This window comes from Staurois parvus, unplaced genomic scaffold (assembly GCF_062004578.1).
Source record: "Staurois parvus isolate SC_StPar_1 unplaced genomic scaffold, SC_StPar_1.0 ptg000086l, whole genome shotgun sequence".
Lineage (NCBI taxonomy): Eukaryota > Metazoa > Chordata > Amphibia > Anura > Ranidae > Staurois > Staurois parvus.
The window spans coordinates 9,275,553-9,419,731 of NW_028317882.1; the positions used below are offsets into that span (position 1 = coordinate 9,275,553).

At 42.6% G+C, this 144,179-nt stretch overlaps 1 protein-coding gene across 3 annotated transcripts; it reads left to right on the forward strand.

Moving 5' to 3' along the window:
* Window positions 1–2,044: 2,044 nt before the first annotated feature.
* Window positions 2,045–98,113, forward strand: CIST1 (colon, intestine and stomach enriched 1). 3 transcript variants are annotated; one of them, XM_089670023.1, is made up of 8 exons: window positions 2,045–2,171; window positions 49,706–49,756; window positions 64,998–65,072; window positions 70,541–70,657; window positions 73,064–73,150; window positions 88,578–88,595; window positions 88,689–88,843; window positions 95,627–98,113. In XM_089670023.1, the coding sequence occupies exons 1-8, from the start codon at window positions 2,105–2,107 to the stop codon at window positions 95,672–95,674; spliced, it is 618 nt and encodes a 205-aa protein (XP_089526149.1). In that variant the 5' UTR covers window positions 2,045–2,104; the 3' UTR covers window positions 95,675–98,113. The 3 variants fall into 3 exon arrangements, with proteins under 3 accessions (XP_089526149.1, XP_089526151.1, XP_089526150.1); XM_089670024.1 differs by lacking the exon at window positions 2,045–2,171 and adding an exon at window positions 36,411–36,476; XM_089670025.1 differs by lacking the exon at window positions 70,541–70,657.
* The last annotated feature ends 46,066 nt before the right edge of the window (window positions 98,114–144,179 follow it).

Here is a 144,179-nt window from a genome sequence, read left to right on the forward strand (position 1 = left end):
CCCCCAGGCAATGGGGGATCATGGGGCCCCTGTGTCCTTGTCCAAACTCAAAAAAGCCTATGAAAAAAGGTACCAGGGGCATCTCATGGGGCCCCCTGCTGACCCCAGGCCCTCAGGCAGTGCCCGAGTTTCCAAATGGTCAGTCCGCCCCTGGTGTTCACATACAATCTTTGAAGAACTCCCATTTCTGTGTTGTGTTCATCGATGCCAATATTCCCTCCCACCAATGACACCATGTGCACACATATTTTGCATATTTTTTATTTTCAGACAAATGGTACCAATTCCAATAGTTGTTTGCAACATGGAGACCTTATCTACCATAGCCCTCCCTGCACCAATAAGAACTGACCCCTGTCTGATCTGTCTACCCCATTATAATCCAATTCTCCCTCCCCCTCCATCCTAGTTTAGATAGATACTCCTCCAGCCTCCCCATAAACCTCTCCCTCAGCACAGCAGACCCCCTTCCATTTAGGTGCAAACCATCTCTAGCATATAGGTTGCACCCAAGTGAAAATTCAGTCCAGTGCTCTAGAAACCAAAATCCTTCCCTCTTACACCAGCTCTTTAGCCATGTATTTAGTTCGCTAATTTCCCAGTCTTTCCTGAGTTGCGCATGGCACAGGTAATATTTCAGAGAATATCACCTTGGAGGTCCTTCCCTTCAACTTGCAGCCTAGTTCTTTACATTTATTCTTAGGGAGCCTCCACCTTCCATGTGTTCTGTCATTGGCTCCAACATGGACCAAGACAGCTGGGTCATGCCCAGCCCCTCCCAGTAATTTATCAACTCGGTACACCACATGCCAATCCCTGGCACCAGGGAGACAGCAAACCATTCAGATAAGGCAATCCTGGCAACAAATTATTTTATCAGTCCTGATTATATAATTCTCTATTGCCTCCAACTGTCTAGGCCTTCCTGCACTATCCTCACCACCCCTTCCAGTTGGTCTGCCCTTCCGGTTGTTAGGGATAGCAGTGACATCCAGGGCTGCCACCCCCACATCTTCACCCAACTTGGCAAATGTTTGGGTGTACAAACTCAAACATTTGCCAAGGCCAGCCTTCCTTTTCTGTGAGCCCCTACCACTCCCTCTCATTACAGTAACCCATCTTCCTACCTGATAATCCTGATTAGCCCCTCTACATCAATCCCATTAGCGAACTGCTCAGGGAGCAGAAGAACCCTTTCAAGGTTGTCAGTTCTGCCACTGTTTGAACTTGCTCCTCCAGATCTCTAACATGAGCTTCCAGAAGGACCTTCAACCCTGCTAGCACTCATATCCCAGTTACAATATAAATATTACTAATCGGAAATATCAGTTGTCACTTACAGGTTAGTAGACTCCTGTTATAATCTCCTGTTTTCCACTTAGCAAATGTCCACTTTGTCAAAGGTCCAGCAAGCAAAAATACAGTCACGCTCTAGGCTGAACAAGCTTAGCGTGAGCTGTGCAGAAAGTTATATAGGACCTGTAGCACCTGTAAGCAATTAACCCCTCCCCTTAATTAGCACACTGAAGTAAGGAAAGGAAGAAAAAAAATGCTATTTAAAAAGTGACAGAAAAAGTGATTTAAAAAAGTAGAAGCTTTTAGCAAGACCCAAAGAAGAAAAAAATAACTGCAAGCACCAGCAATCACCAGCAGTGAAAAGTAAAACTGTTTTTCACTCTCCACTCAAATTTCCCACTCTTTAGCTATCAGCCAGCAAAAGTGCAAGTACATTGTATTAGTATTTCACTGATTTAATTGCCTGGAATGTCTCTTTACTAAATCTGCTGAAGATACACATGAAGCGAAGTTCTAGAATTTGTTTAGCATCTTGTTGATTTTTTAAACAGAGCACAGTCAAGAAAAAAATTAAATTAATGGAAACTAATTTCCACGGTAAAAAAAAACCAGCTGTCTTCATATTTACATAGACATTTCTATTGTTTTTTTATTGTCCATATGATGCAACTACTGTGTACTTTAACAAAGAGTTAAGAGTAGGTTTTACCTATTCTCAGATTACACCTGTTCATATCCTTGCCACTAGGATACATAGACGTGGTGAGAAGGTATTTGTCAAGCAGTTGCTGGACTAAGCCTTTCTACCATGGCGGAACCTCACTATCTCTGCTCGTTTTTGCTTCTAGTTCTGCTGAGTGTCCTATTTGTTCAAGGTAACAAGTGTGTGTGTGTGTGTATGTAGTGTAATTTGTGATACAGATTGCTTCAAATATATTGAATATGTAGCACTTTACAGAATATGGATTCACAAAGGAATTTATACATTAGATGACATTTGCTAGAAAAATAAAAGTAACTCTTGCCTAGTGTTGCATAGACTTGGAAAGTATGCAGCATAGATGTACTGTATATCTAGTAGAAACTGAAATTAGAATTAAGCATACAAGTATAAGCAATCAGTTGATCCACATCCTTAAAGTGATTCTAAAGGTTGTAATAAAAAAATATAACAAACATGTTATAGTTACCTGCTCTGTGTAATGGTTTTACACAGAACAGTACTGGTCCTTTTCTTTTTGGGTTACCGGCTCCTCCCCCTGTTGAGTGTCCCCACTAGGAAGACTCCTGCTATGGGGGCTCTTGAGCAGTCTCGCTCCTGAGCTGCGCTCCTGTGAATGGATATTGTCCATTCAAACACAGAGCGTGGCTCGGCCCCACCCCCACTCTCTCCTCATTGGCTCACTTGACAGTAGCAGGAGCCAATGGCTCTCATGCAGATCACTGGATCAAGATGGAGCTCAGGTAAGTATAAGTGGGGGGCTGAGGGGGAGCTGCACTCAGAAGGTTTTTTGTCACCTTAGTACAAAGAATGCATTAAGGTACAGGGCATCCAGAAAGTATTCACAGCGCTTAACTTTTTTGCCACATTTTGTTGTTACAGCCTTATCCCAAAATGGATTAAATTTATTTTTTCCTCAACATTCTACAAACAATACCCCATAATGACAACATGAAAGAAGTTAATTTTGAAATCTTTGCAATTTATTAAAAATAAAAAAAACACATGTACATAAGTATTCATAGCCTTTTCCATGACACTCAAAATTGAGTTCTGGTGCATCCTGTTCCCACTGATCATCCTTGAGATGTTTCCACAACTTGATTGGAGTCCACCTGTGGGAAATTCAGTTGATTGGACATGATTAGGAAAGGCATAAACCTGTCTATATAAGGTCCCACAGTTAACAGTGCATGTCACAAACCAAACCATGAAGTCCAAGGAATTGACCGTAGACCTCCGAGACAGGATTGTATCAAGGCACAGATCTGGGGAAGGGTACAGAAAAAGTTCTGCAGCACTGAAGGTTCCAATGAGTACAGTGGCCTCCATCATCCCTAAATGGAAGAAATTTGGACCCACCAGGACCTTCCTAGAGCGGGTCGCCTGGCCAAAATGTGCGAGGGAGAAGGGCCATAGCCAGGGAGGTAACAAAGCACCCAATGGTCACTCTGAAAGAGCTCCAGCATTTCTCTGTGGAGAGGAGCATCTTCCAGAAGAACAACCATCTCTGCAACACTCGACCAACCAGGCCTGTATGGTAGAGTGGCCAGATGGAAGCCACTCTTCAGTAAAAGGCAAATGGCAGCCTGCCTGGAGTTTGCCAAAAGGCACCTAAGGGACTTTCAGACCATGAGAAACAAAACTCTATGGTTTTATGAAACAAAGATTGAACTCTTTGGTCTGAATGCCAAGCGTCATGTCTGGAGGAAACCAGGCACCGCTCACGACCTGGCCAATGCCATCCCTATAATGAAGCATGGTGGTGGCAGCATCATGTTGTGGGGATGTTTTTCAGAAGCAGGAACTGGGAGACTAGTCAGGATCAAAGGAAAGATGAATGCAGCAATGTACAGAGGCATCCTTGATGAAAACCTGTTCCAGAGTGCTCTGGACCTTAGACTGGGACGACAGTTCATCTTTCAACAGGACAACAACCCTAAGCAAACAGCCCACATAACAAAGGAGTGGCCACGGGTCAACTCTGTGAATGTCTTGGAGTGGCCCAGCCAGAGGCCAGACTTGAACCCGATTTGAACATCTCTGGAGAGATCTGAAAATGGCTGTGCTCCCTATCCAACCTGATGAAGCTTGAAAGGTACTGCAAAGAAGAATGGGAGAAATTAGGCAAAAAATAGGCAATTGAGGCTTGGTGCTAAAGGTGCTTCCACAAAGTATTGAGCAAAGGCTGTGAATACTTATGTACATGTGTTTTTTTTTTTTTTCATTTTATATTTTTAATAAATTGCAGATTTCAAAACGAACTTCTTTTACATCATCATTATGGGGTATTGTTTGTAGAATGTTGAGGAAAAAATTAATTTAATCCATTTTGGGATAAGGCTGTAACAACAAAATGTGGCAAAAAAGTTAAGCGCTGTGAATACTTTCTGGATGCCCTGTACCTTAATGCATTCTTTGTACTAAGGTGACAAAAAACCTTCTGGGTGCAGCTCCCCTCAGCCCTCCACATATACTTACCTGAGCTCCATCTTGATCCAGTGATGTGCATGAGAGCCATTGGCTCCTGCTACTGTCAAGTGAGCCAATGAGGAGAGAGTGGGGGTGGGGCCCAACCACGCTCTGTGTGTGAATGGACAATGTCCATTCACAGGAGCGCAGCTTGGGAGTGAGCCTGCTCAAGAGCCCCCATAGCAGGAGGCTTCCTAGTGGGGACACTCAGCAGGGGGAGGAGCAAAATGTGGCAAAAGTTAAGCGCTGTGAATACTTTCTGGATGCACTGTAACTTCTGCCTTTAGAACCACTTTAATGCTCTAACAGTAACACATTGGGATTGATTTACTAAAACTGGAGAGTGCAAATCTGGTGCTGCTGTGCATGGTAGCCAGTCAGCTTCTAACCTCAGCTTGTTCAATTAAGCTTTGACAATAAAACCTGGAAGCTGATTGGTTTCTATGTAGAGCTCTACCAGATTTTGTACTCTCCAGTTTTAATAAATCAACCCCATTGACTCTGTGGGGTTGGTTTACTAAAGGTAAATAGGCTGTTCACTTTGCAAGAGAAGTTGCACTTTGCAAGGGGATTTGCCCCAGAGCATAGTGAATGAGGTGACGTTCTGCTTAATTCCATTATCCAGCCATGTACAAGCAAGAACGCTTTTTGTATTTCCTTGCACCTGATTGGGTATTCTTTGCAAAATTAAATTTCACCACATTCACTAAGCTTGGTGGAAAATTTCTTTGCAAAGTGCAACTTCCCTTGCCTTCAGTAAATCATACTTTGCAAAGTACCAGATGGGTCTCATATTAATCACACAAATGAAAAAGTGGCAAACGCTTATTTAAAGCAATACTAAAAGTTTTTTTTTTTTTTTTTTAACAAACATGTCTATAATTACCTACTGTGTACAGTGGTTTTGCACAGAGCAGCCTGGATCCTCCTCCTCTTGGGTCCCCCACAGGCTCTCCTGGCTCATCCTGTTGGGTGCCCCCATGGCAAGCAGATTGCTATGGGGGCACCCGCTGCTCTGTGTGTCCATTCACAGACGGAGCCTCAGTTTGGCCCCACCCCTCTCTCTTCATTGGCTCACTGGCTGTGATTAACAGCAGTCTCAGCCAATGAGGAAGCTGTCAGTGGAGGCTGTCATGCACATCGCTGGATCTTGATGGGGCTCAGTGAAGTACTGAGGGGGCTGGGGGCACTGCTGTACACAGAAGAAAAACCTTGAGCCTTTACAACCAACTAATTGGCAGCATGCAGAACATCTGCACTTGCACTGAATGACTAGTTTATGGCATCTCTACAGCAGAGGAGAAAAGATTGTTTGCAGCATTTTAGAAACTCTCTCCATCAGAGGAAAAAAGTTTAAACAGAAGGTAGTGTAGCATTGTGTGCAGTATGTACAGTAGTGTTGTTGTTACAGTGCTAATAATGTTACCTAAAACTAGCTTTACGGGAGTAACTACATACTGGGCGAGTCAGGGTTGAGACCTGATATAATCACGATTTCGTACAGATAAAACATGCAAGTGTTTATTTTATTAAACTTTTTCCTATACAGCCAAGAACATTTTAAAGCACTACCAAACCATTAAAGCTTTGAAATATTAAACCATTGAACTTTCTGTTGAAATGAGCTAAATGCATTCCAAACATTGCACTGACAGACATTTTTAAAAGGTTTGATAGTTCCCATTTTACTTATTTGTAGTAATCTGTTAAGATATAGAAACCTAGCTGTTTTACATCTTGTATATATTGACACCACGGCAGCCATTCGAAATTTTGGGGCCCCTTACACAGCTTTAGGCCTGGGCCCCCTTTGGCCTGACCACCAACACTCCCCAGGGCCCTCCTACTGGCTATCCCACTGAGTCCTTCAATGCACCCACTTTTATTTTAACACTTTAGCAACCTAATAAATGAACATGAAATGTGTAGTCGAAGTCATCTGTACCGACCTCTACAGTGGATCTAAAAAGTCTACACGCCCCTATTAAAATGTCAGCTTTCTGTGATGTAAAAAAATGGAACGAAGATAAATAATTTCAGAACTTTTTCCACCTTTAATGTAACCTGTAAACTGTACAACTCAGTTGAACAAGAAACTGAAATCTTTTAAGTGGAGGGAAGTAAACATAAAAACCTAAAATAATATGGTTGCATAAGTATGCACACCCTTAAACGAATACTTTGTTGAAGCACCTTTCGATTTTATTACAGCACTGTCTTTTTGGGTATGAGTCCATCAGCATGGCACATCTTGACTTGGCAATATTTGCCCACTCTGCCTTGCAAAAACAGGATTCAGGCCTGGGCTCTGGCTGGGCCATTCCAAAACTTTAATCTTCTTCTGGTGAAGCCATTCCTTTGTTGATTTGGATGTATGCTTTGGGTCGTTGTTATGCTGAAAGATGAAGTTCCTCTTCATGTTCAGATTTGTAGCAGAAGTCTGAAGGTTTTGTGCCAATATTGACTGGTATTTGGAACTGTTCATAATTCCCTCTACCTTGACTAAGGCCCCAGTTCCAGATGAAGAAAAACAGCCCCAAAGCATGATGCTGCCACCACAATGCTTCACTGTGGGTATGGTGTTCTTTTTGGTGATGTGCAGTGTTGTTTTTGCACCAAACATATCTTTTGGAATTATGGCCAAAAGTTCATACTTGGTTTCATTAAAACCATAACACATTTTCCCACATGCCTTTGGGAGACTTGGATGTTTTTCTTTGCAAGAAAAGTCTTCCATCTTGCTACTCTACCCCAGCGTTTCTCAACCTTTTTCAGTCAAAGCACCCTTTAAAATTATGGACAATTTCAAGGCACTTCTAAAATTATGGACAGTCCCGAGCCACCCTTTACAATTTTGGACAGTCTTGAGACACCCCATTCTAAAATGTAAAAAACTAGGGGAGAGTCAAACAAAGATGCTGTGCAGACATCTGACATCCTCCTTATCAACTATTGATGTCATTGGTTGTCAGGACGCCAGTGGATAGAAGGTTGTAATGGCAATGAAAACCTGTGGCTTTGTGAAACTAAAAGGCAGGCTTCTTCCACCTGCTGGCTTGTATACAAGTTTTGGGCAACTTTTAGACATTTTGCCAAGGCACCCCTGGAAAAGAACTCAAGGCACTCCAGGGTGCCTGGGCACCCTGGTTCAGAAAGGCTGCTCTACCCCATAGCCCAGACATATGAGGAATACAGGAGATTGTTTTCATATGTACCACACAGTCAGTACTTGCCAGATATTCCTGCAGCTCCTTTAACCCCTTCACGCCTAAGGGTAAATCTTAACGCCTAAGCACAATTTTGCAACTTTTACATGTGTTAGTAAAACCGTACATATCATCACAACTTCTTTGTGCATCCAGGTGAAATATACCTTGTTTTTTTCAGGACAAATTGGGCTTTCATATGGTGGTAAATGATAATAGATATTTCCTGATTTTTTTTTTTTATTATCAAAGGAAAACTGGCCCAAAATAGTGAAAAAAAATTACTGTTGTTAAATTAGCTGTGTGTTTCTTCTTACTACCATAACCTACCACCAAAGAACAACCCAAAATACATTTTCCAGCTATTAGTGATCACAGCGATACCATATATGTGTATGTTATTTGTTGTTTATACCTGTACTACAGCCCAGAAACAATAGTGCGCATTTTTGTTTTTTGGTATTTTTACCTAAAACATGCGCCGATGCCAATTTTTTAAAAAATCCTGACCTTGACCCAAACACTACCTTGGCACTGAACTAGATGAAACCTTGATCTAGGTATTTTTTCTTTATTTTTTATTTTATTTTTTAAAATTGATTTATTTATTTGTATTTTTTTTTTTTACATTTTTTTCCTCTATGCAAAGGAAAGATAGAGATACAATGTATCTCTCTCCACTCAGGGAGGAAAAAAAACAAGGGGGGCAGGCTGTACAGGGACTGATCACTGTGATAGCAAATCAGAGGCCATGACAGAGATCATGTGACCCGGAATCAGGAGCCCCGGGTCTCAATGACACCCCGGTCTTTGTGCTGGGAGCGCGCTGTGAGGCGGGATCCCAGCACAAAGACAGGTACGCAAATATGAGGCCCCATGGAAAAAAAACCCAGTTCTGCGAGTCCGCATATTTGTGTTACGTTGGCGTCAAGGGGTTAATGTTGCTGTAGGCTTCTTGACAGCCTCCCAGACCAGTTTTCTTCTTGTCTTTTCATCAGTTTTGGAGGGACGTCCAGTTCTTGGTAATATCACTGTTTCCCCATATTTTCTCCACTTGATGATGACTGTCTTCACTGTGTTCAAGATCTAATGCCTTGGAAATTCTTTTGTACCCTTCTCCTGGCTGAGCCCTTTTAATGATGATATCCCTCTGATGCTTTGGAAGCTCTCTGCGGACCATGGCTTTTGCTGTAGGATGCGACTAAGAAAATGTCAGGAAAGACCTACTAGAACAGCTGAACTTTATTTAGGGTTAATCAGAGGCACTTTAAATGATGGCAGGTGTGTACTGACTCCTATTTAACATGATTTTGAATGTGATTGATTAATTCTGAACACATCCCCAGTTATAAGAGGGTGTACACACTTATGCAACCACATTATTTTAGTTTTTTGTTTACTCCCCCCCTTAAAGATTTCAGTTTGTTTTTCAATTGAATTGTACAGTTTATAGGTCACATTAAAGGTGGAAATAGTTCTGAAATGGTTTATCTTTGTCTCATTTTTTTACATCAGGGCAACCTGACATTTTAACAGGGGTGTAGACTTTTTATATCCACTGTATATAAGACCCCCTAACACCTACCAACCTCTATATAAGACTCCCTGACACCCACTTGCCTCTATATAAAACTTCCAGACATCTACCTACCTCTATATGAGACCCCTTGACACCAGAGAGTTGTGCTGTCAGTTTGGAGGATCCTGTGAGGGAGGACATTGTGAGGAAGACACACCTCCTTATAAAAGCTCTGTCACTTCAGAGGAGCCTCCCTCATATCTCCTCAAATACAGCCTCCTTCACCTCAGGCGCAGCCTCCATCCCTTTATTTACCATCAGAGGGAGCCTCCATCTCCTCACGCTCAGGGTCCTTTCACATGAGCGTCCTGTTTGTTTCATCAGTTCAGTCACATTTTTTCAAAGAAAAAAAATCCGTTTACATCAGTTTTTCATCAGTTTTTTAACATTCACTTAACCATTTGAGTTCCAGAGCCATTTTTTTATTTTTAATATCTTTGGTTTACATTATTAAAAAATAATTTCTGAAAGCAGACACCCTAGAGCAGCAGTCTCCAAACTACGGCCTGGGGGCTGGATGCGGCCCTTTGCTTGCCCTTATCCAGCTCTTGGGGCACTTTTTCTCCCACTGACATCAACAAGGGGGCATAAATCCTGCTACTGACATCAATAACAATCACTATTCCTCTCATTGAAACAAACCAAGGGGCACTATTCTTCCCACTGACACCAACAATGGGGCACTATTCTTCCCATTGACACCAACATAGGGGCACTATTTCTCCAACTTACACCAAGAATAGGGCGCTATTCCTCCCCTAATGCCAAAGATGCATTGTTTACTTCAATGACACAAGGCAATTTCTACTCCCAATGGCTACAGTCCAGCCCCCCTAAAGTCTGAAAGTCAGTAAACTGGCCCTTGTTTAAAAAGTTTGGAGACCTCTGCCCTAGAGAATAAATTTGTGTTAGTTCCAATTTTTTATGTCACTTGATATTAGTGCAACGGTTTATAAAATGCAAGTTTTCAGAAAAAAATACACTAAAGTTAATTTTAGGGCACACAAACACAATCTTTTACCCAATTTTCTGGTAAAATATACACAGAGATAAAGGTGCACAGAATAGATACCCAACTTGTCAAACATTAAAATTGTGTGCACCCGTGAAACAGCAAAAAAAAGTCAATATCCTATTTTTATATTTTTCATAGGCGATATTTTAAAAGCCCCTAAAGGTAATCGGTTTAGGTTTAGCGCTACCCATGAGCTCTGGTGCTAAATGTATTGATCTCACACTAGTGTGTGCAGTGATATGTAACGTGTAGCACAATTGCCATTTTTTATGTAGGCACCCCCAATCATTGCATATTTTTATGTATGTCTGTGTATGTGGGGGTGGGGAGGCTCAACGTTTTTGTTTTTTTGTTTTTTTTACTTTTAATGTCAGGTCCTCTTTGTATGGGGGAGGGTGTTGAGGAGGGGGGGGCAGTGTGTGCAAAGAGGGGGCAGGAGAGGAGCAGTGTATACAGTGAGGGAGCAGGGTATACAGACAGGCTCCTTCACTTGCCTCTGTCACTAAATGTCGTTTCTGTTTTTTAAATGTAATTGTCGGTTTACTTCAGTGGTGGGGCTGAATGACAACTCCTTCTTGGAGCTATAAAAGTAAAGAACAAAAAAAGCCAGCAATTACATTTAAAAACAAAGACATTTAGCGCTGTCAGGTGAGGGAGCCTGCCTGTAAACACTGCTCTCTCACTGTATTCACAGCTCCTCTCCTCTCTTGCCTTTCTCAAGCCCCCCCACCAATCTCCAGTACACACGGCCCCCCACAACCCCCAGCCAAATGGTCAGTCTGCCAGTGGATGGGGCGTGGGTCTCTCAGAATGGCCCCTCTGGACACCCAGGCCCCCTACATGTTTATTGGTTGTCCCCCCCGATGGTAGCCCTGGTTGACACACTGTAGTTCAATGTGTGCATGTTGAGGGACAACTTCTGTGCCACTTACCAACTTCTGTACTGTATATGTAAACGTTTTTGGAGGTTATAACCACATATATTTAAGGATGAGTCTGTAATTACTGAGAAGATATATTTGCTACACACAGCCTTTATCAATTTGATGAAATCCATTAAATACTACTGTAGATATCTCCTGGTTAATATATCGTCTGTGTGAAATGGCTGATAATTTGAAGCAACAGGCTGTATCACAAAGATAAAACAACATATCCTGAGTTCTCATTATGCGTATATACTTTTACATACTCAAGTACTCATTTGTGAATAGTTGTACTATTTTTTTTTTTCTGTAACAATGTCTGTAGGCAGCAGCGCCTAAGACACTAATTACATCCTTTATGTTTATATGTTGCCCTGAATAACTGCATTCATCCTAGGACTCAAGGACACTAGGCTGCAGGAGCTGCCTGTGTCCTAGCAACCTAGGACACTAGGCAACAATGGCCAACTGTATCCTAGCAACCAAGGACAATAGGTGGCAGGAGCAAACTGCATCATAGCAACCTACGATGCTAGACAGCAGGACCTGCTCGAATCCTAGCAACTTAGGACACTAGGCAGCAATGGCCACCTGCATCCTAGCAACCAAGGACACTAGGTGGCAGGAGGAGACTGCATCATAGTAACCTAGGATGCTAGACAGTAGAACCTGCTTGTAACCTAGCAACTTGGGACGCTAGGCAGCAATGGCCACCTGCATCCTAGCAAACAAAAACACATAATGGCAGGAGTTACCTGTGCTCTAGCAAACGAGGATGCTAGTCAGCAGGAGCTGTGAACAGACATAAGCCCCCAAGACTCACAAACGTAAATGCCTAAAAAAGGCCATCAGAGTTGAAGTGGAAGGGCTCCACACATTTGTTCCAAAGGCTCCAGGACATGAGGGTTTGCCCATGTGCTGGAGGGATCCCCCCTTAAGGGGATGGTTCATTGTGAAATAATTTCACAAATCAGAGTTGCCCCCAACAGATGCTAGTTAACAGCTTCTCGTACTGGTACGTTGGAAGGTAGATATCTTGGTCATCTCTGCAGCTGCAGCAATGACTGAGATATAATTTTTTAGTCCCAGTGATTCTGTACAAAGTAAAAGAAATCCTAGTGGTCAAAAAGCCACTGGAATACATTTATGGGCAACGAAAGGGGCTCCCTCCCCCCTTGCTGCCTCTGCCAGGCCCTCCTGTGTTATTGAGGGGCCTGGTAAGGATGCGACCAGTGGAATCCATTTCTAGGGACACAGTGAGAAGAACTGATGTTGTTCCTCCCATGTCAGAAATTGGAAGCAACAACGATTTAATCACTTCCAGTTTTGGTCTCGTGAACAAGCCGTTACCAGCTTGAACAAGCATCTGATCAAACCAATCATGGCTTGATCAGAAGCTTTGGACACCAGAGGAGAGACATGAAGTCTAATAAACCCCAGATCTCTGCATAAAGAGGACATAGCCCATGAACAACATCCCTTGTGATAACAATAAAAGAGATTTTTTGAAAAAAATAAAAGGTACAATCTTAAAAAAAAAAATTAAATAAAATGTTAAAAAAATTTAAAGCTCCCTCGTTCGCCGTGCTCAAACACAAATGCGCACACAGGTCTTGCACGCATATGTAAACAGCGATTGAGCACACACATAAGGTATCATTGTGAACATCAGAGCAAGGGAAGTTAGCGCCAGACCTCCTCTGTGACTCTAAACTGGTAACCTGTAAAGGCTTTTAAAGCATAACCTATGGAGATTTTTAGGTACCATAGTTTGGTGCCATTCCCCAGACATACACAATTTTAAAGTGTGACATGTTTGGTATCTATTTACTCAGCATGACATCATCTTTTATATATTTTTTTAAACAAATGGGAATTATCATGTGTTTTTGTGCATTAAAATGTATTAAAGTGTATTTTTTCCAAAACATTTAATAAATATCGCAAATATCGTGTGACACAAAAATATGCAACACCAACTATTTTATTCCCTAGGGCCTCTGCTTAAAAATATATATAATGTTTAGGCATTCTAATTAGTTTTCTAGCAAGAAAAAAATGTGTTTTACATGTAGGAAAGGCATGTCAGAATTGGCCCTGACTGGAAGTGGTTAAAGTGAATGACTAGTGTGTCAATAGTGGGCAGGTACCACTTATTAATAACTTTGCTTACAAAGGGAAAGGGCTCCTTCACATTGCCAACATAGTCCAATGACTCCATAGGTTGTTTCTAGTCCTTGCAGCAGAAGATTTTAAACACTGAGGTATTGGGAAGGTCTTTGCAGGCCTAAGAGCTCTAAAAGACCATATACCTGGAACAACCGTAGCAATTACATTAGAATAACTAAGTCATATAGAATTTTCTGAAATAGAATGGACCATCAATCTGAATCAGGCACGCTTAGAGTTGAAGGCTCAGTAGGATCAGAACTAGGCTCTGCCATGGATGGCGCTGGTGTAGACTTAGGCCTGTGCAAGCAGATTGCTCCATTAAATGTGCACAAACCAACAAAAAAAGGTGGATATTGTGGGTTTGATTTACTAAAACTGGAGAGTGCAAAATCTGGTGCAGCTCTGTAGACTCCTATAGGTGTACCGCTACATAAATAAAATGCTCCTAAACATAACAGAAATAAAATAGCAGATCTCTTTGAAAAAGTAACACAGTATATGCATCAGAAAACATTGAAAGGTTTGGGAAATAGGGCCACCTTCTGCACAATCGATCAGAAACTTTAGGTGGATAAATGCTGCTAACACTTATGCCTGCAAAAGATGAAAGATGCAACACTTTTAGTTCCTGCCACTACTTGTTTATGTGTTTCTGAAATTGACCTTTCTTTATCATCCATTGAGAGTCACAGGTTTTGTAGAAATTCTTAAACAGTCAGGTTATACTGCCGCCTTTGGGGGGTTGGGTCGCTGGCAAACAAAAAAAAAAACATTATAGTAGAAGTATAGGCAAAACTTCTTTTTTTTTCATTTTGGATAGAGTAAGGGAGGGTTGTAACCTCTGTCAGCTTATTTTTTTTGCCATCTGTTCCATTGGGGAGATTTACCTTCACCGACTGTCCCATAGCCAAAACAGGAAGTGAAGGAGAATCCCTGAAAATTAAGGGAATTCCTTGGGGACCCCCAGGTCACAACTAGTGTCCCTATTGGAAAATTTTTCCTTTTTTACTTTTCTGGGGACAATTAAAATTTTGAGATTTCTTTTACTTTCAGAGAGGGTGAATTTCTGTAAAAAGGTAACAGACAGCAATAAAAACCTGAAAAGGTGTTCTAATCCATTGCCTTTAGTTATACTTTAAACGAGCCCCCATATAACTCTACCTCCAACCATCATGTTTTTGCCAGTGTTCTACATTCTTCTTGTTTTTCAACTGGGGTGCAATTTTGGTTCACCCAGGGTCCCATGAGCAAAGGATTAGCATCATGAGTTGCCATTTTATGAGTAGGCTGCAAATTGTAAATAAAAGAGAGAAGTTTGCAAGGTGTCATACACCTTGTTGGACTTAACCTCCTGTAAGCCAGCACATTTTATAAAGTGGCAAAATTCCTTTAGTTCAGCTTTAACCTCCCTGGCAGTCTGATTATTTCAGATTTTTGGTGCTGAAAGCGGTACCATTATTTTGCATGGAAATATGTATTTTTTTATTGTAGGCTATAATTTTTAGGACTAACTCACTGAAATCTGTCCGAACAAGAGTCTAGTAAACATTCCGGATATGATAAAACTTGAAACACAAAATCATAAATTATTTTTTAATAAATAATCATAAAAAATAATAATTTTAATTCAATGATATAATCAAACCAAAAACACTGAAATTTGAAATAGAGCGCCAAGTTCGCATATCGCTGAGCAAAGTCGCAGAATCGTTTTCATTGTCTGATGACGAATTTCCCCACGAATCACTATCACTCAATTCTGCAAGTGGTTCTGATTTACTATCACTGTTCTCTAGCTGGTCTAAAACTGCTTTTGACCTAAAGGGACACTTTTTGGACGCCATGGACTTTTCTAAGTTTCCAGGCAGAAAGAACAGTCAAAATGCAGGTAGGGCACAGGACAAAGCAGTAGGGACAAAATGTATTTTCACATACATTTCACATTGTTTGAAACAGCAATGTTTTACTATGTAATATTCGTTTAAAAATTTTAAAAAATGTAATTTTTTTGTAAATTTGCCGCCGGTTACGGCCGCCGTACGTCCCGACGTCACAGGGACCGGAACACGGAAGCCAGATGCCGGCATCGGCCAGAGGAGATGGCAGGGGACGCATCGCGGGAGCGAAGGACAAGGTAAGCGCTGTAGGGACTTCCTGAGCAACGCCGCATGGTAAGCCCGAGTGTAGCTCGGGGTTACCGCTCTTGGTACTGAAATTTTATCCCGAGCTACACTCGGGAATACCGCCAGGGAGGTTAAGATGTGCTGCTTTAGGTAGTTTCTACACACCAGCTATATAGAGTGATATATCTTCAACAATAGCTTTGGAGGCCATACCCCGACCTTTCTAAGGAGAAAACAGTCTCACTGCAGCAGGTGACCTCAGTTCATACTCAGTACATACTCCTGGGGGCAATTCCTCTCTATCTCTAAATGCCTGTACTCAAGATCCTGGGCCCCTTATTACTATAGGAGTGTCTTCATTAGTGACTTTTATAGCTCTGTTTTGGGAGGATGAGACCTTTCCTGTGCTCACAAGACCCCTTGGGGATGATTTACTCAAACTGGAGAATGCAAAACATGGTGCAGCTGTGCATGATAGTCAATCAGCTTCTAAATTCAGCTTATTCAATTAAGTTTTGACAATAAAAAAAATGGAAACTGCATCAGAGCTATGCACAGCTGCCTATTTGCCTTTCTCCATACACATGTTCCAGAACCACCCAGAAAGTTCTTGAGTGCAGGAGAAGCAATCAAACCTGCAGCATGTTAAACGCTTTAGCGCCGCCCCATAGCAGATATACTGCTACAGGGCAGCAGCTGTGTGCAAAATCATGTGTATATATACAGTTGTGTTCAAAATAATAGTAGTGTGTTGAAAAAAGTGAATAAAGCTCAAAATCCTTCTAATAGCTTTTATTTCCATATACACAAATGCATTGGGAACACTACACATTCTATTCCAAATCAAAACATGAAGAAAAATATATCAAGTTTGTGTTGTACCTCTAAAAAAAGGTGATTATTAGACTGTTCAAAAAAAATAGCAGTGTTTGTATTCTTCTTTACAAACTCAAACATTCACTATATAAACTGAAAAATGTTTGAAGATTTTGCTTTCCTTTGAATCACTTAATATTTAGTTGTATAAGCACTGTTTCTGAGAACTGCTGTACATCTGTGTTGCATGGAGTCAACCAACTTCTGGCACCTGTGAACAGGTATTCCAGCCCAGGATGATTGGTCTACATTCCACAGTTCCAGTTCTTCTCTATTTCTTGGTTTTGCCTCAGAAACTGCATTTTTGATGTCACCCCACAAGTTTTCTATTGGATTAAGATCCGGGGATTGGGCTGGCCACTCCATAATGTCAATCTTGTTGCTCTGGAACCAAGATGTTGCACGTTCACTGGTGTGTTTGAGGTCGTTGTCTTGTTGGAACACCCATTTCAAGGGCATTTCCTCTTCAGCATAAGGCAGCATGACCTCTTCAAGTATTCTGATGTATTCAAACTGATCCATGATCCCTGGTATGCGATAAATAGGCCCAACACCGTAGTATGAGAAACATCCCCATATCATGATGCTTGCACAACCATGCTTCACTGTCTTCAGTGTACTGTGCCTTGAATTCAGTGTTTGGGGGTCGTCTGACAAACTGTCTCCGGCCACTAGACCCAAAAAGAAAATCTTACTTTCATCAGTCCACAAAATGTTGCACCATTTCTCTTTAGGCCAGTCAATGTGCTCTTTGGCAAATTGTAACCTCTTCAGCACGTCTTTTTTTCAACAGTGGGACTTTGCGGGGGCTTCTTGCAGATAGCTTGGCTTCACATAGGCGTCTTCTAATTGTAACAGTACTCACAGGTAACTTTAGATCTTCCTGGAGCTGATTGTTGGCTGAGTCCTTGCCATTTTGGCTATTCTTCTATCCATTCAAATGGTAGTTTTTCGCTTTCTTCCACGTCTTTCAGGTTTTGGTTGCCATTTTAAAGCATTTGCGATCATTTTAGCTGAGCAGCCTATCATTTTCTGCACTTCTTTATATGTTTTCCCCTCTCCAATCAACTTTTTAATCAAGGTACGCTGTTCTTCTGAACAATGTCTGGAACAACCCATTTTCCTCAGAATTTCAGAGAGAAATGCACTGTAACCAGCATGTACAACATTTGCTGCCTTCCTTCCCTAAATAAGGGCAATAATTGGCACCTGTTTTTCAAAGAATGAATGACCTCACTAATAGAACTCCACACTGCTATTTTTTTGAACATGCCCCTTTCAATTAGTGATTCAATTACACAGAATCAGCAGCATGCATGTCTGACTGTTGGGTCTGTTGGATTTCTATTACTCTACTACACCTGCTAGTAAATTATTTGCCATGTAGAAATATCATTTCTACCAAAAACAGTGATTGATCAGGTTAGTGATGTCTGACTGCTATTATTTTGAACACAACTGTACGTGATTTTGCATTTCCGGGTAGGGGGCGTGCGCAAGCTGAGCGCACGCCCTACCCGCGCCGCCGTGGCTGCCAATCACTGGGTCCCAGCTGGTGACAACTCGCCGGCACCCGATGATTGCCGAGCATCTTCGACAGGGGGGAGAACTGTTTGTAAAACAAAACAGTTCACTCCCCTGTCTGCTCCTGCACACAGCTTGCATGACTGCGCATAGTACAGCCATGCAAAGCAGTGTGCTTACAGTGAAGCACTAACACAGCACACTTAGTAAAACAGCACACAGTTAACCCTTTGATCACCCCTCATGTTAACCCCTTCCTGCCCAGTGCCATTAGTACAGTGTCAGTGCTTGCTTTTAATTAGCACTGATCACTGTATTGGTGTTACTGGGGATGTCAGTGACACCAAGTCAGTTCCCCCCAGTGTCAGAATGTCCACCCCAGACCTGCTATAAGTCGCTTATCTCCACCAGTAAAAATAAAAAATAAATGCCCAGTATACACCACCATTTGTAAATGCTATAACTTTCATGTAAACCAATTAATTTGCACGTATTGGGATTTTTTTCAGCAAAGACATATAGCAGAATACATTTTTGGCCTAAATTTATGACGAAATTAGTTTTTTTTTAAAAATTTTTTACTGGACATGTTTAACCACTTGCCAACTGCGCTATAGCCGAATGATGGCTACAGCGTGGTTGTCCAGTCCTGCGTTGACGTTATTCCAGAACGCACCCTGTGATCTCCGTGATTGCTGCGTCCTATGGACACAGCTGATCATGTGCTGTGGTAAAAGGCCAATCACAGCGGCCTTTTACCATGTGATCAGCCTTGTCCAATGACACAGAAGATCACCAGTAAATGCAGTTGCTGGTTATCGGCTGCACTTTCCTCACACTGTACTGCCGGTAACCGGCAACTGTCAGAAGATGGATCGGCACCTATCATCAGGGCACTGATTATCAGTGCCCTGATGATTGGTGTCCAGCAGTGCCATCCACCAGTGCCACCCACCTGTGCACCCAGCAGTGCCACCCACCTGTGCCCAGCAGTGCCACCCACCTGTGCCCAGCAGTGCCACCTAGCAGTGCTCCCCATCAGTGCCACCCATCAGTGCCGCCAGTCAGTGCCACACATCAGTGCCCATCTGTGCCGCCTATCAGTGCCCATCATTGTTGCATATCAGTGCCGCCTATCAGTGCTGCCTATCAGTGCAGCCTCATCAATGCACATCAGTGAAGGAGAAAAATGACCTGTTTGCAAATTTTTATAATAGAAACAAAAAAAAACTTTTTTTGTTCAAATTTTTTGCTCTTTTTTTTGTTTATAGCGCAAAAAATAAAACACCCAGTGGCAAGAAAATACCACCAAAAGAAAGCTCTATTTGGGTAAAAACAATTATAAAAATTTAATATGGGTACAGTGTTGCATGACCACGCAATTGTCAAAGTGCGACAGCACTGAAAGCTGAAAATTGGCCTGGACAGGAAGGGGGTATAAATGCCCGATAGGCAAATGGTTAATAGCAAAAAGTAAAAAATATTGTTTTTTTTTTCTCAAAATTGTCGGTCTAAATTTAGTTTGGGTGCAACGTTGCATGACAGTCCTAAACAATCACAAACAGCCACACTAATTACAGTGAGCCCCAAACTAAATGTACCTAATCCTAGCACCTAACTAGGAAGATGCTACATTTATATAACAATTGACAATTGTTTTTCTGTGGTAGACATTTGATGTTGTAACTTTGTTTTTGTACTCAGAGCGCTTTTAAGCATAAAGCGTGTCCTTATTCTGTGTTCTGGATCCTGCTGTTTGTTTATCTACGGCTTGACCTCTGCCATTGTGAGGCTCAGCATAGCATGCATTACATCAAGTTTACAGACTACATGCTTGCTTGTGGCCTCGGTATTATACTTCAGTTATCTACATGTCAGCTTTCACCACCAATAAGATCCTAGTCACACCTAAGCGTTTTTTTAGCTTGAGCCTGGGTTCACACTGATGCGGTGCGGAATTTGCAGCATTTTCTGTGCAAATCCTGCAACACATCAGAATTGCACCCCGTTCATGCGAACCGTTGCGGGTGTGTATGTTAAGTTAACAACACCCCGAAATCGCTCCGCAGAACGCGGTGCGATGTGCAGAATTGGACTGTATGGGTGTGAATACCCATGCGATCCGATTCTAGTGCGGACAAAAAAAAGGGTCCTGCGGTGCGATTTGAGCCATACAAAATGTATGGCTTCATTCACACTGCACACAATTCACATGTGATTTGCACAGGAATGTGGTGGGGTTCCTGCGCGAATCACATGCAATATACCGTACCGCATATGTGTGAACCCAGCCTAAAGCTCCAAAACACTTAAAGCAGAGCTCTACCCAAAAGGGGAAGTTCCGCTTTAAGCCTTTGTCCCCCGCTCGCTCCCCATTAAGGATTGGCACGTTCAGGGAATGGGGGGGGGGCGGGTACCTGAATTTGACAGGTACTCTGTCCCACTTCCCCCCTCCCTCCCTCCCTGTAGTCTTCTGGGACATGTGACAGGTCCCAGAAGACTACGGGGCCATTCACAAAGTGCAGCGCTTCTCACCCATGCGCAGTGGGCATCCAGCAGTGAAGCTGCAAGCTGTCACAGCCGGGTGCCCACACTGAAGATGCCGGAACCAGGGAGAGAAGACAGCCAGTGAAACCAGTGGTGGTGAGGACACTGCTGGACCAAGGGACAGGTAAGTGTCTGTATTTTAAAAGTCATCAGCTACAGTTTTTGTAGCTGCTGACTTTTTTTTTCAGGTGGAACTCCGCTTTAACATCCAAAATCCCATGCTTTTCAGTTGTCACCCACACCTGTGCTTTGTGTTGCTCAAAAAAGTTAATGAGCTTTTCTTGACCTACATGCTTCAAGCTTAAAGCATTTATGGCCCCATTAGATTACAATGTAAATGCCTGAAAATGTTAATTAAAAAAAGGATAAAAATAAACCCGTACATTTTTTAAAAATATTTTTTTAATTTGAATTACATATATAATGCCAACAAATTATGAGTATATATTGTACATTTACATCAGTCCTGCCCTCAAGACAATAAAAGGTAAATAACCAAAGACACTCAGCTTACGTGCGAATGCAGCCTAAGACCAAACTGAAGGCTGCAGGATCAAGCAACAAAAAAACCAAATGCCAACTGGTGATGAACTCAGTGCCTGACCCCTGCCCTTCCCAACAACTCATGACAAAGGACCTCCCAATCTCACACCATGTTGTCACCTACATAAGAATGCCACTCTCAGCTGCACCCAGCACAAAGATTTTCCAGCTTGCGGGACCACAATCTGGGTGCCAGCAGCCTGAGAGCGATTGTCACTGGGTTAAGTTAACAAAGCAATTAACTCTTTACCACTGCCGCCTTTTGTCAGGGAAGAAGGGAAACTCATAATCTTAGCAATAACAAATGTGAAAAATAGCAGCTGTTCACACACTGTCAGCACAGACAGGTATATTCAGAGATTTGTCATATACAGTCGCACTCTTCAAGAGACCAGGATTCTTTTAGTTTACATTAAAAGCCTTAGGGGCAGTTTAACACTTTTCAGAATAGGGTTAAATGATGAAAAGGTCAAAATGGTGCAAATAAAAAAAGATGTTATAAGGAAATAAAGAGAACAGTAAAGCGACAGAGAACTAGAGTTGAAAATGAAGAATACTTGCAAAGCCCTTGGTTTTACCACAGTCCAATTGTCCAAGCAAAAATTGTGCCATGGTTAAGTGTTCCTTGGTTGATGTTAAAATGGGAGCTATCAAATCTGCTTGCAATATTTTTTTTATCTGACATCAAGGGGGGTATTGACAAACCACCTGACCAATCATCCGGTTTAAACGGTGGGTGCTGGGAGGTCATCACGTTTATGACCAAGTCCCAAATGCAGTTTTATACTAATGTTAATATCTTCCGTTATGTACAGGTTGCATTCTGGAAACTTGTAGATTACTGTTCAACATTATATTTCATGTCCAGGGATACCAGAGTATTTCTGATGGGTCTGTCACCCAGGAGATAGGAGACTGCTTTCTCCCCTTTTGTATGTGCTAGCTTAGTCATGTACACTCACCGGCCACTTTATTAGGTACACCTTGCTAGTGCCAAGAAAATATTCCCTACACCACTATACCGCCACCAGCCTGAATTGCTGATACAAGCAGGATGGACCCATACTTTTATATTGTTTACGCCAAATTCTGACCCATCTGAATGTCGCAGCAACCAGTTTGCCCATTCTCTGACCTCTGACATCAAAAAAGGCATTTTCGTCTTTTTCAGACCATTCTTTGTAAACCATAGAGATGGTTTTGCGTGCAAATCCCAGTAGATCAGCAATTTTTTAAATACTCAGACAAGCCCATCTGGCACCAACAACAATGCCACATTTAAAGTCATGTAAATCCCCTTTCTTCCCAATTCTGATGCTTGGTTTGAGTTGCTGCCATGTGATTGCAATTGATGATTAGCAATTTGTGTTACCAAGTAATTGTACAGGTCTACCTAACAAAGTGGCCAGTTAGTGTATATGGTGAACATACAGTATCCCCTCTTATTTGCCTCTTCGAGAGAGAGAGCTCCTCCATGCCTCTTATCAGTTTGAATGCCTTTCTCTTCACTTTTTCCAATTCTCTGCTATTGTTTTGGTGAACTGGTGTCTATAGAGATTTTAATACAAGAAAGTATTTTTCTAGAAACTGTAGTCTATGATCCACCAGAACACCCAGATTCTTCTCAACCATTGACTCCCCCAGTTCTTCTCATCCTAGTGTGTATGCTGCATGCATGTTTAAGCCCCCAAGTGCAAAACCTTACCCTTAACCTTTATCAACACTGAACCTTGTGACAGACCGCCTGGCACCCCACGTGGGTGCTTCCATCACAGAATTGCTTCCTCGCCGCTGGGACACAGGACCAAGGTATTATAGCTGGTTATTGCACCCAAGGACTAGACAACACTAGCTTAGGTGCAACTGGAACTCTTTATTGAACATAAATACAGGTTTTTATACACTTCAGAAAAAGGGGCAGTCCCCACATGAACAATAAAAACAAATGTTGAACATTGGGATATACATCCCACTCGGATTAGGTAACGAGATCAAGTTGACACAAGACTAATCCTATCATGTAGGAACCTCCAGGAGAACTAGCCAAAAGAGAGAAACAATAGATGACTCAATTAACTTAATTAACAGTGGAACAAAGACACAAGGGTAAACACATCACACCTTAATAAACTGATTGCAGCAAGAGACTTCAGCATCAGGTTGCTTTGAGTTGATTATATTAACACCTGCTTAGAGTATCTGAGTATAATTTTTTTCACACAAATAGAGCTTTCTTTTGGTTTTATTTAATCATCACTGGGTGTTTTATTTTTTGCGCTATAAACAAAAAAAGAGCAAAATAAAAAAAAAAAGTTTTTCTTTGTTTCTATTAAAAATTTTACAGGTACTTTTTCTCCATCACTGATGTGCGTTGATGAGGCTGCACTGATAGGCAGCACTGATGGGCACTGATAGGCGGCATTGATAGGTGGCACTGATGCTGCTGTACTGATGGGCAGCACTGATGGGCACTGAAGGGTGGCACTGCTGGGCAGAGGTTGGTGGCACTGATGGGCACAGGTGGGTGGCACTCATGGATACAGGTGGGTGGTACTGCAGGGCACAGGTGGGTGGCACTGATCATCAGTGCCGATCCCTTCGCTGACAATTGCCGGTTCTCGGCAGTAATTTCCTCACGCTGTGACAGCGTGAGGAAAGTGCAGCCGATAACCGGCAACTGTATTTACCCGGTGTTCTGCTGTGTCATTGGACACAGCTGATCACCTGGTAAAAGGCCGCCATGATTGGCCGTTTATCGTATCACATGATTAGCTGTGTCCGTAGGTCTTTTACAAACAATGGCTTTGAAGTAACAGAGCCCAGTGTATGGTAGTCAGGGGTATGTAACATACAGTACAGCATACAGAGTATGGTGGTCAGGTGTATGTAATATGCATTACAAAATTCTCACTGTTTCACCAAGGTCAGATCTAGAGGGGTGCTGAGATGGACTGTGCCCTCCAGCCAGATCTCAGTGGGGCCCCCCAGACTGCTGTGGAATGGATTTTTGCTCTGCTCAAACTGTGGACAGGGCCCAGGAGAGCTTCACAAACTGTTCTTTGCTGAGCACAATTGTTTTCTTTGTGCCCAGTGCAGTGTGTTGCAGTGCATAAAATGTAGCATGTCTGCAGTTTTCTGCACCGCACTGAATGGCACCACATGTCACTGCACTGCTCCAGAGTTGCATACTCCTGGTCTAGATTGTAAAAGAAGATAAGTAAAAATCTGTGCCACTTGTGGATGACAGACAACCTCCACTACTTCTTAATCTGGTACCATGGCATTCTCTACATAGTGGAGTCATTGCTAGCTAGCAAATTATTAAACTATGTAATAAAATGCCCTAATGTAAACCGATGTTAGTGATAGTAAAATCTATCAAGCATTTTATGTTTGAGTACTAATATTGGTGTCAAGGCGAAGAACTAGTTTTACATCTGTTGAAAGTTAATGGTATACATGTGTGAAATTTACATTTCCACTGTGTGCATAAGCTGTCCTTTATGTACAGTATGCACAGATAAAGAATTAAGTGAGGAAAAATACCTGGTTTAAAAATTCTCTCTTAAAACTGAAGGCAAAACATTTATTTTTCATTTTTGTTATAAGGGAGGGTTACAATTCTGATTTTTTTGCCATCTGTTGCCCATTGGGGAGATTTGCATTCACCTCCTGCCCAATACCCACAAAAGGAATTGAGAGGAAATCCCTCCAAATTGATGGTACCACCAGTAGCCACTAGTGTCATCAGACAGTATCCCCGTTGGAAAATGTCCGCTCTATTTCTGTACTAAGTAACTCACAAGAAATCAAATAATGTTAATAGTTTTCCGAAGGTGCCAGAGCAATACTAAATATACAATACATCGAACCATAAAGTTCATAATAAAGTCCATGCGAAAATCCCACACCTATTATGAATAAATGAATAGCCATGTTTCATTCATGCAGGAAAAATTATAAAATTATCCCACTCTATGAATAATCACCTCTTGTGTTCACCTTATGTGAGTCTCACTCACCAAAAAGATCTGCCTCACATGTGAATGTTCAGCATAAATCGCTCAGAATGCACCATTCATCTGAAGGATCTTCCCATACACTAGTAGAATAATGATCTGGTTGATTCAGAAAGATCTGCTTCACATGTGAATGCTCGGCATAAATGACTCAGAATGCACCACTCCTCTGAAGAATCTCCCCATATACTCACTGAGTAACGATCCAGGAATTCCTCAGATATTAAAGTGTTATTAAAACCACAACAGTACAATCAGTTTGTATATGCAGTAAAGCATGCTTGTTATACTCACTGTGGAACCTAAGGGGTTAATCCTCTGCATTGTGTAAAAAGGCTGTTTGCTCTTTTCTTCTCTGCCCCTCCTCTTGTTCAAATGCCCAAGCTGATAAGACAGACTGAACTGTGCCCTTCTGCACATGCTCAGTTTAGTTCTTTTTTTTTTTCTTGGGAGAGTGCATGTGATTAGCACAGGGCCAATCAGCACTGTCTAGAGTCTAGACAGAGGTCAGGGGATTTCCATCCTCCTAGAGCAGAAAGAAAACTCCTCCTACAAGCTTTAACCAGTGCTCTGCTGAAGTCACAAGACTGTTCTAACTGCTGATGAGAAAAGGTGTTTTAGCAGTTTATATTTACTAAAATAATTGCACTTCTATGTTGTGTGTTCTGTGAGAGACCAGATATAGTGAATGCAGGGTCTTGGGTTTAGTAACACTTTAACTGCTTCCCGACTGCCCTATAGCAGATATACTGCTATAGGGTGGCACGGGTGCACAAAATTACGTATATATTTGATTTCGCATTTCCACGCCACCATTCTCGGCTGGGGCTGGCAATCACCGACACCCAGTGATTGCTGAGGATCTCCGACGGGGAGGAGAACTGTATGTAAACAATACAGTTTTCCTCCCTGTCAGCTCCTGCACACTGCTTTGCACTATTTTGTGCCCTAGGCAAGACCAGCTACTTGCACCCCCCCCCCCCCAAAAAAAAACCTCAAATAAAACTTCAAAATAAAAATCCTTGCCATTGTTAGCACCGCGTGGAGACTGACTGGGGAGCTGGGATGAAGTAATGTTGCACGCAGCACCTCATTGGCTGACTACATCTTCCTCATGGATTGGCTGAAATTTGCAGGAGACGGCTTTGTCTCCAGCTAACATCATCCAATCCTGTCTGAGGACAGTGACACCAGGACCCAGAAGTGACACTTTACACATTGCTTCTGGGTCATTAACCGCTTACCTGACGCCATATAGCAGATATACTGCTACACGGTGGCATCACGTATATCACGTATATATTTGGGAAGAATATTTTTCTTCCATTTGGGTTCCACCCTCCTCAGCGGAGGAAGGCAAAATCACTCCAAGTAAAAGGCTATAAGCAGCTGCAGCCAACCGCCACTGATCAGCATTGCAAAATGCAGTGCAGCTTTAGCCACCTGTGCCTGAAATGAAAAAAAAAAACGGTACCTCTCTGCTCCTCACCTCCTGGGTCTCTCTCGTAAACTGACGGGGACCAGGGAAAATATAATTAATCTTACAGCTGGGCCTGCTGTACTGCCCTATTGGCAGCCCTGGTCAAGGCGGTGCCCCAGGCAGCAATGCGCCCTAGGCGGCTGCCTAGTTTGCCTAGTGGTAGCACTGGCCCTGATTGCACCTCATACAACTTTACAGTGTCCATCAAACCTGCAATTGAAAAGATTTATGTATTTTCCATTACACTGTTGAAGCTACATGAAAATGCTTCTCCCTTACTGTAGGTTTTTTTCACCCATGCTATTTAGGTGACATTAGCTTGCCTAGCAGCCGTACAAAGTAACCATCAAAATTCACCCATCATTGACTGTAATGCAATTCGAGTTTAAAGGCATTGTAACAATTCCTACCTGCATCTTGTCTTATTCACCTGCACAAAATGTGCTTTGATCATTTAGTTTCAAAGTGTCATATATTGCCCTGTAGGCATACCTCTCATCTTTTCTGAAATGATAAAGAGGAACACCTTTTAGCACACAGTTTGTAGACAAAGGACATGTCCATGTCACGGCCCTGATTATACAGACTTCAAGAATCTAATATGCAGAAAATTATTGGCTAAACCACAAAAGTGTTTTTTATTTTTCCTCCATATTGGCTTGCAAAATAACAAATGCGGTAATATATAAGTTGGATAAAATGTTTAGCACAGCATAACAGTTTTGATAGTAAAATAGTACATTTTATATCGTATGTACACATCAGACCAAAAGAGGGACATCCCTTCCAAATAACGGGCAGATGGGAGCTATGCTGTGGGCATAGCCTATAATATCATACATCTTCATATTACCATGTCAGCATTCTCTGTTTGAGTAGAACCATGAGTTATTTGCATAACACTGCACAGGTTAATGCATGACCTCTATCTGTAGTGTGAGAGCTGACACTTCCTGTGAAGAAACTATATATCCCACAATCCCTGGGGCTCTCTGGGTCCCTAGTCTCTCTAGTAGTCAATTTAATTATCTGCAGGTGACACAGAGTACTCACAGACACAATTTTTGCAATAGCTAAAGCAATACATGGACATGGTCAATTTGATCAGCAGTGACACAACTGCCGCCACAACATGTGAGCTCATCATTAAAATTTTAAATGATTCTAAAGGTAAGTTAAAAAAATAAATAAATAACAAACATGTTATACTTATCTGCTCTGTGCAATGGATTTGCACAGAGCAGCCCCAATCCTCTTCTTTTTGGTCCCCCACCGACGGTCCTGGCTCTTCCCCCCTGCCAAGTGTCCCCAATAGCAAGCCACTTGCTATGGGGGCAGGCTTGCTCCCGAGCCACGCTCCTGTAAATGTACACTGTCCATTCACATGCCCCCCCACTCTCTCCTCATTGGCTCACTGGCTGTGATTTACAGCAGCAGGATCCAATAGCTCTCCCTGCTATGAGAGCCAATGTGGAGAGAGACCTAGGAGAGCCAAGGCTCTCATGCACATTGCTGGAGCAAGATGGAGCTGAGGTACGTATAAGGGGGAGCTGAGAGGAGAGCTGCACACAGAAGGTTTTTCACCTTCGTGCATAGAATGTATGAAGGTAAAACATCTTCTGGCTTTAGAACCACTTTAAGGCAAGCAAACAACACAGGATACCAACACCAGTACCTAGTTAAAACAACAAAAACAATTGAAAGAATACATTCCCCTTAACTTCAGGTATTTTTTCAGCAAATTCAACATGAAATAAACCTTGATTCTCTCAGTACTAGTTACTGTAAATAAAACATTTTTAAAACTTTTATTTTGGTATTTTTCCCATTTATAATGAAAACCCTTTTGGTTATAAGCATGACAGCTATTTACAAATTAATTTTTTTATTACTATTTTATGTATTGCATGTACAGTTGTGTTCAATATAATAGCAGTGTGTTGAAAAAAGTGAATAAAGCTCAAAATCCTTCTAATAGCTTTTATTTCCATACACACAAATGCATTGGGAACACTGCACATTCTATTCCAAATCAAAACATGAAGAAAAATAAATCAAATTTGTGTTGTTCCTCTAAAAAAAATTAAAGAAAAGTGAATATTAGACTGTTCAAAAAAATAGCAGTGTTTGTATTCTTCTTTACAAACTCAAACATTCACTATATAAACTGAAAAATGTTTGAAGATTTTGCTTTCCTTTGAATCACTTAATAAATATTTACTTGTATAAGCACTGTTTCTGAGAACTGCTGTACATCTGTGTTGCATGGAGTCAACCAACTTCTGGAATCTGTGAACAGGTATTCCAGCCCAGGATGATTGGACTACATTCCACAGTTCTTCACTATTTCTTGGCTTTGCCTCAGAAACGGCATTTTTGATGTCACCCCACAAGTTTTCTATTGGGTTAAGATCCGGGGATTGGGCTGGCCACTCCATAACGTCAATCTTGTTGGTCTGGAACCAAGATGTTGCACGTTTACTGGTGTGTTTGGGGTCGTTGTCTTGTTGGAACACCCATTTCAAGGGCATTTCCTCTTCAGCATAAGGCAGCATGACCTCTTCAAGTATTCTGATGTATTCAAACTGATCCATGATCCCTGGTAAGCGATAAATAGGCCCAACACCGTAGTATGAGAAACATCCCCATATCATGATGCTTGTGCAACCATGCTTCACTGTCTTCACAGTGTACTGTGCCTTGAATTCAGTGTTTGGGGGTCATCTGACAAACTGTCTCCGGCCACTAGACCCTAAAAGAACAATCTTACTTTCATCAGTCCACAAAATGTTGCACCATTTCTCTTTAGGCCAGTCAATGTGCTCTTTGGCAAATTGTAACCTCTTCAGCACGTCTTTTTTTCAACAGTGGGACTTTGCGGGGGCTTCTTGCAGATAGCTTGGCTTCACATAGGCGTCTTCTAATTGTAACAGTAGTACTCACAGGTAACTTTAGACCTTCTTTGATCTTCCTGGAGCTGATTGCTGAGTCCTTGCCATTTTGACTATTCTTCTATCCAATCGAATCGTAGTTTTTCGCTTTCTTCCACGTCTTTCACGTCTATCATTTTCTGCACTTCTTTATAGGTTTTCCTCTCTCCAATCAACTTTTTAATCAAGGTACGCTGTTCTTCTGAACAATGTCTGGAACAACCCATTTTCCTCAGAAGTTCAGAGAGAAATGCACTGTAAACAGCATGTACAACATTTGCTGCCTTCCTTCCTTAAATAAGGGCAATAATTGCCACCTGTTTTTCAAAGAATGAATGACCTCACTAATAGAACTCCACACTGCTATTATTTTGAACATGCCCCTTTCAATTAGTGATTCAATTACACAGAATCAGCCGCATGCATGTCATGACTGTTGGGTCTGTTGGATTTCTATTACTCTACTACACCTGCTATTAAATTATTTGCCATGTAGAAATATAATTTCTACCAAAAACAGTGATTGATCAGGTTAGTGATGTCTGACTGCTAATATTTTGAACACAACTGTATGCCAGGTTTTGCTTTGTCAAAATCTTGGTGAAATTTTGTCCAGCTTTGGCACTTCTGCTAAATGCTTTGGAGTCAATGAGGAAATCAAAAACATGATGGCCTGAATAGTTCATCACTGTAAATCTGCAGTGGAAAATCATCTCTGGGATCAGGGGGGTATTACCCTCTAAGGAGCCTCTAGAAGCCTCCCAATCAGGGGTGGACTGACAACTCATAGGGCCCCCGGGCAATAGGGGATCATGGGGCCCCTGTGTCATTGCCCAAACTCAAAAAAGCCTATGAAAAAGGTACCAGGGGCATCTCATGGGGCCCCCTACTGACCTCGGGCCCTCGGACAGTGCCCGAGTTTCCAAATGGTCAGTCCGCCCCTGCTCCCAACCCATAGTCTTTGAAAAAGTACAACATTAGCAGCTCTCACTGACAATCTGGAGCATCAGCTCTGGCAGAAGAGCAGAACACAGCAGTAGAACCAGTTCCTGCTCACTGCTGCAGGTGGGGAGAAACTATTTGCTGTGGGACAGCAGGAGGAGTTTCTCGGCTTTATCTGTAAGCGTTTGTGGAGACGAGCGCTGGCACCTGTCTTATGTGCAGGCTGCCCTTATTTTTTGCACCTGCATTAATTTTAAATTAGGAAGAGTATGGATGAGAAGTAGCTGCACGGCCCCGAACGCACATGTGTTCAGGAGAGCACATGTGAGTTTGGAGCCGTGCAGCTGCTCCTCTTCCATACTCTTCTGAATTTAAAACAAACAAAAATAAAAGCCGAAGCTTGGCTTTAAACAGACCTGGAAAAACAATCCAGTATATTTATTGTACATGAGAAGTCGAGATATTGCAAATAAAATAGACTACAGTACGTTTCAATAGAAAGTGTGACCGCACTAGCAAAGAAAAAAAAAAATGAAAACAGTGTACTACTCTCTATCAAAATACATAAATAGCAGTATAAGAATTCATAGGCATAAAAATTGTGAAATAGATCTCATGTGAAAGTACATGTATATCAAATTCATTAATAAAAATAAATCTTAATAAATCAATAATAAAGTTCATCAATATAATATATTCAAAAGTGTCCAATATGTCCTATAACTAGTTTTCTTAAGGTGGTGGACACAAGGTGTGGATTGTACAAGTAAAAGATTACCTATACAGTTTTGCACAGAGCACTTTGGCATTTTTTTGGTGAACTTTTCTGATTTATTTATTTTTATTACATGGGTATATTGGACACTTTTGAATGAATTACAATGGTGAACTTTATTACTGATTTATTTAGATTTATTTTTATTAATGCATTTGATGTACATATAATGAACTTTCACATGAGATCTATTTCACATTTTTTATGTATGTATCTATTTATGTATGTTGAAAGTAGTACACGTGTTTTCTTTTTAACAAAAAAAATTTTTTGCTAGTGCGGTGACACTTTCTATTTTATATAGTATAATATTGTTTTTCAGTGACTGCAGCTGCATAAGCTGTGTAGTAGTGTACGTGGCGTGGACTATTTAATAAGTCCTTACATTCTCTGTAAATATGTGCACATGCTTACACTACCTGGTCTATTATAAAGTTCTTATTTAAAAAGAGGGTGTGCATGCTTGTCTAGGGTAAAGGGTGTAACCAGAGGCTTTGCTTGCAGAAATAAAACTAAAAATGACTCCTTGCAATCAAATGCAGAAGAACTACTCTTCCTGTTATTGGACTCCGAGGTACAACTAATGTGTGTCAACACTTTTGCTAGCCAAATAGCAACTTTGTCTAGACCAGGGGTGGGCAAACTTTTTGACTTGAGGGCCGCAATGGGTTCATATATAGGACCCGGGGGCCGGACCAAGAGTAGATGAATGATGTGTATGTGTCATCCATAGTAAGTATAGTAATATTCCCCCATAGTAAGCATAGTAATTAATCCCCCATATAGTAATTCATCCCCCATATAGTAATTCATCCCCCATATAGTAATTCATCCCCCATAGTAATTCGTCCCCCATATAGTAATTCGTCCCCCATAGTAATTCATCCCCCATATAGCAATTCATCCCCCATATAGTAATTCATCCCCCATAGTAATTCATCCCCCATATAGTAATTCATCCCCCATAGTAATTCATCCCCCACATAGTAATTAATCCCCCACATAGTAATTAATCCCCCATATAGTAATTCATCCCCCATATAGTAATTCATCCCCCATATTAATTCATCCCCCATATAGTAATTAATCCCCCATAGTAATTCATCCCCCATATAGTAATTAATCCCCCATAGTAATTCATCCCCCATATAGTAATTCATTCCCCATATAGTAATTCATCCCCCATATAGTAATTCATCCCCCATAGTAATTCATCCCCCCTATAGTAATTCATCCCCCATATAGTAATTCATTCCCCATATTAATTCATCCCCCATATTAAGTCCCCAAGTCCCCCCTGTGTCAATTCACTTACCTTTGCTCTGCGCGTTCCTCTTGTTCCTCTTGTTCCCGCGCCGTTCAGTGTAGCATGAAAATCTGTCTCCTATGAGGATCTGTCCCCCTCGACGTATCTGCGCATGTGCCAGTTTCAGGCATTAGCAGCCGATCGGCGATCTCCGGCACATGCGCAGATACGTCGAGGGGGGACAGATCCTCATAGGAAACAGGGCGGACTGTGAGAGGAGCCTAGCGGGAGCCTAGCTCCGCGGGCCGGATTAAAAGGTCCGCCGGGCCGTATACGGCCCGCGGGCCGTAGTTTGCCCATTGCTGGTCTAGACACTGTTGTAATTCAAGCTCAGATTGTTGAAGCTTTAAAGAGGTTAAAACACAAAGACCCAATATTTTTGAACCTATTGAAAAAAAGTGGGTAAATGTTCTTGTATTTTATTAAACATCTCAATTATTCAACCGTCTCAATACAGGGCACTTTTACCCCTTTCCTGCCCAGAGCAATTTTCAGCTTTCAGCACTCTCTCACTGTGAATGATAATTAATTTAGTCTCTGCCCGAATCACACACCTACTGAGCGACATATCTGACTGGATGTGGCTCCACTTCCTTAAACTGAACCTCTCCAAAACTGAGTTTCTTGTCTTCCCCCCAGCCCGGACACGACCCCCCATTGACTTCTCCATCATGTCCAACAATGCCACCATCAAACCCGTCCTGCAGGCCAGAGTACTTGGTGTCATTCTGGACTCCAACCTATCCTTCCAGCCCCAAGTCCAATCTTTAACAAGCTCGTATAGACTCCACCTCCGCAACATCGCCAAAATCCGCACGTTCCTAACCCCAGAAACCACTAAACAGCTCATCCACTCCCTCATCATATCACGACTCGATTACTGCAACTCCCTCCTCACTGGCCTGCCTCGCCACTGGGTATCCCCACTTCAGTCGATCCTGAATACGGCAGCCAGACTCATTCACCTTTCCAACCGCTCCATCTCCGCCACCCCCCTCTGCCAATCCCTCCACTGGCTTCCGATTGCGCAACGGATTAAATTCAAAATCCTAACAGTGACGTACAAAGCCGCCCACCACACTGCCCCGAACTACATCACTGACCTAATATCCATGTACCACCCAGCACGCACACTCCACTCCTCACAAGACCTCCTTCTCTATAGTTCCCTGGTCTCCTCCTCCCATGCCCACCTCCAGGACTTCTCCAGGGTGTCACCCATCCTCTGGAACTCCCTGCCCCAACCCATCAGATTATCACCTACTCTCCTCTCCTTTAGGCGCACCCTGAAAACCCATCTCTTCAGGGAAGCCTACCCCACCCCCTGCTAACTTGCCCACCTCCTTCACTCTTCCTACCACTCCATCCCCCACAGCTATCTCCTCCTGTGCCACCATCCCCTCCCTCCTAGATTGTAAGCTCGAAAGAGCAGGGCCCTCAATCCCCTCATGTTTTGCATTGTATTGTTATTGTTCTGTCACATGTTCTGTCCCCCTTTGTAATGTACAGCGCTGAGCGAACTATTGGCGCTTTATAAATACTGTATTATAATAATAATAATAATAATTAGCACTGGGTTTTTTATTTTTTGCGCTATCAATTATTTCTGTTATAAATGTTTGCAAATAAGTAATTTTTCTTCATAAATTTGGGCCAAAATGTATACTGCTACATTGCTTTGGTAAAAATATTCCCAGTCAGTGTGTATTATTTGGTCTGTGTGCAAGTTTTAGAGTCTACAAGCTATGGTACCAATCATTGAAAATTGAACACACCTGATCAAACCTGATGTGCTGATGGCCTATCTCATTTCTTGAGACACTAACAAGTCAGGACAGTACAAATACCCTCCAAATTACACCTTTTTGGAAATTAGACATTCCAAGCTATTTAGTAAGATGCATGGTGAGTTTTTTGAACCTGTCATTTTTTTCCCCACAATTCTTTGGAAAATGAAGAAAGTAAATAAAATGTTTTTTTTTTTCACACAACTGTTATATTAGCAGGTTATTCCTCTCACACGGCATATGCATACTTGCAGCTTGACCCCAAAACACATTCTGCTGCTCCTCCTGAGTTTGGAGATACCACATATGTAAGACTTTTCCACAGCCTGGCCACATACAGATGCCCAACATCCAAGTAGTACCTACAGGTGTTTTGGTGGAATAAATTACACATCTCATTTACTGACTACCTATCAAATTATTTAAGGCCCTGGAGTACCAGGAAAATGGAAATACCCACAAAATGACCCCATTTTGGAAAGAAAACACCCCAATGTATATTCTACAAGACATAATGAGTCTTGAAAATGTCATTTTTTCCACGAGATTTTGGAAAATGTGGAAAGAAAATGAAAATGTTTTTTTTTTTTTTTTACACAAAGTTGTCCATTTATAAGATATTTCTAACACATAGAATGTACAGACCAAGAATTACACCCCAAAATACATTCTGCTACTCCTAAGTATGGCGATACCAAATGTGTAAGTCTTTGCCACAGCCTGGCCACATCCAGAGGCCCAACATCCAAGTAACACCTTCAGGCTTCTAACACATAGCATGTACATACCAAGAATTACACCCCAAAAATACATTCTGCTGAGCAAAGGGTATACAAAAAAAATACCTGTGGTTTTAGTAGTGCAGTTGTCCACAGAGCATTGGTCCAGGCAGCAAGCAGGGACGTGGTCAGTGACAGCGAAAGGAATCGCCCAGGCAGCAGGAAGGAATACTGTCCATAGTCACTACAGGCAGCAGGCACAGATATTGCCAGTACAGCCAAAACATTGGTCCAGGAAGACATGTGGTCAGCAACAGTCAAATGAGTTGTCCAGGCAGACACATGGTCAGCACAACCAAAATATCAGTCCTGGTAGTAGGCAGGAGCACAGTCCATAGTACAGGTAGCAGGCAGTACATGTGGTAGGTAGAGGCATGATGGCAGTAAGTTGGCAGCAGGCAGAAATATCAGGTTTAGGGCCTTGGTCAGGTAAGACCTGGGCACAGGGGTAAAGGCTTCATCCCACTCAATCTCTTTGAAGCCTCTGGACTAACAGACCCTTTCCCGGGAATTACAAAACCCGGAGAAAACCAAAAACTTTGTTTTTTCCACTCGGAAAATCTATTCTGGCACCCCTCACATACATGAGACACCATGTGTTGTCTTGAATCCAACTAATAGAGTCACAGGGCATAAGATCAGTTCAGGAAGCAGGCAAAAAGCATGGTCGATTAACAGGCCGAGGTGAATTCACATGGAAGGCAGAAACATGGTTGATAGTTCAAGTGGCAGGCAGAGGCATCGTCAATAAACAGTCCAAGGTCAGTTCAGGTGGCAAGCAGAGGCATTGTTGATAAACTGTCCAGGTCATACAGGGAAAGAGCAGATAGTGTGATAGATGCGGAAGCACTCTCCAATACAGAGTCCAGGCTGGGAAGGACATTGGGGACAGTACTATTGGGTGTCATGGCGAAATTGGTTACTGGAACATACACGACATCTTTTTTGGGGTTTGCGGCCTATTTGGGTAAGAGGGAGGATATCGGGGAAATGCTTCTCATGGAGTCTGGTCAATGAATCAGAGCAAATTTGTTCAGGGGCATGGCCATGTGGATAGGGCTGTAACAATATCCTCTTGATACTTCAGGTAGGTTAGGGATCTTTGTGTGCACTTAGAAAAGATGACATACGAATTGTACAGGGCTAACTGGCTAACTGAAACAAGTAGATGGCAACCTTTTTATACCAATAGATTGATCTCCTGGTGGCTAAGTATGGCTGTAACATCTGGTCATTCATATCCACCCCCACTCCATGAACTGGTTATAGTCATGTATGTATTTTGGTTTCTGGATGGGACATTGTCTTGTTTGAAATTCCACCGAGGTGTCATCATCATGAATTGAGGAAAAGATATAGACATCTCTTTTATCTTTCCACTTTAGGGCTAGGACCCCTCCCACAGCTCTGCTCAGGCTATGTACAGCACAGTGATGATGTCACTGATACTTTTACAAGGTAATATCTGAGTTTGCAAAGGCATTTGGTGCACACAAAGTGGATTTAGATAATTTCTGGCTATTAAAGTAGTATTAAACTCAAAAACAAACATGATATTGCAGCTTACCAATTCTTAGATGTCATGGCTGTATTCATTTCCTCTTTTACGATCTCTTTCTTCTATTTTAATTGGGTGATTCAGCCAGCAACTCTGCTGTTTTTCAGAAGTTCACGATCTGCAGCAGAATGTATCAGTTTACATCAGGGGTATTGAATTAAAATTCAAGGAGGTCCGGTCACTAAAATTTTCTTCTGGCCGAGGTCCAAATAGGGTGTGCCCTTCAGTGTGCCCCCTTACATTAGGTGTCGCCATCAGAGTGCAACTTTACATCATGTATTCCCATCACATCAGGTATGCCCATCAGAGTTCTCCTTTGCATCAGTTGTCCCCATCAGAGTACCCCTTTACATCAGGTATCCCCATCACATTGCCACCTTACATCAGGTATTCCCGTCAGAGTGCCCCCTTACACTCAAAGTACCCCTTTCTGTCATATTTCCCCATCAGAGTGCCCCTTTACATCATATTCCCCATCAGAGTGCCCCTTGCCATCACATATGCCCATCAGAGTGCCCCTTTCCACAGTATGTGCCCATTTGTGCCCCCTTAACATAAAATGATCCCATCAGAGTGCCCCTTAACATTCATTGTGCCCATCAGAGTGCCCCTGTAAGACTACACCCTACCTTGAGGACAGACAGGAGCTGTGCTAGGATTCTTGCTGGACGCTTGTGTGTACAGGCAGGGAGTGGGAGCCGGAGAGACAGTGAGCTGAAAGGGGCGGGGCGCACACATGTTGTCATGAAGACCTCCCTGCTCAGCTGCGGATCTGTCATTGCAGGCTGGCGGTCCTGGCGCTCCGCCATTTAGTGACCACTGGTTTACTTGAATGAGACTATCCATTTACCACTGGCAGGGGTGCTTACAATGATCAGCTTTTAATTATGTAAAACCTTTATCACAAAAGGAAAAAACTGATTATAAAGTGTGAGATGGAGGTTAACTTCAATTTATTATTGTATTCAAATCTGCTTTACATAGGCCAGTCATTTTTTCTCTCAATATCACCTTTTTTCATTTTGGATAGAGTAAGGAAGGGTTATAACCCCTGCCTGTGTATTTTTGTCATCTGTGTCCCATAAGGGAGATTTGCTTTCACTTCCTGTCCCATAGCCAAAATAGGAACTGGATGGATATCCATCCAAAGTGAGGGATTCCCTGGTGGCAAACCAGGGTCACCAGAACTGGTGTCTCAAATGGAAGATTTCCCCGACAACCAAAAATATAGAATCTTCTTTTACTTTCAGTGGTAATGGTAAACAGAATAAAGAGAGAAGGTTAATCTTCCTAAGCCCTGGTTCACATCTGTGTGGTTGTGTGGGCTGTGATTTGCGTGGGCACGAAACATTTGAACGGACTCCCATGCCCTGGGACATGCAGGGAAGAAGTCCTTGCACTACTTTGGAAATTGTAGCCCGTACGGGAACCGAGGTTCCCAGTACAGTTGCAATTTCCAGTGCGAGTGACGTGCCATTAGAATTAAGGGCACCAGCCTGCAGGTCCAGCATTCATCTGTGTGTGTGGTGCAGCTGCAGGTATTTGTGCGGGTCCCACATTCCTCTGTATGAGTGGTGCGGCTGCAGGTATTTGTGTAGGTCCCGCATTCCTCTGTGTGTGCGGTGCGGCTGCAGGTATTTGTGCGGGTCCCGCATTCCTCTGTGTGGGTGGTGCAGCTGCAGGCATTTGTGCGGGTCCAGCATTCCTCTGTGTGGGTGGTGCGGCTGCAGGTATTTGTGCGGGTCATGCATTCCTCTGTGTGGGTGGTGCGGCTGCAGGTAATTGTGCGGGTCCGGCATTCCTCTGTGTGGGTGGTGCAGCTGCAGGCATTTGTGCGGGTCCAGCATTCCTCTGTATGGGTGGTGCGGCTGCAGGTATTTGTGCGGGTCCCACATTCCTCTGTGTGGGTGGTGCAGCTGCAGGCATTTGTGCGGGTCCAGCATTCCTCTGTGTGGGTGGTGTGGCTGCAGGCATTTGTGCGGGTCACGCATTCCTCTGTGTGGGTGGTGCGGCTGCAGGTATTTGTGCTGGTCACGCATTCCTCTGTGTGGGTGGTGCTGCTGCAGGTATTTGTGCAGGTCCCGCATCCCTCTGTGTGGGTGGTGCTGCTGCAGGTATTTGTGCAGGTCCCGCATCCCTCTGTGTGGGTGGTGCAGCTGCAGGTATTTGTGCGGGTCCGGCATTCCTCTGTGTGGGAGGTGCAGCTGCAGGCATTTGTGTGGGTCCAGCATTCCTCTGTGTGGGTGGTGCGGCTGCAGTTATTTGTGCGGGTCACGCATTCCTCTGTGTGGGTGGTGCGGCTGCAGGTATTTGTGCTGGTCACGTATTCCTCTGTGTGGGTGTTGCTGCTGCAGGTATTTGTGCGAGTCACACATTCCTCTGTATGTGTGGTGCAGCTGCAGGTATTTGTGCGGGTCCCGCACTTCTCTGTGTGGGTGGTACAGCTGCAAGTATTTGTGGGGTCCCACAGAGGCACCACCCGCACAGATGTGAACCGAGTTTAACAGGGGCACAGACAGCAAAAAAAGAAAAAAAAACCTCACAGGTGTTCTAATCCCTTTCCACTCCATCCAAAACTAAAAATAGAATTTTGCCTTTAGTTATACTATAATACCTGAAACCAGTTCTGCAACTTTGGCAAGTGCTAGTAATGATAATGAATATCTCCTGATTTTCTTTTTGTATTATCAAAGGAAATCTGACTCATAATAGTGAAAAAAAGTTTTATTTTTTAAACTTTAGCTGTATGTTTCTTTCCATTCGCCACCACCAAAGAACAATGCAAAATAAATTCTTCTTCTACCCCTCCACACACACACACAAAAAGTCTAAAAAAGGAGAGAGAGGAGAGAGACGTTCCTCCAGCACTCACCTCTGGAATGAAAGCAGCTGGCCATCCCTGGAGACATGGTGTTAACATATGTGTAAATTACTTGTTATTTGAACCCATAGTAGTTTCCAGAAATATTAGTGTGCATTTTGCTTTATTTATCTTACCTAAAACACACTGGGAGAAATTTCCTAAAACTGGAACACCCAGAATCTGGTGCAGGTGTGCATGGTAGCCAATCAGCTTCCAACTTCAGGTTGTTCAATTAAAATTTGACAATAAGCCCTGATGCACACTTGATGTTTTGATAAAGTTGGTAACGTTAGCTATGTAAAGTCACATTAAAAAACGTGAGTTTTTCGGCGTTTTTGCAGTAGCGTTTAGTAGTGTTTTGCCGCATTTAGCGGCATTTTCCCTAATTTGTCCGCATTTACGTTTTTTAGTGTTTTTTTCTTTACCACAAACAAAATTTGGGGGGGTCAAAAAAATGTCCAAAAACACTGGTTTGCTGCATTTTACCGTGTTTTGCAGCATTAGAATGTTTTTACAGCTTAAAAACTCCTCTAGAAACCCACTAGTCCTGGTTTTTTTTCCAGCCAAAAAATGTCCCAGCCAAAAAACGCTGATTACAGTTTATGTGTGCATGGACATATAGGATAACATGCTGGGGGGTTTACTGACTGTAGAAAAAAAATGTCAAAAGCCAAAAACAGCAGCTGTAAAAACGTCCAGTGTGCATGAGGGGTAAGACCTGGAAGCTGATTGGTTTGAGCAGAGCTGCACTGGATTTTGCACTCTCCAGTTCTACTAAATCTCCCCCCCACCCAACCCTAAATAAAAAACTTTTTAGCTTTAATCCTTCCTAAAACATTCCTTCCTGACCGTGACTATGACTCCTGATCCTGACCATGACCCTAACTCTAACAATGACCTAGATCATACCCTGACCTAGCCATTTTATCCTTATTTTTTTTTTGTTTGTATTTTTTTTTTATTCAAACTTTTTTGTTTTTTTTTGTCCTTTAGCAAGGAATTTCCTTGGAGCTTAGTGTGAAAGTGCAGTGAGAGAGACAAGAAGAAGGGTGAGAGAGAATGATAGAAAAGTTGGTGAGGGTCATTGGAGGGTGGGGCGCATAAAGTTGGGGAGGTACCTGGTCCTCTGTCTACCAACTAGCTCATCAGTTCCCAAGTGGTCAACAACAATAATTTTGAGTTTGGTGAAAAGGCTTGGGGTGGAATTACAGCTTTAACCATTTGCTGTCCACAGGCTTTTTAGAAATGGCCCTGGAACTGAAATGGTTGAAAGATGCTTATGGCTTCAGCAACAGCCATGAGCTTGGTATTGTTTTTTTTTTTAGCTGGCTCCAGGCTATCCAGTAAAAGAGTAGCCCAATCACTTCTCCAAACCCTCACCCCCTGCCATGGTTTCCACTCTCTCCAGGGAGCACAGGATCACGGTCAATGATGGCAAACAGAAACTCTGTGACCAATGAACCTAAAAAGGCTCACCTCTGAGCATTTCTGGGTTCAGAACTGTCAGAATTTTGGCTGAAATGACAAGTAAACGCAATGGTGTATTTTGTTTTTTGTGCTGCCTGAGGCTACACTAAAATCGAGCACCCCTCCACACACACACAAAGTCTAAAAAAGGAGAGAGAGGAGAGAGACATTCCTCCAGCACTCACCTCTGGAATGAAAGCAGCTGGCCATCCCCGGAGACATGGTGTTAACATATGTGTAAATTATTTGTTGTTTGAGCCCATAGTAGTTTCCAGAAATATTAGTGTGCATTTTGCTTTATTTATCTTACCTAAAACACACTGGGAGAAATTTCCTAAAACTGGAACACCCAGAATCTGGTGCAGGTGTGCATGGTAGCCAATCAGCTTCCAACTTCAGGTTGTTCAATTAAAATCAAGAAAGCCCAGTGTTGTCCTTGTGTGGGAACAAAAGCTGGCCTCTACCTATACCCTCCAGCAGCCTCTCTCGGACACCATGGTAGAGCTCAGGCAGTGCCTGATGGTCCCCATCCACTGTCACCTGCGACATTTGCCGCCCCCCTGAAAAACGTCGCCCAAGGCAAACGCCTTGTTTGCCTCACGATAAAAACGCCCCTGGCTAAACAGCTTATCACTTTTTTTGATTGGCTGCAGTGGAGGGAAATTAATACATTAGAGGGACTAATAGGTATAATAGAACCCGTCAATTCTATCACAAAGGGGTCTTGTTAGCTATAGGCCTATTTAGCAATAATTTTTTCCCATTTATCACAACACTAAAATGATGTTTCTGGTATTAGTTCTGCCTTGTAAAATATTTGCAAATATTTGTATACATATTCAATGTACTTTTAGAACACAATACAATAAAAATTAATTAGGACTTGTTCACATCATGTCTGTTGAGCTGCATTGATCTGCATAGATCAACACATGCTCAAGACAAGGGCACATGTTCACAGTATAATAAAATAAAATTAACTAAATAAAAGTCCAACATCAAAAGAATATATATCAATATCACTGCAATTATATTACTGCAGTTATAAATGCAGTGATATTGATATATATTCTTTTGATGCTGGACTTTTATTTATTTAATATTTATTTTTTATTTATTCACAATTTATTATTGCATTTGGTAGTGGAGCATGACACTAATGTTGACTGTATTCTCTATGACACAATGGTATGATTATGTGCAGAGTGTAAGCACACCACATTTTTATTACAGTTTTTACACACAATTTTATTTTCATTTTCACCATTGCATTGGTTTCACAACAATTTTAGTATTATTTAATATTTAAAATATTCAATTATTTAAATATTCAATAGCACTTTGTATGCACCATAGTAGCTCATAAGACCCCATACTATAATGTTGTGTTGAGATGGGTTGTGGTGTGTTGCATTAAAATGCAGACATGCTGCATTGCTGCGCAACACACCACACCTCATGTCACTATAGCATGTCACATGTGCTGCTGTGCATAGAGTTGAATGAAGTATATGTAGCATCCTTTTAGATTGCTAGATTTGGTATGTGTTTTGATGGGTTGCCATACTGTAGTTAGTGTGGTTGTGATTTCTGTTATGTAAAAGCATAATTTGCACACTGTGATTAGTGCTGCTGTGTTCTGCTAGTCAGGTATTGTAATGTACCGCCTGGATAAGGATACAGGATAAGAGCCTGATGTGAAGAGGCGGATGGGTCCGAGCAGGACGGATAGATGGCTGAGCAGAAGCGTGGTCAGACACGCCGGGTCGGTAACCGTGGGGACAGCGCGGTACAAGGCAGCAGGCAGAGAATAGTTGGGTCACTCGCCGGGTCAGTAACGGGAGGTCAGATCCAATGAGGGGTATCCAAAGAGAGGTCAGGCAAACCAGGGGTCAGGGCAGGAGAAGACAGCATGGTCCGGATCAATCAGGGTCGGCAACAATCAATCAGCACAGATAACAGGAGCAGGAACAACAGATAAGACCATAAGACCAGTGTCAGTGCAGAGCGGATTTAAATACCGCACCCTGCACTGTCATTGGTGCCAGGCGTGCGCCCGAGGTTCCGAGTGCGCATGCGCGAGTTCCGCCGTCATCGCGGCCGCCCAGGACCTAGTGGCCACACGCCAGTGCGAATCTGCACACTGCGCCTGCGCCGAGCCACACGCCGCGGCGGCTCCTGACATTGCCCCCCCCTACGGGCAACCTCTGGGTGCCCAACTGATCTCTTCTCCGTGGGTGGTTGCGATAAAACTCCTGGACAAGTCTGAGGGCATGAACATTTTGGGCTGGTTCCCATGAGTTCTCCTCAGGGCCATAACCCTTCCATTTGATCAGGAACTGTGTCTGGCCACCCCTCTTCCTGCAATCCAAGATTGCTTCCACCTCAAATTCTTCTTGTTCATCAATGGTTACCGCTTCCGGGGGTCTGGACCTCTGATCCGGGAAAGGGTCTGGCGTAGCTGGCTTCAGTAGCGACACGTGGAAAACTGGGTGAATCTTAAAAGTTTCCGGAACTGTGAGTTCATACGCTATGGGAATGGACCCATAAACTTCGGCCCCAGTTTTTCAGACGGGCAAGACATCTTCAAATTCGTTGTTGCTAGCCAGACCTGATCCCCAGGTTGCAAAACTAGTTCCCTCTTCTCTTCCTGTCGAAGGCCCTTTTGCTGTCTTCCTGGGCTTTGCAATGGCTTCTTGAAGCACCTTGTTGTTGGCAGAAAAAAAATTCAGCGTATTCTGTGTGGCGGGAACTGGGCTTTCAGGAATCAGATCGGGCAGAAATGTGGGGTGGAACCCATAGTTCGCAAAAAATGGGGATTGCCCCGTAGCTGAATGATTTGCGTTATTATATGCAAATTCGGCCAGTGGCAAGAGTGCCAGCCAATCGTCCTGGAGAAAGGTCGTATAGCATCTCAAGTATTGCTCCAAAGTCTGGTTCGTCCTCTCCATCTGCCCATTTGTCTGTGGGTGGTAGGCGGATGAGAAGGGCAATCTGATTCCCAACACCTCGCTTTCCAGAATTTTGAAGTAAACTGGACCCCCCGGTCTGAAACAATGTCTTCTGGAACTCCATAAAGTCTTACTACTTCTCTTATGAAGATTTGCGCTGTTTCCAGAGCCGAGGGCGTGTTTTTAAGTGGCAAGAAGTGGGCCATCTTCAACAGGCGATCCACAATTAAGAAGATTGTGGTATGGTCTTGAGATGGAGGAAGGTTGACTATAAAGTCGATCGCAATCATTTGCCACGGCCAATCAGGTATAGGCAGTGGACGTAGTAAACCCCAGGCCTTGCTTCTGGTGGGCTTGTTCCTCTGACAGGTGGCGCAGGTCTTAACATAAAGCTCGCAATCCTTGGCCATGCTTGGCCACTAGAATGTGCGCTGGACCAATTCTAGAGTTTTTGCCATCCCAAAATGACCTGCCAGCGGATGGTCATGGCAGTGTCCCAGAACTAAGGTTCGGACCTCCTCAGGTACCGCGATTAGCCCTTCTTTCCATAAGAGCCCTTCCTTGCTCTGTAGGGTAACCCCGGGTGGGCTTGGCATTCCTACGGATGCACTCTGTAGCCTAGAGCGTAGCTCAGTTTGGAGGGAAAGAAAGTTCCCAGAGGACAAGATAGTGTCTGGTTTGGGGACCTCTTCTGGATCTTCAAACATGCGCGAGAGGGCGTTGGGCTTTGTGTTCTTGGACCCAGGACTATACGTGATATGGAATGTGAACAAGGAGAAAAAGAGTGCCCATCTCGCTTGGCGTGGTCTCAAGCGTTTTGCCGTTCTTAAGTATTCCAAATTTTTGTGATCAGTAAAGATCAAAATTGGATGCATGGCCCCTTCTAGCAAGTATCTCCATTACTCCAGTGCGGTCTTGATGGCCAAAAGTTCTCAGTCACCAATATCATAATTCCTTTCTGCTGGTGTAAGTTTCCTCAAGAAGAACGCCATTGGGTGCAGGAGCTCCCTGGTGCCTTTTCTCTGGGACAGGATGGCCCCCACTGCGTTTTCCGAAGCATCAACTTCCAAGACATATGGCAGGGAGGAATCAGGGTGACTAAGAATGGGAGCAGTGGTGAATAATCCCTTCAGGGTTTCAAACGCTGTTTAAGCCTCGGGTGTCCACCTGAAACGGACCCCCTGTTTCGTGAGCTGGGTAATGGGAGACACCAGACCCGGGAAGTTCCTGATGAAATTCCTATAGAAATTCGCAAAGCCAATGAAGCGTTGCACGCCCTTCTTGTAAGTGGGTACTGGCCAATCCAAGATTGCCGAGACCTTCTGCGGATCCATCGCAACCCCCGTGGTGGAGATGATCAGCCCCAGGAACGCAATACTGCGCTGCTCGAAGCTGCACTTGTCAGCTTTAGCGTACAATCCGTGTTGGCGTAGACATTCCAACACACTTTTGACATGACCCCTATGAGCTTCAAGGGAGGGAGAGAAAATCAATATTTTGTCTAAATAAATGACCATGAAGACATCAAGGTAGTCTCGAAATACGTCATTTATAAAATGTTGTAACGTGGCCGGGGCATTGCAAAGTCCGAATGGCATGACTAAATATTCAAAGTGCCCAAATCTTGTACGAAACGCAGTCTTCCACTCGTCCCCCTCCCTTATGCGGACCAGGTTATACTCACCCCTCGAATCTAGTTTGTAAAATATTACTGCTGACTTTAACCTTTGGAAGAGTTCTGGAACCAGAGGCAGTGGGTAGCGATTCTTTATCGTGATTTTGTTCAAATCGCGATAATCGATACAGGGCCGCAGGGACTTATATTTTTCTCAACAAAAAAGATTCCAGCCCCGGCTGGTGACGTGGAGGGGCGGATGAACCCCTTTTGGAGGTTCTCATCAATGTATTCTTTGAGCACCCCCAATTCCAGCTCAGATAGGGGGAATATCCGACCGAACGGAATCTCAGAACCAGGTAGGAGGTCAATGGGACAGTCATATGTTCGGTGTGTAGGAAGGATGTCTGCCCCTCGCCTACTAAAAACGTCAAGGAAATTGTGGTAGGCCGGAGGGATGGCCTGAATTAGGTCGGCATCTCCGTCCATACATAGGAGGGATTGGGGAGCCGCGGGGGTCGAGGCGTAGCAGTGTTCCCGGCAATACGGGGATAGGAACTGAATGGACCCGGTTTCCCAATCAATCTGGGGGTTGTGGGCCCGCAACCAAGGGAGCCCCAGAATGACTGGGAAAAGAGGGGAGGCTATAGCGTCCAGGCGGAGGAACTCCCGATGGTGGTCAGCTACTGTCGTGCAGATAGGGGGAGTCTCCCGGTCTACCAACCCTGACTTGATACGTGATCCGTCAGCCAAAAAGATGTTAAACCCACGTTCCCTGGTCTGGAGGGAGATATTCTGTTGGTTGGCAAAATCTTAATCAACAAAACAACTTCATGCCCCGGAATCAATTATTGCTGTTGCTGACACAGTTCTTCCTGGAAGCTGAAAGGAAACGGGTATGGCTAAGTAATTGGAATGGTTAGAGCATTCAGAGGATACAGAAGAAAAAACAGAAGCAGACTTACTCAGTTTCGCTGGGCAGGAATGCACCATATGACCAGCTTCTTCACAGTAAAGACAGAGATTATTTGCCCGTCTTCTCTGGCGTTCCTCGGCCGACAATGATGGCCGTGCCAATCCAAGCTGCATGGGCTCAGGGGCATCATCAGACTCCAAGTTCCGGTTTCCCCCTGGCAGAGGTTGGACTGGGGCCCGAGGGGGTACCCATGTAGATCTCTGACCCTGGCTGGTCCTCTCCAATCTGTGTTCCCGCAGTCTGCGGTCAATTTGGATGGCTAAGGTAATGAGATTCTCCAAGGAATCGGGTAGGCCCACCCAAGCTAACTCATCCTTAAGAGCCTCGGACAGCCCTATGCGGAACTGATGGCGTAATGTGGCATCATTCCACTGGGTATCCCCCATCCATCGCCTGAACTCCGAAGCATACTCCTCCGCTGCCCAGCAGCCTTGTCTGAGAGAGTACAGGGCCGTTTCTGCGGAGGCTGCCCGCTGCGGGTCATCATATAAAACTGCCATTGCATCAAAGAAGTCAGTTACCGTCTCTAGGTGGGAATCGTGGGTTTCCATTAGTCAGTGAGCCCAGCCCTGGGGTTCGTCCTGGAGCAGAGACACGATGAATCCCACCTTAACTGATTCCGTGGAAAATGTTCGTGGCCCCTGAGTACACCCACCCGTGGTAGAGGGATCTGCCAAAGGTATCTGCAAGATAAGAGGCGGATGGGTCCGAGCAGGACGAATGGTTGGATGGCTGAGCAGAAGCATGGTCAGACAGGCCAGGTCGGTAACCATGGGGACAGCGCGGTACAAGGCAGCAGGCAGAGAATAGTCGGGTCACTCGCCGGGTCAGTAACGGGAGGTCAGATCCAATGAGGGGCATCCAAAGAGAGGTCAGGCAAACCAGGGGTCAGGGCAGGAGAATACAGCACGGTCAGGATCAATCAGGGTCGTCAACAATCAATCAGCACAGATAACAGGAGCAGGAACAACAGATAAGACCATACGGCAACCAGTGTCAGTGCAGAGCGGATTTAAATACCGCGCCCTGCACTGTCATTGTTGCCAGGCGCACGCCCGCGGTCCCAAGTGCGCATGCGCGATTTCGCTGTCGTCGCTGCCGCCCAGGACCTAGTGCCTGCACGCCAGTGCGAATCAGCACACTGCGCCTGCGCCGAGCCACGCGCCGCAGCGAATCCTGACAGGTATATTCAATATGTTCAGCTGCTGCCAGGCTGATAGCTCCCTTTGTCTCCAGAGAGCCTGAAACATTTCTGGATGATAGGTGTGAAGCTATGCAGATGGCAGCATGAATAATGAAACAGCCCTGGCCTATCGCAGAGAGGCAGGCTCTGATGGTATGCTGGGAGACTGTATATATTCAGTGAGCACACTGAGTTCTGGGTCTTTGGCATGTTGCCCTCCCAGGCAATGCTGCTGCATCTGCTGTCATAGGCCTAAGAAGGGCAATATGGGGGTCTGAATACTGAGACCACCTGGGTTCTGCTAAGAACTGACTGTGGGGCTATATACTGAAGATCTGGTCTGATATCATGGAGGAAAGCAACCTGCTGTTCTTGGGCCTTGTAAGTGCAGATACCCCTAAAGGATCTTAGAGACTTTTTGCTACTTAAACCCCTCTGGTGCTTGGTCCTGTAGGCTTCAGTAAAGTTCTGCAGAGTCCACCTAGTTAGTACTCCCTTAATCTCCAACTGGTTAAAAACTCAGTGGGTACAAGATAAATTCAGAGGGCTCACATGAGAAGCTGAAATTACTCAGAAGACTTTTTTCCTTTTTTAGGGAGGGTTACTTGCATGATTTTCTTTAAGCCTTGGTTTACACTGATGTAGTCTGGAATTCGCAGCGTTTTCTGTGCGAATTCCGCACCGAATCAGAACCGCACCCCATTCATACAAACCGGGGGTGTGTATGTTAACCTCCCTGGCAGTATGATTATTTCATATTTTTGGTGCTGAAAGCGGTACCATTTTTTTGCATGGAAATATGTATTTTTTTTATTGTAGGCCTGTAATTTAGGAATAACTCCCTGAAATCTGTCCGAACAAGAGTCTAGTAAACATTCCGGATATGATAAAACTTGAAACACGAAATCATAAATTATAATTTAATAAATACTCATAAAAAATAATAATATAATAATAATAAATTTTATTCAATAATATAATCAAACCAAAAACACTGAAATTTGAAATATAGCGCCAAGTTCGCACATCACTGAGCAAAGTCGCAAAATAGTTTTCAGTGTCTGATGACGAATTTCCTCACAAATCATTATTGCTCAATTCTGCAAGTAGTTCTGATTTACTATCGCTGTTCTCTAGCTGGTCTAAAACTGCTTTTGACGTAAAGGGACGCTTTTTGGACTCCGAGGACTTTTCTAAGTTTCCAGGCAGAAAGAACAGTCAAAATGCAGGCAGCGCACAGGACAAAGCAGTAGGGACAAAATGTATGTGAAATGCTTTGATACAGGAATGTTTTGCTATGAAATAATCGTTTTAAAAAAAATGTGATTTTTTTTTAAATTTTCAATTTGCCGCCGGTTCTGGCGCCCGTACGTCCCGACGTCACAGGGACCGGAACACGGAAGCCAGATGCCGGCATCCGCCGGAGGAGATGGCCGGGGACGCTGCAGGGGACGCATCGCAGGAGCGAAGGACAAGGTAAGCGCTGTAAGGAATCCCTGTGCAACGCCGTATGGTAAGCCCGAGTGTAGCTCGGGGTAACTGCTTTTGGTACTGAAACCTTACCTTGAGCTACACTCGGGAATACCGCCAGGGAGGTTAAGTTAACATTATCCTGAAAGCGGTCCGTAAAGTGCAGTGTGATGTGCAGAATTGGATCACATAGGTGTAAATACCCATGCGATCTGATTCTAGTGCGGACCAAAAAACGGTCCTGCACGTTTTTGGTGCGGGTGCGATTAGAGCCATACAAAATGTATGGCTCCAATCACACCACACACAAATAGCATGTGATTTTCACAGGAATGTGGTGCGGTTCCTGTGCGAATCACATACGATGTACCGCACCACATATATGTGAACACAGACTCAAGGTTTTGAGAGATTTGTCACTTTTACCATTGCCCCAGCCATCCTTTACAATCTATTTGCTAAAGCTAAATATAATGCTGTGGTTAATCCGAACATTACAGTTCTTCAACAACTGCTTTATTGGTATTCAACAATGCATTACTTTTCATTTTCCTATGGTAGATCCATTTTGGTTATTATTATAATTATATTTTTCTCTTTGCAGTTGACACTACTCAAGCAACCATGCCACAAAGTGTGATCTCAACAAATACAAGTAATGGACACTTACAATAAGTAAATCCTATAGAAACACAGAAATTGCAGACAGTTATATTTCATAGACTTTCCTAATAAAACGTGTTTTTTGTTTGTAAAAATGTACTTATAGAGCTGATTCACACATATGCGGTGCAGGCTGAAGCTCAGGTTTCACAGCTAATTGATATAGTAGTTGGTCATATAATACACAAAATAGCAGGAGCGCTACCTCAATGTATGTTATATTACATGGAGAACATGCTATAATAATGAACACATAACAAAAAAATTGTGAAATAAAGTCTTAAATGTGAAATCAACAAGTGAACAAAAATCCCTTTCACATCCAGAAGGTAATAAGTGCTCTGTGCTCCCCGCCTGTGTGCCCCCGCACTTCCCAACTATAATGGACTCTTATGGTGAAATAAGAGCCTTTCATGCCATAGGGAGTCATGCTGGAGCTTGTAGTCCTCCTGATTAAATGTTGCATGTCATTCCCAGTGATTGAAATGTAGAGCCGACAGATATGCTGGAGCTTGTAGTCCTGCTGATTAAATGTTTATTGTCATTCCCAGTGATTGAAATGTAAAGCCGATAGGTATATACATGTAAGGAATAGTTACATAGTTAGTCTGGCTGAAAAAAGACAAAAGTCCATCCAGTTCAACCATAAAAAAAGTGCTATAATCCTATACCCACAGTTGATCCAGAGGAAGGCAAAAAAACCCAGCAAAGCATGATCCAATTTGCTCCTGCTGAGAAAAAAAATCCTTTCTGATCCCCTGAGAGGCAATCGGATATTCCCTGGATCAACTTTACCTATAAATGTTAGTATCCAGTTATATTCTGTGTATCTAAGAAATAATCCAGGCCTTTTTTTATAGCAATCCACTGAGCTGGCCAGAACCAACTCTTGAGGGAGTCTATTCCACATTTTCACAGCTCTCACTGTGAAGAAACCTTTCCATATTTGGAGATTACATTTCTGTTCCTCCAGACATAAAGAGTGCCCCCTTGTCCTCTGTGATGACCTCAGGGTAAATAGCTCTACACCGAGTTCACTATATGAACCACTGATGTATTTATACATGTTGATCATATCCCCCCTTAACCACTTGCCTTCCTGAGGATTTACCCCCCTTCCTGACCAGGCCTCTTTTTGCTACTCGGCGCTGCACTAATTCAACTGATAATTGCGCGATCATGCAATGCTGCACCCAAATGAAATTTACGTCCTTTTTTTCACATAAATAGAGCTTTCTTTCGGTGGTATTTGATCACCTGTGCACTTTTTCTTTTTCATGCTATAAACAAAAAAAGACCAAAAATTTTGAAGAACAATTATATTTTTTACTTTCAGCTATAGAAAATATATAGTAAACTCAAAGTTAGTTATAAATTTAGGCCAAAATGTATTCTGCTACATGTTTTTGGTAAAAAAAATCCCAATAAGTGTATATTGATTGCTTTGTGTGAAAGTTATACTGTCTACAAACTATGGTATAGATACTGCAATTTACGCCATTTTTTTTTTTTTGCTATACAGCGCTGCGCTAGTTTAACACACAATTGCGTGGTCATGCAATACGGTACATAAATTAAATTTATGTCCTTTTTTCACAAAAATAGAGCTTTCTTTTGGTGGTATTTGATCACCTGTGTGCTTTTTATTTTTGGCGCTATAAACAGAAGAATTTTAAAGAAAAAACATATTTTGAAAAAAACTATATTTTCTCATTTCGGTCATAAAAAATATCCAAAAAAACTAAAATTTCATCATAAATTTAGGACAAAATGTATTCTGCTACCTGTTTTTGGTTTCTGGTTGTGAAAGTTATAGCGTCTACAAACTATGGTATAGATAATGGAATTTACACAGCTTTTACTTTCTGACTGCCCATCACATTTCTTGAGGTGCTAAAATACCAGGATAGTACAAACACCCTCAAATGACCCCTTTTCGGAAAGTAGACACCCTAAGCTATCTGCTGAGTGGCATATTGAGTCCATGGAAGATTTATTTTTTTTTCCACAAGTTTCTGTAAAATGACAAAAACATTTTTTTTTAATTTTTTTTTTACACACAGTTGTCATTTAAATGATTTATTTCTCGCACAAGCCATGGGTATATGTGGAATTACACCCCAAAATACATTCTGCTACTTCTACCAAGTATGGCGATACCACATGTATGAGACTTTTTGGGAACCTAGCCACATACAGGAGCCTGAAATCCAATGACCACTTTGAAAGCCTGAAGGTGCGTAACTTCCTCATTACACTTCCTCACTACCTATCACAGTTTCGAAGGCCCTGACATGCCAGGATAGCACCAAACTCCCCCAAATGACCCCTTTCTGGAAAGTAGACACCCTAAGGAATTTAAAAAGAGGCATGGTGAGTGTTTTGCAGATCTAATTTTTTCTCACAAGGTTTTGAAATATAAAAAAAAATAGAAAAAATATGTTTTTGTTTTTTTTCTTCATTTTCCAAAAACTTGTGGCAACAAATGAGATCTGCAAAATACTTACCATGCTTCTTATGAAATTCCTTGGGGTGTATACTTTCCAAAAAGGGGTCATTTGGGGGGGTTAGGTGCTATCCTGGTATTTCAGGGCCTCCGAAACTGTGATAGGAAGTCTGGAAGTGTAATGAGGAAATAAAGCCCTTTAAAAGCCTGAAGGTGCTTATTGGATTTTGGGGTCCTGTACTTAGCTAGACTGCCAAAACGTCTCTCACATGTGGTACCCCCATACTCGGGAGAAGTATCAGAATGTATTTTGAGGAGTAATTCCACATATACCCATGGCATGTGTGAGCAGAAAATCATTTAAGTGACAATTTTGTGTAAAAAAAAAAAAAAAAAAAATTTTTTTGTCATTCTTCTATTGATTAAAATGCCTCTCAGCAAATAGTTTGGGGTGTCTACTTTCCAAAAAGGGGTCATTTTTTTTTGGGGGGGGGCATTTTATGCCCAGCATTAGAAGTTTATGCCACACATCATTCACTCTTCTAACCACCTGAAGATCAAGCCTTTTCTGACACTTTGGGGTTTATTTACTAAAGCTGGAGAGTCCAAAATCAGACTCCCTTCTGCATAGAAACCAATCAGCTTCTAACCTCAGCTTGTTCAATGAAGCTTTGGCAATGAAACCTGGAAGCTGATTGGTTTCTATGCAGAAGGGAGTCTGATTTTGGACTCTCCAGCTTTAGTAAATAAACCCCTTTTTGTTCACATGAAAAAAATCAGTATTATCAGTATTTTTTGCTAGGCAATTGATTTAAACCCCCAAACATTATATATATTTTTTAAAGCAGATACCCTAGTGAATAAAAAGATGGGTACTACATTTTTTTATGGCACATAGTACTCGCGCAGTGATTTTTCAAACGCAAATGTTTTTTAAAAAATACACCTTTTTTTACTTTTAATGCACAAAACACAATATATTGGCCAATTATTTGGTAAAATATAAATAAATATAATGGTATGCCGAGTAAATAGATACCAAACATGGCATGCTTTAAAACTGCGCATGCCACGTGCAATGGCGACAAACTGCATACATTTTTAATATCCATAGGCAACACTTTAAAAGCCTTTCAAAGCTACCATTTTAGATTTACAGAGGAGGTCTAGTGTTAGAATTACTGCCCTTGATCTGACGTTCACGGAAATACAGTACCTCACATGCATGGTGCAACTGCTGTTTACATACCGGCACAGGGTCAAGGCTTGTGCACACAGGTGTGCGTGCATGGGAGGGGCGAGTTTTTTTTTTATTTTAAGTTATTTTGATTTTTTAAAAATTATTTTTACACTGTACCTTTCATTTTTTTTTTGATCACTTTTAATGCTATCACAGGGAATGCAACTATCCCCTATAACTTCAATACTATCCCCTATAACTTCAATGGGCATTGTCATATATTCTTTTTTGAGAAATCTGGGGCCTATCAGACTCTGGATATCTCCTCTGCCCTTACATTACCAAAATCGGTGTGATCAGATGCTTTCTCAATTTACAAATGGCGCTGTTTATATCCTGCGAAACTGAAGTGATGAAATGCTCGTAGCTTCCGAATTCTTAGACTATAGAGATGATTGGCACCACTCTGGTCTCCAGTGAGCTCTATGGTCAGCTGGCAGAAACACCGCCTGCATTCTCAGGTTCCCCCAATGGCACGGCACAGCCCGAGAAGGCCGTGGAAGGCGGCGGGAGAGGGGGGGCATCATCTCTAGCTGCTTTTAAAAGCAATCCTGCAGCTAATTAGCCACTAGGATTGATTTTACATGAAAGCCAATCGCCGGCTGAAAAAAAATGATACCAGGATGATGCCTGCAGCTGTAGGCATCATCCTGGTATAACCATTCAAAGTCCAGTGATGTACCAGTACATCGCTGATCCTTGTTGGTTATATATGCTATGTTCTTGAAAAAAAGAGAATAAATCTCTGCCAAAAAAAGTGTGTGGTATGCCCACCATTAGAATATACCACCCTTCATCCACGCACTTCTAATGGTGGGCACACATTAGGTCACACTTGCCAAATGCGCCAGTTCCAAGATTGTACTAATGTCTAAATAGTGGCATGCTTGGATAAAAATTGTCCACGTATAATTGGTACCCCATATGGAAACTATCTTGCCACTGCTCCCCATGTAGTCTGGGCATCCGGGGAGCTCCACGTGACTATCTTTTCCCTCCTAAATCCAAAACTTATAAGTACAGCCTGTTGCCCTCTCACAGGTCTTCTACATTTTGACCCCATATCTGGCACGCTTGCAGGGGAGAAATTGTTTGAATGCAAGGCGGCCAGAAAAATTAATCAGGGACTCATCAACGCAGATGTTTTGCTGGGGAGTATAGACATTTGCAAATTTTTGGTTAAAGTGATTTGCGAGGGGCTGAATTTTGTGGAGCCAGTCAAATTCAGGGTTACCCCGAGGATGACAGAGTGTATTGTCATTGAAATGCATAACACATATTATACTATCATATCTATGCCTGGCCATGGCAGCAGAGAACACGGCATATGATGAATCGGGTCTGCGGACCAATACAACCGCAATTCATTTCTTTTAGTAATGCCCATGTTGAGGGTTAGGCCCCAAAAAAAAATGTAAATTCGAAAACCGTAATGAGTTTCCATGCAACTGGTCTGGCAAGATTTGAATTTGGGTTGGCGGCGATAAATTGTTGTGCATATAAATTGCTTTGATCCACAATCAACGCATACAGATATTCCGTGAAAAACAACTCCAAAAATCAAGGGGAGTAGTTAAATTTGCTATTTCCATCTGAAGTCCGGGTTGGGCAGTGAATGGGGGAAGTACGGGTGCTGCAGAATTTGTGGGCTGTCAATCGGGATTTGCAAGCACATCCGGAAAGGATACTAGGAGCTCTACGGGCCTGTGTCGAGTTCTTTGTGGTTGTGGGACAATACTTGTGCTCGCCACTGCACCAGCTTGTACTGCACTTATGGGACTCACCATGTCGCCAAGTCATACTGCAGTGCTGGTATTATTATTATTATTATACAGGATTTATGGCGCCAACAGTTTGCTCAATGCTACAATATAACCGGGGACAATACAGAACAATACAGTTCAATACAAGAGGATTAGGAGGGCCTTTTCCTGGGAGCTTACAATCTAAGAGATCTGTGAAAGACCAGGATGTACTAGGCCACTAGTACTTTCCAGTTCACCAAAAGGTAGCGTGGCACTAGTATTGGCACTCTGCTGCATATGAGAGTCATCAAAATTTACTGACAAGTGCTAACAGAGATCAGGCCTGATTCTGCAAACACTGCGGTTTTGTGTGTAATGTATCAAGTGACAGTGACCTACTGACACTGCACTTGCTGGGGGAGAAGGGGGGGTAAGCGTAGGGGCTAAATGAAGGTGCTGGCAGGTGCCGGGGCTGATCCCGATAACTCTGTGTTTTTTGGGACACTATACTAATGTGAACGCTGGTATAGTGCTGATCTGATCAAAGATATTGATCCGTTCAGACACTATACTAGCAATGGAGCGTGTTACTGGCAATCAAGGGGTTAAATGTGATGACTGGTGTACTGACCGGCAATCTGACGCTATCTGGGAGGGGTGTGAACACCGTGGGAGCACGAATCACACATATATATATATATGTGTTATTTTGTGCACCCATGCCACCCTGTAGCAGTATTTCTGCTATAGGGCGGTCAGGAAGCGGTTACAGAAGCGGTTTGTGTTACGTCGCTGTGTTACTTTAACTGACAATTGCGCGGTCATGCAACACTGCACCCAAATTAAATTTACGTCCTTTTTTCCACAAATTGAGATTTGATCGCCTGTGCGTTTTTTTATTTTTTTTCTAAAAAAACTTTATTTTAGACATTTTGTTATAAAACATGTCCAGTAAAAAAATTTAAAAATCAAATTTCTTCATAAATTTTGGCCAAAATGTATTCTGCGACATGTATTTGCTAAAAAAAATCCTAATACGTGTAAATTAATTGGTTTACGTGAAAGTTATAGCGTTTACAAATGGAGGTATAGACACTGGATTTTTTTTTTTTTTTCTACTAATAATAGCGGCGATCAGCGACTTATGGCAGGACTGCGGCGGACATTCTGACACTGGTGGGGAACTGACTTGGGGTCACTGACATCCCCAGTGACACCAATACAGTGATCAGTGCGAAAAAAAAAACACTGACACTACTAATGGCACTGGGGAGGAAGGGGTTAACTTTTATAGGCAATGAAAGGGTTAACTGTGTGAGGGGAGTGTTTTACTAGGGGGCGGGGGGGTGTACTTCACAGGAAGACGCTGATCCCAAGAGATAAACTGCTCTCTCAGGATCAGTGTGCTCGGAACTGTTAGGGAGCAGAGCTGCAGTGAAAACACTGCAGCCGTGCTCCCTGTCAGTGATTGCCGGTAATCGTCGGGATCTGGTGGGTAATGACCGGCTGGGTCCCGGGGATTTACACCCGCGGCCGCAATCGGAATGACGTCATATGCAGAATGACGTTTAAAAACGTGATTCTGTGCAGCGGTGCCGCCCTGCTGCAGCATAAACACTGTGGCTGGACGGCAACCAGTTAATCTCCTCTTCTCAAGAGAGAATATATTCAGTTCCTCTATCTTTCCTCATAGCTGAGCTCCTCCATGCCTTGTATCAGTTTAGTTGACCTTCTCTGTACTTTCTCCAGTTCCCCAATGTTCTTTTGGTGAATTGATGCCCAAAACTGAACTGCATATTCCAGCTGAGGTCTTACTAATGATTTGTACAGGGGTAGAATGATATCTCTCTCTCTGGAGTCTATACCTCTTTTAATACAAGAGAGGATTTTGCTCGCTTTAGAACCCGCAGCTTGGCATTGCATGCCATTATTAAGATTGTGATATACCAGAACTCCCAGATCCTTCTCCACCATTGATTCCCCCAGTTGTACCCCCCCTAGTATGTATGATGCATGCATATTCTTAGCCCCTAAGTGCATAACCTTACATTTATCAACAATAGTTACTTAAAACTAGTAATCCACAGAGCTAGTGACCTACTATTGTACACTTGGAGATTCATGCCTATTGTATCTGGAAACATGTGACTGCAATACTAGTGTGTCTCCTTTTACTAATAAATGGAATTATACTATTTTGGATGCCTCTCTCCATTCCTTACATGTATATACCTATCAGCTTTACATTTCAATCAATGGGAATGACAAGAAACATTTAACCAGGAGGACTACAAGCTCCACTATATCTATCGGCTCTACATTTGAATCACTGGGAATGACAAGCAACATTTAACCAGGAGGACTACAAGCTTCAGCATGACTTCCTATGCCCCACCAAAAGCGTGAAAGACTCTTATTTCACCATAAGAGTCCATTATAGTTGGTGAGTGAGGGGGCACACAGCCAGGGAGCACAGAGCACTTATCACCCTCTGGATGTGAAAGGGATTTTTGTTCAGCTGTTGATTTCACATTTAAGACTTTATTTCCCAATTTTTTGTTATGTGTTCATTATTATAGCATGTTCTTCATGTAATATAACATACATTGAGGCAGCACTCCTGCTATTTTGTGTATTATGTTGATAGGGTTGTATGTTTTATAGGAGCAGCAGCCCAGTTTTGTGTTTAATATTGAGTGTGCACTATTGATTGGTGTGTCCAAAGCACAGGTGATCATTATCTATCAGTAGTTGTTCACAGGTTCACGTCAGGTTTACATCAGGTTCAGGACAGGTTTAGCTCAGGATCTGATCCTGTTCACACATATGCGGTTTAGAAACAGTTCCCATAGAAGTCAATAGCCTGTAATCTGCACCTGAACCTGAAGCCACTGCTCAGAAATCAGACATGATTCTTTTTAATACCACACTGAATCAGCACCGGCCATGCACCTGACATATGTGAACAGGCACCATAGGAAGCAATGGTATTTTACATGTCATGTGGATTGGTAGCAGTTCAAACTGCCTCCAATCCGCATACATGTGACTGGGCAAATAGGGGTTGATTTACTAAGGCAAACAGACTGTTCACAGTGTAAGGCAGTGTTTCTCAACTCCAGTTCTCATGGACCCCCAACAGGTCATGTTTTCAGGATTTCCCTCAGATGAAACAGCTGTGGTAATTACTAAAGCAGTGAAACTGATCAAATCACCTGTGCAAAATAATGGAAATCCTGAAAACATGACCTGTTGGGGGTCCATGAGGACTGGAGTTGAGAAACACTGGTGTAAGGGAAGTTGCACTGTGCAAGGAAATTGTCCCCAGAATTTAGTAAATGTGGTGCAATTTCACTTTGCAAAAAACACCCAGACATGTGTAAAGAAAATGAAATAAAACAGTATTTTTTCTTGCACATGATTGGATGATGATAGCCAACAGAGCTTCACCTTATTCATTAAACTGTGGGGAGAATTACCTTCCAAAGTGCAACTTTTTATTGACCATTAGTACATCAACCCCCATGAAGTGCATAATAATACCGGGCATTATATACTGATATAATATTTAGGCCTCGTTCACATGGGAGTGCTTTTGTGCGAGATCTGTGTTGCCTGCACAGTGATTCACAGGTGTTCTGTATATCCCTCTGCAGGCAAGTCTCATTCATTTCAATTAGCGCACACATCAATGCAAATTTTAAATTCAATCTTGTATATCATTGAATTTGCCCTCATCACACAGTGATATTTTACTTCCTCATGTCTGTTTTTCAGCCCTGTTATCATAAGCAAAAAAATTAACTATAGTTGAATGGAATTAAAATTGTAGATAAGCCAGTAGGCAATGTCATTTCCAGGTAGATAAAGAATAGGGATGATGTTCAGATTCGCCTCATGGCATATCCTGGTGGGTCAAAATTTGTAACTACAACAAATTCACCTGGTTAAAGATTTTTAAACCATACTGAACTGCTTAACCTTTGAATCGTGGTCAGCACACTTGCAATGGCCAATAAGTTGGTTTTTCGATAAGCCAGAACCTCCGTTACTATAAAAGGCTAGCACAGAGCAGACATAGTGAATAGAGATGAGCGAATTATTCAAAAATTCGATTCGGCTGATTCGCCGAATTTGCGGAATAAATTCGATTCGATGCGAATTTATTCGCTGCGAATTTAACTTATTAAAAGGGTTTCTAGGCTTCAGAGAGCCTTTATATTAGTGCAGAACACTGTACCTTTAATTTAAATGCCCTTGGAGTCTGCTGGGGAAGAGAAATAATACTGTCAGTCAGTATGACATGCAGATGAGTGCCGTCGATCTTAGAATCACCGCACACTTCACTCATTTGGGCAGTCACGGGGCCAAAACCAGAGTGTGGAGCCACAGTGTGGCGGTGGAGGCAGCAGCAATGGGAGGCCATACAGCACCCTATGACAAAATGGAACCCACCAGCAGTGTGAGGAGACCTGAAAGTGGCACATGGCAGAGTGTGGCGATGGAGACAGCAGCAATGGGAGGCCGTACAGGGACCCATGACACACTCTGGACCTGGCAGCAGCATGAGGAGGCGGTACAGGGGCCCATGGCAGAGTGGCAAAGCGTAAGCAGCTTAAATTGAAGGCCATACAGAGGCCTATGTTAAAAAGTTCCCCCAGCAGCAGTGTGGGGAGACGACTATCAAGAGTCCAATGGCAGAGTGGCGGAGCAGAAGCAGCTTCAATTGAAGGCCATACACAGGCCTAGGTTAAAAAGTCCCCCCAGCAGCAGCGTGGGGAGACGACTATCAAGAGTCCAATGGCATGAGGATGAAGAAGAAGAAGAAGAGGATGAGGGTGAAGAAGAGGATGAGGATGAAGAAGAAGAAGAGGATGATGGTGAGGAAGAAGAAGAAGAAGAAGAGGATGAGGATGATGAAGAAGAGGAGGATGAGGATGAAGAAGAAGAAGAAGAGGATGAGGATGAAGAAGAAGAAGAGGATGAGGATGAAGAAGAAGAGGATGAGGATGAAGAAGAAGAGAATGAAGAAGAGGATGAGGATGAAGAAGAAGAAGAGGATGAGGATGAAGAAGAAGAAGAGGATGAGGAAGAAGAAGAAGAGGATGAGGATGAAGAAGAAGAAGAAGTAGAAGAAGAGGATGAGGATGAAGAAGAAGAAGGAGAAGAAGAAGAAGAAGAGGATGAGGATGAAGAAGAAGAAGAGGATGATGATGGTGAGGATGATGAAGAATAAGAAGAAGAAGAAGAGGATGAGGATGAAGAAGAAGAAGAAGAGGATGAGGAAGAAGAAGAAGAGGATGAAGAAGAGGATGAAGAAGAAGAAGAGGATGAGGATGAAGAAGAAGAGGATGAGGATGAAGAAGAAGAAGAGGATGAGGATGAAGAAGAAGATGAGGAAGAAGAAGAAGATGAGGATGAGGATGAGGATGAAGAAGAAGAAGAAGAGGATGAGGATGAGGAAGAAGAGGATGAGGATGAGGATGAAGAAGAAGAAGAAGAAGAAGAGGATGAGGATGAAGAAGAGGATGAGGATGAAGAAGAAGAAGAGGATGATGGTGAGGAAGAAGAAGAAGAAGAGGATGATGATGAAGAAGAAGAAGAGGAGGACGAGGATGAAGAAGAAGAAGAGGAGGATGAGGATGAAGAAGAAGAGGATGAGGATGAAGAAGAAGAGAATGAGGATAAAGAAGAGGATGAGGATGAAGAAGAAGAAGAGGAAGAGGATGAAGAAGAAGAAGAAGAAGAGGATGAGGATGAAGAAGAAGAAGAAGAAGAGGATGAGGATGAGGATGAAGAAGAAGAAGAAGAAGTAGGATGAAAATAAGAAGAATTCCAGTCCAGCAAAAAGTGTATCTGCAGAGAGCTCCGCTATTTCTGACAGTTCTCTGACAGTTCCTTCACATTTACAGTGGTTGAAACATTGTATCTATTTGTTTCCGAATAAAAACATCTGTATCCTAAATGGAAACAAATAGATACAATGTTTCAACCGCTGTAAATGTGAAGGAACTGTCAGAGAACTGTCAGAAATAGCGGAGCTCTCTGCAGGGACACTTTTTGCCGGCTGTAGAAGGGATGAAAATCGGCCGATCGGGGAAAATTCGATTCTTGCATCCGAAGTTTGCTAATTTTCGGATTCGGCGCGAATCGAATTTTTCCTAATATTCCAAACGAATTCCACTTCGCCAAGTTCGATTCGCTCATCTCTAATAGTGAACACTGTAATAAAGCTACTTATAAAAGAATGGGGAAAGCTGACAAACTGCATAGGGAGAGATTAGGGTCAGTTGCTCCGAAATAGCAATAATTTTCAAATTAAACTGTTAATTCTGCTAGGTCTCCTGATTGTAAGACCAGTGACTGCTATGTCTCCTATTTCCCCAGCCACTGGTCTTGGCATATCCCTTCTGTAGTTCTTTCTCCAGGAAGCAGTGATGTAATTCAGCCCCACTTGCAGTGGTGGGCAGATCGAGACTCTCAGACACATTCAACATGTACCAGCTTAGTGTACCCGCTCACATTCATTGCAATTCCCTGTGGTTGATGGGAACTGTAGTTTCTTTTTAGAGAAAGAGAGAAGAGGATATGATGTAATCCCTGCTTGTACACCTCCTCCTGCTGTTATTTTTTAAATTACAGAGATGAGGTCATGAAAATAGATCGCTGATGCCATGCAGGTCTCCTTTCAGAATATCTGCTTGCCGTACAGGATGTACAGTCAAGCAGATATACTAACAGGAAGCTTCAATGAACTACTACGGCGCTCCACAGCACCATGGTAGTTCATTGAAAACTACAAGCCCACAGCCACAAAGGCTGTCGGGACCTGTAGGCACTCATTCACAGAACACTGTGAATGAGTGGCGCGGCCATGTGGGCAGAGCCACACACAACCGCACTGTTTTCAAATCTGACAGATAGTATCCCTGTATTATCTATCAGAGGAAGGGGGGGGGGTGCAGCTGTGGCTATGGCAACATGTTACATGTTTCACCCTAAAAACAGGTGGAACATGTAATATGCTCCAAAGGTGAACTTATCCTTTAAGTTATTTTGAACTGCGGCACAGGATTTTCTGATGTTTACATGTCCCCCGTAACAGTGCCCAGCATCCCATGTCTTCATTGGCAAGAGTTTACCTATTAGCCCTTAAAAAGCCCAGAATTTACTAACAGGATATCTCCTCCCATAGATAGATAGAAAAATTCAAAATGAACTGTTATAAACTCTTGCAAAAATCCCTTAGCACTTGTTCTTACTCGGTCACCACTCTGTCGCTGCTCTTCACTTTCATCTCATGTATAAAAGTGTCAAGTGTATGGAACCAGACTTTTACAACATCAAGTTTCTGTAAGCACATGAACAAAAATGAAGTTTCTTAAGCTGGCAAAAGATGGATAGAATTTTGAACAAAACGTTTTGGGAAAAGCCTCATGAAAATTTGTACGAAAAAATTCTCAAAACATTTGAATCTCATCTGAAAAATTTTGTTTGCTTTTAACATTTGATTTTGGAATTAATGGAATGTACTGAATGAAAACCACATACAATGTTAGAAATATATTCTCTTGAGAAAAATTTTCCATCTTGCTGCTTTGAATTTTCTCATCACTGTGGTTGAAAACAAACTTTGGTTTGACCCCACTAATGAATAGGAAAGCAAACAAATTTTCTTAGAACATTCTTTTCCTAAGAATTTTCATTGGAAATTCTGTCCATCTATGGCCAGCTTTACATCATCTAATTCATCTTAACACCACTCCACGGCTTTTTTATGGTTAACTTTGGCTTTTCTAGTGGAGCCAGAATCCTGAGAACAGGTGAAATATGGTCATTTAAACGGTTAGTTCACCTTTACCAAAAAGCTGCCTATGCAGGTGTTTGTAGATAAAAAAAACAAACTACACAGCTCTGACTAAAGTTGAATAATGCCCTTGCTATAGATGTAGCCCATTTATGTACCTCCTGAAGCATGAGCGAAAAACTCCCAGGTTGTTGGATGTTGCTAAAATAGGCTCAGCTATGGCCCACCTGCAACTGTTATTATCGTTCCTGTTGTGTGTTCTGCTCTTCTTTTCTTTCTTTTCCTTCTCTCACTTTTGTTTCCTCTACTTAACCTCTACATACTCTGTTGCAAAGTTTTAAGATCACATCAGTAAAAATTTTACAAAGGACTATAAAGATGTAATCCTATTGTGTATGCTGTATATGAACAATGTACATTTTTCTTATACTCATTTGTATGATTGTCTACTGCCCTGCTCTTTGCTTCTGTATTTCCCTTCATTTTTCAATTAAAAAAAAAAGTTTGGATTAAAATAAAAAATAGGGTCAGCTATTACTGTTCCCCTCCGTCATCACAGGAGTGAGCTCTCAAATGCTGAGCTCAGAGCTACTGCATCAGTGGAGAGATAGAGCATGTGAGGAGGTTTGATGCAGAGAAAAAGCTCATCCCTGTGATGGTGAAGGTGAACAGTAAAATCTAGGCCTTGCTTAGCAACATCCTAGCAATGTCCTGGGAGTTTTCAGGTCAGGCTTCATGAGGTACATAAATGGCTTATACCTATAGCAAGGGCATTATTCAATTTTGGTCAAAGCTGCACAGCTTGTTTTCATCTACAAACATCCCTTACCTGTATAGGCAACTTTTGGTAAAAGTGAACTATGCCTTTATGCAATGTGCTGGAGTTCCATTATTTATAAATCCTGCTGCCTTCCTACTAGGCCTCACCTCCTATCCATCAATATGTTCTGGATGGTACAGAAAATTACACCTCTACTTCACACAAGTGAAGAAAATGTGTGAACTGTTGTGCCTGCCCTCAGCAAGGAGGAACAGAAATTCATGCCTAAGTTTGTGTGCCCATTCGGTTCCATCTGTCAATGTTTTGCTGCTTCCGCTTGTCCTTGTCACATCAGTGATTGGCTGTGTGGGAATTCGCTTCTTTGGTAGAGCTTTTCTTTTCAAAAGCACACAGCAACTTGCTTCTTTTTAAGGGCCTTTTTGCCCAATTTTATTTTACAAGAAAAAGTTCCATAAAGGCTTCCCATGCAGGGGTATCCACCATCACACAAATTAAACAACATTCAGCCTTCTGGCTCTCTCAGGTACACCGCTTTATGTCTGCCTCCTACAGACTCCTTCCAAAAGATTGCTTTAGCACACAGCGAACCTCTAGCACACAGCTAGTCTGGCTTCCACTTCTCCTTGGTGAAGCTCTCCTGACTCCAAGGCAGAGACCTCCTGACTCCTGCCTGCCGGGGTGGAGCCCTCCTGACTCCTGCCTGCCGGGGTGGAGCCCAGAATCATGGCCTGGCCTCCACAAAAAGGCCTGCACACACCTGTGCAATCAGCGCACTGGCTGCTCTCAAAACATGGGCCCAGGATTGGAAATTTCATCCCTCCCATATCTCTTAGAAATCTCCAGGCTACAGGTCCCAAAACAGGCTTTACAAACCAAATAGGAAACCGATAAACCAGTTTCCTCTGCATTATGAGAACTGCCTGGAGCCCCTCAACCTGTATGGTTGAGAATCCTGGGTCACCACTGTGATTTCCACCGTGGCAGGATACCGCACTGCCACAGCTGTTAATACCTATCTTCTCCATCATACCACTATTTGCTCCTGCTGACCCTTTTCTCCCCTGCTGTCTGCGATTTTCTCCTGGCACCTTCTCTATCCACTCTCGATCTATGATCTGGTCCCACCTGTTTCTATCTTTCTCCACTCTTATTTTGCTAATTCATGACGCCAATAGTGTTGGAAAGTAGTTTAAACTTTTTTTTTTTCTTGCCAGGTGAAGCATCAACATCCTCTTCTACCACAACAACAAACACCACAACACATAGTTCCAGTACTTTAACAAGTCAAGGTAATTTATGTTGGTCATATTGACGTCTAAAATCTTCATCCTTTGTAAACCTGTGTCCTGTTTGAGCAAAATCTTAAACCAGACCTTTAGTCGCTTGCCAACCAGCCCATGCAGATATACTGCGGACCAGCAGCTCTACTGCGCCAGATCACTTACATGTGTGTGATCTGGCATTTGTGGGTAGGGGGCGCGCATGTGCACGCACCTGCCACTCTGGCTGTGATGTCATTCACTACAAAACAAGCCAACCAGCGGATCCTGGCTAATGATTTCAGTTTGGGTACTGAATATGAACTCCATTGAAGTCAATGGAAGCTGAATGTTAAAAGACAGTAATTTTTTGGACTAATAGGCATGGGATTTTCAAATAAATGGCATGGGTGGCTGCCCTGCGGGACATTTTTTTTAGGATTCTATTTGGAGGGGAGCATCAATTTATATAATTCTTTAAGGTCAATATTAAAATGCAAAATTCCTTAAATAACTAACCTGGGGTGACCTTAACCTGCCTGTGAAGTGGTACCTCTTTATGATGTATACAACCTACTACAGCAAAACTGACATTTATTTTTTTAAAAATGCTTCATCTATACCAAACCCTTATCCCAAATGAGAGCCTGATATATTTGTTTATTATTTATTACAGGTATTTATATAGCTCCAACAATTTATGCAGCATTTACATATGTATATTGTACAATCACATCAGTCCCTGCCCTCAAGGAGTGTACAATCTCAGGCCCCTAAGTCACATTCATACATACACATACTAGTGCCAATTTAGACAGAAGCCAATTAGCTTACCAGGGTTCTCGATAAAATACATACCACACCTTTATTCTTGATGACAGTCTGGTGTGAATGTTAAAGAGGATCGTTTACAAGAACCTCTCAAAATATAGGTGTGGAGACCACCCAAATTCCATAACAGGCATTTTGTACTCTGCATGAATTTTAAGTGAATATCCCACATAAAAAACAATTTAAAAAAGCATGGGGCATTGACCCTAAAAATCCCTACCAGACCCTTATCGGAGCATGCAGCCTGTCAGGCCAGGAGAGAGCTTTATTTTTCCATGACTAGGAAAAGTCAAGTTTGAATACTGGTGCTCTTCTTCCCTCATACTCTACAAAATAGCACATGAAAACCAGAAGAGAGGTACAGTGTAAAGGAGCAGTTCTTTAGATCTTTTCTGATTTCTTGTTCCCACAGCTGCTGGGTTATGGGAACAGAACCAAAAAGCATCAGAGACAAGGAAAGCATTTTCCCCTCATGTTTATCTTCATTCAGTTTTAAGCCAGATGCTTCTGAGATGATGTGTTTCTGCATAGACAACTACTGTTATCTACATAACTCATACTCTGAAAGGCTTCCCTCTACTTTAAACATGAAAACATAACGTACATACCATCAAAAGGATAAATACATATTTTGAGAGTATATCTTCCATCAGCAAGCACATAAAAGGCACTCCACTCTCTAAGTGGCAGCTTTGGAGCCGTCATGCTTTTTTTCCACATAAACAAGATAAAAGCTTTTACCTTGGTCTGCCTAACTGCCTAAATCATATTAAAGGTTTTGCACAGAGCAGCCCCAATCCTCCTCTTCTTGAGTTCCCTGCTGGAAGCTTGCTATGGGTGTACCTGAGCAGGCTTGCTCCCGAGCCACTGCCCTATGTGTCCATTCACACACACAGTGCTGTTCGGCACCATCCCCACTCTCTCTTCATTGGCTCACTGGCTGTGATTGACAGTAGCGGGAGCCAATGGCTACCGCTGCTGTATCAGCCAGTGTTGAGGGAGAGCCATGACTCTTTTGCACATCGTTGGATCAAGATGGGGCTCAGGTAAGTTTTAGAGGGGCTGGGGGGCTGCTGCGCACAGAAGGTTTTTTACCTTCATGCATTTTATGAGTCTTTACAACCAAGTCTGTTGGTAACATTATCACTATTTGATCATCCAGGATATATGGAGGACCAAATATACAGGTACTATCCTGCATTCAATTAGTGATGATGTAAGCAGCCACCATTTTGGTTGATTTTAGCAACAGAGTAGAGTTAGGAAAACCAAGGCAAAAATCTTATTTTATGTGAAAAAAGTATAACATTTATATTACTGACTTAAATCCAAGTGGAAAGTGGAAGCTCTGCTTTATTGCCTCCTCCCCCCCTCCGCTGCTAGGGGGGAGGGGTTACTTACTTTTGATAGGTACCCACTCCCTCTTCCAACTCAATTTGTTATGGAGAACTGAGCCAAACGTTCGCCCCCCCCCCCCCCCCCCACACACACAGCCCTCTGGAACACTTCACAGGTCCCAGAGGACTGCGGCCCATTCACAAAGTGCAGCGCGTTTTGCGAATGTGCAGTAGGAGGTTGGCTATAAAGCCACAAGGCTTCACTGCCAGTTTCCTTTAGTCAAGATGGCGGCGCCAGCACCCGACAGCTGATTGAAGAATCACCTCGGGGTAAAGACACCGCTGTGTCCCTGGACAGGTACATGCCCTAATATTAAAAGTCAGCAGCTACAGTATTTGTAGCTGCTAACTTTTATTTATTTTTTTTGGTGGGGGGTGGAAGGGGCGGGGGCTGGAACTTTGCTTTAATAAGTTCATTACAGTATTGATTTTTAAAACAATATACTCCATTAACAAAGACAGTACACACAGGATAAGGATCCTTAATACATAAAAGTGACAGTTATTTTCAGATGAATCCAATGAGATTTGTGAATTATAGTTGTATGGCTTAAATCAAGATTCCTATCCTTGACTGAAAGCTTTGAGAATTGAGTCTGTTGGCATCAAGGGACCTAGAAATACTGATACAATTAAACAAAATGGCAACAACAACAACTGTATATATATATACCATTCACAGAGTGAAGGAAAACTACATGAAAGCCCAAATGTCAATTCATCGTGTTGACCTGTTGATTGTACAATATCACCAAATGGAGAATTACAAGATCAAGTTTTTATTACTTGACTGGTGAAAAGGCTATTGAAATTTCACAGACTTTAAAGCCAAACTCCAGGCAAAAAAATCCATCCCACCTATCATTCCCACTACCATGTAACTGTATGCTGGAATAAAAAAAAAACCCTATCTAAATACCTTTTTGTTTTGTTTTTTTACTTAAACCCACTGGGACTTCAGGTCCTGGTTCTATACTTCGCTATTGTTTTCTGCTGCCGGGGTGCTTCTTCAGACACTGCTTGTGTGATGTGGACCCTCTATATCAGTGATGGCGAACCTATGGCACGCGTGCCAGAGCTGGCACGCAGAGCCATCTCAGTGGGCACGCCAGGAAGAAGATGATGAGCGCGCATGGACCAGCCATCCAGATCTCGTCCACACTGGACCCCCATCAAACTACATTTCCCACATGTCTCTGGGGCCAGGGTGGGCGTGGACGAGAGGAAACGGCTCCAATGCAGCTCTGGCACCAGGGGTGATGTAGCCGGGGATGGGCGCGGAAGAGAGGAAGAGGCTCCCACACTGCTCCGGGGCCAGGGGCAACGTGTTCAGCATGAATGGGAATGAGCTGCTGGGCTGGAAGCCACACCGACGCTGCCAGAGGTGAGATTAACTGCTTGCAGTGTCATCCATCAGTGCCCAGCAGTGTCACCTGTCAGTGCCCAGCAGTGTCGCCCATCAGTGCTGCCCATCAGTGCCACCCATCAATGATGCCCAGCAGTGCCATCCATCAGTGCCCAGCAGTGTCGCCTGTCAGTGCTGCCCAGCAGTGCCACATGTCAGTGCCCAGCAGTATCGCCCATCAGTGCTGCCCATCAGTGCCACCCATCAATGATGCCCAGCAGTGCCATCCATCAGTGCCCAGCAGTGTCACCCATCAGTGCCCAGCAGTGTCGCCTGTCAGTGCTCCCCAGCAGTGCCACCTGTCAGTGCTGCCCAGCAGTGCCACCTGTCAGTGTCCAGCAGTGTTGCCCATCAGTGCTGCCCATCAGTGCCACCCATCAATGATGCCCAGCAGTGTCCAGCAGTGTCATCCATCAGTGCCCAGCAGTGTCACCCATCAGTGCCCAGCAGTGTCGCCTGTCAGCGCTGCCCAGCAGTGCCACCTGTCAGTGCCCAGCAGTGTCGCCCATCAGTGCTGCCCATCAGTGCCACCCATCAATGATGCCCAGCAGTGCCACTGATCAGTGCCGTCTGTCAGTGCGTCCAGGTAGGCAAGTGGTTAATTGCAGTGTTGGCACTTTGAAATAAAAAAGTTGGTTTGTGTTGCAGTCGGGCACTCGGGCTCAAAAAGGTTCACCATCACTGCTCTATATTGTCAATCTAGCACCGAGGTTCTCTCAGGATCCAGAAGAGAAGTGACATCATTGCAAGAGGTAGGTAAGGAACTGGAATGATGAGGGATAACCTGCACATCTGGATTGGCAGTCCTCACAGTAGGAAACAGAGCAGGCAAGGGTCCCAGACAGAAGACTTAGGTGAGTATATCTATCTTCACCAGGTAATTTAGCATACATGATGGGTTAAAGGGGGGATAGGGAGGGATGGGTACATTTCTGTCTGTGCCTGGAGTTGGACTTTAAGTTCAATAAAAAAAATGTAATCAAGAGATTATAAACATTTTTATGAGATTGATAATGTCTGTTGTAAGATATAATGTTAACATGTTTTAATCAGTAGAAATTTAAATAAACATTTCAAATATCTATACAATATGGGAATCTTAGTTGTGGTGTCTAAGAATAAGTTATTTCAAAGATAATCATATTGCTATAAGCAAATATAAATGATGAGATCAATTTTGCAACATCTATACTAGTGGTCTCCAAACTGTGGCCAGGGGGGCGGATGTGGCGCTTTGCTTGCCTTTATCTGGCCCATTGGGAATTCTTCCTCCCACTGACAGTAACAATGACAGTAGCGTAATTCCTGGCATTGACTCCAACAATGGGGCAATGGGACACTATTCCTTCCATTGATACAAATGATGAGGCACTATTCCTGTCACTGACACCAATGATTGGGCACTATTCCTTCCACTGACACCATGGATGGGGCACTATTTCTTCCACTGATATCAATGATGGGGCAATTATCCTCCCACTGATACCAATGATGGGGCACTATTCCTCCCACTGACACCAGTGATGGGGCACTATTCCTCCCATTTATACCAAATAATAGGGTTCTATTACTCCTGTAGACACCAATAATGGGACACTATTCCTTCCATTGATACAAATGATGAGGCACTATTCCTCTCACTAATACCAATGATGGGGCATTTTCTCCTCCCACTGTCCACAATCCGCCTCCCCTAAATGTGAAGGATAGTAAACTGTCCCTTTGTTTAGGAAGTTTGGAGACCCCGATCTATACCAATAGTCAAGCAATATTTTTTGTTCAGGGCCTGGCAAGTTTACCATTACCATCTGTTTACCATTATTATCGTTTTAAGTTTACCACTTACCATTTGTGTTTTTGTACAGCTACCAGCCATATACCCACTGAAATATCCACAGGGACACAGACAGAATACACCACTAGTAAAATAAATACAAGTCCACGTGTGTCTGAACCTACCACTAATGACACTAGCAGTACAGGTAAGAAATATTGCCCTTATCAACACTAAATAACAGGAGGACACAACATCAAGCATACTGCATTTGTACTTAGTAGTTACTGTTTTAGGAATCCTTACACATCAATACTTAAAGTGTTACTAAACCCACAACAGTAAAATCAGTCTGTATATGCAGTAAATCAGAAATTGAAAGGACACAGAAGAAGAGAAGCTGCAAAGCATGCAGGAAATCCAGGAAGTAGTGTAAAGAGATGACCAGCAGACAGACAGTTCTCACAACATGAAAGAGGACTTTTCAAATACTGTAGTCTTAAAGTGTCGCTATAGATACAACTTTTTCATTTTGGATAAAGTAAGGGAAGGTTATAACACCTGTCAATTTTTTACCATCTGTGTCCCATTTTGGAAATTTCCTTTCACTTCCCATCCCATAGCCAAAACAGGAAGTGAGAGGAAATAAAGTAAGGGAATCCTGGGGTGTCACCAGGGTCACAGAATTAGTGTCCACATTGGAAGATTTCCCCTCAATTCCTGTTCTGATGTCAACCCAAAATTTGGGATTTTCTTTTACTTTCACTATTGATGATAACAGTAAACAAATAGAGAGGGTGAATCTCCCTAACGGGGGCAAATTGAGAGGGTAAATCTCCCTAACGGGGGCACAGACAGCACTAAAGCCTGACGGGGGTTCTAATCCATCTCCTCTCTTATCCAAAATGATAAAAAAAGTATGTACCTTTTAATGATACTTTTAAATTTAAGTGCCAGTTTGGCACATCATCTTAACCTCTTCCCTACCGCGCTATAGACAAAAGACGGCTACAGCGCGGTTGTCTAATTCTGGGACGACGTCCATGGATGCCATTCCAGAATACACCCCCTGCGTGCCCCCAGCGGCCCGCACCCAGTGCTGCCAGTGATCACTGTATCCTACGGACACAGTTGATCACATGATACGGTAAATGGCCAATCACAGCGTCCTTTTACCATGTGATCAGCTGTGTCCAATGACACAGCAGATCACTGGGTAAATACAGTTGCTGGTTATTGGCTCCACTTTTTTCACATTGCTACAGCACGAGGAAAGTACTGCCGATAACTGGCAATTGTCAGAGAAGTGATCGGTACTGATCATCAGGGCACTGATGATCAGTGTCCTGATGATCAGTGCCCATCAGTGTCGCCCACCTGTGCCACCCACCTGTGCCCATCAGTGCCACCCACCTGTGCCCTGCAGTGCCACCCACCTGTGCCCAGCAGTGCCTAGCAGCGCCACCCACCTGTGCCCAGCAGTGCAACTCATCAGTGCTGCCCAGCAGTGCCACCATCAGTGCTGCCCATCAGTGCCACCTATCAATGCAGCATCATCAGTGCCAGCTCATCAGTGCTGCCTATCAATGGTGCCTATCAGTGCCTCCTATCAGTGCCCATCAGTGCTGCCTATCCGTGCCACCTCATCAGTGCCCATCATTGCTGCCTATCAGTGCAGCCTCATAAACGCACATCAGTGAAAAAGAAAAATTACCTGTTTGCAATACTTTTTCAAAATTTTTTGCTCTTTTTTTGTTTATAGTGCAAAAAATAAAACACCCAGTGGTGATTAAATACCACCAAAAGAAAGCTCTATTTCTGTGAAATAAAAATTATAAAAATTTCATATGGGTACAGTGTTGCATGACCGCGCAATTGTCATTCAAAGTGCAACAGCGCTGAAAGCTGAAAATTGGCCTGGGCAGGATGGGGGTATAAGTGCCCGGTAGTCAAGTGTTTAAAATAGGTTTTCATATGTAATTGAATATTTTTTCAACTTCTCACCCTCCACTGATTCTCCACCCTAACCTCTAGGGTAGCATCTGGATTTCACCTATTGATGAAATTTGGATTGTCAATCATATCCTTTTAGAAATTAGTTAATAAAGGGACTATAGGGTCCCAAGGCTTTAAGCAGTAAAGAGGGCTGTGGGAAATCTTTGTCAGGGTCAGAGAAACAATGGATAGTGGAATAAAGGAGTCTGATGATTCTGAGTGTTGGGTGCAGTCCAGTAATGTAGATTTATTAACTATTACATTAGAAAATGTGCTCCAACGTCAACTAAGAAAACCAACACTCCAACTGACTCCGTCACTTTCCAAAACAGGGCACATCTACAGGGTATACATTCTTTATTGTAGGAGCATATGAGTGCAAGGGGAAGAGGAAATGAGAGAAAAAGGAGTGTGTTTCCACTACAACAAGGGATTTCTCTTTACATTAGAAATTCACTTCATTGTACAAGGGTTGGAAACATTTCTTTACATTTGTCAACTAAGTAAAATGTGGGACTTCGAAAATGCTTTTTAAAAATATCCAAAACTTTTCAGGCAGTCAGTTATATATAGACACAGATAATGATTGGACTCTAACATGTAAATAAATAATTCACAGGCTCTACATATACAACTAATACGACCATTACCAGCACATCCTTCGTTAGCACCCTGCATCCGGGCAATGGCACAGGGACAATAAATGGTGAGTGATCAGCAGTAGTGTCATCGTCTTTTATGTTACACACCCTGCATTCTGTTATGCTTAGAACTTTTCAAGCTTCTACAGTGTTTATTTTACAAAGATAACATCCAAGAATAGAAATATGTTTAAAAAAACAGGTCCCACAACAGTAAAAATAATGTATGATTTTTTTTTTTCTACAAGTCACATGAGGCACTGCAAGATTGACAGTTACAAGCATGACTCCCAAAGGCAGAGGCATGATGGGACTTGTAGTTTCGCAACAGCTGGAGGGCTGCCAGCTTGACCCCCCTGCATTTAGTGGGTCTGTGCAAGCATGTTTGTGTGGTCACAGCAGCCCATTCATTTACCTGCAGGAAATATGAGGCAAAAGTCCTTTGATCCTTTTTCAAAAATACAGCCACACAAAACCACATGGTGCCATGGCACTACCTTTTCCTATGAAAATAGGGTGTGCAGCGCTATACAAATAAAACACACTATCTAAAGTATGGCAAAATATGACAGAAATGGAAAAGTCCTATAAACTGAATGTTAAACAGTCCAAGGTGGTAAAATATCAGTCCAAAAGGTATACTCCAGTGATGGAGTATAAATAACTTCAATCCAAATGGGTATATTCCAGCATCCTAACATGAAGGTGTAGAAAAATTGCCCACTCACCGGAAGTGCAATTTAATGTGCACATAGAAATTCCATGAAGCCGGAGGTCCCATGAAGGAATAGCTTGATGATAAAGGTGCCCTCTGGTGGTAGATGGGGTGACGGCTGCCAGAGAAGTTGATCTGGACCAATATCCCAAATTGTCCTGCCTGGGTGGACTCCTAGAATGCTGGGCTGAGATGTGGAGGCTCAGTGCCAGGTGATAGAGATGAAAACGCTCATGGTGTAGTATTATAAAAAGTATTTAATGAGTATATATCATTATGATAAAACAGTAAAACGTACAGGGTTAGAGTACCAGTATAGGTATAGTGTAAACGAGCTCTTTAAATGCACTGACCAGTGAATAAAAATGATGGCCACCGGACCTCCTGATCCGGTGGCGTAACGTCAAGGCGTGCAGAGGCTCCTCCTATTTTTTTTTTTTTTTTTTTTCAGGTGATAGAGATGAAAACGCTCATGGTGTAGTATTATAAAAAGTATTTAATGAGTATATATCATTATGATAAAACAGTAAAACGTACAGGGTTAGAGTACCAGTATAGGTATAGTGTAAACGAGCTCTTTAAATGCACTGACCAGTGAATACAAATGATGGCCACCGGACCTCCTGATCCGGTGGCGTAACGTCAAGGCGTGCAGAGGCTCCTCCTAGACGCGCTTCGTGTAATAACACGTCTCCTGTAGGGGTGATGCCATGCATGCCTGACGTCTCCTTACTGCTATTTATAAGCTAAAATTGCGCCAAAAAGTGTCCTGGCGCCGTTCTGCCGTTTTTCGGCCTATTGCGCATGCGCGGGCGCCATTTTGCCGGCTATTTGGCCTCATGCGCATGCGCGGGCGCCATGTTATCGGTGATATTGAAAACGTCTAAAAATGGTCGGCGCGCGGTACACTGCGCATGCGCGAGAGTTCCGGCGGCCATTTTATTGGTTTGAAAGCATGCTGCCGACATTCAACTGCGCATGCGCGAGCCGAACGATCGCAGCTAATGCCAATAGAACAGTCTAGGTGGTATCATACTGAGCTGATGGCCAGTATATATCACACCTAGCAAATGGACAATGACTGTGGTGGTGGATACGAACGGTACCAATATAAAAATATGGAAGTATATAAAAAATATGAAAGTATAAAAAATATGCATATAGAGATGTGCATATAAAAAAGGGGGGGAAGCCTATGCTTTAATTAAAAAAGTGGTCGCCATTTTATTAGGGATATGAGATAAACCCGGGCAATTAGCGGGCATGAGGTCTCCCCACACTTAAATAGACAAATATGTGGATGGAAAGACTATATCCTGCTGAAGATCAGTAGATACTTAGCGTATTGTTTTAAAAGATATTGGCTTAATAAAAATATATAATATAATCCCCAGTAATAATAATAATGTATTGAATAGTTATAATACTCAATGAATCATATAAACAATCATATAAAAAATATATATCACACATAATAATAGTAAATGGATATTACCATAATCAAATTCTTTAAATGCTGAATAAATCATGTAGACATAATGACCTAAAAGAGTATTGTTATGATCACATAGTAAAACACTAGATGAATCATGTAGACATCCATCTAGTATGCATCCCTTTCGCCCAGATTGGGTCGTTACTACATATGTGCGTGCAGTGTGTCAGAAAAATGACCTTTCTCATAGTGCAGGGTATATACAATATGCCAGATCAGCTATTATCTATATAACAGTTGATGTCCACTTCAACATTATGTCCTAAAGGGACCATGGATTTCATTTCGAAAATCCATTTAGTTTCTAGACGTGAGACTTGTCTTGATTTATTAATGCCACGCCAGTGATGTTGTGCAATATCAATCCCCATAAATTTAAGGGAAGAGGGATCTTTATGATGAAATTCCCTATAATGTTTTGAAAGTGAGTGCTCGCGGAACCCTCTTTTAATATTATATACATGGTCGCGGAATCGGTCACGCAGCCTTCTGGTCGTCCTGCCAATATACTGTTTCCGGCAAGGACATTCCAGAAGATATACCGCGTACCGGGTGTTACAAGAAATAAAGTTGGAGATGGTATAATTTTTGCCTGTTGTAGTCGAGGTGAATGATTCCACTTTCTTTTTTGACATTCTACTATGTTGACAGATCTGACACTTTCTGCACGGAAAAAAACCTTTCAGGTTACTAAATAAGCTCGGACGAGGTGGGGGGTTAGTTATGTTGGGTGCAATCGTATTGCGTAAAGATGGTACTCTCCTGAAAACAACTTCTGGATTGGTAGGTAAGGCCCCAGCAAGGATGGGATCCGCTCTGAGCACTTCCCAATTTTTCTTCATTATATAGCGTATAGTTTTATGTTGAATAGAGTATGGAGTAATGAACGGGCAGAACATACTCTTTTTTAAGGTAGGTGGTCCTGAGAGCATGTCCTGTCTGTTCATGCGGGCAACATTATCAATCTCTGCATCTAAAGTGTCTGCCGTATAGCCCTTATCCAGAAACCTCTGCCTTAAAATTTGTGCTTTGTTTTGATAAGTATCAATTTCAGTGCAGTTACGCCTAATTCTCATAAATTGGCTCCTAGGAATACCTGTCAGCCAGCGTGGATGGTGGCAGCTGTCAGTAGGGATGTATCCATTCCTATCCGATGGTTTAAAGTACGCTTCAGTGATACAGTAACCTCCCTTGTTAATAATGGAAATGTCTAGGAAATTAACTCTGTCTGTACTGTATTCGTAAGTGAGATGGATATTCAAATTATTGTTGTTCATCGTGCCAAAGAAGTTTACCAGGGCAGTTTCTTCTCCCTGCCATAATAGGAGAATATCGTCTATATACCTCTTATAGAAGAGCAATTCTGGCCATTCCATGGAATAGATGTTATCTTCCTCCCACCTGGCCATAAACAGGTTGGCCAGGCTAGGGGCAAACTTGGCCCCCATTGCGACGCCTCTGGTTTGTAGATAAAAAGTATTATTAAACCAGAAGTAGTTTTTTTTCATTGCAAAATTTAATAGGTCAAGAATGAATGTTTTATGGGTTATAGAGATATTCTCTGCTAGACCCAGGTAGTAATCTGCTGCCATCATACCGTCATTATGATTGATGTTACTATATAACGAAGTTACGTCAGCGGTAACAAGGAATGTTATAAGATCGGGGTCCCAATTAAGTGTACTTATTTCGTTTAATATCTGTTTGGTATCTTTGATGTAAGATGGGGTGGATGAAACCAAAGGTTGTAGAAAGTAGTCGATGTACTCACCAACTTTAGAACATAGCGAGCCAATTCCGCTGATTATTGGTCTACCCGGAGGATGTATGGGGTCTTTATGTACTTTAGGGAGGTAGTAAAAAACTGGAAGTCTTGGTGCCTTAGGGCATAAATAATCTCTTTCTTTATTGTTAATGACATGATGGTCAAATCCCAGTTTAATTAGGCTCTTCAGAGACTTTTTGTATGCGATGAGCGGATTTTTTGGGAGTGTGGTGTAAGTGTCCTTGTCCCCAAGGATTTTTAAGGCCTCAGTGATATAATCTGTTTTCTTTAAAACCACTACGCCTCCCCCTTTGTCAGCGGGCCGAATAACGAGATCTTTGTTATTTAGTAGAGATTTGAGGCCTATATCAAGATCCTTAGGGTTGCGTGGTTGTTTTATTCTGATCGCTTCAACATCCTTGATAACTAGTTCCCTGAAAATATTGATGTATGATTGTTTGTATGGTGGGGGGTTAAATAGAGATGCGTTTCTGAGATTGGAATGATGGGAGTTGTTAGTTGGATTACTGGATCCTATGGGTTTATTCATAAAGTGTCTTTTGATTGACAATTTCCTTGTGAACTTGTGAATGTCCACATAGGTTTGAAACTTGTTAAGTTTCGATTTAGGTGCATACTTTAAGCCTTTGTCTAAAACCTTAAGTTCCTGTGTTGTTAAAACTGTACCACTTAGGTTGTATATGCCCTTACCCGTTATGTTCTCCTTTTCTTTGGGTCTGTTAACCCTCTTTCCTCCTCTACATCCTCTGTACTTGCACTTCTTTTTCTTGTGCATCCCCCTCCTAAAAAATGTGGACGTGGTTGTGAATCTGTATTATAATTGTTATTTTGATGGTTGTAATTATTTGGATGATGATTATGGTCCTTATTGTGGTTGTTATAATTCCCATGATTGTGAGTATTGGAATAAGTTACTCTTCTCTGTGGGGAGTGATAAGATTGTCCATTATGATGGGAGCTAGGATGTCGAGGGCCTTGAGTTTTCCTAGGTGTGCTGTGGTAGTAATTTTGATTCCTAGGTGTACTATGGTAGTAATTTTGATTCCCTGGTTGTCTGTATTGTTGTTGATGGGAAAATTTATTGTTATTATGATTACGTTGCTGTTGGTGAGGAGAATTGTAATTGTGGCGTGGTTTCTTAGATTGAACTGGGTGCCATCTCATATCTCTCGAGCCAATATTCTCGTCCTCCATATTATAGAGAGGTTCGAACCTATTTTGAGTGGGGACGGATGCGACATTATTGTTAGTCATGGGTCTCCTGGATGGTCTGTATGTATGATAATTATCATCCCTTGTGTGGGGAGTTCCCTGCATATTGAGTTTGTTCATGGGTGTTGAAGAAAAATTATCCTGCGGGGTATCTATTTTGGGAATTTGCCACTTGAATACTTGTTTATTCTGGTAATCACTAGTGTCCCTGGAAAATTTCTTACGTTTTTTGTTTTTCTGTGTGCGTTCTACAACTTCTAAGTGTGCTTGCAGTTTATTGGATTCTATAGTGTATTCAGGTGTGCCCTTAAAAGGTGTAAGCTGTTCTCTAATTTTGTTTATTTCATTGTCTAAATGCGTAAGTTTCTTTTTTTTCCTAATTATAAGGAATTTCAAGAGATCAAGGCCCATATTGTTGAAAAAATGGTACCACTCCTGCTCATTGTTAATGTCACCAGTTTCTGGGGGGACTTCCCACCTCAGAGATCTGGGGACCATGTTATCCTTTATATATCTCTCTAGTAATGATATATCCCATAAGGTCCTTATTTCTGAAGAGGTAATATTTTGTAAATGTAGAAATATACCACTAATATTTTCAGTATCTTTATCAACAGAAAAGGTATCCTCTGGGATATTGAGCCTTTTTTGTCTAAGCTCAAAAATGTCCATAATGAATGCAATGCTGCTCAGCTATATTGTAGTAGTATAATATAGAGTATAAATGTGTGAGATAGCGAGCGCACCAATAAGAAGCTGCTGATGCACAAAAAGGAACCACAAAGCCTTTCTAGGAAAATGACATGAAAATAGGGTGTGCAGCGCTATACAAATAAAACACACTATCTAAAGTATGGCAAAATATGACAGAAATGGAAAAGTCCTATAAACTGAATGTTAAACAGTCCAAGGTGGTAAAATATCAGTCCAAAAGGTATACTCCAGTGATGGAGTATAAATAACTTCAATCCAAATGGGTATATTCCAGCATCCTAACATGAAGGTGTAGAAAAATTGCCCACTCACCGGAAGTGCAATTTAATGTGCACATAGAAATTCCATGAAGCCGGAGGTCCCATGAAGGAATAGCTTGATGATAAAGGTGCCCTCTGGTGGTAGATGGGGTGACGGCTGCCAGAGAAGTTGATCTGGACCAATATCCCAAATTGTCCTGCCTGGGTGGACTCCTAGAATGCTGGGCTGAGATGTGGAGGCTCAGTGCCAGGTGATAGAGATGAAAACGCTCATGGTGTAGTATTATAAAAAGTATTTAATGAGTATATATCATTATGATAAAACAGTAAAACGTACAGGGTTAGAGTACCAGTATAGGTATAGTGTAAACGAGCTCTTTAAATGCACTGACCAGTGAATAAAAATGATGGCCACCGGACCTCCTGATCCGGTGGCGTAACGTCAAGGCGTGCAGAGGCTCCTCCTAAGGAGGAGCCTCTGCACGCCTTGACGTTACGCCACCGGATCAGGAGGTCCGGTGGCCATCATTTTTATTCACTGGTCAGTGCATTTAAAGAGCTCGTTTACACTATACCTATACTGGTACTCTAACCCTTTACGTTTTACTGTTTTATCATAATGATATATACTCATTAAATACTTTTTATAATACTACACCATGAGCGTTTTCATCTCTATCACCTGGCACTGAGCCTCCACATCTCAGCCCAGCATTCTAGGAGTCCACCCAGGCAGGACAATTTGGGATATTGGTCCAGATCAACTTCTCTGGCAGCCGTCACCCCATCTACCACCAGAGGGCACCTTTATCATCAAGCTATTCCTTCATGGGACCTCCGGCTTCATGGAATTTCTATGTGCACATTAAATTGCACTTCCGGTGAGTGGGCAATTTTTCTACACCTTCATGTTAGGATGCTGGAATATACCCATTTGGATTGAAGTTATTTATACTCCATCACTGGAGTATACCTTTTGGACTGATATTTTACCACCTTGGACTGTTTAACATTCAGTTTATAGGACTTTTCCATTTCTGTCATATTTTGCCATACTTTAGATAGTGTGTTTTATTTGTATAGCGCTGCACACCCTATTTTCATGTCATTTTCCTAGAAAGGCTTTGTGGTTCCTTTTTGTGCATCAGCAGCTTCTTATTGGTGCGCTCGCTATCTCACACATTTATACCTTTTCCTATGCATGGGGGTGGCATTAGGAATGAATGGCACCCCCATGCATCGCTGAAGAGCAGCACATTTTGCCTGCAGGTCGGGGAATGCATACAATTTACACTTGTTCCTGGACCCGTGTCAGTTTGAGCCTAGCCTACATGGGAGTTCCTGAGCAAACCATTATCTATTTATACAGAACTCTTATGTAGAACTAAGATAACTACTACATAATTTAGTTTTTTTAGCCCTATTAAAGGGGCCCTGATGTGTTACACCCAAAAAAATTGGTTGCCATTCTTTTGAGGACACATTTGTTGTGACAATAAAAATGGGTCCATACCTCAAGTTAAATATATTTGAAATATATTTAAAAAATATTCTTCCCAAATATATTGAGATATATTTGAAATGCTACAATTTTGGCCATATTCAATATATTTAAAAAAAAAAAAAATCTATATATATATATATATATATATATACTGTATGTTGAAATGCGTTTTTATTACAAAATATAGGAAAAATATTTTTAAAAATACATTTAAAATATACTGTATGTCTTTAAAAATACAAATCTACATTTTTGGAATGCATTTACAAATATATGTAAAAATATATGTTTAAAATGACTTTTTTATATGTTAAAAAAAATCTATTTTAAAAAAATCCTCTGTAACACTGGCTAAACTTATCAAGAACGCATTGGAATCACACATGTATTGGAACAGATAACCATTTGATATGTGTTTTCAATTCAAGTCTATAGAGCTTATCGAACCTCTTCAAACATGCACACAACTCTTTTTTTCAAATTGCACTGTGGCTGAACTGCATAGATGTGAACGTCCTCTATAGGAAATCTTTTTATTTCATGTCATGCAAATCAATGCAGTTCAAAAAACATCCAAAAACAAATATTTGTGAACCATGGCTAACAGTGTTCAACAGCAAACCAAGGTGATGCATCAATCTACACACAGTGGGGTTTATTTACTAAAGCAGGAGGGTGCATAATTAGGCTCTATTCAGCTTCCAGGCAAACTGAAGTTAGAATCTGATTGGTTTCTATGCAGAGGTGAGCCTAATTTTGCACTTTCCAACTTTAGTAAATAAACCCCAGTGTGCAAATAGGCTTACCGGAGAGTTATGACCATCTTCCACAAATACATCAAAAAGCGCTTGTGTAAAATGACAGCTTGCTCCAGGGACAGGGATCAGCCCAATCTTAGGACACATCAAAAACACCGGAACGCACATGTCCTCAATTGAGACAAAGGAAATAAAGGGGAAAAAATGCGCTGGAATGCATCAAAAACATGCATGCAGAAACACATCCGGAATGCAGAAATTGTGGTGTGAACTGACCCTTAGAAGTTAAAGCACATTTTTGGATTTTGGTGATCTTCCAAGTCGGCTATTCACTGTATTTATTATCAGAGGTGATTTCACAGTCAGTCAATCAGCCCACCTTAGTAGAGAAACTCACCACAGTGTGCAGCAAAATGAATTACACTGAATACAATGAAATAAAATATTAAAAATGTGCCGCGCGCCACTCAAAATTGTACCAAACTGAATACATAAGTGCAAAATTTAAATTAATCCAACAAAATATAACAAAACAATCGTATTAATTCCTTGATTATTTTCAATCACTTTAGTGCAATATATCAAATGCTTCTGCATCCCCCTTTGGTGTGTGTAATTATTTAACACTTGTGCACCCCCACCAGTTGTGCGCTCACCTTAGATATATGACCAAACTGTTAAGTAAGGTCATATAAAGCTTGATCTCTAGATCCCTAGAGCATTGTGACATCAAAACCCTCCCCTACGCGTTACGCCACCGGGTCATCTCCCTGATGAAGCCATGTGACCCGGTGGCGTAACGCGTAAGGGAGGGGCTTTGACATCATGACGCTCTACAGATCTATAGATATCAGCTGGCTGCACACAGGTCAGAATGTATTGGAGACAATTACTCTGCATAAAGCGCTTTTACATACTGCACATGTGAGTGTAACATTTCTGCAAAATAAATGCTTGTTATAAGGATAAAGCACTATGTTCTGGTTATTTTTCTTGACATTGTAACCAATGGAGGAAAGCAACTAGAGGAGTGAAGGGGATCCAGATCTGTTGGATACCAATCCCCCCCATTAAAGAGACACAAGCTTTATATGACCTCACTTAATGGTCTTAATAGTCTGGTCATATATCTAAGGTGAGCGCACAACTGGTGGGGGTGCACAAGTGTTGAATAATTACAGACACCAAAGGGGGACACAAAAGCATTTGATATATTGCAATAAAGTGATTGAAGATAATCAAGGAATTAATACGGACATTTTGTTATATTTTGCTGGATTAATAAAAATTTTGCACTTATGTTTTTAGCTTGGTACAATTTTGAGTGGAGTGCGGCACATTTTTTATATTTTATTACCACTGGCACATTTGTATGAGTATGTTTTTAGTGCAAGCAATCTGCTAATTGAATCACATATTTGCACGGAGTATTTTAGTACAGTACCTCACAAGTTTTTTTGTTGAATACAATGGCATACAATGAATGAAAATTAAAAGAGAAGCAGAGAGATGTTAGAGGAGGAAAAGAAGAAGGTAACAGAAAGGTATGTTAAAGGTAAAGCTTAGAAATCCGTCTCTAAAGAACTTCATGATCCTGTGACCACAGCTTCCAATTTTATCAAGAAATGTATGCAGATTTTTTTCACTTGATGCTGTACACTGCATTGCAACACACTGTGGAGAATAGAATTTATTGAACTGTCATTTTGACAGTTAAGAAAAAAAAAGTAAACAGTGCAACACACTGATCACAGCATATCACTCTGCCCTGCTATGGTATGAACAAGCCCTTAATTTGAATAGTGGATAAAAGAACCAAGGAAAACTTCAAAACAGATCATGGCTGACCTCCAATATTCATGGTAGAAGACCTAAGTTCTGAAAAATAGACAGAGAAAAGCCATACTGGAGTTTTCTAACATGCATGTTGACAAGCCACGGCTTTTCTCTGAGAATGTCCTTTGGACAGGTAAAACAACATTTTTTTAGAGCATTTTGTAAGTCACACAAGCTCTGTGTTCACAGAAAAAAAAACTATGCTTTTAAAGAAAAGAACACCGTCCCTTTTGTAAAACATGGGGAAGGCTCCATAATGTTATGGGGTTGCTTTGCTGCTTCTGGCTTCAATTGTCGTAAATCTGTGGTGGGCACAGTGGAACCAGAGGATCACTAAGGCATTCTGGAGCAAAACAAAGTGAACTATAGAATGGTAAATGCTATATATTTGTGTTGGAACCTATTTTACAGCAAATTGCCATTATTTTAGGGTACCAATTCTTTCCCCCCAACTATATATTTCAGCAGTAAAAAAAAAAGTTTCTAGCTCTTTAATGATTTGCAGGTGTGAAAGTAACACGTTTTGCGTTGAAAGCGGAAGTGATGCAACATTCTTTTGTTTCCGCTGTGTGATGAGACATCTAGCTAACAGGTGGAAACCTCACTTTCGTCATGCTTGAGCTGCTAGTAATATGAAGTCATGTCAGAGCTTACAGAGTTTCAAAGAGAGCAAATTGTCAATGCCCACTTAGCTGGTGCCTCTGTGACTGAAGTTGCCAATTTATTTGCCATGTCGCGAGGTACACTATGAAAGGTTATGACGGAATATACAGTTTCTAGGAAAATGTCACCTAATAAGCATAAGCGTGGTCAACCTGGTCAACTGACTGAAAGAGAGAAAAGGACATTGCACAGGACTGTGACCCGGAATAAGAAAACAGCTGTTGAAAAAGTGACTGCAGAGCTCATTCTCAGTAATTCAAAGACCGTGTGTGCAAAAACTGTGCAGATGGAGCTCCATAAGCAAAACATTCACGGGCGAGCTGCAAGTTCCCAACCACCGGACAGGTTTTTGTGTGGCAAACACTGTCCCAAGCTTATGACCAGGATGGTCTTGTGCCAACGGTAAAGCAGGGTGTTAGTGCATTAGTAGATTTTTGAACAAACGTTTTCTAATCATTACTGGGGTAAAATGGATGTTCCCTTTCGACCGCAGTGGCAAAATTGGAAGGAGCAGAATGGAAATTTTTTTCTCTAACAAGCAAATTGCTAACAGTGTATTTGGTTTTCATGCGATAAAGTCCATTCACTCCAAAATCAAATTAAAAAACAATTTTAATTTGGAAGTACTTTCGAAGTACATTTATCAAATCATTGTGAATTTTCATACAATTTCATACATTTTTGTACCTACCTACTAGTGTATAAGCTGCTAAAGTGTGTGAAAGGCTTTTCGTATTTTTTTTCTCCAAAATAAAGCAGCAGTTTTTTTTTTCCTGTCCATTACAGATGGAGAACCTAGATACATATAAATACAATAAATTATTACACTTTTGAATGATATAGACAATTATTGGCTCAGTTTTAATTGCTGCACAATGAGATCAGACATTTTAAAGATGAAAAATGTGATTGATTGTCTTCATGAATGCACGATAGCACACTTTAGTATAATATTTTATCATCAAGCTGTGTTTTTATCATAGTGGTCCTTGGCAAAAATACAAACTGTGTCTCATTACCCTTTCTCCCTAAACCATCAATCCAGTAGCTGAAGTATGGAATTCTATAAACACCAGTGGGTCAGTCCTTTCTTTTGCCTTCTCCCAATATGTTTATTTAGACTGAATCATGCATAGCAGGGACTCCTTAGGGGACACAGTTCTTTGCTACTTAGTTGTCAAAATGACTAGACTATGACCAGTCTTAGATAATGGGATTGATTTACTTAAGGTAAATAAGCAGTTTATTCTTTTTATTTACTACAGGTACTTATATTGCGTTGTCAATTTACTCAGTGCTCTACATACAGTCAGGTCCATAAATATTGGGACATCGACACAATTCTAACATTTTTGGCTCTATACACCACCACAATGGATTTGAAATGAAACAAACAAGATGTGCTTTAACTGCAGACTGTCAGCTTTAATTTGAAGGTATTTACATCCAAATCAGGTGAACGGTGTAGGAATTACAACAGTTTGCATATGTGCCTCCCACTTGTTAAGGGACCAAAAGTAATGGGACAGAATAATAATCATAAATCATACTTTCACTTTTTAATACTTGGTTGCAAATCCTTTGCAGTCAATTATAGCCTGAAGTCTGGAACGCATAGACATCACCAGATGCTAGGTTTCATCCCTGGTGATGCTCTGCCAGGCCTCTACTGCAACTATCTTCAGTTCCTGCTTGTTCTTGGGGCATTTTCCCTTCAGTTTTGTCTTCAGCAAGTGAAATGCATGCTCAATCAGATTCAGGTCAGGTGATTGACTTGGCCATTGCATAACATTCCACTTCTTTCCCTTAAAAAACTCTTTGGTTGCTTTTGCAGTATGCTTTGGGTCATTGTCCATCTGCACTGTGAAGCGGCGTCCAATGAGTTCTGAAGCATTTGGCTGAATATGAGCAGATAATATTGCCCGAAACACTTCAGAATTCATCCTGCTGCTTTTGTCAGCAGTCACATCATCAATAAATACAAGAGAACCAGTTCCATTGGCAGCCATACATGCCCACGCCATGACACTACCACCACCATGCTTCACTGATGAGGTGGTATGCTTAGGATCATGAGCAGTTCCTTTCCTTCTCTATACTCTTCTCTTCCCATCACTCTGGTACAAGTTGATCTTGGTCTCATCTGTCCATAGGATGTTGTTCCAGAACTGTGAAGGCTTTTTTAGATGTCATTTGGCAAACTCTAATCTGGCCTTCCTGTTTTTGAGGCTCACCAATGGTTTACATCTTGTGGTAAACCCTCTGTATTCACTCTGGTGAAGTCTTCTCTTGATTGTTGACTTTGACACACATACACCTACCTCCTGGAGAGCGTTCTTGATCTGGCTAACTGTTTTGAAGGGTGTTTTCTTCACCAGGGAAAGAATTCTTCGGTCATCCACCACAGTTGTTTTCCATGGTCTTCCGGGTCTTTTGGTGTTGCTGAGCTCACCGGTGCGTTCCTTCTTTTTAAGAATGTTCCAAACAGTTGTTTTGGCCACGCCTAATTTTTTTGCTATCTCTCTGATGGGTTTGTTTTGTTTTTTCAGCCTAATGATGGCTTGCTTCACTGATAGTGACAGCTCTTTGGATCTCATCTTGAGAGTTGACAGCAACAGATTCCAAATGCAAATAGCACACTTGAAATGAACCCTGGACCTTTTATATGCTCATTGTAATTGGGATAATGAGGGAATAACACACACCTGGCCATGGAACAGCTGAGAAGCCAACTGTCCCATTACTTTTGGTCCCTTAACAAGTGGGAGGCACATATGCAAACTGTTGTAATTCCTACACCGTTCACCTGATTTGGATGTAAATACCCTCAAATTAAAGCTGACAGTCTGCAGTTAAAGCACATCTTGTTCGTTTCATTTCAAATCCATTGTGGTGGTGTATAGAGCCATAAATGTTAGAATTGTGTCGATGTCCCAATATTTATAGACCTGACTGTATATATTGTACATTCACATCAGTCCCCAACCCTCAAGAAGCTTATAATCTAAAGTTCCTAACTTACATGCATACATGCTAGGGCCAATTTAAACAGGAGCCAATTAATCTACTGGCATGTCTTTGGCTTTGCAAGAGAATTTGCACCAGAGCTTAGCGAATATGGTGAAATTTCACTTGGAAAAGAATACCAAATCACAAGCAAGGAAAAAAATAAACAATATTTTTTTCTTGTATGAGACTGGAGAGCAGAGCTTCACTCCATTCACTAAGCTCTGGAGGTAATTCCCTTGCAGCATACAACTGCACTTGAAAATTAACAGGTCTATTTGCCTTCAGTAAATGAACCCTACTGTCTTCAAACATACCAAATAGTTCAATCCTTCCTCAACTACAACTTTGGTCTTTTTGATATGTAAATCATACATTTTCCACTTATGCTTTAAGATGTTTAATCAATAGGAAGCATAATGAGAAAGAAAAAAAGTTGAGACTTAAAAATATGCTGATCATTACTTCCAGAATTTATACAAATAAGTATGGCTATGTAGTAAAGGAATAGATGATTATTAATTCTGGTTAGTGACAGATTAAGAATGAATAGTACCTTAGGAAACACAGCAGCTGTGAACCCTCCCCATGGCTTAGATTGACATTGATAATGATTACATTGATCAAAGTGATGACAGCCCATTTGCACTGTGTGTCTGGCATGGCATCGACTAACTACAAGTACATGCTCCCAGGTAAAGTGACAGAACTTTGACCACTTGTGCTATCCTCCTGGTTTGGTACAGGAATATGAAGCTTGTAATAGTGTCCCTGGATGTCCATGGGGTCCTGCTCTCCTGCTTAGCTTGCCGTCTTGGTAATTCAGCTCTGGGTCTGGTTACATTTGTAGATGGTGCATTTTTTTCAATGCATTTTTCATGCCTAAAGTAGAATTTTAGGCAAAACGTTTTTTTTAATCATTTTTGATAAAGTAAAAGATCTTACAACTTTTTTTGCCATTTGTGTTCCGTTTCAGAGATTTCCCTTCACTTCTTGTCTCATAGTTACACAAGAAGTGAGAGGAAATCCCTGCACATTGAGCAAATCCCATGGGGACCCCCAGATCACCAGAACTGGATGATTTCACCTCTATTAATTTTCTGGGGACAACCCAAAATGTGGGATTTTCTTTACTTTCGCTTTCAATGATAACGGTAAACAGAACAAATAGGGAGGGTGAATCTCCCTGACAAGGGTATAGACAGCAATAAAAACTGACACGTGTTCTAGACTTTTAGATTGTAAACGAGCAGGGCCCTCTGTTTCCTCTTGTACCAAATTGTATTGTAAGGTCTGCCTTTATTTTGTAAAGCGCTGTGCAAACTGTTGGCGCTATATAAATCCTGTATAATAATATATTTATCCCTCTTCACTCTGTCCAAGGCTAAGACAAAAGCTTTGCTTTAGTTATTCTTGAAATACTGTAGTGTGTTGTTGCTGACACAAGGTGGCAGCAATGTAGTACAAAGTACTAAATGAAAAACAGAAAATATTATTTTTTAACAAAGTCCTAATATCTCTGCTTTTATTTCTTTATTCCCAGCAACATCCATTCCAGGAGGTATGCTTTTTAACCTATAAATATACATGCTATTTGTCGGCTCTGTGGTTCTGATAAAATATATGGAAATAATGTACTTTCTTATAATTACAGGCATTACAGCAAACAAAGGTCTGTCAGATAATCCTGGCCTAATTGCTGTACTTTGTATATTTTGTGCGGTCCTTGGCATTGTTATTGTCGTGTCTGCTGTGAAGTGCTTCCGGAAATCTGGGCCAGGGTTTGAAAAACTCGATGAGGTTCCTATGGTAAGGAGACAAGCTACAATTATTGAGGCCAAGTATTGATTTCAAGCAACCTTAAATAAGATCAGGCAGCAATTTGATTGGTGCACAAAGTATTTCTGTTGACCTATTTAACCCACATCTCCAGTAGCTAGGGTCCCCTGGGAGCCCAGAAACCTAGGGTCTCTTCACTGCTCTTGATTGCAATTTATACCTGTGGGCTCATTCACATGGGCATAGTATGCTTTTCTTCTACACAAAACATAAATTCTCAAGAATCTCTATAAATAAAAGACTGGATAAATAGAGTTGAGTATATTTACAAGATGGAGGAATTATACCACATAGATGAGGATAAAAATGAAAAATGTAAACAAAAATGGAGTAGATGGTATGATTTTAACCACATCTCGATCTCCCTATAGCAGAAATACTGCTACAGGGTGGCAGGGGTGTGCAAAATCACGTATATATACGTGATTTTGTATCTCCGGGTAGAAGCCGCACGCGAGCCACCCGCGCCGCAGTTTGCAGGCGCGGCTGTCAATCACCGGTGATTACTGAGCATCTCTGATGAGCAGGAGGACTGCTTTGTTTACTAACAGTCCTCCTCCCTGTCAGCTCGGTCACACTGCTCTGGTCATACTGCTCTGGTGACACTGCTCAGCATAGCCATCCAGAGCAGTGTGCTTACAGTGAAGCACCAACACACCTCCCCCCAGTAAAACACTCCCAGCACACAGTGAACCCTTTGATCACGCCTCATGTTAATCCCTTCCTGCCTATTGTCATTAGTACAATGTCAGTGCTTTTTTTTTTAGCACTGATCACTGTATTGGTGTCACTGGGGATGTCAGTGACACCAAGTCAGTTTCCCCCAGTGTCAGAATGCCCATCGCAGTCCCGCAATAAGTCACTGATCGCTGCCATTGCTAGTAGAAAAAAAAAATTCTAGTATCTATACTGCCATTTGTAAACGCAATAACTTTCATGTAAACCAATTAATTTACACGTATTGGGATTTTTTTTAGCAAAGACATGTCGCAGAATACATTTTGGCCTAAATTTGTGGCAAAATTAGATTTTTTTTTAATTTTTTTACTGGACATGTTTAATAGCAAAAAGTCAAAAATATTGTTTTTCTCTCAAAATTGTCAGTTTTTCTTTTTTATAGTGCAAAAAATAAACACCGCACAGGCAATCAAATACCACAGAAAGGAAGCTCAATTTGTGGGGAAAAAAAGGACATAAATTTAATTTGGGTGCAGCATTGCATGACCGCGCAATTGTCAGTTAAAGTAATGCAACGCCGTACCGCAATAAATGGCCTGGTCAGGAAGGGGGGTAAATCCTCAGGAGGGCAAGTGATTAAATCATCAAAGAGTTTCCTTGAAGTAGTCGGAGTCTAAAGAGCTGGGAAAGATTAATGAAAGGAATTAGTGCGTGGTCATACTGGTGCAATTTCAGGTGTGATTTGCGAAATGAAATCGCACCTGAAATCACATCTAATGAATGTGAATGTTAGTGTCTTAACATGTGTGACTTGCTGCAGCACGATTTCTAAAGTAGTTCTTGCTTTACTTTTTCTGCAGTTTTGTTGCGATTTCACATACATATAATATAATGGAAATCACACTGCAAATTGCAAGAAATTGTTGAAAATCTTCGTGAGTAGCAATAAAGCCTTTAGAAATCGCACCTGAAATTGCACTGAAATTGCACACAGACTGTGCTATTTTAAATCGCAGCAGTGTGACTGGTGACTTATGCAGGCCATAAACGGTTCGTTTATCGGCCGATTTTTCATCCGAAAGAATTATCGGCCGATTTTCACACTGTTAGTGGGGCAATGGCATCGGACGATTTTCACGGTTCCTCCTCATTTCGTTTATCGGTCATGCTGGAAAATTTGTGAAAAACGGCCAATTTTCACAATCATTGGTGGCAACATCTGTTTACAGAACGACCGATGTTTCGTTTTTCAGGAAAATTGTAGGGAGGGGGAGGGTAGAGAGGGGGGGAAGGGAATAGGTAAATGTGTGTGAAAACTTGTATCCTGTAATGTTTAATATAAAATGGATTTTATAATAAAAAATGTTATAAAAATATAAATGTAATAAAAGATATAGTAATAAAAAAAAGAAAAGAAATTCTTGCTAGAAGAGGATCCTGCATAAAATATACACTTAAAGTACCTGTGTTTAGGGATCATTTGCACAGGCTCTTGCAGGCTGTGAGTCTGGGTGCATATACCTGTCTCTGCATACCTGTCGGCGCTCCATGGGAGTCTGTACAGCTGATGCACTCCTGTTCCCTTTCTATGGGCTGCTTGCACGGTGAAGAAAAAAGAAAAACGTCTGTGGCTGAGCTCCCATGTGAATGAAACCTTAGACGTTACATGCTTTAAAATGCGTTTACACTTTTAAAATCTGCAAATACGTACAGTCCCTGATGCAGCTGTGTCTTATGTTTTTGCACACTGCCAAGCTCAGCTCACATTTTCATTTTTAGATGCAGCTATGTGTATGGCGCTATTGATTCCTGTAGTGCTTCATTTAGATGCGTATAAAACTATAAACTGTATGCATTTAAATACAGCCTTTTAGACATCTATGTGAATCTATGTAAAGCAAAACTCCAAGCAAAAAAAAAAACAAATACAAATCAAGATAATTCACAAAGGTAAACTGATCTCTAATTCTGTCCAGACTCATATGGGATTTGTACTGCTCTATCATAGGCACAGCCATAGTGAAAGCACTTTCTTTGAAAGTACACAGTGGTGTTATGTCCCCAACACACTGATAAGTATGTTGATATAAGTGATGATGTGCAAGGGATGATAAAGGCTGAGATAAAATAGATTCAAGGGTTTACACTACCTGTAAGCTGTAAACATACAGTTGCAAGAAAAAGTATGTGAACCCCTCGGGAGTATGTGGAGTTTTGCATGAATTGGGCATAAAATGTGCTCTGAACGTCATCTAAGTCACAACAATAGAAGAACACAGTCTGCTGAACATAATACTACACAAACATTAGATGTTGCCATGGTTTAATTGCACATAACATGTAAACATTCACAGTGCAGGGAGGAAAAAGTATGTGAACCTTTGGACTTAATAACTGGTTGACCCTCCTTTGGCAGCAATAACCTCAACCAAACGTTTCCTGTAGTTGCAGATCAGACCTGCACAACGATCTAGAGTAATTTTGGACCACTCCTCTTCACAAAACTGTTTCAGTGTAGCAATATTTTTGGGATGTCTGGTGTGAATCGCTCTCTTAAGGTCATGCCACAGCATTTCAATCGGGTTGAGGTCAGGACTCTGACTGGGCCACTCCAGAAGGCGTATTCTGTGCTGTTGCAGCCATTGTTTTGTTGAATTACTTGTATGCTTTGGGTCATTGTCCTTTTGCATCACCCATCCTCTGCGGAGCTTCAGTTGGCGGACAGATGGTCATACGTTTTCCTGCAAAATGTCTTGATAAACTCTGGAATTCATTTTCCCATCAATGACAACAATCCGTCCAGGCCCTGAGGCAGCAAAGCAGCCCCAAACCATGATGCTCCCTCTGCCATGTTTTACAGTGGAGATGAGGTTTTGATGTTGGTGTGCTGTGCCTTTTTTTCTCCACACATAGTGTTGTGTCTTCCCAAACAACTCAATCTTGGTTTCATCTGTCCACAGTATATTTTACCAGTAGTGCTGGGGAACATCTAGGTGCTCTTTTGCAAACTTCAAACGTGCTGCAATATTCTTTTTGGACAGCAATGGCTTCCTCCGTGGTGTCCTCCCATGTACTCTATTGTTGTTTAATGTTTTCCTTATTGTAGATGTGTCAACAAAAATGTTAGCATGTGCCAGAGATTTCTGTAGGTCTTTAGCTGACACTCTGGGATTCTTCTTTACCTCATGCAGCATTCTGGGCTGTGCTCTTGCAGTCATTTTTACAGGACGACCACGCCTAGGGAGAGTAGCAACAGTGCTAAACTTTCTCCATTTGTAGACAGTCTGTCTTACCGTGGACACATGAACATGAGCTCTTTTCTGCGAGGCATGGTTCACATCAGACAGTGCTTCTTGAAACCAGTAAACCCAAAACAGGTGTGTGTTTTTTAAGGGCAGGACAGCTGTCAGCAACACATCCAATATCATCACACTGATTGGAGTCAAGGTTGGCTCACTCCTGGCTCCAATTAGCTCTGGGAGAAGTCATTAAGCTAGGGCCTCACATACTTTTTCCTCCCTGCACTGTGAATGTTTACATGTTATGTGCAATTAAACCATGGCAACATCTAATGTTTGTGTAGTATTATGTTCAGCAGACTGTTTTCTTCTATTGTTGTGACTTAGATGACGTTCAGAGCACATTTTATGCCCAATTCATGCAAAACTCCACGTAATCCCAAGGGGTTCACATACTTTTTCTTGCAACTGTACTTTTATTTTTAAAGGAATACACAACCACATTATATTGTGCTTTTTACAACTACCTGGAGCTCAGCTTTAAATGAAAAATATGATCAAAGCTCGTTTGGGTCACAGGAGTACACTTTCTTTTATTCTCCTGTGACCCTGAATCAGCTGATAGCGGGCTATTACCCAGTATCAGACGCTGCTCCAAGCTATGGAAAGACCCCGACAATATTGTCAGGATCCACCTGGCTGACAGCTAGCTCCACCTCTCAGCACATTGCTGAGAGTTGGAGCCAGCTTTGCCCACCCCTTCTCCAGCCCAGTGCTCCAGTGAGCGCTGGAGGAGCAGCGCAGAAAGCAGTCCACTGTGAACAGACCAAGAACTAAGCAATCTGCGGTCATGTGATCACTCAGTTCACAGTCTTAGAGCCAACGTGGGAAAACTGCAGCATGGAGGTGAGTATGAATTATTGTTTTTTCACAACTCCATACTTCTCCTTTAGGGCCAGTTCACATCACGTGCAGTCCAGTGCGTTGTTTTGTGCATCAGAAACACATTGATAATAGGTTACATGGTTTCCAATGGCATAGTTCATATCAGTGTAGTCAGTTCCAGTGCGTTTCAGTTCCAGAAAAAAAAGTAGAACATGCTGCATTTTTTCTGCATTGAACTGTACTGGAACACAGTAAGGACCAGTTCACACTACACAAATGCACTCTGGATGCAATCCGGATATGTTTTTGCTTAGGGCTAGTTCACATTAGGTGCAATTCAGTCTGCTTTTTTCTGCATCAAAAATGTATGCTTGTTGTTTTCCATGTATTCCAATGGCCCTAGTTCACACCAGTGCAGTCAGTTCCAGTCACTTTCCAGTGCAGGAAAAAAAAGTAGAATATGCTGCATGCTGGAACATGGCAAGCTACATCAAAGCTACACTGGAACTGCGTGTGGTGTGAACTGTAAGCAAAAGCATATCCAGAATGCATCCAGAGTGCACTTTTATAGTGTGAACTGACCCTTATAGTTCACAGCACACGCAGTTCCGGTGCAGTTTTGATGCAGTTTGCTATGTTCCAGTACAGTTCTGTGCAGACAAAATGCAGCATATTCTACTTTTTTTTGCACCAGAAACTGACTGAAAATGACTGCACTAGTGTGAACTAGAGCCATTGGAATACATGGAAAACACTGTGCATGCATTTTTGATGCAGAAAAAAAGCGCATTGAACTGCATCTAGTGTGAACTAGCCCTAAGGGCTTAATTTTTTCCCTCTCTTTTTCTTCAATTTAAATAGAAACATGTGCATTTTTGGTGCGTTCTGATGCATTTTTGATGCGTTTTACCATGTTCCAGTACAGTTCTGTGCAGGAAAAATGTGGCATGTTCTACTTTTTTCTGCAACTGGACCGCACTGGAACTGCAAGCACTGATGTGAACTATGACATTGACAACCATATAACCTACTTTCTGTGTGTTTTGGATGCAGAAAAAAACCAACTGAAATGCATGTAGTGTGAACTGGCCCTAAAACACATCAAAAACACACTGGAATACACCAAAAATGCACTGGAACACACAGGTGCCTAGTTAAGTTGAAGAAAAAGAAAAATTAACCGGAACGCATCAAAAACACGTATACAGAAAAACATCCAAAATGCACCAAAACGCACTGGAACGCACATGTGCTTAGTTAAGTTGAAGAAAAAGAAAAACTAACCGGAATGCTTCAAAAACACGTATACAGAAACACATCCAAAACTCATCAAAACTGCACTGGAATACATAAAAGAAGTGTCAAAATGCACATACAGAAACACATCCGGAACACATCCAGACTGCGTTTCTGTGGTGTGCACCAGCACTTTTTTTTTTAGACCTTAGACCTGGAATGACTAGGAAAATCATCAGTTCTGACATTCTGATCATCAATGTTGAAACTAGGGGGTCATAATGACAGCCTGGCAACTTGTTAGGTATCCAAAAATCCAAATTGCTTCTGGTCCTTTATATGCCCCTGGTACCTTTTTCATAGGCTTTTTTGAGTTTGGGCAAGGACACAGGGGCCCCATGATCCCCTATTGCCCAGGGTCCCCATGAGTCAGTCCACCCCCTGTTACAACCGTAACCCTTACAATTAATCTTTCATTAACCATAGCAGTAATGCCAACACTTACCCTCCCTGTAACCCCAAACCTAACTCTCCCTAATGTAACCTTCTGCTTCCATTCTTCTCCTGTCCCGATATCCTGTTTGCCAAAGGCCTATCCATTCTGTGCTGAAAGATACCAGTGCCAAGGTCTCCGCATCAGGATCTACTGCTACAACATACTGCATGTGTGCTATTTATGTCATTTAATATTTCAATCCTTCTATATTTCCTGCAGAATGGCATGAATGAAGAAGCTCCTTTTGCACGTTACCCTCCGAAATAGTGTATCAACTGAAAAGCATGCTAACGTTTTTCATGTAAAGTATGTAGATTGAATTCATAATTGTTTTTGGTAACAAAAAGCTTCTTTTTTTTTTTTTTATTCTGAGTATGCTATGCTGATTAATGATTTTTTATTGTACATTACATTTATGAAACAATAATCAATAAGAGCACTGTTTTTATTTATTTAATGAATTTATGGAGAGCCAAAATTGCCATGACTTCTGACTAACGTAAGCACATTGGTACCCAAAAAAAAACCTGGGAGAAGAAACATAAATTGAGTATATGGAGTAAAAGGCTGTAGCAATGAAAATTATATTTTATAATTATATTTTAGCCATCTTTCACAGTTCTAATTGCTATCAGCTGAAGCTGAAGCCAGATTGCCTATGTTCCTCACAGGCAATAGGGATCCAGCTGATGCTATATGCATCCTAAGTGAAACAGTATTGGCAGTATCTTTTTGTGACAAATACACTCCCTGTTGTTTAGGAAGTACAATATGTAGCCTTATTGGCCATTTTAGGGCCTCTGAGAGATTTAAATATATGTAAGTTTTTTTTTTTCTTTGTGTTTTGAGTGTTTTTGCCTTTTTGGTGTATTTTCTTGAAGTTTTGAAGGTTTTTTTTTTATAGAGAACATGAAAAAGTCTGATACAGAAATAAAAACAATAACGAGACTGTGCACATTTTTTTGCTTCTTTATTTTTTGGTGTATTTTACTTAATTTGAATTGATATGTGAACCCTATTTCTTTGTACCATGTTTTTAAAACCTCAAAAAACAACATATTGCATGAAAAAACATAAGAAAACGCCCCCAGATGGTTATTGTATATCTTTATATTACTGTTAATTACTTTTTGGTGAGGATGTAATTTTTTTATCACAGCGTACATGATCCTAATCACTAAAAATAACAATAAATACCCCAAATATACTGTATGTAAAACCTGTTTGTTTGGGTTTTTTTTTTTGTTCTGTTTTTGTTTTTTTACTTTTTTGTCCTTTTTCTTTTTTTTTTCTTTGTGCGTTCTTGTGTATTTTGTTATTTGAGCCTTTTTAGACAATAGGGAAAATAGCAACTTTTACTGGGTGAAAGCCTGTGTTACTCTCTCTTTAAATTTTTGAAGCTATTATTTGCACCCTGTTTTTTTTTTCCCATAATCTAAAATGCTTCAAATAGCAACATAACATACTAGGTAAAAAGGGAAAGGCATATATTATTTGTTACTTATAATTTTTATTTGTACTTTTATTTGACCACTTGCCCTCCTGAGGATTTACCCCCCTTCCTGACCAGGCCATTTTTTGCGTTTATGGCGCTGCGTTACTTTAACTGACAATTGAGCGGTCATGCAACGCTGCACCCAAATGAAATTTACGTCCTTTTTTTCCCACGAATTGAGCTTGGTATTTGATCACCTGTGCGTTTTTGATTTTTTGCGCTATAAAAAAAGACAATATTTTTTACATTTTGCTATTAAACATGTCCAGTAAAAAATTTTAAAAAATCTAATTTCATTATAAATTTAGGCCAAAATGTATTCTGCTACATGTCTTTGCTAAAAAAAAATCCCAATACGTGTAAATTAATTGGTTTACGTGAAAGTTATAGTGTTTACAAACGGCGGTATATATACACTGGGATTTGTTTTACATTTTTACTAGTAATGCCAGCAATCAGCGACTTATAGCGGGACTGCGGCGAACATTCTCACACTGGGGGGAACTGACTTGGTGTCATTGATATCCCCAGTGACACCAATACAGTGATCAGTGCTAAAAAAAAAAGCACTGACGCTGTAATAATGGCACTGGGCAGGAAGGGTTTAACATGAGGGGTGATCAAAGGATTAACTGTGTGCTGGGTGTGTTTTACTATGGGGCGGTGTCTGTATGCTTCACTGTAAGATCACTTTGGATGGCTGTGCTGTGCCCTCAGGACTTCTTGTCATCCTGGCCAGCACTGAAATTAATCCTGTATGCCTAACGCAGTTTGACACAGGCTGCAAAAAATCTCAATGTGTCTCCTTAACCAAAACCTGGTAACTGCTTGTTTACTTTTTACTGATTGCTACATCATCTCTTTCTGTAACAATGTTAAAAGTTCACTGCCTGCACTGTTGACCTTCTCTTGCCTGACAAATTCTGTGGACAGCTCTGTTCCTTACTAGTATAATGACTACGCTGACAGCTCTTCTACTATCTGTCCTTGATGTGGATATACTTTAAGATCAACAACAGTAGGGAGATTCCTATGGGGGAAAATCAAAATTTTGCTGTGGTGCTCCATGATCTCTAGTTATGCCCCATCATGCAATCAAACAATACAAATAAATAATAACTCTTTATACTATTTGAACAATTTCATTGCTTGTGTACAATAGAAACAATTATTGTGCCACATTATACAAATACATATTTCTATAGAAACTATTACAGCTTTGTGTCAGTTATTTTTTTTACTATTTTAGAAACTGTGTAACTCTAAGGGCTTGTGTACACGTGGTGTTTTCCTGTGGTGGTCAGTAGATTCCCATTGATTTTAGTGGAGTGCTGTAGATAACAGTTTAATGCTTGCTCAGATGGGCGCTCAGACCCTTGTAGCGGCCAGAGACTTTTGTTTATTTTTTTGTCAGAGTTGAACTGCGCGCAGGCAGCCCATAAAAACTGAATGGGAGTGCATTAGCTGTATGGATTTACCTGTACAGACAAGGTTGACAGATACACAGGGACGGGTGCACAGACCTGGATGTAGAGTATGGGAAACCAGGTCAGTGTACCCTTCTCTGCATACCTGGCTGTGCTGGTGAGGCCATAGAGCCAATGGGCTCCCATTCACTTTCTATGGGATGCCTGCATGCAGTTTAGTGGTGAACAAACAATCCTAGAGGAGTGTGAATGAGCCCTTAGAGCAGCGGTTCTCAACCTGGGGGTCGCGACCCCTTTGGGGGTCGAATGACCATTTCACAGGGGTCGTCTAAGACCATCGGAAAACACATATTTCCGATGGTCTTAGGAACCGAGACACCGCTCCTGTCTCAGGCGATCTGTGGGGGGGATGATATGCTGCCCCTGTAACCTGGCCACACCTCCGGGATCACTCAACAGCTCCGCCTCCTCGCCGCTGATTGGCCACCGGAACTGTAGCTCAGGAGAGGCACACAGGCGGCCAATCACCGGCGAGGAGGTGGAGCTTGGAGAGGAGGAGCCAAGCGGCAGCGCGCGGAGATCAAAGAAGATCGAGGGAGCTGCAGGAGCGAGTGAAGAGAGAGGCCAGAGAAGGAAGACAGCTGACAGGTAAGTGCAAATTTTGCTGCTGCAGCCAGGTATGCAGGCTGTAGATGGGAGAGGGAGAGAGCGAGCCCAGGCTGGAGCAGGAGTCAGCAAGGTAAGTATCATTGGTGTCAGTGGGAGGGATAGTGCCCCATCATTTGTGTCACTAATACCAATGATGGGGCACTATTCCTTCCCCCACTGACACCAACGATGGGGCACTATTCTTCCCCCCACTGACACCAACGATGGGGCACTATTCCTCCCCCCACTGACACCAACGATGGGGCACTATTCCTCCCCTCACTGACACCAAGAATGGGGCACTATTCCTCCCCCCACCGACACCAACGATGGGACACTATTTCCCCCCCCCCCCACTGACACCAATGATGGGTCACTATTCCCCCCCCCCACTGACACCAATGATGTGTCACTATTCCCCCCCCCCCGACCCCAATGATGGGGCACTATTCCCCCCTCCACCACACTGACATCAATGATGGGGCACTATTCCCCCCACTGACACCAATGATGGGGCACTATTCCTCCCACTGACACCAATGATGGGGCACTATTCCTCCCACTGACACCAATGATGGGGCACTATTCCTCCCACTGACACCAATGATGAGGCACTATTCCTCCCACTGACACCAATGATGAGGCACTATTCCTCCCACTGACACCCACAATGGGGCACTATTCCTCCCAATGACACCCACAATGGGGCACTATTCCTCCCACTGACACCCACAATGGGGCACTATTCCTCCCACTGACACCAATGATGGGGCACTATTCCTCCCACTGACACCAATGATGGGGCACTATTCGTCCCACTGATACCAATGATGGGGCACTATTCCTCCCACTGATACCAATGATGGGGCACTATTCCTCCCACTGACACCAATGATGGGGCACTATTCCTCCCAATGACACCCACAATGGGGCACTATTCCTCCCACTGACACCCACAATGGGGCACTATTCCTCCCGCTGACACCCACGATGGGGCACTATTCCTCCCACTGACACCCACAATGGGGCACTATTCCTCCCACTGACACCCACGATGGGGCACTATTCCTCCCACTGACACACACGATGGGGCACTATTCCTCCCACTGACACCCACGATGGGGCACTATTCCTCCCACTGACACCCACGATGGGGCACTATTCCTCCCACTGACACCCACGATGGGGCACTATTCCTCCCACTGACACCCACGATGGGGCACTATTCCTCCCACTGACACCCACGATGGGGCACTATTCCTCCCACTGACACCCACGATGGGGCACTATTCCTCCCACTGACACCCACGATGGGGCACTATTCCTCCCACTGACACCCACGATGGGGCACTATTCCTCCCACTGACACCCACGATGGGGCACTATTCCTCCCACTGACACCAATGATTGGGCACTATTCCTCTCACTGACGCCAATGATTGGGCACTATTCCTCCCACTGACGCCAATGATTGGGCACTATTCCTCCCACTGATGCCAATGATTGTACACTATTCCTCCCACTGATGCCAATGATGGGGCACTATTCCTCCCACTGATACCAATGATGGGGCACTATTCCTCCCACTGACACCAATGATGGGGCACTATTCCTCCCACTGATACCAATGATGGGACACTATTCCTCCCACTAATGCCAATGATGGGGCACTATTCCTCCCACTGATACCAATGATGGGGCACTATTCCTCCCACTGACACCAATGATGGGGCACTATTCCTCCCACTGATACCAACGATGGGACACTATTCATCCCACTGACATCCCACTGGGGGCACTATTCCCCCCTCCACCACACTGACATCAATGATGGGGCACTATTCCCCCCACTGACACCAATGATGGGGCACTATTCCTCCCACTGACACCAATGATGGGGCACTATTCCTCCCACTGACACCAATGATGGGGCACTATTCCTCCCACTGACACCAATGATGAGGCACTATTCCTCCCACTGACACCAATGATGAGGCACTATTCCTCCCACTGACACCCACAATGGGGCACTATTCCTCCCAATGACACCCACAATGGGGCACTATTCCTCCCACTGACACCCACAATGGGGCACTATTCCTCCCACTGACACCCACAATGGGGCACTATTCCTCCCACTGACACCAATGATGGGGCACTATTCCTCCCACTGACACCAATGATGGGGCACTATTCCTCCCACTGATACCAATGATGGGGCACTATTCGTCCCACTGATACCAATGATGGGGCACTATTCCTCCCACTGACACCAATGATGGGGCACTATTCCTCCCAATGACACCCACAATGGGGCACTATTCCTCCCACTGACACCCACAATGGGGCACTATTCCTCCCGCTGACACCCACGATGGGGCACTATTCCTCCCACTGACACCCACAATGGGGCACTATTCCTCCCACTGACACCCACGATGGGGCACTATTCCTCCCACTGACACACACGATGGGGCACTATTCCTCCCACTGACACACACGATGGGGCACTATTCCTCCCACTGACACACACGATGGGGCACTATTCCTCCCACTGACACCCACGATGGGGCACTATTCCTCCCACTGACACCCACGATGGGGCACTATTCCTCCCACTGACACCCACGATGGGGCACTATTCCTCCCACTGACACCCACGATGGGGCACTATTCCTCCCACTGACACCCACGATGGGGCACTATTCCTCCCACTGACACCCACGATGGGGCACTATTCCTCCCACTGACACCCACGATGGGGCACTATTCCTCCCACTGACACCAATGATTGGGCACTATTCCTCTCACTGACGCCAATGATTGGGCACTATTCCTCCCACTGACGCCAATGATTGGGCACTATTCCTCCCACTGATGCCAATGATGGGGCACTATTCCTCCCACTGATACCAATGATGGGGCACTATTCCTCCCACTGACACCAATGATGGGGCACTATTCCTCCCACTGATACCAATGATGGGACACTATTCCTCCCACTAATGCCAATGATGGGGCACTATTCCTCCCACTGATACCAATGATGGGGCACTATTCCTCCCACTGACACCAATGATGGGGCACTATTCCTCCCACTGATACCAACGATGGGACACTATTCATCCCACTGACATCAGTGATGGGGCGCTAGTCCTCCCACTGCAAAATTACAGTTATGAAGTAGCAACGAAAATAATTTTATGGTTGGGGGTCACCACAACATGAGGAACTGTATTAAGGGGTCGCGGCATTAGAAAGGTTGAGAACCACTGCCTTAGAGGCTACATTTGACCTGCTTTGGATTGTGTTCTTTGTACTCAGCCTGTCCTATTGAGGTGCATTTGTATTGCAGGCAAAGCAGGTGAAACTCTGCCTTTCATTGTTAAATGCCACATTTTAAATTAGAATGCATACATTTAGGCAGCACTGGATTCAAATGCAAAAGGCTGTTTTTGACATGAACCCCTGTCTACATAAGTGATTTTTAAATGTAGAGTGTAGTATGTTATATTTGTACGTTTGAAATAATTTACCTATTTGTTTTATTATGTTTTTTTTTCTTTTAACCGAATTCAAGGTATAAAAAGATTTGTTTTTTAAATATGAGATAAATCTTACCTCTGTAGATGTTTAAAAAGTAATAGTTAGAGGTTAAATATAAATCATATTTTGAATCATTCATTCTGATTAATTCATTTACTTTGTATAATTTACAAATTGGCTTTGCAAATGCTTTGGAGCAATGCTCCAAAAATAATTTTGCTTGTGACCCTAACAAAGAGGACCCAGATCCCAGAAATGTGTCACCTTGCATTAACTGAAACCAAGATTGGTTCCTTCTTCAGCATGCTCTATTCTGGGCAATTAGGCATTGCCCCCTCTCTAGAGCAGTACACTTTTTGCCGTATATGTAAACTCATTTTTGCTTTTGTAATATTCTATTTCTATACAAGACTGAACATCATATGAAAGAGGAAAAAAATATTGGCATCCCTAAGCGGGATACAAATGAAAAGAAATTACCTGCAATCCCACTTTAATTTCCCAATTTAATTTAAGTGCATTTTACAGCAGTGTGTGGTGCCACACTATGCTCGAATTAATTCATTGCAGTGCTATTCATTTTTGAATGGCATCTCAAGGTGACACATCCACACCCTGAAAAAGAGGCAAGTGCTCTGTTGGCTCTGCTGGGGTGCACTGACAGCCAATTAAAAATAAAAAAACAACGTCAGTAATGATATAAAACACGTTACGGGAAGCACATTAATGTATGCATTTTGACTCACCTCAAAAGTGTGAACCTGGTCTGAAAGTGATTCTAAGCCTTCATTTTTTTTTTAAATAATAAACATGTTATATTCTCCTGTTTGCACAGAGCAGCTCCGATCCTCCTCTTCTAGTTCCCCCCGCCGACATACCTGGCTCCTTCCCTTTGGTGGTGCCCCCCATAGGGAGCACTCATGTGGGCTCAATTCCGAGCCACGATGTCTGTATCCATAGACACAGACAGTTGTGCTCATCCCCATCTCCTTCTCACTGCTATCAGATTGCCTTGTGAAGAGGAGGAGAGCATAGAGAGCCACTGCTCTTGGGCACAACGCTGGATCAAGATTTGGCACAGGTAAGTATAAGGGAGGGGCTGGGGCTGAATCCTGGACACAGAAAGTTTTTTTTCTAATGCAGAGAATGTATTAAGGTACAAAACCTTAAGGCTTTAGAACCCCTTTAATTTGCTCTATAGGTGCTATACGAGTTACAAGGTAACCACAATAGCTGTGAATGATTGAAATAACTAACAATGACAGTGTGCGAAATAGACAATGGCAATCTCCCATGACTCCTCTTTCTAGTACAGGTATAAAGAATTATTGATTTTTACCAACCCCCATGTGAAGGCAGGGAAATATTACCCCAAAATCTCTGCAAAATGAATCCTCTAAAGCATGTTGTCAAGGGGAGGAAGAATACATTTATTTTTTATTCATTCACTAAAGAAAATCCATATTGAGCGATATGTACAGGGGTTGCTGACCTCCATCTAAGAATGCCAGATTTCTTGATGTCTCTGGCTTCAATATTTTATATGTTACTTAACCAGAACAAGCATTCAGCTAGTGAAGTCAAAGTAGAAAAAAAAACTCCTGACCTGTATACATGTTTAAAAAAAAAGTATGGCCAACCTTTATTTTCTGTACTTCTCTTTTGGGTCACAGGAGTACTCCTGGAACCCAGAGTCAGCTGATAGAGGGCTGTTGACCACTATCAGCTGATGGAGCCAAGCTGTGCCAGGCTCAGGAAGGAACACAAAAATATCCTCAGGATCTGACTGTCTGCTTGTTTGACAACTGGCTCTGCCCTTCAGCATGTGGCTTGGATCTAACCATACCTGGCACCTAACCAGCCCAGTGCTCCAGTGAGCACTGAAGGAGTAGAGTGGAGAGCAGTGACTGACAGCCACTGTTCTCCACTTCTGAGCAGGCCAAGAGCTTACTGATCTAAGATCATGCAATCATTCAGCTGTCTTAGAACTGGCATGGGTAAGCTGCAGTGACCCACCCATTTTGTTTTTGTAGCCCCAAACATAGTCTTTAAGGTAACTGACACATAAAGCATTGCAGACTTTAAATCACCTAGCAGCCAGGCAACTAGCATTTTCAAAACAATGTTAAAGATTGCAAAATAATACCATTTTAATAAATGATTCACACACACACACCAAACTAAAATATTTTTTGAAGGATATGTGAGTAGAGTAGAAAAGGAATGTTTATGGAACAAGGTTTCTCAACCAGGGTTCTATGGAACACCTAGGTCCCTCCAGAGGTTGCTAGGGGTTCCTTGAGCATTGAAGAGCTTCTACCTCCCAGTTACCATTGATATCAATTATCTTTTTATCTGTGTGTAAAGTGGACAGTTTTCCCACTGGTCAACAATATAAAAGTGTCCTTCTGTCACTGTCCTTCTCCCTTTGGCCACCAATGTATGGGACCACTACAACAAATGCAATTTTAAGAAGGGACTTTTCCACTGATCACCAATGTAAGGGGGCACTACAGTTTTCACCGTTGATGTTTCTTTTCTGGACAATATTTTTATTTGTTCCATGAAAAAATGTTTTCTTATAGATCTATAAGTGGTAAAAAACTATCTGCTTTTGGCTGTCAAATATGCTAGTGAAGTCAAAGTAAAAAAAAACCTCCTGATCTGCATGTTTAAAAAAAAATGTATTGCCAAGCCTTTATTTTCTATGTCGCATTCTTGATTATTATATTTACAACTTACTTACCAAGAAAATAGGCAAAGAGCTAGAGATGTAACAATTTACTAAGGGTCCCTCAAGACATAAAAATTATTTCAAGAATTGCTCTGAATGAAAAAGGTTGAAAAATGTTGTCATGGGAGGTTATTATAAGGACAGGTGGGATATTTTATGTAACAGCGATTCATAAAAAAAATCAATGGCTTCAAACATTGACATTTTTAATATCAGAAAGATACAAGTCGGTGACATGGTTCTCTCCCTGTCGCTTTCTTTTATTGTGTTGTGATTTTTAATCAAGCCATAAAAGCAGAATCCCACATAATAAAAGTAAACAGTTCCTTGAATGGCTTCCTGTCAGGCAGATGTTAATGATGCAAATAGCGCACTAATAAAATATTGACATTATGTTCAGTGGTTCAAAAACTGATTTTACAACCAGCCATATTCAGACCTGGTTGACTTAGTAATGTTCCAGTTGTCTCTGTAAGCTGCTTAGTGCAGCAAGCTAAAAGTGTAGGAATTTAGCCACATCAAATTCATTAGCAGCTTAAAATAAGAAGCGTATTAACATAACAAGCTGTACACAGATTTGATTACCGATACCGTTTTCTGTAATCAACATGTTTTTTTCCAGGGATTTTTCCATTAATGAGATTTTATTTACTTATTTTAGTCATTTACAAAGTGCTGACCTATTCAACAACAATGCTAGAGAGTATATTGAACCATTCGCAGCAGTTCTTGTCCCCAAAGGAACCTATAGTCTAATATGGTTAGAATAGGTATAAGGGCGATTAGTACACATTGTGTATTCCGGCAGCAAGAATCTACAGATTCCTGCATCTGTGTACAAATAGTTGCCGTTGTTTAGCTCATATAGAGCAATGACAGGCTGATGGTGGCTGCAGCTATTCATGATTGTTTGCACAGCCAGGAATTATCAGCGGATACCATATGATGAGGGCTGAATGCATTCTGTCTGCATCCAGCCACAATCACTGCAAGTAATTGCTGGCTGTGCGAACAGTAATGAATACGTTTGGTCACTGTCATCCTGTCATTGCATGGTATGGGCTGAGCAGCCACATCTCTTCGCACACACTGCTCATTCCAGATACAGGAATCCCCAGAGTCTCACCATTGCAATATGTAGTGTGTGCTAATCACTCATGTGAATGGACCCTAGATGCAGTGGTGTATTTAGGCTTCGCGCCGCCCTAGGCAACACAAATTTCGTCTCCCCCCCTGCCCCACGGAGAGACACTGACACCGACCAACACCCCCCTCCCCCACGAAGAGAGCCTGACATTGACCAACAACACCTCAGCCCCCCCACCCCACCTGAGAGAGCCTTCCACTACCACCACCCCTCATACACTGGCAACCACCCACCCCTGCGACGGAGAAGACACTCACCTTTACAGCTCTGCACATCCCTGGGAACAAGAGTCAGGCTCTGCATACACCATAAAGCATCTCGAAGCCTCTCTCAGATCCCACCTGGTCCCCATGCTGCGTGTGTCCCTTCTTCCATCCCTTCTTTTGGGGGGCGGCGCTGCCCCCTTGAAAAACACCGCTGCCTGCCTGAAAAATGCCATCCTAGGCAAATGCCTTGTTTGCCTTGTGGTAAATACACCTCTGCCTAGATGTCTTCAGAATCTGGATAGTGGAAGGACACTAAAGCACTTAGAGGAAACCTATATTGATATAGGGAGAGCACACACTTTCTACACAGGAGAGTGGAGACAGAACTGAACATATTATCACAACTTTTTTTTTTAATATACCCAGTGGTGTATTTAGCTCTTGTGCTGCCCTAGGCAACACAGCAAATATTGGGTGCCCTCCACCACCACCAGCACCCTCAAACCCCACCCCAGCCCCGGCCTCTGCCACCACTAAAATTGGGTGCCCACCTCCAGCACACACCCCCATCCCCCCAGCCCAGTCGCTGCTGTCACTAAAATTGGGTGCCACCCACCACCACTGGAATCGGATGGCCCCCACCAGCACACCCCCACCGCCACCACTAAAATTGGGCTCCCCTCACCACCGCCAGCAACCCCCCCAACCCCTACCATGGTCAAACACTAACCTTAACATCTCCGGAGCCAAGCCCAATGTCTTCCTTCTTTATGCGGGAAGCTTACACCATCCAGCAGCTTGCAGCCTTATCGAATTCCATGGCAGAGCCTCTCCAGGTCCTCGAAAATTGTCAAATGCCTTTTTATCACTGCTGAATCTACCTGAATTCCAGGTAGTGTGACAGTAGGCAGGTGAAATCACCTGGTTGCGTCCTGGATGGACGATACTGTCAGGAATGGACTTGCCAGTAATTGTGGGACTCACCTGCCTTGTGGGCTGCAGTACCAGGACTGGCCAGCGGGTGCTCCCAGCAATCAGAGACTCAACCCTGCAGCCAGCCAAACACCTGAAGTTGATTATGCAGGTGTATTTAAGGGATGGCCAGACCTGCAGTCTGGGCCTTGGTGTGTGTTTTTCCTGGGCCCTGTATCTTGTTCCTGCATCCCTGTTCCTGTTCCTGTCTCTGTCTGATTCGTTGCTGACCCTGCCTTCTCCTGTTTTATCCCTGGCTTGTGACCCCGACCATTCTCTGCCTGACCCCCTGTACCTACCTGCCCGATTGTTATTGACCCGGCCTGCCCGACGACGCTTGCATTGTATGTACTGTTATCTGTGGGTGGTTTGGTTCGTTTGCACTGTGTTATGTTTTAATATTGCACTGCGTTTGTTTGTATTGTTAGTCTTTAATAAATTATATTGTTTATAACTTATCTGAAGCCTGCATTTCCCTGCGTCAGCTCACATACCTCTGGTCATACCCTGGAGCCCTGACAGATACATTTGTCCGAGGTTCAGGCTTTATGGGGATTTGTCCCACTAGAGGGAAGTGCTGAGTCCTTCAGCACTGAGGTAATGAGCCCAGCTGAAGGTAGTGGACTCATTAAGTCCAGTATAAAACTTCCCAGAGTGCTTAGGGAGTTGCTCCAACCTGGAACTAGATCTGTGCCTGAACTGTCTGGGGAGCTGACCTCTTATCTGTCTGCAGAGAGACCAAAGCCTGTGTGGCTAGCCTCCAAGTACTCGCAACTAGGTATAGCAGCAGGCTGTACCTAGTGGGTAGCTAGGGAAAGCTGTTGTTGCAGTAAGTAGCCAAGTTGGCCAGGATTTATTTTGATGTTTCTTTTTGGTTTACCATTTTTCTGTAAATATTGTAAATAAATTGCACCTGTTTGTTTTCACCTCCACTGTTGTTGTGCTGTGCCTGTCTTTTTGTGTTGTGCACCCATCCAGGGGGTCACACACACCCGCTGCCGAGCTAACCCCGTTACATATGGTGGAGGATGCGGGCAGTTCGTGGTAAATAAAGGCAAGCATGGACGAGATAATAAGACAGTTGGCTCTGGCAAATGCCAATCAACAGCAGGCAAATGCCAATCAGCAACAGACTAATGCAAGTCTCCAGCAGAGCATTGCAGCCCAGCAGAAAGCCCTGGAGGCCGTCATGAAGCAGCTCCAGCAGAGGCAACAGACGGAGGCTGGTAATGATTCTGGTAATACACCATCATTTTGTGTGGGCCGTTTATTGCCAAAAATGACTGGAGATGATGATCCTGAGTGTTATGATCCGCCAGGTGGTGCCTCTGGCTGCCCACTTGACAGACCTACCCAAAGCGTGGAGTCTAAGTCCCAGTCTGTGCTTTCACCAGGGCCCCTGATGGTGGGGATGGACTTGAAACAGACCAGGACCAGGTCACGACCTCTGAGCAGGCCCACCAGTGGCAGAGGGAACCTCCGGGGATGTATAGGTACCGGGAGAGCCAAATGTGAGGAGGCCGGCAGGACCTAGCAGGATGGATCACGAGTAGCGGTCCCGTGGGGTAGGCGAGGTACCGAATCGGTAGGCGGAGAATCGTCAGGTCACACGCAGGGTCAGCAGGATAAGTAAGTCCGTAGATAGGTCAAACAAGCCGAGAGTCAGGATGAGAGAAGGCACAGTAGTCAGGACAATCCGGGTCAAACAAGGAGAAGGCAGAGTAGTCAGGACAATCCGGGTCAAATACAGGAGAAGGCAGCGTAGTCAGGGTCAATCAGGGTCAATAACTCAGGTACAGGACTCAGGAACTCAGATAGACCTTGCGGCAATTAGTGACAGTGCAGAGCATCTTTAAATATCGCGCCCTGCACTGTCATTGGCCGCCCAGGACGCGCCCCCGGGCTGTCATTGGCCGTCCGAGGTGCGCCCGCGGCTCCTACTGCGCATGCGCGGCGTCCTGTCATCTGCGGCTTGCCGGGACCCGGTGCCTGTGTCCCGGCGTGAGCCGTCGCCAGTGCTCGTGCGCCGGCCGACAGGACGCCGCGATCCCTGACACTGAGGTGTTTCTAACCACATTTGAACGGACTGCTGAAAGGGAAAAGTGGCCTAAAGAACAGTGGGCTGGATTAATGGCCCCATTATTAACTGGAGAGTCGCAAAAAGCTTACTATGACCTGGAGCCGGACCAGGCCAAAAACTATGATGTGCTAAAAGCGGAAATTTTGGCCCGATTGGGTGTTACCCTCGCTGTCCGTGCTCAGCGGGTACATAATTGGACTTTTCGGCTTGGGAAACCTCCCAGGTCACAGATGTATGATCTCATTCACCTGAGCAGGAAGTGGCTGCAGCCAGAGACTTTGACCGCCCCAAAAATTGTGGAACGTGTCGTCATGGATCGGTTCCTAAGGTCTCTGCCTAATACTATTCAAAAGTGGGTCAGCCATGGAGACCCAGAGACCGCAGACAAGCTGGTGGATCTAGTGAAGAGATACTTGGCTACTGAGAATCTGACATCCTCTTCCAGGGACTCACGGACTTTCCACCCTAAGACCAGACCATCCCCAGCGGCGGGTAAGATGACTACAAGGGGAGAGGGTGGAGAGAGTGAGAGGGTGGGAGTATTACCCAATGTCTGGCAAAAGCGGCCAGGAAGGCCAAGGCCGAAAGAAGCAGCGAAAAAAATTATTTGTTACCGCTGCCGGCAAGAGGGACATATTGCAGCTAATTGCCCAGTGGTGGATGAGCCTATGCAGTGTGACTTTCTGAGCAATAGACGTCAGTCGCTGTTTGCGACAGTGGTATGCACGGCCAGCCCGGGCACTGAGAAACATTTGTGCAAAATGACTGTTAATGGAAATAATATTGTGGGGTTGCTCGATTCAGGTAGCCTGGTAACCTTGATAAGAGAGGAGAAGGTCACTACAAAGGTCTCTGGGCATAAAAAGGTGGCGGTGATTTGTGTGCATGGGGACACTAGGGAATATCCCGTGGCTACTGTGTTTTTTGAGACCCCCAAGGGTAACCTGTCTCATCAGGTAGGATTGGTACCTCACTTACCACATGATGCCATTGTGGGGAGGGATTTTCCAAAATTCTGGGAACTCTGGGATTGTCCTGACCCCCCCACTGTCTCCCCTGCAGACCAGGAAGGTGAATCCCAGAAAGCGTCTGAGTGTGGTGAGGTCTCTCCCAAGTTCCCCTTGTCGGTACTAGCTGGGTAGACCCAAGGAACTGGGGAGGAGCCCGCCTCTTCAGATGAAAATCTGCCGGTTGTGGAGTTCTCGGACTTAGAGGTGCATAGGGAAAATTTTGCCACCGAACAGCTGAAAGACCCCACGCTGATAAAAGCCCGGGAAAATGTAGTAAAAGTAGATGGTGAGCTAGTGAGCCCTGAGAAAACTGCTGCTTATCCATACTTCCTTGTGGAAAGGGACCTACTCTATCGAGTTGCTCAAGGGGCAGAAGAAACCATTGAGCAACTGGTGGTGCCCAGACCTTACAGGAAGTTGGTGTTGGAGTTGGCCCATGGACACATCCTTGGGGGTCATTTGGGGGCGGAGAAAACACAGGAAAGAGTATTGCAGCGGTTCTATTGGCCTGGGGTCATTAAGGAGGTAGAAAATTACTGTTCCTCTTGCCCTGTGTGTCAGAAGTCGGCCCCTATGCTCCATTTCCGTAGTTCACTGGTACCTCTTCCCATCATTGAGGTCCCCCTTGAAAGGATTGCCATGGATTTGGTAGGTCTGCTAGTGAAATCCGCTAGGGGGCATCAGTACATGTTGGTCATACTCGACTATGCCACCCGCTATCCAGAAGCAATTCCACTCCGAAATACCTCTGCCAAGACAATAGCTAAGGAGCTATTCCTCGTGTTCACCCGAGTGGGTATTTCGAAGGAACTGCTTACGGACCAGGGAACCCCCTTTATGTCCCGGGTGATGAAAGAGCTGTGCAAACTGTTCAAGGTAAAACAGTTGCGCACCTCTGTGTATCATCCCCAAACTGACGGGTTGGTGGAAAGGTTCAACAAAACCCTGAAACAAATGCTAAGGAAGGTGGTAGATAAGGATGGAAAGGGTTGAGATTATTTAGTACCCTATTTGATGTTTGCCATCCGGGAGGTACCCCAGTCCTCCACAGGGTTTTCACCATTTGAGTTGCTCTATGGGAGACACCCAAGGGGGCTGTTAGATATCGCCAAGGAAACTTGGGAAAGTGAGAGTTCTCCCCACCGGAGTGTGATTGAGCACGTCGCCCAAATGCAAGATAGAATTGCCCAGGTCATGCCTATCGTAACGGAACATTTGGCCCAAGCACAGTTAGCGCAGCAGAGGGTGTACAATCGGGGAGCCCAGACCAGGTCGTTTGCTGAAGGAGATAGAGTGCTAGTGCTAATCCCTACGGTTGAAAGCAAATTCCTGGCCAAATGGCATGGCCCATACGAGGTCATTGAGAGAGTGAGTGAGGTGAATTACAGGGTCAGACAACCAGGAAGGCGGAAACCTGAGCAGATCTACCACATCAATCTGTTAAAGGCCTGGAGGGACAGGGAATCCCTAGTTGCTGAGGTTTTGTCACCAGCGTCATCTAACTGCTTGGTTCCGGAGGTTGGGATAGCAGTCACGCTGTCTACAACTCAAAAACATGAGGCTAAAGAGTTTGTGCTCCGCAACACAGATGTTTTTTCTGAGCTGCCGGGACAAACCTCGGGGGTGGAGTATGACATTATCACCCCACCGGGGGAAAGGGTAAAACTGAAACCCTATAGAATCCCAGAGGCTCGACGGGAGGCAATACGTGGGGAAGTACAGAGAATGCTAGATTTGGGGGTGAGAGAGGAGTCCCAAAGTGACTGGTCCAGCCCCATAGTGTTGGTGCCCAAACCAGATGGGAGCTGGCGATTTTGTAACGACTTTCGACAGTTGAATAAAGTTACAAAATTTGACACCTACCCCATGCCAAGGATAGATGAACTAATCGACCGACTGGGAGCAGCCCGGTACATGACAACGCTAGACTTGACAAAAGGTTATTGGCAAATTCCCCTAGCTAAGTCATCAAAGGAGAAGACTGCATTTGTAACCCCAGAAGGGTCATTCCAGTATAAAAGAATGCCGTTCGGGTTACAGAATGCACCGGCCACCTTTCAGCGAAAAATGAATCAGATTCTTCGTCCCCATCAGAAGTATGCTGCAGCGTACTTGGACGATGTGATTATCCATAGAGCAGATTGGGCCTCACATTTGCCAAAAGTTCAGGCTGTGCTAGACTCAATACGGAAAGCTGGGTTTACGGCCAACCCAAAGAAGTGTACGATTGGACAGGAGGAGGCCAGGTACCTGGGGTACACTATTGGGAGAGGGGTAAGAAAACCTCAGATAAACAAAGTGGAAGCAATACAGAATTGGCCACGCCCAAATAACAAGAAGCAGGTACGGGCTTTTCTAGGAATTGCTGGCTACTATCGGCGATTCATTCCCCATTTTGCTTCTATGGCAGTACCCCTAACCAACCTGACAAAAGGGAAGGAGTCGGTCATGGTTAAGTGGTCCCCTGACGCTGAAGCAGCCTTCCAGTCTTTAAAAAGGGCCTTATGTAGCCAGCCAGTCCTATACTCACCAGACTTCTCAAAAGACTTTGTGGTCCAGACGGATGCATCCAATGTTGGCTTAGGAGCAGTGCTGTCCCAGGTTTGGCAGGGGGAGAAGCACCCAGTAATCTATCTCAGCCGAAAGCTAAAGTCTCACGAGGAAAATTACGCCACGATTGAGAAGGAGTGTTTAGCGGTAAAGTGGGCCCTAGATTCACTTCAGTACTATCTGCTGGGCAGACATTTTGACCTGATCACAGATCACGCTCCCTTGAAATGGATGGCTCAAAATAAGGAGACCAATAGAAGGGTAAATAGGTGGTTTCTGGCCCTACAGGAATTTACCTTCACGGTGAAGCATCGCCCTGGAGTTCAGATGGGAAATGTGGATGCTTTATCCCGGGTACATGCCTGCCTGGCTACTGGTGTTACAACCCCAAGGTTGAAACAAGAGGGGGGGTATGTGACAGTAGGCAGGTGAAATCACCTGGTTGCGTCCTGGATGGACGATACATTTGTCTGAGGTTCAGGCTTTATGGGGATTTGTCCCACTAGAGGGAAGTGCTTCAGCACTGAGGTAATGAGCCCAGCTGAAGGTAGTGGGCTCATTAAGACCTGTATAAAACTTCCCAGAGTGCTTAGGGAGTTGCTCCAACCTGGAACCAGATCTGTGCCTGAACTGTCTGGGGAGCTGACCTCTTATCTGTGTGCAGAGAGACCAAAGCCTATGTGGCTAGCCTCCAAGTACTCGCAACTAGGTATAGCAGCAGGTTGTACCTAGTGGGTAGCTAGGGAAAGCTGTTGTTGCAGTAAGTAGCCAAGTTGGCCAGGATTTATTTTGATGTTTCTTTTTGGTTTACCATTTTTCTGTAAATATTGTAAATAAATTGCACCTGTTTGTTTTCACCTCCACTGTTGTTGTGTTGTGCCTGTCTTTTTGTGTTGTGCACCCATCCAGGGGGTCACACACACACCCGCTGCCGAGCTAACCCTGTTACAGTAGATATAAATATATAATGAAAATAGAAAGTTGTAATGGTGCACAATGAAAACCTGCGGCTTTGTGTAACTAAAAGGCAGGCTTGATCTACCTGTGACTTGTATACTATTTTGGTGAAATTTTTAGGCATTTTGTCAAGGTACCCCTGAAAAAGCCTGAAGGCATCCCAGGGTGCCTGGGCACCCTGATTGAAAAAGGCTGGTCTAATGTACCAAATTAATTTCCTAGTATCTAGAAGTATCTGCAGCCCACTCCCCAGTATATTGTCACCTTCTATGGCTCTGTGTTATATACTTCCACCTCCCTGAATAGATTACAGACCAGTTATATATTGCTACCTCTATGGTGCTAGTAAAGGTCCATTTATGCTTTGCTATTTTGACGTATTGTGTTAATGTGCATTATATTATATATAATCTTGAAATGGAATCACACCTAAGAATTTAAAAATTCTGAGTGGTCAACCCTTAATTGCAGAATAGACATTTTATATTTCTTTGGCAGTATGACACACTTACCTGCCTGCTCGCAGTCTTCTAATGAATGCACACTGAGCTGCTCATGAGCAGCTTAGGCAGAAAATACATTATACATTTTTTTTTTTGTTCAACCAGTGGATTGAACGAAAAATAAAATGTGTCCCCATTCACCCTTTCGAGGTGGACAGGAGAATCACGCCCGCTGTGCTACTGTGAATGAGTGACTCATCCCTGGTCCGCTGGCCAATGAAATGGCCAGAAACCCAGCATCCAGAAGTAGTCTGCCAACAAGGAATGTAACTGTTGCATTACCGGAAGGTGGAGGTGAGTATCTTGCAAAGTTTAGTACCACTTTAAGGCAGTCAATTCTAATGAATGGAGTGCAAATGCACCATAATAGAGAAAAAATAATCCAGACAGGGAACATTTTTTTCAGTGAAGTGCACCCCTACAGTGGTATTGGAAATGGCTGGTGCGTGCACCGTGTGCTATGGTGCGTTGCAGTAATATTATTACAACTTACCTGAATGGATAGATGTAAATGGGTCTTACGTAGTCCTAAACTGGATTCAAATAGTGAGTGTCCACTCAAAAGTACTAGATTTTATGTTCCCTTGCACTATGTTAGGGTCCTACTGGATTCAGCTGTTGATTCTTTGCCTTACTATGCACATTCTCTCACATCTGTGATATACAAGTATTTTCCACTGGTATTCCCCTACTACCTGCTTTCTGTGTGCATCTACTCTATTTACTCCTTGTTCCACTATGTTCTCTATTTCTTTTTAGCAATTCCCATGACTATTCAAAATGAAACATGTACCCAAAATAGAACCCTACTTAAATAATAACTATACTCATATTGCACTTTACCAGTCTGAAGGTGTCGTGGTTGCATTAGTAGTAATTTTTAGGCCATTTTCAACAAGAATAAAATATACCTGTTGATTTTGCTATAAATTAAATGTTCCCGTCACTTCCTGTGAGCTGACCTGAAGATAAAAATGTATGTCTTTACTAACATCATTAGACACCATTTAATGGGGATGAAAAAGACATGGGATGAGTGAACATACCCACAAAAGGGAAAAGAAGTGTGTTATTCACAGGATTACCAGATGAAAATAAATGGAAAAACAAAACTTATAAGACATCACATATAAGGGCTGGTAAGCTCCAATAGAATTCTTTTTTGTTTTTTGGGTGCATACTATATATGCTGTAAGGAGAACCTGAAGTGTGGAAGAAAAAAGGCAAGCAGGAAACTAGGCTCCGGTATTGCCTATAGGATCTCTGCAGTGGATCTTTTCCATATAATTGGCTTGCTATTTTTTGTTGTACATTGTGTTACTGTGTTGAGTTAGCTATCTTGGTAAAGCATCCTGCCTTGTTTTCTCATGTCAATACTGCCCTGTGGATGAGTGGTAGTCTGACCTGGTCTAATGCCCAGTGGCCCTCAGCAATCACGTTACCTGGTTATCTGTACCATGCGATTAGCTGTAGCCAATCACAGGTCACAACCATAAACCAACCAAAAATTACAACTTATCTCTTACTAAATACCGCAGACTGTCTACTTTCCAAAAAGGGGTGATTTGGTGAATGTTTGTACTATCCTTTGAACATCAGGAATGATCAATTTTCAAATATAGTGTTTATACTTTACTTTGTAGATGTTATAACTTTCACACAAACCAAATAATATACACTTATTACTATTTATTTTACCAAAGACATAGCAGAATACATTTTAGCCTAAATTTACAGCTGTACTAAAAAGTTTGCATACCTTTGGAGAATTGATAATACTGTATATGGTATGTACCACTAAAGAAAACATGAGTGAGTAGGCAAAACACATTTTTCTTATTTCTTAGGCTCCATTCACATATGGGCGTTTTGAATCGCAGACAGAATTGCCGTGATTCTGCCCATAATTTCAAACTGCTCTATTAAAATGACAAATCACAGAAACGCATGTTCAGGAGCTTTTCATTTTATTGTCACCTGAAAACATGGTTCTGCTATGATTATCACTCAATAAATAGCGCTCAATTATATTAAGGTCAGGACACTGCAATGGCCACTCCAGAACCTTCACCTTTTTCTGCTGTAACCCCTGGAGGGCCAACGTGGTCTTGAGCATAGGGTTATTGTCATGCTAGAAAGTCTGACAGCATCCCATGCGCAGCTTTCATGCAGAAGAATGCAAATTGTGTGCCAGTATTTTCTGATAGCATGCTGCATTCATCTTGCCATTACTTTTCACAAGATTCCCCATGCCCTTAGAGCTCACACCCCCCCAAAACATCAGTGAGCCACCACCATGCTTCACAGTGAGGATGGTATTCTTGTCTCTACAGAACCTTGATAACCACTCTCCAAACATAGCACTTATGATTGTGACCATAAAGCTCCATTTTGGTCTCATCACTCCAGATTACAGTGTGCCAGAAGCTGAGGTATGTCAATGTGTTGTTGGGCATATTGCAACTGGGCTATTTTTGTGGCATAAGGCTTCTTTCTGGTAACTCGACCATGCAGCTCATTTTTGTGCAAGTATCATAGGATTGTGCTCCTTGAAACAACCACACTGTGTTTTTCCAGAGCAGCCTTACCTATGGGTTTTTCTTTGTATCTGGAACAATTCTTCTAGCAGTTGTGGCTGCAATCTTTCTTGGTCTACCTGACCTTGGCTTGGCATCAAGAGATCCTCAATTTTTTCACTTCTTAAAAAGTGTTTGAACAGTACTGTCTGGCATATTCAAGGATTTGGATATCTTTTCTATATCTTTTTCCAGCTATATAAAGTTCCACTACCTTGTTACGCAGGTCTTTTGACACTTTCCTTCTGTTATCCATTGCTCAGTATCTAGCCTGCTCAGCGTATTCATGTGAGAGCTAACAAACTCATTGACTATTGATACACAGACACTAATTGCAATTTAAAAAAAACACAGATGTGGGAAATTAACGTTTAATTACCATTTTAATCCATGTGTGACCTTGTTTGTCTGTAGCAAGGCTAAACATTCCAGGGTATGTAAACTGTTTTCTGTTATCAATATGATTTAAAAAGGAGCCAAACAACTATGTGATAATAAATGGCTTCATATGATCACTGTCCTTAAATAAAATAAATTTTTTTGCAATGATCAATCGTATTTTCAATATCAATGCCAACATTTCATGATTTCTTACCTGGGTATGCAAACGTTGGAGAACAACTGTATAACAGAAGGCAGAAAATATCATTCTTGTTTTTTGGTCTTTTATCAGTTATATAATAAAAATTAAAAAAAACTGTGGTGATCAAATACCACCAAAAAAGCTCTATTTTTGTGATAAAAATGATATAAATTACATTTGGGTACAGTGTAGCATGACTGAGCAAATGCCAGTTAAAGTAGCACAGTTCCGAATAGCAAGAAAAATGCCCTGGTCATGAAGGGAATAAAACCTTCCACAGCTCAAATAGTTAAAAAGAAAAGCCAACATCATGAAACACCCATCTTTGACAACAGATTCACAAAATTATTCCTTAGGGCATATAAGAGGGAAAAAAGGGAAAAACACTATGAATAGTAACAGGAAGAATGAAAGGAAAAGAGCTAAGAAAAAACTAAGAGGGAATGAATCCACAGCTGGGAAGGGCAAGGCTTCACGGACAACTGTTCTCATAACAGTTGGGAGAATAAGAGGTGTAAGTCCAAAGTAGAGCTGGACCAGACCTTTTTAAAAAAGCATAATTTTACATTTTAAAATAGCTGTCATTTTATAATTAGTCATCCTGGATCCAGGGTGGGAGTTCTCCATGCACTTGCAATGGAATATTAGGTGGCAGTCAAAAAAACATCATAAGTTTAACCTGAGTATGTGTATTAACCCCTGGATTTTTGAGAAGTGCTTCCATTGAACCTGTGGGGAGATCACAGTTAAAAAGTCCCATCAGCATATCAGCATACCAAAAGCCTGTTCACCAAATATCTGTCGCCACATGGCATGACCACCTTCTCAAAAGCACCATCACATCCTCAAAAGCAAAGTAGTGAGGTGTTTGTGGTGAATTTGGCTACTCTGGAGTAAACCAGGCACCAGTGGGAGAGTAGATTCAAATTTGTTTATAGGACCAATACATTTGTAGAATTTGATTTAAGCAGGCCATACATGGATACACATTTGCCTGGTTCAGCAAGGACAAGCCAAATTTGTTCTATCTATGGTCATTTCTGCTCAAGGGAAACCCAACAAATACAGAGAAAATAACATATAGAGCTTAGACTGACTACAGCCCAGATTCCCAATAAATTCAAAATACGGACAATGTAGCTTAAAGTGTTACTAAACCCACAACAATAAAATCAGTCTGTATATGCAGTAAAGTATGCTTGTTATACTCACTGTGGGACCTAAGGGGTTAATCAACTGCACTGTGTAAAAAGGCTGTTTGATCCTGTCTTCTCTGATACACCCCTCTTCTTTCACAGTCCCCAATCTATCTGCTGACAGTACAGAGCTTTGGGGGCAAGCTGCACATGCTCAGTTTGGTGTGTATTGCCAGAGAGATTTTTTTTTTTCTTGGTAGAGTGCATGTGATCAGTACATGGCCAATCAGTGCTGCCCAGACAGAGGGTCAGGGTTCCTGCAGCCTCATAGGACAATCAGCGAAAAATGAAAACTAATCCTACAAGCTTTAACCAGTACTCTGCTGGACACTGATAGAAGTCACAAAACTGCTCTAACTGCTGATGAGAAAAGGTATAAGACATAGTGAATGCAGGGACATGGGTTTAGTAACACTATAAGGCAGTGTCTCTATGCTTTCATGTATTGTCACTAGAGGAGGAGAGAGGGAAGTGTGGTTGTATCTTTTAAACAGAGCTGTTCAGTCAGCTAATGCAACTAAATTAACATATAGTATATTCTGCTGTTCTTTTTTCTATCCTTGGGGAGACACTTGAGATAAGTTGCTTAGTTTGTGTCATAGCAGGTTACCACTTTGTTTTCTTTCTTTGTTGATGATGTCTACATTAACACATTGTTTCTTATTAGGCAATGAGCATATGGGAATTTTACATCTAATTTATTTTTTTTCATTTTGGCTGGAGTAGCAGCAATTTCAGAAAATTAATTGTCCCAACAACCCAAAGGCCTCTCAAGACAAGCCCTGGCATATTTCCCACTCTACATATTGGAAATTGTCTGCAAGGACCTGTCCATCTCCACATGGATGGCAGTTGAAATCTAAAACTCCTAATCAGCACCTACACTTGGAACTCATGCTTGCTAAAGCACACCTGACTATGCCCAGATATCTAACAGATTGGGTTGCTGTCTAAATTACCCTAGAAGTGCCATAATTGCTTAATAGCCCTGGTTTATTTATTCCCCAGCGTCTCTTATACCTAATCATAAATTATCTCATTCCCAGCAAGAGCATACTGAACCATTTATCATCCTGATGTACTTTACAACTCTACGTTCTATTACACTTACTAGCTTCCCCTTTTTAATTGCTCTGTCCACCTTTCCTTGATACTCAGACTAGAGTATTAGAATGTACGTTATATCCGGTTCTATTTTAACTGTATATCTTATAAATCCCTGGTCCCTAAGTACTATGTGAACAACTATGAGCATTTCTTTCTTTGTATGCTACTTTGATAACTTTCAATAAACTTCAAATGATGAAAAAAAAGGAAAAGAAAATCCATTGTCAGTTATCACCACAGGGAGATGAACACTGATCTTGTGAAGCATAAAATTGACATCTTGCAGAAGTTTTATTGTTGCAGAAATTTACTAGTACTTGATGCCACCCCCAAATACGAGACTTATATGAGTGATGGTATGTGGAAAATCTAACTCAAAGGAAGATTTAGGTTTACATTCTTACTTTCAATGTTTGCTTGTTTATACAATGTTATACAATGTTGTATATTAATGTTAATAGTGGGTTATTTATCTCTGTGATGTGTAAACTATAAAACCACATTATCCTTCCTCCTAAGTTTTAGTACTGCATGTCTAACCAAGTATGCAAACAATTTATAGTTGATGAACCAATGCATTATTGGACTTCATGTCAGATTTTTTCATTTGTAATAAGTCAGAGGCAATACGGCGCGTGAGTTGTTTCTGGACAGCTCAGTGGATTGCTTTTAAAAAGGCCTGGATTCTTTCTTAGATACACAGAATAGAACTGGATACTAACATTTATAGGTAAAATTGATCCAGGGAATATCCCATTGCCTCTCGGGGGATAAGGAAGGAATTTTTTTCCCTGCAGGAGCACATTGGATCTTGCTTTGCTGGGTTTTTTTGCCTTCCTCTGGATCAACTGTGGGTGTAGGATTATAACTTTTTTTTTTTTTTTAATGGTTGAACTGGATGGACTACTGTCTTTTTTCAGCCAGATTAACTATGCAACTATGTGACAATGAGTTTAGAGGCAACAGGATTTTGCAAACCATTTGAATCTTATATTGCTAATTTAATAAGACTGAAAAGGATATTTTCAGAAAATATGGTGACAAGTCGTCTTTTTCTCTATAAATGGAAAGTATACTTTAAATTCAGGTTAGCATTAAGCATTTAAATTAAGCATTAGAGGTAGCTCTGCTTTTGACAGTCCTGCTTAACAACTATTGAGATATTAGCCAAAGAGAGCATGTATTGATTTCAGCGATCTTTCAGACCAACAAACATATAAGTACCTGTAATAAAATAAACATACATTTTGAGACAGAGCAGTAAAACACAACCAAAGTGCACTACTGCAAAGCATAAAGCATATCCTGCATATGAAAACAGCGGTATGTGGGTATATCATAACGTAATGAGCAATGCAATTATTTTCATAAAGCTAATCTCTTTAATATGGTGTGTATACCTAAACAAAAATTAAAAGACTGTGCCAGTGGTAGTCATCTTAGTGTTATAGGGGCCTCAAATGGACAGGGACTGCAGACATGATACAACAAAAGGTCAAAGACTGTGATTAGTAAATAGGAGTTTTGGAGACTCCATTTGGGTCTGGTGTGGGTTTATGAAGACAAGGGCCTCTTCCCCGCATCACTGGCCTGGCGGATGTGGAGGTCTGCTGGGTGGGAACTTCTCTGAATCTGGGACATCCTGAACCCCTGATACCTCATTCACAAAAAATTACAGTGTAAATAAACACACCACTTGCTTCCAAATATTTGGTCTTTGATGTCCATCCATAATAAAAGATTCATAATTAAAGATCAGAGGCTAGAATAGACAGCCAGAAGTAAGAGAGTGTGAAAGAAACCAAACCAGAAATTCTAAAGAGTATTTTTTCTCCACTGGCTTAACTAAGCACCAACACAAAGAGTACTGTCTTCCAGTGCCCTGATGGCCACACATTGAGTGCCAAAAAGCACAGGTTGGGCACCAGGGGACTTTACATTCCCATTAGGTAGAATAATCTGGGCTACTTGTTCAGTTGTGGTTATGTGAGTGCCATCTTCCTTGTACGTTTTCAGTGAAACACCAGGCTGCCTTCTTTACCCTCATTCAGATTTAGAAGTGTATGTAAATCCAAAACCTTTTTTGAATGGGGAATAAACCCTTTTTTTTCTGTGTCTGTAGAGACACAACAGGAAGTAGGGGAAATTCCTTTGCAAACAGTTGCCCTAGAACAAGTGCCTCCATTGGAAGATTTCCCATATATTCTTTTTTCCATGACAAATTATAAAACGTTTCACTTTCTGTCCTGTTGACAGTTTTCCCCAGGACAAATAATATGAACCCAACATAGACAAGGGTTTTAACACTTTTCCACATTATCCAAAACTAAAGAAAAGATTATATCTTTATATATACTTTAATGAAGCACTGTTATTTGTCTAGGGATGTGATTTTCAACTAGACATTCTGAAGCATTTCTTTTACTGCACAAAATATACTGCCCAAAGTATAACAGAAAATGTACTCTGTACTTGTATACATTTTTAAACTAGCAGAGTAAGCTACCTCGCCAGAGAGCATAAAATATAAAAGTGGTCCTGCTACACAATATAATGGTCAAATAAATCAGAAGAATAGCTGTAATGGAAATAATTAGAAAATTAACATGGCCAACAGCTATACTGATCGTGGGAACTTAACTGGCCTGTGTTTAACTTAACAGCAAGTCTCATGGCTTTGCAGATCACAAGCTGACAAAAAGCAGGAAGTAAAAAGTTAAATAAACATTCTACAACCGATTATATAATCTACCCATACATCAATACATACTGCAGTCCATCAAACAGCTAACTAGATTTTTTCCATGATTATGTAAGAAATCAAAGTGATACATGAATAAACTAGGCTGAATTAAATATTTTTTAAAGTAAATATTTTACTAAAATTGTTTAAGGACTTGTTCACACCAGGTGCGGTGTGACTGCACAGACTTGCCTAGAGTGAAAACTGAAAAAGAAGTAGATGCAGAAATATAAACTGCTGAAAATTGTAGCAAGTACTAGCTATATAATGTCTATAACCCAAGAAGAACACACTGACAGTTCAGTTTCCAATAATGATTCTTTATCCAGTATAATAAGCCTAGGTACAAATCACATGTGATTCCTATACAAATCAAAATGACATTTTGTATGGCTCTATTCGCACCGCACCCACACCAAAAACGTGCAGGACCCTGTTTTGGTCCGCACTAGAATTGGATCGCACAGGTATTCACACCTATGCAATCCGATTCTGCACATTGCACCACGTTTTGCGGACCGATGTCGGGGGTGTTGTTAACTTAACCAGAACAGCTCGTCTCTCCAGGTGGACACCATTTGGCGTCCTTTTCGGAATGCGCATTGTTCATGCCCACAGGGCCGCGCAGTAGCGAGATCTGTCACCAGCCGTGTACCTCAGACACGGCCTGTCACGATCGCACGATCGCTGCCACCAATATGTCACGATCGCAAGATCGCTGCCACCAACATGCGACGATCCCACGATCGCGACATCCAATATGTGACGATCCCACGATCACTGCCACCAATATGTCACGATCGTGGCGTCAGACCACAGACCTTCTCACCAAACTCGTGACTGAAGGACTAGCCCATCTAAAACCACGATGTGCGTAACAATGCCACACCCAGCTGCACCCTGCACAACGATTTTCCAGCTAACGGACCACAATCAATGTACCGGCAGCCTGGGTAATTGTTACTGGGTCAGGTTAATTATGCAATTAACCCTTCACACTGCCACCACCTCCTTTTTGTACAGAGAAAGAGGAAACTTGCCATTATCAGCTATAACACTATAATGATTGAAATAATCGACTGCATAACACGGTCATAACACAGGCCTGTTATACAGAAGGTTAAACAAACAGTAGCGTTCTCTTTAGAGGCAGGGAACACTTTCAGAAAGAAAGATTTATTACTAAAAGGTCAAACGGGTGCATTAAAAATATTTACAGAAAAAAGATGTAACTAAGATATATATATAAATATACAGAGAATAACAGCACAGCAAAGAGATATCAGAGAGGTGAAAGGGTTAAAGTATTTGCCAAAGTCCTGGGTTAGCAGATCCAAGTTTCATAGCAAAAGGCAGGGGTCTTCCCAAGTGGTATTGATGTTAAAATGGGAGAAGTCTTCCACTTTCACTCTTAGGCCTGACAGCCTGTTTTGTAGTCCCCAGCAGGGGGTGGCTCTGCAGTCAAGGACCAATCTCCGCTTAGGGCGTGGAGAGATGGGTGGATGCCTCAACTAGAGCAAAATTCTCCCATAACTCATATTTGGCCTATAACTTTTCATCTGCACAAGTGACACTCCACCCGCGGGTAGATTATTATGCAGACAAGTCTGAGGATTGATTAGATATGAATTATGAAAGTGTACACTGAACATTTCGCGAGATCTATGTTTCTGCTTTCCTGTGTGTCCAAGACAAGGCGAGTGACCCACCAAAATGTTCGGCTCCTCTTAGCCTATCTGGCGATATGCTCAGTTTTTATGTAAGTCTCTCATATTCCAAGATAAGAGACATAGGGAAAAAATGGTTTTGACAGAGGTTATCTGATTCTGTCACCTACATTGAGTTAGGTTTTATTAGGTTGGAATCTCTCTCAACTCCTGGGAAAGCTTGCCTTATCTCTTCCGAGGTGTGAAATGGGACAGCTAGCCCAGACAGCTAGGCACCTAGCTCAGAGATGCCTTGGCCTGCCAGTGACCCACAACCAGCACACGCACACACTGGCCAAATGTCTCCTCTCAGAGAGGGAGGGTGAGGGAGTGAGGGGAGAAAAATGGATACTCTTAACAAAATGGCGGACTGCGTCAGTCTCTGTTGCGCATGTTTGCGACACGGCCGATGACACATCTGTGTACTGGCCCCATTGCCAGTACTATGTGACCTGCTGTGACCAATCACAGCAGGTCACATGACAGTTCTATACAATGGATGACTTCCTTTCATGCCATCCATTGTATACAAGTGTGTCTAGCTGTGAATGGTCACAGCGATCACATGCACAAACTGGGCCAATCACAGCCCAGCTGTGTCATGTGATTAGCCGTGGCCAAATCATCGCTAAAAACAACAAAAACACCCTGAATGAATCGATTTCATTCAGGTAAATGCTTGCTTATAGCAAAGTAATTCTTTGCTAGAAGCAAATTGTGTAAAAAAAAAGAAAATACTGATCACTTCCCCAAAGTAGTACATTGTTACTATGGTAACATTATACTACTTTGGTCATAGTGCAATCTGAAAAAAAAGTCTTAAAAAAAGAGAAAAAAATTAGTCAAAAATTAAAAATAATAAAAAAAGTAAAAATTTTTTTTAAAAAAATCTATTTTTTTTCTTACTGTCACCAGTCATTATCCCTGACTATATCATGAAGCTCTACTGCACTGTGTAATAAAACAAATAGAGAAAATCATATTTTTAATTTCTTCATTTTCCGAAAAATTATGACAGAAAAAATACAACTTCAAAAAACTCGCCATGCCTGCTATGAAGTACGTTGGACTGTCTACTTTGCAAAAAGGGTTAATTTGCGGGATATCTGTACTGTTCTGACATTCTTGGACCTCAAGAAATTAGATGGCTGTCAGTACTTCAGAATTGATAAATTTTCAGATATATCCCATAGTTTCTGAACTCTATAGCTTTCCTACAGACTGAATAATAAATACTAATTTGGGTTATTTTCACCAAAGAAATGTAGCAGAATACATCTTGGCTTAAATTTATGAAGAATAATTATATATTTGCAAACTTTTATAACAGATACAAAGAAAAACGTGGGTTTTTTTTCAAAATGTTCAGTCTTTTTTTGTTAATTTAGCAAAAAATAAAAACCCCAGTGGTGAATAAATACCACCAAAAGAAAGCTCTAGTTGTGTGAAGAAAATGATAAAATTTTAGTTTGGGTACAGTGTTGTATGACCAAGCAGTTGTCATTCAAAATGTGACAGTGCTGAAACCTGAAAATTGGCCTGGGAGGAAGGGGGTAAAAGTGCCCTGTATGGAATTGGTTAATATACACACCCGCCTCCGGTAGTATGAACGGGGTGCGATTGTGATGCGGTACGGAATTTGCACTGAAAACGCTGCAAATTCCGCACCGCATCAGTGTGAACCAGGGCTAAAATTTACAGATTTCAAGGCAGTAAGTTAGTTTGACAAGTACATGTTTAACAGATTCATCTCTTTATTCTATGTTCCTACAGAGCAGAGCAGTGGGAATCGCTAGAGAATGCCTCCCTTGAGCTTCCAGTCTTTAAAATCATGTGCTTCCCCAGTAATCAGAGGTTCACACAGTGGATCTTCAGGGCACACAAGAAAATCTAGCAAGGGAACCTCCAGTTCCTTCACCCATCCCGGTTGAAGGAGTGAGGAGAAATCCAGCCCTAACTGTCCCTGCACAAACACATTCCTATTTCTAAATGCATTCTATCTTTAAGCATATGTGTATCTCAAAATGGCCGCCGAAATCTCATGAGAGATCTGTGCCAAACTAGACACAGCATCTCTGCATCACTTCCCAATACAGCTGACCCAACAGAGTGATATCGTCGCTCCTCGGAACAGCACAAGCTACCCCATCTACCTGCCTACAATATTATATTTTCCTGAAAGTAAAGGTTGGCCTTGCCCTTCAGTCCCTATCCTAGTTGGTCTATTGGTCATTGAGCCCCCCATTACAATAAAGCACAAATGGAAAGAATCAAAAAGATAAGGGAGGGGCTGTCCAGCCAACGTTGAATCGTACAAGTGTAGCCCACAAGCAGGGGCGGACTGACCATTTGGAAACTTGGGCACTGCCAGGGGGCCCCATGAGATGTTCCTAGTACCTTTTTCATAGGCTTTTTTGAGTTTGGGCAAGGACACAGGGGCCCCATGATCCCCTATTGTCCGGGGGCCCCATGAGTTGTCAGTCCGCCCCTGCCCACAAGTGATGACTTAGGTTCCCCCTCACAGGCGCAAAGCCTGCCAGCACACACAGGGCACAGTTCAGGCGCATTGATACAAGGAAAAGTCTGGGGGATGTCTTTTTGTGTGTTTCGTTTTATTTTTGGTAACTTGAATAGGGTGTAGGGGAGTTGTATTGCATACTCGAGAACAGGGGTCTTCAAACTTTTCACTTTGAGGGACAAATATTTGCGGGCCGAAAAAAAAAAAAAATTAGCAGAGCTGCATGGAGCTTATGTATCTTCCACCTGCACTTGAATGCCATAGCCTCATGCACAAGGGCTAAACTTTCAGTGTGCACAAGGCCTTAACACTCTCCAGCAACTTCTCTGAGAGGGTACTTGAGCAGAGTTCCAAATTGGCTCCAAGAGATGACTTGAAGATAGGCCCCCCAGCAAACCTTATCTGAGACTTTGATGAGTAACAATTTGGATGAGTAGGATGATTTGGGATGGAGGGTAGCCACCCCTCATCTGAACAGGTGGAATCCCTTTGCAGGAAACCCTACTGTTCTGCAACTCAGACTATTTATCTGCCCTCCCAGCCACCATCTGGGTATTCCTCTACAGGTATTGGCTGAAACAGTATACGTATTCATGATTGTAAAATAATAATAATGCGATTTGCCTTGCCCCATCTCTATGGTCCAGAACAACCTAGAACATTCTAGAGAGCAGGAGAGAGCAAGCAAACCTAAAACTTGTGAAATCCAGAACAGCCAGAAGCAATCAACAATGCTCCTATAGAGGAGCCAAAACTAAATTTACATGACAGTCTAGCAGCCTAAGAGGGTGCTACACATGTTTGCCTTTGTTCATCTCCAGTGAGTAGGGATGGGTACATCTGTAGTCTAAAGAAGTAATATAACATTTAGCTCAGCTTACAGGAAGTGAAAGGAACACTGCATTTCTGACAAGATTACCAGGTCATTTCCCTGTATGCCGAAAATGTTCTTAGCCTGAAAAACGAAAACGAATGCAGTCACCACATGGTAAGCTGCAATATATTACATTTTTGTTCTTGGGTTTAGATCTTCTTTAGCAATAATAAGAGATTCTAAACGTGTTAAACAGGGTATAAGTGTTGTATAATGGATATTAATTAGACATACACCCATACTGTTAATGCATCCTTAAAGTTTAAAGTGTATTTGCATTTTTGCAGTCAAATTTGAAAATTTTGTAGTCAAATTTGAAAAAAACTGATGAGCGGCGGCCATTTTTGTACTTTATTCATTAATTCATTTATTGTATTACTCCACGTGGATACATTTTTATGTTACTTACTATTATTACCTTAAATAAAATACTACACTATAAGCACCTTTCTGGCTCCTGTGGCTGAGCTAATTCCCCCCAGAACCACCAGGCACCCACCCTGATGGATGGACGGATGACCCCATAGCTGTCAGCATACCGCTGCACCCCCAGATGTGCGATGTATAATCAATGTGCATTATAATTTATGGTTTGGTGAGTGTACATTCATACCAAGGGTGGATTTCCTTTTAGAAGCTTTTGCATAGTTACTCTTCACGGATAACTTCACGTGCCAATCATAGGCATTTCTTCAGCTGATATCTTTGCACAAGAGACATTTTAAATTCACGAATGCTCTGATGAACTTATTTTATTGCATTTTATGTCATCTTGAACTAGTTATATTAATATTGCACTTTCAGCACTTTACTCACATATGCGTTTAAGTCGCATGCATTTATGGAATTTATGACATGCATTTTTTAGCGCTGCACTAATATTTTAGAAACTATATGTTTGTTATGTGTTCCAATTTACACATCATAGATTTAAAAAAATGCAGGAAGCTCAGCTATCGAACCTTTAGCCCTTTGTTAGAACCAGAGGTGTAGCTTGAAGCTTGTGGGCTCCGATGCAAAAGTTGTCCTGGGACCCCCCACTACCACCCGCCGCTTTCACCATGTGCCAGAATACTCCCACAGTGTGCCAAGCATGGGTGAAGCTTTAGGGTTTTGCAGTGGTGCCCCCCGATGATGCTCCAGGGGGCCTGTGCAGCCTCCCTGTCACATTTGGTTTTATTCTGTGTCGCTGGAGAAAGTGCTTGTCGCATCATTTTGTGTAGGCTATTCAATACAGCTGGGCAGAGGCCTGTCCAGGCTTGTCACGGGCCCTCTGAGTTTCTAGTTTCACCTACACAGGATAAAGGAGAAAGGTATTTCCTCCTCTGACACACTCTCTGCTCAGCCCCCCAGCCCAGTACAACCGCTCCCTCTCTGCTCTGCTAAATCATGCACACAAGGTGAGAGCAGGCAGGTCACACTCTAAAATGGCGGGTTAAATGGTGGGCTTGTATGTAAATCTGGAAGTCAGATACACATTCAAGCCCACCGCTTTAATTTGGCAACTCAGAGTGTAGCATGCCTGCCCTCACCTTGTGTACACTTGCATAGTTGAGCAGGGAAAGGAGGGATTGGCTGTACTGCGCTTGAGGGGTGGCTTAGCAGAGAGTGTGCCACTGGGGGAAAGGACTTGCCCAATCATCCTGTGTAGGTGAAACTGGAAACTCAAAGGGCCTCGGGTGGGCCTGGAAGGGATCCTGTCTGGCTGGCCCGGGCTTCTGAGTTTAATGAATAACCTATGCAGGATGACACGGGAAGCACTTTTCCCCAGCAACACAGTGTAAAACCTAATGTGACTACACAGGCCCCTGGAGCACGTGTGGGGGTCACCATTGTGACCCCTCAAGCTCCACTCATTGTTAGAACAGAAAGTGTTTAAATCTTGTTACAACTGATTTAGAAGATCTGCCTGAACAGTACACACATTATTAATTATGGCTAACACAGCTGCCCAGCCCCCTCATAAACAAAGAGCATTAGTAGGATTTTACAGTGCTGGAGGTTCCAGAACAGAATTTCTTAGAGTGTACTAAACCCACAACAGTAAAATCAGTCTGCATAAGCAGTAAAGCATGTTTGTTATACTTGTAGCAAACTGGCTCATGAGAGTTGGACGCGGAGTTCCCCTTTTCTATTGGAGGTGTTCCTCAGTCCTTCATTCCCTACCCCCTCCCTTCCTGAGAGGCACAGTGACAGATGGTGTGGGTCAACTGCAGGTTAAGGCATCCTTAGTCCGGTGCCGGGCAGTCTGCGAAAGTGTAGCCTTCCTCACCTAAAGTCATAAGGCCAGCTCATCAGAGCATTGGGGAGCACTGACCCCAGAACTGTGTAGGCTCACCATCATAAAACAGATAAGGCAGCTTCTCCTCGGAATTGAAAGAGATTGTAACCTCACAAAACCTAACAGTTAAAGATGACAGAATTAAATGAACATTCCTCAAGTCAGGTTTTTTCCCCTATGTTTCATGTCATGGATTATGACAGATGTTGGTTCTAATTCAGAGTTCCCCGACGGACCCCTCCCAAAACAGCGTAGTGGCCAGTATTCAGAGCCACCCCCCTTGCAGGGGGATTTTTTAAAAAGACAGGCTGGCAAGCCTAAAGTGGAAGCTAAGCACATCTCCTGATCTTAACATCGTAACAGCAGGAGATCAAAGACCCTTTCTGCTCTGCAACTTGGATCTGCTTACAAACCAAGGTGTATTGGCAAGTAACTTAACCCTTTAACTTCCCTCCTATTATCTCTTTGCTGTGTTGTGGGCCTTTATCTATATATAAATATATATCTTAGTTTCATCTTTTTCTGTAAATATTTTATTGCACCTGTTTGACTCTTTTAGTAATAAATCTTTCTTTCTGAAAGTGTTAAACTGTTTTTAAGCGCTTACTTGCAATTCACGAATTCCTGCCTTTGAAGAAACGCTACTGTTTGTTATAATCTCTGTATAACAGGCCTGCGGACCGTGTTATATAGATCAATATTTCAATCATTATAGTGTATATTTGATAACGGGAGTTTCCCAGTCTCCGACAAAAGTGGTGGTGGCAGTAGAGGGTTAGTTGCGTAATTAACCTGACCCAGTAACAAGCGCATTCAGGCTGCAGGCACCGATTGTTGCCCATTAGCTGGACAATCGCTGTGCAGGGTGCAGCTGGGTGTGGCCTTGTTACGCGCGTCACACCGCGGTTTTAGATCGGCCGGTCCTTCGGTCATGAGTTTGGTGAGAAGGTCTGGGGTCTGACGCCACGGGCGCAACGTATTATTGTTGGTCGCGGTCGTGCGATTGTCGCATGTTGGTGGTGACGATCGTGCGATCGTGACAATACTCACTGTGGAACCTAAGGGGTTAATCCTCTGCATTGTGTAAGCTGTACATGCTCAGTTTGGTGTGTATTGCTAGAGAGTTGTGGGGGGTTTTCGGGAGAGTGCATGTGATCCGCACAGGGCCAATCAGCGCTGTTCAGACAGAGAGTCAGGGGTTATGCAGCCTCATAGGACAATCAGGGGAGAATGAAAACTCCTCCTACAAGCTTTAACCAGTGCTCAGCTGAAGTCACAAGACTGCTCTAACTGCTGATAAAAAAAAAGGTATTTAGCAGTTTATATTTACTAAAATAATTGCATTTCCATGTTTTGTGTACTTTGGGAGATCAGATATAGTTAATGCCGGGTCCTGGGTTTAGTAACAATTTAAAAAAGTAAACTGCAATTTTCTATTTATTATGCTATGAAAACATTAAACAAATATTATTATTATTATTATTATAATATAAGATTTATATAGTGCCAACAGTTTGCTCAGCTCTTTACAATATAAAGGGAGACAATGCAGCAACAATACAGTTCAATACAAGAGTGTCAGGAGGGCCCTGCTGCTTGCAGCTTACAATCTAAGAGGGAGGGGCTAGTGGTACAAAATGTAGTAACTGATAGGATGGACTGGTAGGAGGAGTAGAAGATTCCATTATTAGCTGAGGACAGGATAGGTTTTCAGAGATCGCCTAAAAGTGAGCAGAGTAGGTGATAGTCTGATAATTTGGAGTAGAGAGTTCCAGAGGATGGGGGAAGCTCTGGAGAAGTCCTGGAGATGAGCATGTGAGGAGGAGACAAGGGAGCTAGAGAGCAGGAGGTCGTGCGAGGAGAAGAGAGTATGGTTTGGGTGATATTTGGAGACAAGAGTGGTGATGTAATTTGGGGCAGAGTTATAAATAGCTTTATATGTTATTGTTAATGTTTAGAATTTTATCCGTTGGGCAATGGGAAGCCAGTGGAGGGATTGGCAGAGAGGGGTTGCAGATACAGAACGGTTAGTAAGGTGGATAAGTCTGACAGCAGCATTCATGATAGACTAAAGAGGGGATAGCCTGCGATGAGGTCAGCCAATGAGGAGGGAGTTACAAAAGTCAGGCGAGAGATAACAAGGGAGTGAATAAGTTGCTTAGTAATTTCAGAGGTTAAGAACGGGAGTATCTCGGAGATGTTGCGGAGGTGAAGTCTACAAGATTTGGACAGTGATTGGATTTGGGGCTGAAAGGACAGATGGGAGTCTAGGATTACACCTAGCACCCTGGCATGAGGGGAGGGACTGATGGTTGTGTTATTGGTAGAGAAGTCAGGGGAGGGGGCACAGGCTGGAGGGAATACTAAGAGCTCAGTTTTGGAAAGGTTGAGTTTAAGGAAGTGGAGTGATATCCATGCACATATGTCACTTAGTAGGTTAGTAATGCAAGAGAAGACTGAAGGGATGAGGTGAGGAGTAGAAAGATAGATTTGTGTGTCATCAGCATAGAAGTGGTACTTAAAGCCATGGGAGTTATCAAGTGACCAAGGGAGGAGGTGTAAATATTTTAGAAGAGTGGGTGATGTGTGGCACAAACTTGTAATGCTGGGCATAAAACGCCCCCACACCCCAAAACGACCCCTTTTTGGAAAGTAGACACCCCAACCTATTTGCTGAGAGGCATGTTGAGTCAATAGAACAATTTATTTTTTACCACAAGTTTTTGGAAAATGACAAAAGAAAACAAAATACACAAGATTGTCAAAATGATTTATTGCTCACACATGCCATGGGTATATGTGGAATTACTCCCCAAAATATATTCTGCTACTTCTCCTGAGTATGGGGATAGCACATGTGAGAGACGTTTTGGCAGTCTAGCCAAGTACAGGACCCCAAAATCCAATAAGCACCTTCAGGCTTTTAAAGGGCTTTATTTCCTCATTACACTTCCAGACTACCTATCACAGTTTTGGAGGCCCTGAAATGCCAAGATAGCACCAACCCCCCTCCCCCACACCAAATGATCCCTTTTTGGAAATAGACACCCCAAGGAATTTGATAAGAAGCATGGTGAGTATTTTGCAGATCTCATTTGTTGCCAAAAACATATTTTTTCTTTTCTTTTTTTATATTTCAAAACATTGTGAGAAAAAATGAGATCTGCAAAATACTCACCATGCCTCTTTTTAAATTCCTTGGGGTGTCTACTTTCCAAGAAGGGGTCATTTGGGGGGGGGGGGGTGCTATCCTGGCATTTCAGAGCCTCCGAAACTGTGATAGGTAGTGAGGAAGTGAAAGGGAGTTACGCACCTTCAAATTGGTGATTGGATTTCAGGCTCCTGTATGTGGCTAGGCTCCCAAAAAGTCTCACACATGTGGTATCCTCATACTCAGTAGAAGTAGCTGAATGTATTTTGGGGTGTATTTCCACATATACCCATGGCTTGTGTGAGCAATATGTCATTTAAATGACAACTTTGTGTAAAAAAAAAAATATATACAGTATGTTTAAACACGGAAAAAAAATAAATCTTCCATGGACTCAATACACCTCTCAGATAGTTTAGGGAGTCTACTTTCTGAAAAGAGGTCATTGGGGGTGTTTGTACTGTCCTGATATATTAGCACCTCAAGAAATGTGATAGGCAGTCAGAAAGTAAAAGCTGTGTAAATTCCATTATCTATTCTATATCATAGTTTGTAGACGCTATAACTTTCACACAAAGCAATCAATATACACTTATTGCGATTTTTTTTACCAAAGACATGTAGCAGAACACATTTTAGCCTAAATTTATGACCAACTTTGAGTTTACTATATATTTTTTATAGTCGAAAGTAAAATATATTGGTTGTTTTCAAAATTTTCGGTCTTTTTTTGTTTATAGCGCAAAAAATAAAAAGCGCACAGATGATAAAATACCACCGAAAGAAAGCTTTATTGTGTGAAAGAAAGGACATATATTTTGTTTGAGTATAGCTTTGCATGACTGCGCAATTGTCAGTTAAACTAGCGCAGCGCTGTGTAGCAAAAAATGGTGTAAATTACAGTATCTATACCAGCGGTTCTCAACCTGGGGGTCGCGACCCCTTTGGGGGTCGAACGACTCTTTCACAGGGGTCGCCTAAGACCATCGGAAAACACATATTTCCGATGGCCTTAGGAACCGAGACACCGCTCCTCTATCCGTCTCCAGGTGTGGGCGGGATGACATGCTGTCCCTGTCATCTGGGCACACCCCTGGGATCAATCCTTCGCCGGTGATTGTCCGCCGGAACTGTAGCTCAGGAGAGGCACACAGGCGGCCAATCACCGGCGAGGAGGTGGAGCTTGGAGAGGAGGAGCCGAGCGGCACCGCGAAGATCGAGCGAGTGAAGAGGAGGAGAGCGGCCGGAGAAGGAAGACATCTGACCGGTAAGTGTCTGTACCATGGGAGAGGGAGGGAGCGAGCGAGCCCAGGCTGGAGCAGGGGTCAGCAAGGTAAGTATCATTGGTGTCAGTGGGAGGAATAGTGCCCCATCATTGGTGTCACTAATACCAATGATGGGGCACTATTCCTCCCCCCACTGACACCAACGATGGGGCACTATTCCTCCCCCCACTGACACCAACGATGGGGCACTATTCCTCCCCCCACTGACACCAACGATGGGCCACTATTCCTCCCCCCACTGACACCAACGATGGGGCACTATTCCTCCCCACACTGACACCAACGATGGGGCACTATTCCTCCCCCCACTGACACCAACGATGGGCCACTATTCCTCCCCCCACTGACACCAACGATGGGGCACTATTCCTCCCCCCACTGACACCAACGATGGGGTACTATTCATCCCCCCACTGACACCAACGATGGGGCACTATTCCTCCCACTGATACCAACGATGGGGCACTATTCCTCCCCCTGACACCAACGATGGGGCACTATTGCTCCCACTGATACTAATGATGGGGCACTATTCCTCCCACTGACACCAATGATGGGGCACTATTCCCCCCACTGACACCAATGATGGGGCACTATTACTCCCACTGACACTAATGATGGGGCACTATTCCCCCCACTGACACCAATGATGGGGCACTATTCCTCCCACTGACACCAATGATGGGGCACTATTCCTCCCACTGACACCAATGATGGGGCACTATTCCCCCCACTGACACCTATGATGGGGCACTATTGCCCCCACTGACACCAATGATGGGGCACTATTCCTCCCACTGACACCAATGATGGGGCACTATTCCTCCCACTGACACCAATGATGGGGCACTATTCCTCCCACTGATACCAATGATGGGGCACTATTCCTCCCACTGACACCATTGTTGGGGCACTATTCCCCCCACTGACACCAGTGATGGGACACTATTCCTCCCACTGACACCAATGATGGGACACTATTCCTCCCACTGACACCATTGTTGGGGCACTATTCCTCCCACTGACACCAATGATGGGGCACTATTCCCCCCACTGACACCAATGATGGGGCACTATTCCCCCCACTGACACCAATGATGGGGCACTATTACTCCCACTGACACCAATGATGGGGCACTATTCCTCCCACTGACACCAATGATGGGGCACTATTCCTCCCACTGACACCTATGATGGGGCACTATTCCTCCCACTGACACCAATGATGGGGCACTATTCCTACCACTGACACCAATGATGGGGCACTATTCCTACCACTGATACCAATGATGGGGTACTATTCCTCCCATTGACATCAGTGATGGGACACTATTCCTCCCACTGACACCAATGACGTGGCACTACTCCTCCCACTGCAAAATTACAGTTATGAAGTAGCAACGAAAATAATTTTATGGTTGGGGGTCACCACAACATGAGGATCTGTATTAAGGGGTCACGGCATTAGAAAGGTTGAGAACCACTGATCTATACCATAGTTTGTAGACACTATAGCAGAATACATTTTGACCTAAATTTATGACTAACTTTGAGTTTACTATATGTTTTTTATAGCCGAAAGTAAAAAATATTGTTTTTATTCAAAATAGTTGGTCTTCTTTTGTTTATAGCGTGAAAAATAAAAAGCGTGAAGGTGATCAAATACCACCGAAAGAAAGCTCTATTTGTGTGAAAAAAGGAAGTAAATTTCATTTGGGTATAGCATTGCATGACTGGGCAATTACCAGTTTAAATAATGCAGCAAAAAAAGGCCTGTTCAGGAAGGGGGGTAAATCCTCTGGAGGGCAAGTGGTTAATTATACTCTAAGCTGTCTGATTTTTTAAAATGTTTGTTAAGGTGGGTCATGCAGTAGTGATGTAATGCCAGTTCTTTAATTTTGCAGCTGGTGTCTGGTGGATCAACCCACCCACATGCTCCCTTTGCAGACATGCACTGTTAACATTTTTCCTTCAATAGCTATGTCCACCTGCATATGGCTGTGGACACAAGAATGTTTTTTCAGCAGGTATCATTCATAGTTTTAAAATTTGTAAAAGCTGTAAAAACCAGATTAAGTATTAGAAATGTTTTCACAATATACCGTACATGCAACAGCGTGAGGCTGAAAAACAAAGTCCACAGGTGAATCTATAAAAGGGTTGAGTTAACTTTAATTGTGTGGGAGATGCTATTCAGTGTTACACTTTCATCAAGTTGGTTAATGCCTGAAAGAGATATTTGTTCTGCAGTAAATCTGAGAACAGGACAGGTGTTAAGTGGCCAGGTCTCCTTTACCAATGGTTATTTAGCTGCAGGCAAAAGGTCACAAGGTATCACTGCCTTCAAATTAATGAGGTAGAAAATGTCATAATGTTCATTCCCCTTAGGCTGCAACTGCTACCTAATGTAATATTTGTTTGACAAAATATTGTTTTCTCTTTCTCAAGTTTGTTACTCTCTGCATTCAGATTAATAACTGTAGATAAAAGGAAAGTCTAGTCCAAAAAGAGGAAAGTTCAATATAAAAGCAGAATGCATTACATATAAAATGTACACAAGTGAACTGTTTTGCTGACAATGTCTGAGAGGTGCAGAAGGACCTGAGCAACATGGTGGACTGGACTGGAAGCAGCCCCTTTGTCAGATCAGGACCTCCAGATATGAGCACAACTCACCTGCTCTCCACTGTCACATACAGGACGTTTTTTGCTACTCATTTTCTATGGCTTTTTGCGTTAGCTGCAGGGCTTTTTTTCTGAGAGAATAGGTGCAGGAACTACCCCTACTACTTGTTGTCTTGGCTCCCAAACTGCCCCCCCACTTCCGAGCACCGTCCCTTGGTTCCACACCCTACCCACCTCCCAGTGCCCCTCCTTTTAGAGAATACAGAGCAGAGTATTATTTTGTGCTGCTAAGTAATTTTAATGGAATTTGGTAATGATAACAGGAAAAGCAGTAAAATAGATCCCCCACAGCCAGCAGCAATAGAACACCCCAGAAAAATAGATTCCCTGAGCAACAATGGACCCCTGCAACAAAATACCATCCTAGCAACAGTAGACCTCCAGCATCAACAACAGATCTCTCAACAGGCAGCATCAATAGGCTCTCCAGCAGCCAGCAACACAAGATCCCTACCTCAACAGTAGATCCCTTCCAGCAACAATAACCCACTCAGCAAAAATAGACCCCCAGCAGCAGCAACAGACCTTCCCATCAGCAATAGACCACCATGCAAAAAATAGATCCCCTCCAGTAACAATAGATCACCCAGCAGCCAGCATCCATAGACTTTTCAACACACCCCAGCACTCCTTGCCATTACATACATTCAGTGCTGAAGGTGCCAGAACTGCGTTCCCCCAATGTTCCCGCTGAAAAGAAGCCATGATTAGCTGTACATGAAGTAAGTTGTGAGAGCCCTTCTCTATCAGTCTGTGACACAAGGGACACAGGGTCCTTGTGAGCTGTGTTTGTGACCCATGTATTGTCAGAATTGCAATTTTTTTGCCCTGAATTTATAGGAATGTATTAATATAATTTATTCCCATTATGGCTTGTCACTATTAAATCACACCACTATTATCCCCATGTGCTCCACTTTTAAACTGAATTTTATTGCACTCAGCAAATGATACCCAGTGATTTAAATCACCAGAATGTTACATCCTTTAACCACTTCAAGTCCGGACACTTTTACCCCCTTCCTGTCCAGGCCAATTTTCAGCTTTCAGCGCTATCACACTTTGAATGAAAATTGCGCGGTCATGCAACACTGTAGCCATATGAAATTTTTTTTTTTTTCACACAAATAGAGCTTTCTTTTGGTGGTATTTATTAACCACTGGGATTTTTATTTTTCACTATATAAATGAAAAAGCCCAAAAAGGTTGAAAAAAAGTGTTTTTCTTATAACATTTTGCAAATAAATAATCTTTCTTCATAAATCTTGGCCAAAATGTATTCAGCTAACTTTTTAGTAAAAAAAATAACCCAAATTTGTTTATAACAAAAAATTATAATTTTTCAATTTTTTTTACATTTTTATTTTATTTTTTATATTACTATTTATGTTTTTTTTTTTTAAAACATACTGTCACCCTACTACTTGTGACGAACATTTTTTTTTTTTTTTTTTTTTACACTGACTGCTTTTACACCCATAAAGGCTGTAAAAGCAATTATTTCTCCTTCTCTCTGACTGCATTCTGGTAGTCATTGAGAAATACTGTGAGAGCTGTGATTGGTCATAGCTTGTCACATGGTACACGGCTGTTGTGAATAACCTTTACCATGTGACCTCTGTGATCATTCACAGATTTCACAAGTAGTAAGCAATGATGTCAGAAGTGACATCTTGCTTACTACTATTCATGTGATCACTGATTGGCCAATCAGTGATCATATGATCGGAACCTCACACAGAGGTCCCGTGCAGCGGGTACCGGACGCAGTGGGCACCGGATCGCAGTGCCACGCGCTCCCAGGAAGAGAGCACAGCGCTGAAAATGCGGGTGCCGTTTATGAAAGGAAACCCACTCCTGCACTGCTCCTGTCCAGCCGTTTATGTAAGTGTCCACAGGCGATCAAATACCACAGAAAAAAAGTTCTGTTTCTGGGGAAAGAAAAGGGCGTAAATTTAATTTGGGTGCAACGTTGCATGACAGCACAATTGTCAGTTAAAGTAACGCAGGGCCGTAATGCAAAAAATGGCCTGGTCAGGAAGCGGGATAAATCCTCCGGAGGGCAAGTGGTTGATAACCCACATATGGTGCATAACATGTCAATTTTACAATAATTTACACCAATAAGTTATCAACTATTTGGAATTATGACAGTAAATTGGAAATACCTGGGTGCTCCTCTAGGAGAAGCATTGTGGACAATATACACGTGTGGGTACAGGGTCCTGTCCAATCACAGGACCGGTTATACTATATACAGTGAGGAACAGAAGTATTTGAACACCCTGCGATTTTGCAAGTTCTCACACTTAGAAATCATGGAGGGGTCTGAAATTCACATTGTAGGTGCATTCCCACTTTGAGAGACAGAATTTAACCAAAAAAAAAATAAGGAAATCTCATTGTATGATTTTTAAAGAATTTATTTGTCTTGCACTGCTGAACATAAGTATTTGAACACCTGAGAAAATCAGTGTTAATATTTGGTACAGAAGCCTTTGTTTGCAATTACAGAGGTCAAACATTTCCTGTAGTTCTTGACCAGGTTTGCACACACTGCATCAGGGATTTTGGCCCACTCCTCCACACAGATCTCCTCTAGATCTGTCAGGTTTTGGGACTGTCGCTGAGCAACACAGAGTTTCAGCTCCCTCCAAAGATGTTCTATTGGATTTAGGTCTGGAGACCATGACCCGTCTTCAATGCTCTGACTGAGGGAAAGGAGTTTGTTGCTCAAAATCTCACAATAAATGGCCCCATTCATCCTCTCCTTAATACAGTGCAGTCGTCCTGTCCCCTTCACAGAAAAGCACCCCCAAAGCATGATGCTACCACCCCCATGCTTCACAGTAGGGATGGTGTTCTTGGGATGCAACTCAGCCTTTTTCCTCCAAACACTACGAGCGAAGTTTAGACCAAAAAGTTCTACTTTGGTCAAAACTGACCACATGACTTTCTCCCATGCCTCTTCTGGATCATCCAGATGGTCATTGGCAAACTTCAAACGTCCCTGGACATGTGATGACTTGAGCAAGGGAACCTTCCGTGCAATGCATGATTTGAAACCATGACGGCGTAGTGTTCTACCGACAGTGACCTTTGAAACTGTGGTCCCAGCTCTCTTCATGTCATTGACCAGCTCCTCCCTTGTAGTTCTGGGCTGATTCCTCACCTTTCTTATCATCAGTGATATCCTACGAGGTGAGATCTTGCATGGAGCCCCAGTCCGAGGGAGACTGACAGTCGTCTTTAGCCTCTTCCATTTTCTAACAATTGCTCCAACAGTTGATCTATTTTCACCAAGCTGCTTTGCAATTGCCCCGTAGCCCTTTCCAGCCTTGTGGAGGTCCACAATTTTGTCTCTGGTGTCTTTTGACAGCTCTTTGGTCTTGCCCATGGTAGTAGTTAGCGTCTGACTGACTGGGGTGGACAGGTGTCTTTAAAGAGCTCTGACAGCTGCTACTAAGTTAGATTAATGAGTGGCGTGGACTTTTTAAAGGCACAGTAACAGGTCTTTGAGAGCCAAAATTCTTGCTGTTTCTTAGGTGTTCAAATACTTATGTTCAGCAGTGCAAGACAAATAAATTCTTTAAAAATCATACAATGTGACTTGTCTTATCTATATCTATTCTGAAGCTAGTTTCATGCTGGACAACAATCTGCATCTTAGCAGACTGTAAACAGTAAGTATGCAGAAATATGAATACTTATAAGAAACTGTATTTGATCTTGGTCATAAACGTGGGGACCTCCCAGCACCTACCTTTGAACTCCTTATGATTGGTCAGATGGTCTCTGTCAACACAACAGGAAAAGGGAATGTCAGGTCCTTTTGATAGCTCTCCTGTACCATCAACAAAGGAAGCTGATAACACCTTGCTTATTGACTGAACTCTGCTAAACCCAAGGTCTTTGCAAGTATTCTTCATTTTCAACTCCTTTGTAACTATCTGTTGCTTTATTGTCTCTTTGTTTCTTTGTTCCTTTTTTCTATAAATATTTTATTTGCACCATTTTGACCTTTCCATTAATAAACCATATTTTGAAAAGTGTTGAAATTGTCTCTAATTGTGCTAATGCAAACTAAAAGAATCCCTGTCTTTTAAAAAGTGCTACTGTATATGATAAATCTAATAGTATACCTTTATGTGGTCACAGTGTGCATACAGACGTTTATTTCTCATATTTGTTCTTGCTAATATTGTGAAGGGTTGATAGGCCCAAAACTATCTGGTGGCAGTTTGGCGTTTAAAGAGTAAATTCCTTAATTAACTTAACCCAGTGACAATCGCTCTCGGGCTGCTAACGCCTAGATTGTGGTCCTGTGAGCCAGAAAATATTTGTGCAGGGTGCAGCTGAGAAATGCATTGTTATGTAAGTGACAGCGCAGTGTGAAATTGGCCAGTCCTTTGTCATGAGTTGGTGCGAAGGGCAAGGGTCAGGTACCACAAAGTGAGTGCCAATGCTGGTCTGCAGGCATTTCTGGCAGATGTATAAATCTTCTTCAACTCTGTATGTATTTTACTTTTCACAGCATCTTTAAAGGATACAGTGTCATCCATCGGCAATGTGATGTGTCTGACTAGTCTGATGACCAATCAGACCAATGTCCACCAATGGAGCTACCTCCAGAGGATGGACCTCCTCCTCTTTAAATGGATACATCTTAGCAAATCTGTTGGATAAAGATGGCTTCCTGTCCACCTTCTTCCACTTTTCATAGATGAGCTCTCTCACTTCCTCAATTAGGGAAATATAGACCACTGACCTTCTTAGTTGTGGATAGTACTTTCTGGACTTTGCAGGCTGTGAGATTTCTTCCTCCCACCCAGAAGCCTTTCTGATTTGCTCTCACAAAGGGTTGCATTAAGGTGAAATCAAACCCAACCGTCAGGTCTTCCTCCGCTGGTGAATCATCCCTTTGCTACGGATGCTGGACTTGGCATTGAGGTAACCAACTGACTTGGCTTAGTGGAAAACTTCTGTAAAGAATCCATTACTGTCTGTCTGATTAATTAGACCATGTCAGCTTTCCCTCTTTATCCGTTGCTGCCTCCAAAAGGCATACCCAGCATAGCACCTTCCCTGGAAGTGCTGTCTGGCCACATCCCAAGCACTGATCTTCTGCTTGGCTTTCCTTATATTGTGAAGACTCCATTCTATGTCGGCCTTCCTGGCGGGCTCTTGAGTGAATTGTAGCTTTCACGGGGCTTGCACTCACATTCATTGAGGAGCTATGCTGGCAGTGAGGGCTGCAAAGATTTACAATATATTAGACATGCACTCTTTTTTAAGGAAACGACTTATATCTACTTACCTAAACCCTCACCTTATACTGTGTGGCTGGTCTCTGGGAGAGCTCAGAGCTGCACATTTAAGAAAACTGTGAAACAACAAATACTAAACTAAACATATTGCATAGACAGACATATCAACAAAGAGAGAGGATATCCTACCTCCACTGAGCTGAAACGCAACATGGCACTGATAGGTAAAGTTCTATTAAACTAAAGAAAGCATCTGGAAACTGCCTAACACACTAACTGCATAGCAAACATGACATAACATGACAGCTTCTGAATCGGTTTACCTAGCACAGTGTGCATCCCCACTTCTTGCCTTGTGCACTAAGCTTCCCCCCCTGACTGTTTATAAGGGTGATGGGAGAGATCCTGCTCCTCCCCTGCACAGGTGACTGCCATCAATAAACCTGCTGGTGGACCACCAGGGCTCCAGTCGTTAATTACAGCGAACCAGAAGTCACCCCGGAGTCATCTTGCTGCTCCTCTGCTATCTGGATGTCCACTAGGTTCCATTTTGGAAGGGGCAGCCCTCAGTACAGCCACTGGAAGTAGCAGGTCACCATCTTGGAAGGGGGCAGCCATCCTTACAATGATCCCAGCAATTTTACCAAAGAAACAAAACATATACATGGCACCAGATCAACTAATTAGTATGTGGGGCCACAACTCACCAGGGAGGAGAGACTGGATCATCACCAACAATCAAGCAAGGCAGAACTTGTTACCTGCATCCAGAGACCAGCATCCTACAACTCCAGTATCTGGACATGGGGGAGGCTTCCTTCTTATAGAGGCTTTAAACCCGAAAGGTAGTAACTTTGCCACAAGACAGGCTGAACCTGTGCGGATAGGCCAGATGAATCTGAACAGTGAGGAAAAAAAAGGAGAATTCTGCCTGGGGTAGGTGACTCATATATATAGTATACCCAGTCCTGTGATTGGACAGGGGATATGTGTGTGCTGTCATGCTTGTGTCAGGAAAAATGTGTTCACTAAGGGCTTTTTCAGCTGGGTGGCAGGGAAGCCATTAAAATGAGCAGCTGAGCCATGCTTTTCCTGCCCCCTGGACTTCTACCCAAAGTGTCACAATGCAGCTGAGCAGGGCTGTAAACATGCAGCAGCTGTGCCATTTTTAACTAAGTACAGAGTTTGACAAGTTGTGCCATCTTAACATTTATGAAATATTTTGAAAAAAAAAAAATTTGAAATGCCATGATTATATACAACATTGAAATTATCTAATTTTACTATCTCTGTTTAGTTTCTGGCTATTTTTGGTATCCATTTAACTACCTGCCCACCAGAATATTTACCCCCCTTCCTGACCAGGCCATTTTTTGCGATACGGTGTTGAGTAAATTTAACTGATAATTGTGTAGTCATGCAATGCTGTACCAAAATTAAATTTATGTCCTTGTTTCCCCTCAGATAGAGCTTTGTTTTGATGATATTTAATCACCTCTGCATTTTTTCTTTTTTGCGCTACAA

What these genes read in the sequence shown, in the direction of transcription:
- CIST1 (XM_089670023.1), top strand. Translation starts at nt 2,105, where the DNA reads ATGGCGGAACCTCACTATCTCTGCTCGTTTTTGCTTCTAGTTCTGCTG. An exon ending in GAGTGTCCTATTTGTTCAAG is followed by an intron (nt 2,172 to 49,705) that starts GTAACAAGTGTG and finishes TTCTCTTTGCAG; the next exon opens with TTGACACTACTCAAGCAACC. An exon ending in TAATGACACTAGCAGTACAG is followed by an intron (nt 70,658 to 73,063) that starts GTAAGAAATATT and finishes AATAATTCACAG; the next exon opens with GCTCTACATATACAACTAAT.